Source organism: Artibeus jamaicensis, unplaced genomic scaffold (genome assembly GCF_021234435.1).
Source record: "Artibeus jamaicensis isolate MK-2021 breed Jamaican fruit bat unplaced genomic scaffold, CSHL_Jam_final contig_1998, whole genome shotgun sequence".
NCBI lineage: Eukaryota > Metazoa > Chordata > Mammalia > Chiroptera > Phyllostomidae > Artibeus > Artibeus jamaicensis.
Window position 1 is genome coordinate 3,076,258 of NW_026521407.1, and position 132,283 is coordinate 3,208,540.

At 46.0% G+C, this 132,283-nt stretch overlaps 2 protein-coding genes across 6 annotated transcripts; one reads left to right on the forward strand and one right to left on the reverse strand.

Moving 5' to 3' along the window:
* Positions 1 to 26,691: 26,691 nt before the first annotated feature.
* On the forward strand, positions 26,692 to 31,034 carry NXPH3 (neurexophilin 3). Of its 2 annotated transcripts, XM_053673293.1 has the most exons (3): positions 28,076 to 28,284; positions 29,010 to 29,110; positions 29,483 to 31,034. In XM_053673293.1, exon 3 carries the CDS (start codon positions 29,564 to 29,566, stop codon positions 30,185 to 30,187), a length of 624 nt encoding a protein of 207 aa, XP_053529268.1. In that variant the 5' UTR covers positions 28,076 to 28,284; positions 29,010 to 29,110; positions 29,483 to 29,563; the 3' UTR covers positions 30,188 to 31,034. The 2 variants fall into 2 exon arrangements, with proteins under 2 accessions (XP_037005759.2, XP_053529268.1); XM_037149864.2 differs by lacking the exons at positions 28,076 to 28,284; positions 29,010 to 29,110 and adding an exon at positions 26,692 to 27,125.
* A 15,336-nt stretch (positions 31,035 to 46,370) lies between these two features.
* SPOP (speckle type BTB/POZ protein) lies at positions 46,371 to 120,883 on the reverse strand. Of its 4 annotated transcripts, XM_053655836.1 has the most exons (13): positions 120,702 to 120,883; positions 102,075 to 102,176; positions 101,111 to 101,221; positions 80,450 to 80,616; positions 69,038 to 69,181; positions 68,269 to 68,390; positions 65,749 to 65,900; positions 65,497 to 65,624; positions 58,876 to 59,053; positions 53,393 to 53,448; positions 52,595 to 52,717; positions 49,054 to 49,196; positions 46,371 to 47,606 (listed from the first exon to the last, which is right to left on the reverse strand). In XM_053655836.1, exons 5-13 carry the CDS (start codon positions 69,113 to 69,115, stop codon positions 47,462 to 47,464), a joined length of 1,125 nt encoding a protein of 374 aa, XP_053511811.1. In that variant the 5' UTR covers positions 69,116 to 69,181; positions 80,450 to 80,616; positions 101,111 to 101,221; positions 102,075 to 102,176; positions 120,702 to 120,883; the 3' UTR covers positions 46,371 to 47,461. The 4 variants fall into 4 exon arrangements, with proteins under 4 accessions (XP_053511811.1, XP_037005769.1, XP_053511813.1 ...); XM_037149874.2 differs by lacking the exon at positions 80,450 to 80,616; XM_053655838.1 differs by lacking the exons at positions 80,450 to 80,616; positions 101,111 to 101,221.
* Between the last annotated feature and the right edge of the window lie 11,400 nt (positions 120,884 to 132,283).

A 132,283-nucleotide genomic window follows, 5' to 3' on the forward strand; every position in this document is an offset into this window, starting at 1 on the left:
AAAGAAATGCAAAACTACAAAAAAAAGTTATCACATAACCATGGTCAGTTAGGTTTTCTTCTCTGTTATCTTCCAGGAGTTTTACAGTTTTGCATTTAGGTCTATGATCCATTTTGAGTTAACTTTTTCCTTTTTATTGCATGTGGTTGTCCAGTTGTTCCAGAACCATTTGTTGAAAAGACTTTCTTTTCTCCGTGGCATTGCCTTTGCTCCTGTGTCAAAGATCAGTTGATGGCATTTACATGGCTCTGTTTCTGGGCTCTCTATTCTGTCCCTTGGTCTATCTGGACATTCTCTAACACCACACTGCTTTGATTACCACGGTTTTATAGTAAGTCTTGAAGAGCAGTATCAGCTTCTGACTTTGTTTTTTTCCTTTCATATTGAGTTAGTTATTCTGGGTCTTTTCCCTTGCCATATAAATTTTAGAATCAGTTTGCTAGTATCCACCAAATAACTTGTTGGCATTTTGATTAGAACTGCATTAAATCTATACATCGCCATATAAATTTTAGAATCAGTTTGCTAGTATCCACCAAATAACTTGTTGGCATTTTGATTAGAACTGCAATAAATCTATACATCACCATATAAATTTTAGAATCAGTTTGCTAGTATCCACCAAATAACTTGTTGGCATTTTGATTAGAACTGCATTAAATCTATACAAAAATCCAGTCTTCCTGTCCATGAGCCTGGAATATCTCTCAATTTATTTAGTTCTTTCATCAGAGTTTTGTGGTTTTCCTCATATATCTTGTACATATTTTGTTAGATTTATATATAAGTACTTCATTTGGGGAGATACTAAGTGGTAAAGTGTTTTTCTTTTTAGTTTCAAATTCCACTTATTCATTGCTGGTATAGGAAAGTGACTGCCTTTCGTATATTAACCTTGCTATAAGCGCTCATTAATTTCAGGACGAGGTTTTTCTTGTAGATCTTTTTTCGGATTTCCTATTTAGATGATCATACCATCTGTGAACAAAGATAGCTTGACTTCTTCCTTCTCAATATGACCATGTGATGTTCTTTTTTAGCCTATTGAAGCGATAGATTATGTTAATTGATTTTCAAATACTGGACCAGCTCTGCATAGTGGGGTGAATCCCACTTGGTTGTGGTATATACACTTCTTTTTATACATTGTTGGAATTCATTTGCTAGTATCTTGTTCAGGATTTTTGCATCTATGCTCATAAGAGATTTTGGTCTGTGGCTGTCTTTTTTTTTATAATGTCTTTGTCTGGTAATTAGAGAGTATTTTGTCTTCCAGAGAAGATTATAGAGAATCAGTGTCATTTCTTCCTTAAATACTTGGTAAAATTCACTCATCTGGGCTTGATGCTTTATTTAGAAATGTAATTAATTACTGATGGTCTGTTAGTCCTCTGTTTTTAATTGATAATACTTCCACCCACGCAGGCTTAGAAACTTGGTCATCACTGACTCCATTTCACCCCAATTTCTAACAGCAAACCAGATGAACAAATCAGCAAACCTGAACATTCGGTCAGGTCTCCCTCCCTCCAGAGTAACGGAGGGTTTGGAATCTAGGTTCCCGGAGACTAAAAGGGTTGTTTCAATATTGTCACTCACCAGCTGTGTGACCTTGGACAGGAAATTGAATTGATTTCAATTCCCCTTTCCGTGAAAGGACGAGGGTTGGTTGTCATAGTCACACTGCATGGTACGTAGCATGGGCTCGGCAGTGAACGATATTTATGAGGCCAAATGCTCGTCCTCAGTCATTGTTGTTTTCGAAAGGCTCGACTTTTAGACAAATCACAGGAGACTTGTCTACGGTTAGAACCTAGAAGGTAAACATGAATGACGTGATGTGAAAAAGACGGCTCACAGTGGCGGAGGAGCAGAAGGAAGAGGAAAGGAGTAGTGTGGCCCTGTAGTGGCGGCCTGGTAACCTGCTGATGGTGCAGGTGCCCAGCCCGCGCTCCCAGTTCCAATTCGGCTGCAGGGTTGCTGGACCGAGGCTGGACCTCTGAGCCCCAGGTGATTCTGCTGCGGCATCTGGTCTGGGACTCCATCCTGAGAGGTGGTTCTCTGTGCCATGGGCTCTATTTCCTCAGAGAGTTGATGGGAAGGTGGAAAGCCTGATAATCTCGGGGCTTTAAGAATCTCCCAGGCAGGGCCCAGTGGGGAACTGAGAGGCGGGGAGATGTTCTGGGAAGGAGCCTAGGCACGCAGGGGGAGGTGAGCTTGGGTGGGGGACTGTCGGCACCCTTTTAAAATCCCCTGTGCCCTGGGCTCCCTCCCATCCCAGATCTTATCTTTAGGTGCCTGTCCCTGGATGGAGCTTTCCCTGGGGCACCCCAGGACCCGGGTAGGAGGAGGGGGCAGATCAAAGGGCAGGCTCCCCGACAAGGGAACCTGAGATGCCTTCTTTGTCTGTACCCTGGAGAGGCCCAGCCTGAGACAGGATGGATGGGAGCCCTGGGCCAGCGGCTGGGATGGGGGTGGGAGTGTCAGCAGAGAAACCAAATCCCGCTGTATTCACTGTGGACAAAAGGAAGGGCTTCGAGAGGGGTCCGGCTCCCCTCACCAGCTGTTCTGGCCGGAGGCTTCTGGCAAGGTCTTGGGACATCTGAATCAGGCAGCAAAGTCTCAAAGCAGGTGGCGGTTTGTAGCCCTCTTGGTTGGGGACCTGGATTCACTCACCAAGCTCCACTTTTAGCTAATTCCAAGTTACCCACAGCTAAGAAGGGTCCTTGGTGCAGAACTGGGCGGGGGGAGGTTTGAGTAGGAAGTAGCCCCGTTCAGATTCTCCCATCTCAGACACCCCCTGACGTTCCCATCCCTCCTAGGAAAGCAGACCGGCCACTGGGGTGTAACACTATCCCCAGGCTCTGGGCTCCCCCACATCTGGATCCCCAGCTGCCAGCCTCCACGGAAGCTGTGAACTCTTCCCCTGCAGCCAACAACAGCAGAAGAGCCGAGGGGAGCAGCAGCTGTCTGTTTGGGGCTGTCTGGGCCACAGGCAGGCGCCTGGTCTCCAGAAGGGGGTGTGGAGGGGGAGGGTCCGTGTTTCACCTGCCTCCGTGGTAATTCAGGGCCTTACAGTTGGCGTTACGATGGGGGTGGTGTATGTGATACAGTTAGCCTTATGCCAAATTTGGTCTAAATTCAAGGGCACTCAGAGACTAGGACCCCCAAACCGTGTTCCCCACAGGTCATCCACTGAGACCACTTAGAATCCACAGGGACTCTCAGGCCAAGTCCCCGGTATAGAGAGAGGGGCCAGATGCAGAGGTGGAGATGGGTGGGGGGTGGGCGAGGCCGCCCGGTGGCGGCCATGAGAAGGCCTGAATATAGCCTCCTGTTCTCTGTTCTCTCACACCCATGACCCTCCCTTAGCATTGCTCCCTGGGGCTCATTGCCTCAAGCCCACCCAGCTTGGCCGCCCAGTAACACATTGTCACAAATTTAGGAGCTTAAAATATACACAGACTTTTTTTTTTAAGATCTCAGTTCCCATGGGTCAGACTTTGGGTCCAGCTTAACTGGGCCTTCTTTCTACTCAGGGTCTCACGGGCTGCGGTCAAGGTATTGGCCAGGCTGTATTTGCTCCTGAGTTCAAGGTCCTCTTCCGAACTCACACAGTGGTGGGTAGTATCCAGTTCCTGCAGCTTCAGGACCAAGCTGCTCTCGACTCCCCGAGGCTGCCCACAGTTCCCGGCCCCAGGGCCCTCTCCTAAACCCCCTCACAGTGGTGCAGGTTACTTCTCAGCCAGCAAGAGGATCTCGTGATCCCAGGGAGGGTCTCAGTACCTGTTTTAAGAGATTGCACCTGATGAAGCCAGGCCCAACAGAATTGTCTCCCTTTTTAAAAGATTTTATTCACTTGTTTGTTTGTTTGTTTGTTTTTAGAGAGAGGGGAAGAGAGGGAGAGAAACATCAATCTGTTACCTACCGTACACACCCCAGCCTCAGGACCGAATCTGCAACCCAGGCATGAGCCCTGCCTGGGAGTCAAACCAGCAACCTTTCACTTTGCAGGACGTCGCCCAACCCACTGAGCCACACTGGTAGGCCACCTCCCTTTTGATATTTGAAAATAAACTAATTTGGAATCTTAATTACATCTGCAAAACCCCTTCACCTCTGTCATATTCTATTGGTCAGGAGCAAGCCACAGGTTCTGCCCGTGCTCAAGGGGAGGGGATTACATGAGGTTGTGACACACGGGACCACCTTAGTGTGTCTCTGCCTCACCAGCCACTGAGGGTCTCAGTCGCTGTCCCTCCTCCCACAGACTTCTGCCTCTCTGGACTGGGAGACAGTGAGCCTGCTGGTAGCCCGGGGCGGGGGGGCCAGGCGTGGGCCCTTTCTTTTTCTACCTCCATTTGCAAAGGGCTGTTCAATGCGCACAAAGCATGCTGGGGACGTGCAGGTTGGTGAGGCTGTGACTCTGGACACTGGGACCCCCATTCTCAAGAGGGAGGCCAACCCTGCATGAAGAAGCCACTTTAGACCTTTAGGGGGGTCTGAGGGGGCTTGTCAGGGGCAGGATACCCTGCACTGACTCTGCTGGGATTTTGAAGACAACCAAAGTAGGGGGATGGGCAGGGGAAAGGGCTGTTAGGGCCAGAGGACAGCTTACAGGAAGTGAGTTTGGGGAACAATGTGGCTGTTGACTGCAGGCCTTTCAATTAGAAAGCTGATGAGGGAGGGCTCAGGAAGCCGTGAGCGTGAACTTCTGTGAGCAGGGGAAGAACGTGATGATACCTTGTCATGGACAACCTCCTGAGAGCCCGGGCTCCCTCTCCATGTTGAGTTCCCACTGCGAGCCAGACACCGAGTTTGGTGCCGGGAACACAATAGTAAGTCGGCAGAGAGGGGAAACCTCGGGGCTCCTAGAGAAGACCCGGGGACACAGACATTAACCAAATCATCAATTACATCTGGAACATGAGCTGAAAAGAAAGAATAGGGTATTGTAAGAGCAAAGAAAAGGGGCCCTGCCCTAGTCCGGCGAGTCCACTGAGGCCAGGGTGGGGGTGGGGGTGGGGACCACCGTGGGGAGTGGTATATGCACAGGTGGGCGCCGTGCCTGCTCCACAGGAGCATCTTCGGTCTGAATGAGGCGGCCTCTCTGTCCCCAATTCTCACCCTCTCTCAAGGCAGGGGCCCAAGGCACGCACTCCGTGCGCCCAGCTCTGAGCTAGCCCACTCCCTCCGCCTTCACGCACTGCTGAAGGGAAGGGCCTTGACTTTCCTGCTCGCAGAGACCCTCAGTCAAGGGCACAACCACGCGTCCCTGAGGGATGGGAGCTCCCTTGGACCTTCCTCCCTCTGTACTACCACAGCAGGCCCAGGGAAGCCTGCCCCACTGCCTGGCCTTGTCTGCACGCCCGTCCCCAGATGTTCTCACGCCCCGCTGCCCCAGACACAGCCCCAGACAGCTGCACAGCTGGCTGGCCGGCCTGTGGGACAAGGGGCCTGCCAATATCTCTGGGAAGGAGGGCAGGGGAGGCGCCTCAGACAAACAGCGGACTCCCCGAGCCAAAGCACACATCGGTCAGGGGCCTGAGCAGGCAGGCTGGGGCGGTGAGGGGGCGTGCTTAACCCCTTCCCTCCCAGCTCAGCTCCAAGGGGTCCCCCGTGTCCTCATCACTGCCACTCCCTTGCCCTCCAGCCAGATGCCCCGCCCTTCAGCCATCGCAGCAGGCATTCTTCTGGCTGGACAAGAAAAGTCTTGCTTGCTCCCCAGGGAACAGTGTCACTCATTCATTCATTGTTACAGAAAGATGACACAGTTCATGTCCCTGAGGAGCCAGGGTCTGGAAGTCCTGTCTGTTGTCTGACCTTGCTCCCACTCTTTGGCTTGGTCACTGCCATCCACGTGCTGTGGCAGCTGCCGACTGCTCCCCTCTCATCTCCAACGCCCCCTCAGCTTCCAGGCAGAGAAACAAGAAATGGGTGTAGGAAGAGCAAGATAAATGGCAGCAACAGGGTCTGGAGAAGCCTACAGCTCTGTCATGTCCTGAGGCTGTTGCTTTGCTCTGGAGGTGGCTCCACGCAGCAGGTGAAGCTGAGCTCCCATCTCGGTGCCCCCCACTGACCTCACTCCTGCGGACAAGTTCCTGGGGTCTCAGCGAACCTCTGTCTAAGATGGCAGGAAGTGCAGAAGCTGCCTTAGCCAGGCTCAGAGGGCGAAAGGAGAAGGGCGGCACTCAGAACTGCCCGGCTATCTTCCTGATGGCCCAGTGCCAGGCGGCTCCAGGCAGAGACAATGTCTGAGCCACCTTGAACTTCCACTTTAGCGGCCCAGGCAGACACTGAACATGTAAACAATCAGCACATGAGATCATCCCAGGCTGTGACAGGTGACAGGAAAGGACTCAGAGGGGTGAGCAGGAGTCTGGACAGAGGGGTGCGGGTGGCGTGGGAAGGCCGCGCTGGTTAGAGGTCGGCTGTTCTGTCTCTCCAGTGCGTCCTGCTGTGCAGTGGAGATTCACAGGCGAGCGGCGGGCAGGCCCATCGCCCAAGGCCTTGCAGGGTGACTAGTACTCAGGGAGACAGAGGGTTACAGGGGCATCCTTCCCCGGGGCCGGCGGAGGGAGTGGACCCCCTTGGGGCTGTTGGAGGGAATGTGTGAGGGCCGGGGGGAGGCGGGGCAGGCCTGTGAGTCCGCGTGTGAAAGGAGTTGGGATGCAGAGTTGGGACATTCTTCTGGGGCACGGGGGAGCCATGGGAGGTTTGAGGTCCGGAAGTGACCGCTCAGATGTGGGCTGGAGGAAGATCACTCTGGCAGCGGCGAGGAAAAGAGATGGGAAGGGCTGGCCCAGGGGAGGCAGGGAGTCCAGGCCAGAGCCAAGTCTGTGTTTGGGAGAAAAACCAGCAGCTCCTGGCGCCTGACTGGACCTCCCGGGTTCTGCCCGGGGGCTGGCCTCTGACCCATCTCGCACCTACAGTTCCCCCATCTCAACAGCATCTGCCGGGGACCAGGCATTGAGACAACCGTGAACAAGCCAGATGAGGGACCTCAGGCAGATGCCAGCCAGCGGGCGAAGCGGGCATTAAACAGACCACACGGGGAGGGATGGCTCGCAAGTCATTAAGGGAAAGTGGGGCAGGCTGCCTGCTCCAGACCTGAGCTCTCTGAGGGCAGGGGCCTCATTTCCCCTTCACCCTGGAGAGGCCCGAGGTCAGGGCAACACTTTCCCCATGAGGCTGGAGACTCCCTAAGAGAGGGTCTGTTTCCCATCCAGCCGCCAGGTGCCTGCCTGCTCCCACATCTCCCGAGGGGCCAGGAACAGAGCAAAGCTGCTCGTGTCACCCCAAAACACTGACCAGACACCCGCCATTTCCTGAACTGAGCCCACAGCTCCCGGGCAGCAGGGTAAACCTGCACTTTCTCAGAAGCACCTCTCAGGGGTGTGGCCGGGTCAGGGAGGGCTAGCGCCCACAGAAGCTCTCCACTCGGCCTCAGCCCCTGCTGCCCACCTTTCTCCCCGCAGCTCCGGCCTTGGTGGCCTGCTCTCCCCCAGCTGGAACTCGAGCAGCTGCTGAGTTGGGTACAATTGCTGTGTGGGGCTGAATGGGCTCTGGGCAGAGCCAAGGTCCATACTCACCCTCAGGAGGGACCTGAGGGCAGGACCAGGGTTGGAAGAAGACCCAGAAGAGGTCACTAGAACAAGGAAGGTCTAGACAAAGAGTTGAGAGAAAGGGCCCCTAGCCTCTGCCCTTAATTCCTATGGGCCTCGGGTCAGCCCCTTCAGTTCTATTGGCTGGTTTTCCCGTGGGCCTGCGATGGTCACTGCAGTCTCTTCTGGCCCTCACATTTTTTTTTATTCCAACAGGGACAATATATCTCCCCAAACTGAAAGGTCAGGAGACACTTCATGTGAGAGTTTAATGAAGCCAAATGAGAGGAGATGCCACAGCATGAGAATTCAAGACTGACACTAAGAAGGACTTCCTGGAGACTTCTGGCCAAGATGGAGGCATAAGTAGACACACTGTGCCCCCTCATACAACCAAAAGGACAACAACAATTTAAAAACAAAGCACAACCAGAACTGACAGAAAATTGAACTGTGTGGAAGTCCCACAACCAAGGAGTTAAGGAAGACACACTCACCCAGACTGGTAGGAGGGGTGGAAATGGACGGTCAGGGGAGAGGACTCACGGCAAGATGGCAGTTGACGGACGGTGCAGTCCCACATTCGTGTGCGGATAAACCGGGAGAAACAACTGGGGATCGAAACAGACCACACAACCCAGCTCGGGGAAATAAAGCCTCAAACCACCGATTGAAAACACCTGTGGGGGTTGAGGTGCCGGGAGAGACTCCCAACCTCACAGGAGAGTTCATTGGAGAGACCCACAGGGTCCTAGAATGCACACAAGTCCACCCACCTGGGAATCAGCATCACAAAGGCCCACTTTGCTTGTGGGAAGCAGGGGAAGTGACTGAAAACCAGCAGAGAGCGGAGCAAGTGCCATTGTTCCCTCTCGACCCCTCCCCCATCTACAGCATCACAAGGTAGTGATGTGGGTTACCCCACCCTGGTGAACACCTAAGGCTCCACCCCTCACTACATAATTACATAACAGGTGTGCTGAGGGGGGAAAAAAAAAAAAAAAGAAAAAAAAAGAAAGAAAGAAAGAAAAGCAAGGGCCCTGGCTGGTGTAGCTCAGTGGATTGAGCGCGGGCCTGTAAACCAGACAATAGCAGTTCGATTCCCAGTCAGGGCACATGCCTAGGTTGCAGGCCAGTTCCCAGCAGGGAACCCACAAAAGGCAATCGTACATTGATGTTTCTCTCCCTCTCTCCTTCCCTTCCCCTCTAAAGATAAATAAATAAATCTTTTTAAAAAATGGTCCAAATGTAAGAACAGGTCAAAGATCCAGAAAAAATACGACTAAGTGACAAAGAGATAGCCAACATATCAAATGCACAGTTCAAAACACTGGTAATCAGGATGCTCACAGAATTGGTTGAATATGGTCACAAAAATAGCAGAAAGAGTGAAGACTATGAAAATTGGAATAAAGGAAAATGTACAGGGAACCAAAAGTGATGGGAAGAAAACTGGGACTCAAATGAGCAGTTTGGAGCAGAAAAGAAACATTCAACCAGAACAGAATGAAGAAACGAGAATTCAAAAAAATGAGGAGAGGCTTAGGAACCTCCAGGACAACTTTAAACATTCCAACATCCGAATCACAGGGGTGCCAGGAGAAGAGGAAGAGCAAGAAATTGAAAACTTAGTTGAAAAAATAAAGGAGAACTTCCCCAGTCTGGCAAAGGAAATAGATTTTCAGGAAGTCCAGGAAGCTCAGAAAAGCGCAAAGAAGTTGGACCCAAGGAGGAACACACCAAGGCACATCATAATGTACCCAAGATTAAAGGTAAGGAGATAAAGACAAATATTAAAAGCAGCAAGAGAAAAGGAGACAGTCACGTACAAAGGAGTTCCCATAAGACTGTCAGCTGATTTCTCAAAAGAAACCTTGCAGGCAAGAAGGGGCTGGAAAGAAGTATTCCAAATCATGAAAGGCAAGAACCTACATCCAAGATTATTCTATTCAGCAAAGCTTTCATTTAGAATGGAAGGGCAGATAAAGTGCTTCACAGATAAGGTCAAGTTAAAGGAATTCATCTTCACCAAGCCCTTGTTATATGAAATGTTAAAGGGACTTATCTAAGAAAAAGAAGATAAAAAATATGAACAATAAAATGACAACAAACTCACAGACAGCTATTAACAACTGAATCTTAAAACAAAAACAAAAACAAACCAAGCAAACAACTAGTAACTAAGCAACAGGAACAGAATCACAGAAATGGAGATCACATTAGGGTTATCAAAAGGGGAGTGGGAGGAGGAGGCAGGGAGAAAATGTACAGAGAATAAGAAGCATAAATGGTAGGTACAAAATAGACAGGGGGAGGTTAAGAATAGTACAGGGAATACAGAAGCCAAAGAGCTTACATGTACGACCCATGGACATGAACTAAAGGGGGGGGAATGTAAAGATGGGAGGGGGTATGCAGGGCAGAGGGGAATAAAGGGAGGAAAACGGGAAAACTGTAATAATATAATCAATCAAATATATTTTTTTAAAAAGGACTTCCTGGAAAGGAGGGATATGAGCCACTGGACAGGCCCTGTGTCACTACTTTCCAGGGCTCCATCTGGCTGGACAGCGGGAGGGACCTATGGCCAAGGCAGTATTGGAAGAGACCTCCCGCCTTTGTAGCCAGGATGGGGACTTTGTCCTGGGCAGGTTGGATTTCCCTTCTAGGCACTCACGAGGTGTGACTTTGGACCTTTGGCTTGGTCACAGAGCAAGGCCGTTTGTCCAGTCACCCCATACCCCTAAGATGGTGCAGTGCCAAGTGCTGGCTTTGAGGTTGGTGGCAGTCTGCCTGATGGGGCAGACACAACGGCTGCCTTCAGGGAGCTCCCGACAGTAGGACAGGCACTGACCGCAGGGAGCTCCAGTCTGATGGGGGCACAGAGCTCTTGTTTGCAAGGGCCCCGAGAGCACAGACGAGTCACAGAGGCCCCGCCTCGGGTAAAAGACCTGTAGCCTGGAGAAATGACCCAGGAGTAAGGCAAACCCCAAATCCCCCACTCTGGAGGCAGCTGGACCCCCAGCTGCGTGTGAATCTGAAACTGGATCAGGGAAGCAGACATGGCACAATGCCCAGCATCATGTTGGGGAGCTCTTGGGGGTAAGGGAGCCATGCACCGCCTGCCGCCAGCCTGTCGCAGACATGGGCTCGGGTGTAAGAGAGACTGCGAGGTCAAAGCCGGCTGGAGGCTGTGTGCACATCTGTGGGCAGATGTCCTGACACCTGTGCTCCGGCCTGGGGGATGCGTGTGCCCCGTTCATGTCCTCAGTGCAGTGAGCACACTCCATTCGGAGGCTATGCAGAGTCTGAAAGTGAAGGATATGCAGGTGTGTGCATGACGTGTGCAGCACATGTACCTGAGTCAGGTCGCTGACCCCTGGGGGTGGGAAGCTTGGGCCTGGCCTCTGTCTGGGTCTCAGCTCCTTGAAGTCGTGCTGGGTGACCTGTGAGCCCTCCCTGGGCCTCAGATGCCCTGCACCCAGGAGGAGCGAGGGCTGTGTGAAGCTTTCCCAGCTCCATCCCATTGGTCTGGGCTCTGAGCCCCTGGGGAAGCCCCGGGGCCCCTGCACACCCACCTCCAAGCCTTCTGTCTGCCCTTAATCCCTCGCTTTGGTGCCCAACAACTGCGCCTGACCAGCGAACGCAGACCAGGCCAGCTGTCGCTGTGACATCCATTCTCCATGGTGGGTCTGGGAGCTCTCACCCAGTCCCCACAACTCTCACCCTTCTCCCTCCTCATTGCACCCACGCTGGGGAATTAGACCCGTGGGACCTGGAAGCTTCTGTGGCCATAACATTTCTCGTGGGGTTTGGAGCCTTAATCTACAAACTGGGAAGGATTAAGGGAACAAGGAACTCTGCTCCCAGCACCCCCAGAGAGAGTCTCACTTTCTACTTCCTCTGTGCTCAGGGCTCCAGGAGGACTTCTGGGGCCCCAGCTCAGGTCAGGAAGAAGTGTACTTATTTGCATATCACTTGCATCTGATTTGCATATGCCTCCTGGTTGGCCATTTCTAAGCAACCCTGGAATTCTGATCTCACAGGATGCAGAGCCTTTTCCCAGGGCTTATTTCCTTCTATCAGCCCTGGAGCCAGATTCCTCCTAGGGGTGATCATATACATGTACACATACACACACACACATACATGTGAGTTCTGTGTCCACAATCACCTGAACTTATGTATGCACATGCACAAGAATATACCGGCCTGCACACACGCGTAGAAACCCCTGTGCACTCTCACCGGTGCCCCATGGGAGTGGCACCAGGTGTACACTCACACAGGCAACTGCCTATGGTTCTGTGCCTTTGCATGCACTAAAATTCACACACATTTGTCTACACTCATCTACACACATGCCCCCAGAGCTCCAGCACATTCTTCGCACACAGATTAGTGCACGAGCGCACACAACTGAGCTCCACCTAGGGGTCCAGGGACTGCACGTGGCCCGTGATCCAGGACTGGCTGCCACTGAAGGGCTCTGAACAGCAGAGCGCACCCAGACCCTCGGATGGGCAGGACTGGAAGGGAACCTCTGAGTGACTCCTTCGGGGGAGGCAGTGCTGACCCAGGGGCTGTTTTTAGTGCCTTTGCCGCGAGCGACCCTAGAACACCACAGTCAGAGCAGTGGTCCTCTAGTCAGAGCTTCGTCCCCACAGAAACACGGCTTTGCCCCGAGTTTTCCCTCATCTCAGATGCCTCCCTCCCGGGCTCCTGCTCTCACGGATCCCCAAACACAGCTCCCTTAGGCGGCCCTGCCCTCTGGCTTTATCTGCTGGGCTCCCCACGGAACAGCCCCTGCTGCCTTCCTCCCCATAAACACTCATGCCTTTTGCCTTTGCAGCATCCCCTCTTCTAGATGGGCTTCCCTCCCTGTTCACTGGGTACAGTCCTGCACGTTCTTCAAGTCCCCCTTCAGATGTCACCTCCTGGGTGACACCTCCTCTAGTCTCACCAGGCAGAAGCAATCGCTCTGCACTCCACACTTGCTGGGGCAGAGCAGCCGGCGGAAAGGCAGGGATGGCCCTGAACATCCATACAGGGGATGCGTAGGGGGCTAGGAGCTGCGGTCCTCCATTTGTAAAGGGGGCCAGAGCACTTTTCTGCAAACTGTAATTACAATGGACAGCACTTTTGCTTGAGTTATATTTGTGTTTATTTTGGGGAGAAGATCATGGGCACCAGAATCAGACAATGCTGCTTCCATCCTTTTTGCTGTGCACCTTTGGGTGAGTGTTGCAGCCTCTCTGGGCCTCAGTTTCCTTGTCTGTAACATGGGTTTGCCATGGGGGATTATGAGGACCCAAACAGAGCTTAAACAATTATGGCCCGAATTTTCATTTAATTGAAGAGTACATATTGATTTGGCTCGAAAGATTTTTGCTCACTTCTCTGTCTCCCCACTGGACTGGAAGTTCTGTGAGGGCAAAGGCAATGGCTCTGTCTACAAAATGGGGATAACAATAGAATAGGCCTCATAAGCTTCTAGTGAGGATTAAATGAATTAATTCACATCATGCGCTTAGAAGAGCTCCTGGCACTTCCTACTCAGCGTTTGCTATTGTAGTTATTGCATACCCTATCATTTAATTCCCACAACAACCTTGTGTTATCGGGGATACCGTTATCCAACTTTACAGGTGGGGAAAGTGAGGCTCAGGACATTTAAGGGCTTCCTTGCCAAAGTGAGCAAGTGTTAGAACCCAGATTTGAACTTGGACTTGGCAGACTCTTAACCACGCAGCAGGATGTGACAGTGCTAGGGAAACCGATCAAATATCAGGCCCAGGACTTCCTGATACTGCTGATTTACCCCTGGCCACACCCCTCACCGTGTCCCCACAGGTTAGAGGCCTGTGCTCCGTCTGGTCTCATAACTGACGACAGCATGGGGACACCCTGAAAAGGAGCTGCCCCTTGGCCTGATCCCCACAGCTGAGGTTCATCGCTACCATCCTGAGAACAGGATTCCGTGTGGGGAGGGGGAATCAGAGTGAGGGCCTGGGGCATGGGGTCTTTGTCCCAGGGTGGGGGGAATCAGTCAGACCCTCCCCTCATATCCGTTCAGCATCCCAGCCCAGAGCACCTGGCTGGAGAGACCCTTGCCACTCCACACTCACACAACAGGTGCGGGACCCTCCTCCCCCGGAAGCTTCCCCAGTAATGTTTCCCCAAAGCCCCACCAGCCGGGTCTCACTCACACCACCCTCTACTACATACCCTGGGCCAGCAGCCTATGGGGGCCCTCTGTCTGTCTGGGGAAGGCCCTGGGGGCAGTGGAGGACCAAGGAATTAGGGACACATAGGTTTCCTCTGCGGCAACTGGACAAAAGCTAGGCCAGAGAGTGAGTCTTATTTAGTGGGGCCTGCCCAGATCCCAGAATTAGTGGGACCCCCTTTCCCTGGCCCTGCTGGGGGCTAGGCCAGCAGGCAGCTGGAGTCCTCAATGCTCTCCAGGGTCTGGTATCATCTGTACACCCAGTCAGCTTCAGGGAGGGTGGCCCCAACGGCCAGAATCCCAGCAGAGACCAACTAGACATCTAAGAGGCTGTGGAGATTCCTCTGATCCTGGGACAAGACACCCAAGAGCCTTCCAGGCCTGAGATGGCAGAGTCAAAGAGGCTTGGAACAGGAAAGAAGGGCTTTTCTTGGGATGAGATGAAGAAAAACACGGGAGTAAAAAGCATGCAGCTCAAAGCTAATCCTGCTCACAGATGTCGTGGGTTGGACCCAGGCCAGGGAGAGATGCAGGGAGGGAGAGGAGAGGCCGAGATTAAAGGCAAGAGGGTTTGGAAGGAGTGACTTCTTGAGCTCTTTTAGGCTCCGGATCCAGCCTGCCCTCTTCATCTCACACCCAAAGAAGCGCATTTTCGAGTCCCGCAGACACCCTAGAGTGACCAGGGCTGCAGAGAGAATAACCCGGTGGACAGGAAAGTCACCGGTGGACGCTGGGGCACACCCAGGACCGCAGCGGCAGCGACCCACTCTGGAAGGCAGCGAGCCCGGCCATGTGCGGCGGCGCCGCAGCGCCCTCTGTTGTTCGGAGGCGGCGGCGGCCTGTTCAGAGCTTCACGGTGTTTAGAGGGATAGGGTGCCTGCCGGGCTGGCCCAAAGCAAGTTCGTTGAGTCCCTGGAGTCAGCCCGGACTGAGGCGGTCATCCGACCTGGGAGGACCTGGGAGGACCTGGGAGGACCTGGGAGGACCTGGGAGGACCTTAGAGTCGCCTGCGTCAATCCCTACTTTATTGCTGGGTAAACTGAAGAGAGAGAGAGAGAGAGAGATGACTAGCTCCAAAAGAGGCTGGGGCCAAGGATAGGACTAAGGGGCTAAGTCCCAGCCGTGGTGCCGTGGGATGGCCAGGGATTTCCTGGTCACCCCACCAGCCAGGCTCCCCACCGACCACCCCGGATCAACCCACTGCCAGCCCCCTCCAAACAAGTCTCCCAGCACTGCCTCTGTCTCCCACCCCTTCTACCCCAACCCCCTCCCATAACAATTCTAGAACCTCCCAGTCTTGCAGCAGCGCCCCCTCCTTCAGCCCACCCCACTCTCCCAGCCTCAGGCGACCTGTGCACCCCAACACACCAAACCATTTCCCACAGAAAGCCTTCTGCTTTTTCATTTCCCCCCCAAAATGAAAACTTTAATTTTTTCTTCTCTTAATTAACTTTATTGGATTTTCTTTTTAATTACAAACCATAGTACTGCATGTTCTTTGTAACAGCTTCAACCAACTAGAGGGATCTAAAGTAAAAGCCGACCATCTCCCCTCTCCCCTTCCAGCTCCACAGCCCTGAGTCACTAGCATGGCTGAGGGAGGGCTGTCTTCACTCATATTTCTCTAGGGGGGCTCACTCAACAAGGAAGAAGTTTTGAAACCTACTATGCATTGGGCCCAGTGCTAAACCTGGGCTACGGGAGCAAATTAAGACCATACGGTGCCCACTGTCCTAATGGGGCTTTCATTCTAGTGGGGAAGAGGAGGCAAGAGACAGTGAACTAGAATATTCAAATAGTAATGAATTCTCTGGGCTCTGGCAGAGGGGAGTGGTGGGGCCTGGGGCAGGAACCAGGCTGCTGTAACTGGAACTGCCAGGGAAGGGCTGTCCGAGGGGGGACATTTGAGCAGAGCCCCGGTGGAGGGCACCGGGGGCCACTGTGAGGGGTTTGCTATTTGAAGGGCACCAAAAAGGCACTGAGAACACAAGGACCCCCGGGGTGTCCACCGGGTGGAGAGTGGATCAAAGGCAGGCCAGTGTGGCTGCCAGGGGCAGGAAATGGAGATGGATAGACAGTGAGCCCTTCTTATTTAAACATGGGCTCAGACGACACGCGTGGCTCTTTTCCTTCAGTGCTTCCAGGCGGGAACACGCGGCTCTCGCTGCAGAGGGGCAGCAGCGCCCTCTCTGGGCGGCCGGCACCCACGGCTGCCTCAGCCCGGGTTGTTAATCTTCCATTTTTTGCAATTGACAGGGTAAAAAAAAATACATCACATCAAGGGAGGAACGAAGCACTAGAATTGAATAAAGTACTATTGGATTAAAACCCAAAGTGTAACGTAAATGTTAATGAGCCCACAGACTTCGATACGCGATTGAATACATTAATAGGTGGAGGTGGGGGAGAGACAGATCTCCTGTGCAAAGGAATTCCACATGAGTGATGTGGCTACTTCATCCTCAAAGAGGGGGCACATAACCCCCCACTGCTCCATTTCGGGATGCACATAATGTCTTCCTTCTAAAGAGTACAGCAGAGAAAGAGGCTGGGAGGGGAGTGGATAATTTACAGTGAACACACCTGACAAACATCACTTCAGCCAGGTGACCGAGGGCAACTTCAGTACCATAGATCACGATGATGGTGTGTAACGCACTAAAAGTGGAGTTTTATTCCTGTGGTCACCTTCCCCCAAACTCGCAGCCCCTGTCTACGAGAAAAACATCAGACAGATTTCAGTAGAGGGGAATGCCATAATACCCGACCAGCACTCCTCAAATCGTGAAAGTCGTCAAAAATCAAGACAAGGCTGGGAAGGTCACCGCCAAGGGCAGCCTGCAGAGACCAAATGTAAGGGGCTCTTCCGGATGAGATCTGGGGACAGAAAAAGGACATGAGAGAAAAACTAAGAATGTGCAAATAAACCATGCATGTTAGGAAATAATGGGTCCGTACTAGTTCTTCAATTGTGACAAAAGTGCCATTTGTAAGTTGTTAGTAGGGGAGCAAACTTTGTCCCGGGAAGTCGTCTGTGGGGACAGTCTGTGCCTTCTGCTCTGTTGTCCCTGTAAGTCTAAGACTGTTCTAAAAATGTAGTCTATTGACCCAAAATATGCATCGCATCATTCTTTTATTTGTATCTCCCTCCCACTGAAGCTGAGTCTCTCTTCAAATAGATGTTCGGTTAGTTGTTTTTTATACTTGTGCACATTCTTTGTTTTTGTCTTTTTCTTGTTGGTGTATAACATTTTTTTCATAGTAAGGATATTAACCCTTTTCTTCCAGTTGCAAATATTTCTTCCAGTTTATTGTTGGTCTTTTTATTTTGTTTATGGAAACTTACATCAGTCAAAAATACTTTTTCCCCCCATAAGCAAGCCTTTCTTTCTCTCTCTCTCTCTCTCTCTCTTTCTCTCTCTTTTTATGGCTCTGGATTTCCTGTCCCTTCAAAGTGAGAGAAGTCTTCTTCTAAATTTCCTTCTAATATTTTTAGGTTTATACCACTTTCAATCTTTAATCCATCTGGGATCTGTTTTGTCAGGTGGAAGGTGAGAATTTGGCTTTATTTTCTTCCAGGTGGGTCACCAACATGGCAGTATGGTTAATTAAACCAGTCGACCTTCCCCCTCAATGGACATTTCCCCTTGACAGACAATAAGCTCCCATGTAGGTCCTTGGATCTGCTTCCACCAGACCCTCTCCTCCAGTTCTCCACGCGGCCATCAACATCCAGCTCAGAGGTCCCCACCCCTTCTCCACTGTAACCAGCCGCCCATTCCTCCCAGCGGGGCTTAGCCTGTCCGCTTCTTACCCGCCCCCATGGAGCTCGTTCATTGCATACATGCATTGACCTCCTTCTGGGTGTCCGGTGCTGAGCCAGAGAAGGCTGTCCCCCAGTGCTGAGCCAGAGAAGGCTGTCCCTGTTGACTTCCCAGGAGGAAAGAGGGGAGAACAAAGTGCAATAATGTTGTGAGGTCAGGTGGCTGGGGGTGCAAAGGTAGGAGAGGTCAGTTTCAGAAAAGCATCAAAAAGAAAATGATGCCAGAGCTGGGGGTGTCAGCTGTGGTGAGCAGGCATTTGCCCCACAGCCAAGAAGAAAGGGGAGGTCGGGTGGAGGGAGCAGCCTGTGCAAAGTGCAGAGGCAAAGCCTGGTGTTTGGGGAGCTGCAAATGTTTCAGAGGCCACAGCCAGGGAGAAGGGGAGGGGAGGGGGAGCAGGCCGCAGCACTCTAGTAAGCACACTAATGATGTTGCTTTCTCCAGAGGAGCAGCACGGTGGCACGTGGCAAGGGTGTGCCCACACCCTTTTTCCACATCCACACGGCACCTGGGTGTTATCATCATCTTACTACTTTTCCTGCAATTAGCTACTGTTTTTCCTAAAATAGATTCCACTTAAAGGGATGTTACCCACTTCCATAAGTGGGAAACCCGCCTCCCTTACTATAAATAAAAGGGAATTGAAAAGCTCCAATGAAACATATTTCCATGAAAATTAAAATTATTCATCTGCAATATCAATAAGAGGAATCTCCCAGCCAACATATCAGAGACCTCATCCCAGGACACACTGGTGTGTGGGTAAGGCATGGGCTCTGGGAGCCAGCAGAGTATTAACTGGATCCTTGGAGAAGTCACCTTGTCTCTAAAAGCCTAGGTTTTCTCATCTGTAAAATGGGGCAGTAATAGAACCTACCTCATTGGGTGGTGCAATTAAACGAGAATTTGGCTCACGTGTAGTAGGTGCTGTCATGCTCCTTGGCAAGTCTGGGGCCATGGGAATCCTCCCAAGGGTTTGAAACAGGAGAGGGGCACCATCTAGTTTGCATCCTAGAAGTCAGCCTCCCTCTGGCTGTGCCGGGGGTAAGGAAAGCTAGGGGAGACCCGTCCAGGGCTGCCTGGGGTCCCAGTGAGCAAAGGTGGAGTCTTGAAGCCTGCGATGGGGTGGAGGAGAGACAGCTGGGTATCAGAAAAGGAGACCAGAGGCAAGGCTTGCACCAAGGTTCTGATGAGGTGGGGTGCGTGGCTTTTCCTGGAGCGGGGAACACAGGAAGCCCCGGGTCTATGCGTCAGAATGTGCTGAGTGTGATTTTGTTTACCCTGACTTGGCAGAGTCTGTGGAATCCCACGTCCAGAGGTGGCCGACGTTAGGTCTGGCATTCAGGAATGAGTGATTATGGAATAGCTCGCAACGTTCCCTGGGTGGGTGAGTTTGCCGGGAGCAGGTGTGGGCAGCCACACCTCCATGGGGCTCTGGGCAGAACAGGGGTAAGAAGAGCATTTCCAGGTGGTGTCCTTCCTGTGGCCTCTCCAGACCTTCTGCTGGGCTCTAGGTCTCTGGCCGCAGGCCTGGGAGCACCAGGACTGAGGACTCTTGCAGGCTATGGTCATTCTCAGGCTCATTTCTCCCCATGTACTGCCCTACACTGTCTCCATGGAAATCTTAGGGGGCTGGAGCACTAACATGAGACAGTAGTGACCCCAGTGTGGAGGGAGAAAACCAAGGTCTTTCCCCTGAACTTGGTGCGTCATCTGGCTACCGCCCAACCCTGCCCCTTCCTCAGTGGGCCTTGACTCCCCTCTCTGATGGGGAGGGAAGACCCTAGATTCCGTCTCCCCAGCAGAAGCCCACGTCAGGGCTGCTCCGGGAATCCCTTTTATCTCCCGGATTCCCCTGACAGTGTCTGTTCCCTCCCTCCCCTCCCCCATTCAGAGTGGCCCCGAGGTGCAGACTGTGAAGAGGTTCTCAGTACCAGCTGTTGATGGCGTGGAGGTCGCGGTTGTTCTTCCCTCTGCCGCCAGGCGTCACCACCGGCCTGGAAATGAAAGGCGCAGCCGGACCAGTGAGGTCGCCAGAAAAGGAGAGAAGCGCCGGGTGGGGACGCACCGGCTGGGAGGCAGACCCCCGGAGGTGGCTGCCACTCGGTGTTGTAGCCCCAGTGTCCTTCGGGGGTCCAGAGAGGCAAGAGCCCCTGAATTCGGGCTGACGTGGCCAGACCTCACAAGGTAACCTGAGGGCCAGAGATGCAGGAGAGCTCGTGGACCCTGGGGGGGTCCGTGCCTCTAGACGCACCTCACGCCTCTTCCCATGCAGATGAAGCGGAACTTCTCACTACAGATGTTGCATCGACCCACTTCACAAATAACAGACCCGAAGCTCCATTTCCGTGCCCGTTTGTAGGAACCCCCTCTCCCCTGCCCAGTCAAGGCTATTTGCACTCCAGACCTACCTCCCTGCAAGCTCCTGACATTTGAAAACCTGAATGAGTCAGTAAATGTAAATGTAACAATAGCCAGAGTTTACTGAGCACTTACTATGTGCCAGAGGCCGTTCTGAACAATCTTATATGGGGATACTGTTATTACACTGGTGAAGAAACTGAGGCAGAGAGAGGTGAAGTAATTTGCGGAAGACAGTGACAAAAACAGCATTACGACCCAGGCGATCTGGCTCCAGAGCGACTCGTTGTTTTAAGGAATATTTATTAAGTTCCTCTGCGCCGGGCGCGCAGAGAGGATCTGAGCACCGGTAGGTTCTGGGGGACTGCACGCTTTGGCGGGTTCCACCTCGCCTTTCTTGCTTCGGCAAAACGTCCACAGGAGGCGCCCCCAAGTGCCCACCAGGTGGCGCACAAACCCCACTTGCCCTGGACGCGCCACACCCACGCTCCTCTCCATCGCCCCCTGTGGGAGTTGGCGTGGACCACAGACACTTGGGTCCAGCCGACAGGTGGCGGCCAGGTGACCTGGAGCCAGGTGTCGGCTCCCGGCCAGATGTTGGCTCCATTCCAGATCCCCTGTCGTCTGGCGGCCCAGCTCAGGCCCTGTTTTCCCCCCTTGCTTCTCACCTGCGAAGCCAGCTGAGATGTAGCAGGAAGGAGCATGACCAGACTCCTTTTGTTCAGTGCGTCACTGATTACAAAGCGTTTTCCACCAGCTCAGTTCAAACAAAAGACCAGGGGGCACTGTGTGCCCAGTAGAGAGCCAGAGGCTCTCACAGCCGCACGTCTTCCCCTATCAGATGATCCCACTTTATATGCAGGGAAGTGGAGAAAAGATTCATCCAAGGTCACCCAGAAAGCAGATCTCGGAGCTAGACTCTAAATCCAGGGCCGCTGGGCTCCATGTCCTCGCCCCTCCCACTCTACAAGAACACTGGCGTGAACCCTTACAGGCTGGAGGTCCCTCCTGGCTGGTGACTCCTGTGACAGGCAGAGGTATAGACAAAAGGACCTCTCAAAGCCTGATGTGTGCGCAGTTCTGGGTGTTAACGGGCAGCTTCCCTCTGGACCTCAGACCAGGGCTCTGCCACCTGCTTCCTTGCCCCTCTGCAGCCCTGGGGCCCCATCTCCCCTCACTGCTTCCTGCAGGACTGGCCCGAGCAGCCCCATCTCACACCCTCCCAAGAAGGGTCCTTTGCAAGCTCTTCACACTTTCACTTCCGATGATTCCCGAGGCCCATCATCCCCTTCTTGTCCCTGCAGTCGGCACTCCACTCCGCACCCAGCCATCCAGCTATGCACCTGAGCCCCCTGGAGCACCTCCCCTCCACCTGTGCAGGGCAGGGTGCTGCGTATCACCCTGCCAACCTGCTCCTTGTCCTGTGTCCTCAGGCCAGAGAGCTGGAGGTCGTCTTTGACTCCTCAGCACCTTGTCCTGGAGCCTGACTCCTCTCCATTCCAGCCCTTGAACACCCTTCAAGAACATTGCCTCCTCCCACCCCGATGGCTTCTGCCCTAAATCAGGCCTCCGTCACCCGCCAGCCTCTGGTTTCGCCCATCCTCTCAAATCCACCCTCCACCCTGTGGTCAGAGTGGCCTTTTCAGTGATTGTTCTAACGTGCAAACCGGACCCCTGTTTAAAACTTGAAATTAAAAGAAGAAAAACACCCAATCACAGATTAAACCCCAAACCTTAACTAGATCCATAAAGCCCTAGATCTATTTTCCACCGGTCTCTCTGGCTCAAGCCCCCACCCTCACCACCACACGTTACTACAGTCGGTACCCTCAGCTCCTGCAAAGCACTCAAGTCTTCCTGCGCACGCATTCTTCTTAGCACACCCTGTTCCCTCTGCCTGGAAGGCCCCTCCCCCAGCTCTGTGGCTGGCCAAGGCCTCCTCATCCTTTAGATCGCCACTGAGGGGCTGCAGCTCTCAGGCTTGCCCCTGGCTCCTTCCAGGCAAATCGGGGTCCATCCTCCATTTCTCTGGCCCAGAACTGGCTGTTCTTTCTTCATACCACTTGCTGCCATCTCAGATCTTGTGTCCTCTCGGGCGTAACCGTTTAATGTCTGCCTCTCCCAAAGCCCAGATTCTCCCTGCAAGTAAGCCCTGCCCCCTCTCGTTCACGGCTGCGCCCCCACACCCAGCCCAGAGCCCGACATGAAAGTAGACACTGGGTAACTATTTGTAGAACAAATGATTCTTTCTTTCATCTCGTCTTCATCAGAGCCCCGTCCCAGGCTTGCTTTCATCTCTGGCCTTTGCAGGGTTGCTTCCTCTGCCTGGAAGTTTCTTTCCTGCCCCTCCTCCCAGGCTGATCCCCATACCACGAGATCATTTATCTGGTATTTGTCTTTGGCTCCTCACTTGAATTAGGTTTCCTTCTGGGCTCTGCGAGTCCCTTCTACATAGCACTCCACCGTGACCCTTTAAAATTGCAGATCGCCGGGTAAACACGAATGATTGTTCAGGGTAACGACCGACCGACCATCTCCCACCCTTCCTCCTGTTCTGCTCTGCGGCTGCTGGCTCCGGGGCACCCACCCTCTGCCTTCGGGACCACGAGGAACCCCGTTTTCTGTTCACTTGATAGACACTGATCGGGCTCCTACTGCGTTGTTTTCTTTTCTGCAGCAGTGAAGAGGCTGGTGGGAAACAGGACTGTTCCGAGGGGGGGACAGAAGAAGCAAGCGAAGGCATCGGAAGTGCTAAGCAAATGCTCAGCTAACCCGCATCCCGGGTGCAAACAGGGGCTGAGGGGTGGGACTACTGCGTAGAGTCCTGCCCTCTTCACTGAGCAGCAGGGTGTGGCAAGGTAGGGGAGTTGCGGGACCCAGAAAGGCGAGCCCCCATGCCCTACGTCAAGGCCAGCACACCTGCGCACTGTTTTCCACCCTGGGAGCCACTGGAGGGACCAAGGTTGGGTGCAGGTGTGGAGGAACCCTCTGAGTCAGACTCAGCCCTTCCAGGGCCACTCCGCTCTTTTGAGCTGCTTCTCATTCCCCCTTATCCGATGCTCCCCACACGCCAGTTTGTCAGATTGAGGTCTAGAGGTCACGTCCACCGGCATCAGGAGGGCAGGGCAGGGGCTTATAAAAACACATGCTCCTGGGCCCCCCGTCTACCAATGAAGTTTCTCTGGAGTGGGACCCCTTGGAATCTGCGTACAGTACCCCCCCTTTACCTGGTACACTGAAGTAAGACAACCCCATCAGCCTGCCTGCCCTCCTTGCCCCTGGCTGCCTGTTCTTCTGCTCACCCCAAAAATGTCAGAGTGCCCAGGACCATTCCCCCCAATCCAAGCCCCTCGCTCCTCTTATATATCCACACTCTCAGCACCCGGGGGGAAAGATCAAGTCAGCGAGCGTCATTTGCTGTCTTGGCACCATTTGCCGAACAGGCTTGTGACCTTGTTAAACACAACTGTCATCTTACTCTTTGGAGCTTATGTCCTGGGGACTGGGAAATTACTGGAAAGCAAGACTAGAACTAACCCTCCCTGTGGCCACAGGGGAAAGATAACATCTGAACAAATGGCAACCTCAGTTACAAAGTCCCAACAGCCCAGGGGCCACACAGCAGCGCCACCCACCCTTTTTTAATCCAATGATCATCCAGTAAAAGCTCAAAACCCCGCCCCTTAACGTCCTTGTATCTCTCCACACCATGCCCCTCTCCTTTCTTGGAGAGTGAATAAAAACTTTACTCTGCATTTTCTTCTCTTTGTGAATTCTTTCACAGCCCACATCACCAACCACCCTAATACCCACGGCTAGACTTTCTTCCCTCCTGGGGTGGCCAAAAGCACCAGGACTTAACTTGACCAAAGCTGACCCTACCACCCCCTCCCCCCAGCATGCATCTCCTTTTCCTCACCTGCCGCGCCCCTCCCGGCAAGCATCCCACCTGTTACCCAGGCCAGAAACTTTAGTTTCATACCGGACTCCCTTTCTCCCCTCCTCTAGCCTCAGCAACCACCAGACCCTGATTATTTTACTTCCTAAGGACATTTCGGCCTCCCCCTTCCCTTACCTCAGGCCATGGCATTTACCTCCTAACTGGTTCTCCCCCTCTGGGCTTTTCCTCTTTTCAGTGAATTCTCCAAAAGCTTCCTAAAATGCAAATCCGACTGTAATCCCCATCCTCCTTATTACAACCCTGCTTGCGATAGATCCTCATAAACAAAAGCCCTGGTCCCTTGACCTGACACATAAAACCCTTCATCGGCTGGTCCCAGCCTTCTGCTCCAGCTTCCTCTTCTCCCCTCTGAGCTCCAGTAACAGCAAACTGCTTCCGCTTCTAGCCTCCGAGCCTCAGATCAGTCAGTGCCCCTTGCCAGGCATAGCCCTTGCCTGGCTGATTCCTCCTCGTAACTTCGGCATCACCTCCTCCGGGAAGCCGTCCCTGCCCCGCCCTGCCCCTGTCTGCACCATGCTTGCTGCATCCATAATGCCCGGTCCAGGAATCTATTATTCCATTCACCACACTGAGTTATTATAATCATTGATTTCCATGTCCTGGTTCAGCACTAGCCAGTGAGATCCTTGAGGGCAGGGACGGTGTCCCATTCATCTCCGTATCCCAGCCCCTGGCCTGGTGCCTGACCCTGAGGACAGGCTTGATTAATGGTTGATGGATGAATGCAGAGGGAAAACTTGAAGGAAGTGAGAGCCAGGAATGGCCAAGAGGGCAGTGAGGGCGAGCCTGGCAGGAGGTGCAGGCAGAGCAAACGTGTGGGAAGTGGGAAGGCGAGAGCTTCCCTTCGCTGCACTCCCACGACTGCACACCAGCCATTGTGCCTGCGCTTTGTTTGTACATTTTGTCTCACTTTGTTCCTGCAGCAACAGATCAGGAAACTGGCACCAGAGAACCAAAGCAACCTGCCCAAGGTCACACAGCGGGTGGAATCCAGAGCCGTCTGGCTTGCGAAGCTGTACTTACTCTGCGGGGCCACACCGCTCTCCTGGGGACAGGGCCTTCTGGAGATGTACAAGGAGTGGGCCCAGCTTTGCCTCTGCCTAGCTGCGCGCCAGAACCAGCTGCCCACGCTCAGGTGGCCGGCTCCTTCCTCCCAGCCCGGACAGGAGGCCCCAAGGCCAGACAAGGATTTATCTGTTCCTTCCTCCCCTGGCCTTTGGGGTCTTTGATGAGACACACAGGCCTTACCACCACCACTAGGGAAGGGCTGGGGCACCTGGTACCGCCCAGGGTGCCTGGGAACCCAGGGGGCTCTGTGACGCTGTCTGGGTTCTGCAGAAGCTGTCTCCCTCATTGCACTTGGCCCAGGCTGGTATTAAGATTCATCTGCATTCTCAGCGCACCCGCCTGGCAGATGGTGGGGGAGGAGGCTGGGTGCCTGCTGAGGGCTGCAGCCAGAGACCAAGCTGGGACCTGAGGGCCACAGAGCAGAATGCCCACCCACTGGGCCCAGCTCAGGCTGGGGCCGTTCCAGATCCTGGGGTACTTCCTCACCCTCACAACCTTCAAAGGGTACTAGGACCTGACCTTTGCTCTTTCTAAGGATAAAAGGGGCTCTAAATTTCTGGAAGGAAATGTAAAGATTAGTGGGGGGAGGGTCTTACCTTTGAGAATCTCCTATCAGGGTCTTGTTTTCCTCATTGCTCTGGAAATGTGCAGAGACCAGAGATAACCAGGGACCCCACTGGAATAGGAGCTCCACGTCCCAGCCTAGTGACTGCCCAGGTCACAGGGTCAGTGAGAATGAGGACCAGAGGAGCAGCCCCCACAGAGGCCTTGCCCATTTCACTAACCCTAACCCTTGACCCCAGCCTCAGAAGTTCTCAGAACCCTCAGAAGAAGTTCTCAGAAGCCTCAGAAGTTCTTGGGGAAGTTCTTCTGGGTGTCTAGCCTGACCCCTAGTAGCCTTTTCAGCCCAGGGCATTAGCCAAAGTGTCCTGTCACAGCGATTGCACTGAAGTGTGTGTGTGTGTGTGTGTGCGTGTGTGTGTGTGTGTTAGGGTGTGAGAACAGTTATTCCAACCCCTCTGAGTAAGGTAGAAGAGGAAAGAAACTGACATTACAACTACAGGAGTACAGGCTAGACACCCAGAAGAACTTCCCTCAGCAAGGAAGCAAGTGTAACAGACAGAAAGTGGACTTTCGACTGTGGGGAGAGGTTGCACTAAGGAAGACTTTGTTGTTGTTTGTTTTGTTTTTTTGTTGTTTTGTTTTTTGTTGTTGGAATGGATTTGGAAAAAATGGTCTTTCCAAATTCCAGGTCTCCTAGGGTTGAGGGTAGGGCAGCAGATGCCTAACGCCGTGCCACACGGGTGAGGAAGGTGGGGCACCTCACCACAGGCTACTACCCTCTCTCTGCCACCAGCATCGCCTATCCCCTGCCCGGCCCCGTCCAGCCTCCTTTGTCCTGGGTCCCCGGGCTGCTGCGGGCCGGCAGGGGAGGAGTTAACTCCAGAGGTACTGGCTGGGCTCACAGTACCTGTCGCTGCCGCCGCCGCCTGTAGGAGGGACGAGGCAGCAGGAGCCGCCTGGGCGCCAGGAGCGCTCCAGTCTGGCGGGTGCTGCGCGGGCAGCGGCGGACAGGTTCGGCGCCGCCAGGGGCGTCCGCCAGGGGGCGCGCCACGACGGGGCGGGAGGGGCCGTCTGGTCAGGGAAATTAGCACTAGGGACGGGCGCGCGCGCGGGTCCCCAGCACATCTGGGCGAGAGCCGCGCCGGTGGAACCAAGGGGGACGCCAAGCGCAGATCTGGAGCGGCAGAGCCACCTTGCAGCTGGGGCCCCTCGAGGCGCTTGGGGCGCACATCTGGGACCTCGAGAGGGGGCAGCGGGGCGCACAGCTGGACCAGGGAAAGGGGGCGGCGGCTGCACAGCTGGACCGAAGGGGGCGGGGTCGGTCCGAGGCGACTGGCAGAAGCGAGGGCCGCGAGTCACCAGCGACCAGAGCATGGGACGCCTCTCCTGAAAAGAGCAGGGGTGAGGCAGGGGCCTGGGACCCCAAGAGGAAAAGAGAGAAAGGGGCAAGAGAGCAAAGGAGGAGGATGCAACTGACCCGCTGCTGCTTCGTGTTCCTAGTGCAGGGCAGCCTCTATCTGGTAAGCGGTCCGCGGGGAGCTGCGCGGAGGGCAGGGGCTCGGAGGACTCGGGGAGAGCGCGGGAAGCTTCCGAGCCCGGAAACTTTCTCCCTTCCCCCCAGCATCCCCGGGATGGAGGGAACGCCTGAAGGCTAGGGGAGAGGGCGGGTCTGAGACCCAAGAAGGTAGAGAAAGGGTTAATAGGGGCGGAGAGCGGGTGTTTGCTTGGCCCACCCACTCGGCCGCTGGTGGCGGGAGGTGCGACCAGCACGAGGGAAAAGGCCGGTAGCTAGGTCGCCAAGGGTTACCCGACCCCGTCCAGGCGCCAGCCCAGGACGCGTGGAGGGGGCGAGGGGGTGGGTTGTGCAGCTGGTGCCTCGTCAAGTCGGGGGGCTTGGGCTTTTTCCTGATCTCGGGGACCCAGAGGGCCCCGGGCTGTGGGTCCCCTAGCGCGCGGGGCCGGTCCAGGCGGGGTCGGCCCCTGCGTCCCTCGCTCCCGCTCCCTCCCGCTCCCGCCCTCCCCGCCTGTTGTTTTCCTCTCCTCTCCCGGCTGCGCGCAGCCGGAGCCCCACAGGACCTGGGCAGGCGGCTCCCGCCCCAGGCTCTCGCGGAAGCCGAGCTGGGCACCCAGATCCTGCTCCTCTTGATCTTGCTCACGGCTGCCCGGGAACCCCACCCCAGGCCCCAGCCCAGGTCTTAACTCCTCTCCGATCCAGCGCCCCACCCCCATCCTGTCTTGGAGAAGCCTCAGCTCCACATCTGGACCTGCCCCTTTCCTCAAAACAATAATCCCCTTTGCCATCTCCCCTGTGCCGTTCACTGTGCGGAAGAACCCTTCCCTTCTCACATCCACTTGCGGCCCTTCTCCCCAGCCTCCACCCATTCGGCTGTGACCCCCAGGGGCCAAGCGCACACAGGTCTGTGGCCTTTAGTCTAACCCCCAGGAGCCTCTCCTCCTGCTGTCCCATCCCACCCCTGGGGCCGGGCAGGCAGGGCCACTGCACACATCTGCCCACAGGGCCAGGGTCAGAACCGGGAGCAGAAGCCCCCAGCCCAGCCCTGCCTCCAGACTCCAGCCCTCAGGCATCCCCCAGCCTCACCCCCCCAGGGACACCCGCAAATCTAGATGCCACCCGGCTGTAAACAGGTGCCCTCGGTGTTGGCAACACAGCCGCACAGGGTAAGTGCTCTGGTCAAACGCTGCGCAGACACACCCCAGGCAGCTGCCCTCAGGAAACCTTGTCCGCTGCTGGACGCCCTCCAGAGCTGTCCCGTGTTTGCGCTCGGTCAGGTCGCCCCACTGGCCCTCCCCACTGCTCGTCCAGGAAGCCTCCCCGGGAGTCGCCTGTTGCCAGAGTGGTCCCGCAGAGTTGGGCAGTTTTACAGGAGATTCGGGGTGGGGATGGGGGTTGGGGCACCTCTGGTCTGCGGGGCTGGGAGGGTGCGGTACGGGGGGAGGGAGGCTCACCCTGGGTGACCGAGCCTTACAGTGACGCAGCCTTTGAAAACTGGGTGCTCCTCTGTAAAACAGGGGTAAGAAGAACCCCTACCTCAGAGTGCAGGTGACGCCTGGCCTGCCATCGTCAGCGGTTCCCCACGGGGGTGTTCTGCTTGCTGCTCCCTCGGCCATCCTCAGTGTGAAATTCACTCCAGCCCCACCCCCCCACCCCCAGTCCTCTTGCATTTACACTGGAGGGAGGATGTTGCCCTGAGGGTAGAAACTGTCCCAGGGTAGAGCTGTGCCTCATCCAGCAGACTACAGAAGCCCCCAGAAAGGCAGGGGCTGGACCTCTCCTGTCAAATGGGCAGGGGGGCTCTTCCAGCTTTGGGGTGGAGCTCTCCTGTCTGCCTTGGGGCTCTGAGGGCAGAGACTGTGTGTCCCCCCATCAGCCTGGGATTCCACAGAGGCAGGGACGCTGCTGCTGCTGCTGCTGCTGCTATGTCTGGGGGCTCTGCCAGCACAGGGATGTGCTTCCGCCATCGGACAGCGGCTCTTCCAAGTTCAGGTTGGGCCTCCCCCTTCCGCCTGGCCCCCCCCCCCCCAGGGGTACGGGCCACAAACTCCTGGAGGCATGGTCCACTGCAGAGAATTCTCATCCATCTTTTTAGACTTTGAATAGTGGCCAGAGGCAAGACAGTGAGGAGGAGAGGTGGAAGGGGGTGACCAGGGTGTCAGAACAGGAGATGGGACCGTGACAGCAGCCAGTGTACACCGGGCCCCTAACATAAGTGGGCAGTGGGCAGTGTGCAGGGGCCCCTCAGCCCCAGGTCAGTGGAAGAGACCAAGAGAGACGATGCTGGTGACGGGAAGCAATGGACCAGAACTCCTGGGTCCTCTGGGGACAGGGCTCTCACACCTATCCCGACTCCCCCCACAGGTCATCTGTGGCCAGGACGATGGGCCCCCTGGCTCAGAGGACCCTGAGCGTGATGACCACGAGAGCCAGCCGCAGCCCCGGATGCCTCGGAAGCGGGGCCACATCTCACCTAAGTCCCGTCCCCTGGCCAATTCTAGTCTCCTAGGGCTGCTGGCCCCACCTGGAGAGGCCTGGGGCTTCCTCGGGCAGCCCCCCAACCGCCCGAACCACAGCCCCTCACCTTCAGCCAAGGTGAAGAAAATCTTTGGCTGGGGCGACTTCTACTCCAACATCAAGACGGTCACGCTGAACCTGCTCGTCACGGGGAAGATCGTGGACCACGGGAACGGGACCTTCAGCGTCCACTTCCGACACAACGCCACCGGCCAGGGCAACATCTCCATCAGCCTCGTGCCCCCCAGCAAAGCCGTCGAGTTCCACCAGGAGCAGCAGATCTTCATCGAAGCCAAGGCCTCCAAAATCTTCAACTGCCGAATGGAGTGGGAGAAGGTGGAACGGGGTCGCCGGACCTCCCTCTGCACCCACGACCCGGCCAAGACCTGCTCCCGAGACCACGCGCAGAGCTCAGCCACCTGGAGCTGCTCCCAGCCCTTCAAAGTCGTCTGCGTCTACATTGCCTTCTATAGTGCGGACTACAGGCTGGTCCAGAAGGTGTGCCCGGATTACAACTCCCACAGCGACACTCCTTACTACCCCTCTGGCTGACCCCGGGCAGGCTGCAGAGGCCAGGCTGGGGCTGGAAGGACAGGCCTGCCCGCACAGGAGGCCATCTGTCTGGACACTGGGCAGGGAAGGGGAGGGGTCTCAGGCCGGGAGTGGGATGGAGAGAAGGAGAGGCCAAGTCTCACGTGGTGGGGAAGGGGTCTCAGGTGCGGGGCCCCATCCCGAGGTCGCGGAGCGAGGAGGGCACAGGCGCACTGGCGGGGAGTGGGTTCTCCTCGTCGCCTCACAGGGTGTCCCCACTGAGCGGGAGGCAGATGCTGTGTCCAGGGAGGCCCCGGGGCCGGCAGACCAGCACGGCCTCAATAAAGCCCTGGAGAGGAATCTGAAACCCCGGCTCCCTCCCTGCCATCCTGAGACCACACAGCAACGAGGAGAGGGCTATTTCCTCGGTGCTGACACCAAGTGGGAAGGGAAGGATGGCCGCAAAGGGGCCTCCTGGGAGCCGGCGCTGGGGGCCGGCGGAGGAGGAGCTGTCCAGGCCCGCTCGGCGGGCAGCCTGGAGCCCCTTGTCCTGGACCGTGGACTGAGCTCAGCTTGAGGCTGAAGTGGTGACTTTGGAGTCTTCGATGTTGTGACAAATAGATCGTCGGCCATCTGCCCCCAGCCAGGCCACCCCTTTCCAAAGTTTCCTCTCTTGCCATTGTGCTCCCACCCCTCCCCGTGCTGATGGGACACTGGTCCTCCAGCTGAGGCGGGGGTGACCGTGGCTCTCCCAGTAACGGGGGGTAGGTGGAGGCCCCCCCCCCCCCGCACGCTGTGTGTCCCTCCTCCAACCCAGCTCTGCTGGCTCCTCTGGGAGCCTCCTTGTCCAGCCAGCCACCCTTCAATATCAGTCGGGGCCAGATGGAGATGTTGCTTCCCCTCTTGGCTGTGGGGCTGGGGGAGGCCAGACTGTGGAGGGCGCGCTGGACCTGTTCCGTGGTGTCTGTGTGTGGGTGGGTGGGTGGGGGGAGTCTTGTGAAATCACCCGATTGTCAGCTTCTGTGTGCCGAACCGTGTTCTCGGAGCGGGGAATAAAGCTTTCCCAGGGCATTGGAGTCTGGTCAGGGGAAAGGGCCCCGGGCCCCCCACAGGCCAGCTGGCGGGGCTGCAGGGCCCTCACAGCGGTGGTGGCTGCCAAAGCAGCGCAGGGAGGGGGAGCTGGCGGGTGGGCGGGCCTGTCGGGTGTCCCAGGTCCTTCAGTGTTTTGCTCTGTGGCCTTGGGCAAGTCCACTCTCTGGCTCGCCTTCCATTCCTTCCCTATGAAATGAGGAACTGGTCCGGCCCAGAGGTTCCGGGACGGGGGCCTCTGTACCAGCGTGGGGGTTTGTTAAAACAGATTTCTGGGTCCCATCCCGAGTGGGCTTGGCTGGGGCCCAAGCACCTGCCTTTCTAAGCAACACCCTTGGGGGGTGCTACGCTCTGTGCTCAGGGGTCACACTTTGAGGACCTTCAGACGACCTCCAAGCTCCTTTCTGGCACCGGCTGCCCAGGATGAGGACACACCTGTGATGCTCACCCCTGGCTGTGACTTGCCCCTGCTTCTCCTGGGGGGGCGGTTCTCCTGGGAAGCGTCCTTTCAGAGAATCAGGGGCGTTAGGATTTCAGTCTGATGACCTTATAGTGAGGGCACAGGCCAGGGTGGAATGGGGACAGACAGGGACTTAAATCAGCCATTCCCCTGCCACAGTCCACAGGAGGGCCTTGGAATGGGTGGCTGCTGGTGGCACCTCGTCTGGGAGTTGGCTGGGCCCTTTGGGGCTCAGTGAGGGGAAGGCTGGACCCTCACTACCAAGATCACAGTGTCCTCTCTGGAGGTCACTCTGGGTCTAGAGGGCAGCACTCAGGTCCCCTGGGTCCCTTTTGGCCCTGCAGCCACCTCGAGGAGAGTCCTACCTAGCAGGAGGGAGGAGGGTCCTGCCGCCCCAACCTGCCTTGCCTGTCCAGCGGCGTTCAGCGTGGACCAGGCTCCCTCCCACTGCAGAGGGAAGCTGGATGGGACCTTAGAAGCCACCTTGCATAAGTGACTCAGAAAAAGCACATGACTTGGGCTCATTCCTAGTTCTGTTCTTTGCCCTGCACCACGTGTCCTGGGGCCACCTCTCCTGGGCAGACTCGAGACACCCCCACACTGCCATACCACCCTGTCCCTTCCCACCTTGAGGTCGGGGACTCTGTGCTCAAAGAGGCCCAGGGCCCCAGGCCCTGCTGCAGGGGGCTTATGGTTGTGGAATCTGGTGCACCCTCCCACTGGCAGAGGCCCACGCCCCAGACACCAGCCAGGAGCCCCTGTGGGTACTAGAGGACTCTGGCAGGGGGGCGTAGCAAGAGGTGGCTCTGGGGCCTCCTCTGTCTGGCCTGGCTGAACTGTCAGCAGGACCCGGGGACACTCTGACCCGCCCCCTCTGGCTCCTGTCCCCCTGTGGAGAGCCAGATGCTGCCGACAGCTGGAGGGCCGGCCTGCCTGGCGTGCAGCTCCGCCTGCGCGGGGGGCGGGTTCGTTTTAATAACTTCATTTCACCCGCACACACACCCTGCCGCCTCGTCCTCCTTTTCTGCCTTCCCCATCACCCGGCTGCTCTTCTCAGCTAGGATCTTGCTGGCAGATATCCTCTGAAATCATAATTCTTTTGGAATCACCCTCTGGGCCCTACTATTCTTGCCATCATGATACTTCCTCCACCATTTGTCTTCACAAGGGTAAGGGGTCCATCCAGCTGCCTCTGGCTACAAAGGTGCCAACCTCTGCTCCGTTGATGAGCAATGGCTCTGGCATCCCCTGGGAGAGGGACCCACTCACTGAGACGGACACACACCCTTCCCCACCCACCACTGCCCTTCGGTGACCAGGCTGGGGTCCCGTGGCCCTGCTCCCCCAGGGTGGGTTCTTGCCATCTCCATCCTAGCAGAGGCTCCAGGACACGCCTGCCAGGCCAGGGCTCTCTGAGGTCATGGCATGGCCTCTCCCCAGCAGTCTGGGAGCCAGGGTCTGTGCTTTCCCCATCAGACTGGAGGTTTCCTGAGGGCAAGGTTTGCAGTGTGGACGTGGGGGAACCCTTGGAGACCACTTCTGCACTCAGACTTGGTCCAGGCGCTGTTTGGGCCTCAGTATTTGCATCTCTAATGGGTGAGTCTGCCCAGCAGCCTGTGAAGCTAATCGGAGGGGATGCCCACTGGGGCAGCAGGGCCAAGTCTTTCCCCGCAGTGAAGCTTGAGGCAAAGCAAACCGGTGTCTGGGTCCCTCCCCCCTCAGTCTCCTTTCCTGGGATGAGCAAGCAGGAACTGAGTCACCCCCTTCCCCCTCTTTGGCAGGAATGCTGGTGACCTTGCATGTGGCAGACTCCTTTGGCCCATTGCTCAGAGGCGGTGGGTGGGCAGGGAAGCTCAGAGAAGGATGCACGTGTGGGGTAGGGGTGTCCAAGGGCAAAGGGAGGAGACCAGGGACCTGGAGCATTGAGTGCATATGTGTAGGGCAGCAGCCCCCGATCTTTCTGGCACCAGGGACTGGTTTTTCCATGAACGGGGTGGGGGTGGTGAGGGTGGGGACAGGAGGGAAAGCTCAGGTGGGTCAGGAGGCGGGGCTCAGGGGAGCTTCCCTGTCCACCTGTTCCTAAAAGGCTGCCGACCCCACCGGTGCCAGTCCTCGGCCAGGGGGTTGGGGACTGCTGGTGTAGGGGGTGGTGGGGGATACGATGAGCCAGTTGCTCTGTGCTGGAAAGTGATCCAATGTCATGGTTGAGAGTGGGAGAGAGAAATGTTACTTCCAAAGACTCTGAGTCTTATGATACCGTCGGGGAAACCGGGGGCTGGGGTGACAGGCGAGGAGAGGCACCGCCAGTCCCACTAGGCAGGAGCAACATAAGGTGGGGGCAGCACCCGCTGATGACGCCCAAGCCCTAGAGTGGCAACTGCTGCCATCGCCGAAGTACACATGCCAGAGGAGACCTGGCACTCAGCAGCTGGGGACCGGCTTCTGGCCCCCCAGGGGAGGACCCGGTTTCCTGTCGACCTGCCAAACTCAAAGCCTGACCTAATAACAAACAACCCCAAAGAAAGATGCCTGGTTCATCACTGCAGGGCCACCTGGCTGAGTGGTCCCAAGACGCAGGCTGGCACTTCCTGAACTACAGAGGCCGCCAGTGAGTGAGCCACACAAGTGCTGTGGGAAGATAGAGTTGGGTCCCCATCCTGGGACTGTCATTGATTAGCTAGGTGGCTTGGACAAATGACATAATCTCCCAGAGCCTCCTTATGTGAAAAACCAGCATCCACCTCCCCTGGAGCATTGTCGGGAGAATTAGATAAACTGCTCAACAAACCCACTTCCTCCTCTTTGTCTTTGGAGATGGGTCGATGTCAGTTACAGCCTTGCTCCTGGGACGGCCGGGTGGAAGGACCCGGGCCAGACGTAGGAGGCCTGGGTTCCTGCCCTGGTTCTGCCCCACAACGCACGTGGTAGAGACCGATGATGGTTTTATAGCATCTCTTCCCCCTTTCTTCACAGTCATGAAATCCTCAGTTTCTAACTGGGAGCGTGGCTGCCTAAAATAAATACATTTTCCTGCCTCCCTTGTGCTAAGGTGTGATCATGTGACTGGATATGGGCAGTGACATAGCAAAAGGGTCATTAGGCGACTCCCAGAGATCTTAAGACAGCTGAGCCCTTCTTTGTTCCATCTTCCATCCTGCTGCCTGGAATATGCATGTGAGTGCTGGAGCTCTGGCTGCCATCTTAGGCCATGAGAATAAGAACCGTAGTCTGAAAATGATCAGAAACATCTTGTTCCCTGAAAAATTTGTGGGATAGAAATATACCAGCCCTAGGCTGCCTATCATCAGATTTTTAGGCGGAAAAAAAATCCCATTTCTCTCTCATTTCTTTCAAGTTTCTACCTTACCTGGTCTCCATTTCTAGCAGTTAAATCCGGTCCCGGCGGATCCAGTGGATGCGTTTGAGCACTTTATTTCTGTGGACCTCGGTGTCCCCGCCGGTGGAAATGAGACAGTGCTCACCTATCGTGCAGCCCTTCAGAGGTCTCAGAGACTCACAGACAAGAACGAATGTGGGGGAGCTCTGGTCCTCCGCCCTGTCTCCGGCATCAAAGCACACAGCTTCCGTTTGGGGAGGCGGAATGACTTGTGGCTGCATCGCAGGGAGCCACTGAGGGGCTCCGAAGGATGCTCTAGCCTCGTCTGGAAGGCCTTTAGTCCCCCAATTCAGCCCCCACACGTCTCAGTCCCCATCCGCATTCTGATATTGGTGACACAGAATCCTCGTTAAGGGCCTGACTGATCCCAGCCAGATGGGATCCTAATTTAATTAAAAACCTTTAATTACCTGCGACAACACAGTGTTGGAAGTCCGATGCAAAAGCGGGCCTGGGACGGGGGTGGGGGGGAGTGGTTGACAGGGCACAGCACTGGCTGCCCTCCCATCACCCGGGGAACCCGCGGGGGTGAGGTGCATCTCCCACCCGGAGACAAAGGCGCACGCTGCGTAGGCCAGCCAGCAAGGCCCGGGCTGGGCGGATGGCCAAGTGGGGGAGTAGGGCAGACCCGGCCTCGGGAGGTGGAGCGCCAGGCTGTTGAGCCCTCAGCCCTCAGTGGTGGGTTGCGTTTACACTGAGACCAGCAGAGACTGATTAAACTCAGACCTGAGCTCTCCTGAGCCCCTGGCCCTGCCCAGGACACTGGGTGGGAGTGGTCATGGTTCTGATTCCTCTTGAATTGACCTGGCTTAAGAAATAGGGGCACCTCTGCACCCACCAGAGGAAATTCATGACCTTGTAAACAGGGACTTTGCTCAGGGGTCATCCACCTGGGGAGTAGACGAAAGGGAATGACTAGGCAAGCTTTAGAAGGGCCATGTAGTTCCTTGGGGACTAGGAAGGACACCCACCTCCTTGGTACTGGGCCCCAACTAGCTCCTCCCTCTGAAGGCAGGAGAGAGCCCAGCCCAGCCCACAGCCTCAGCAGGGACGGATCCGGAAACCCGGGCTCTCTGAGCCAGGCTATTTTTAAGCTTTGTGGACATCATACGTTAATACCCTTCTGTTCTCTTAGTACTTATTCATTCAACAAATATTGTTTAATAAAGCCTCTATAAGTTCCAGCTGGTCTCCACGGTGCCAGGAGCTCCAGGGGAAGAGGTTTCGGTCCACATCGGAGCCGCTGTCTAAGAGGAAGTGCTCCACAGGGGCCAGTGTGATGTCAGCGGCCGGCTGAGGGGAGAAAGCCCAGTGTAAAAAGAAACTGGGAGTCGGAGTCAGCAAGCCACGCCTCTCCGGACCCAAAGGTTCTCTGCAGGGCACTGAAGCTGGGAGGCTCTGTAGCTCGCCCTGCTGACTGTGGCCCCCTCACACCCTGCCCCGTCTCCAGGCCTTTGGGTCCCTCCTGCTCACCCCCTCCTCTCTTCCAGCGTCTGGCCCCAACTCCACACTCATCTTGCTTCCTCTGTGATCCTCTGAAGAACCTGTTCCTACCTCTGACTCAGGTTGAGGCTGGAGCACCTTGTACCTCCCAAATTGAGGACAGAAGGAGATGTGGATGTACCCCTCCCCCCAACCCCAACCTTTGACTAACAAGAAACAGCTGTCCCCCCCTCAGCCTGGAGACCGTGAGAGCAGGGGCCATGCGCCCCGGTCCAGCTGGCCTGGAGGCTCCCCAGAGGCAGGAGGCCCTACTTCTGAGGTGGATCTCGTGAGCTCACCTGGCCCAGGTGCCCTGCCAGGGTGTGAGCACAGCCTCCGCTCAGCCACCGTGGGAGAGGGACTGTGACAGGACGACGAGCCGCTGCACCAATCACACTCCAACATGCCCAGGTCCTCCGGCTGGAGGAGGCCCAGGTTAGCTCCTGGGGTGCAGTGGGGAGCACTGAAGCCAGGGGCTCGGGCTCCTAACCTAGTGTTTTCCTCCTCACACCAGGCTCCCTTTTATGGTGGGTGTGCAGATGGTTCAACTGGGTAAGTGGCCTGCTCACTCCCAAGGAGCCTAGGTTCCCCCATCTTTGGCTCAAAATGAGACCACGCTCAGCTACAAGGTGTTTAAAGAGAGCTGGGCTTGAGTCTTAGCTGTCATGTGATCTTGATCTAGTCAGCTCTCCTCTCAGGGTCTTGGATGGCCCTGCTCCCCCCACCTGCTCACCGCTGAGGGGCAAGCTGGCTCTGTGAACAGTGGCATCATGTCAGTGTAGGGCTATTGCCATCTAGCACCCCACCCCCCACCTTCCCAGGGCTCACGGCAGGGCGACTCTGCTGTGCCGAGAGCCCTGGGAAGGGAAGGGGCTGGTTTTCTTGCAGGGCTGGCTGTGTAGAGAACAGCTGCTGAGAACACCGATTCCGGAGCCTGGTGGCCTAATTGTAGACTTTGGGCATGTGACTGAACATCCTTGTGTCTCGGTTTCCACACCTGTAAAATGAGGGTGATCTTCACCTGCCGGAGGGCTACTGTTCATTGGACCAGGTAAAGCAGCTGGGACAGTGTCTGGCTGCAGTGAGCGGCTGCTAGCGCAGTCCAGCTTATGGGGGGGGCAGTGGGTTCTGGCCTCGCTCGGGCCTGGGTGGGCTGGTGGGCGGGCTGGCGAATGGCCATGGGTCCTCATTCTTGCTGCAAGAACAATGTGCAGGAAAAACCCACAGGGAAGGCTGGAGTTCTGTCGGGTCTATGAAAAGACAGCACTTACACAAAGGAACCTACTTCTGTTCTCCTTGATTCTGGCCAAGAACCCGGGCACTTGGTTGCATTCCTGCTGCTTCTGCAGCCCAGAATCTCACATTCTGCTCTCCGGACACCCCTGTGGCACATGAGGGGTTCCTGTGCACAGTCCCTCTGGGACCTGTACCCGTAAACATAACACAAGGCTCAAGGAATGCAGGTGGCCAAAGGGTCTTTATTTAGAAGCACAGGGCTCAGCCCCCAGGGCAGCGAGCCACGAGCCCTCCCCAGGCTGTATCAGCCCACCAGTGAGAGCCCCTCCTGCCCCGGTCCTGGCCCCCACGCTCCACGCCACACACCCTGATCTCTCCCCCTGCCCCGACTTCAGGCCGCCTCCACTCGATAGGTCACTTTCTCATCAGCTGGATGGCCTTTGGTCCCTTGCTGGCACCCCTGGGAACTGGTGTGTGAAGGGCACCAGCTTGGACTGTACCAGACAGTGAGTCCCCAGGGACTGGGCCTGGCATGGCCCGTTTCTCCCACATCTTGGGGAGGGCAGGTGCCTGGGCTTCACACAGGGCTTGGCCAGTAAACCTTGACTCACGGGTGCACTCGGGACTGGATTTCTATCGTGGGCCTCTTTCACAAGGACAGGGAAAAGACACACACAGGTCAAGAGGCAGCTAAACCCTGGAGGGCGGCATCTGCAATAGATGGGAATGATGCTGGTGTGGGGACACTGGGGGCAGGTGAGGGGTACGAGAGGGTGGAAAGGTATATAAACGCCCCGTTCACCAGTCTTGGCAGCCCCGGGTCTGGGAGAGGAGGGGGTCGCTGCAGCTCAGTCAGGCTCTGCCATCTGCCACATCTCAGCGGAGACCAGCACTGGAGGGCTCGTTGTAGGCAGAGGTTTTTTTTTTTTTTTTTTGCTTTCTTTTTATTTTTTTATGCGGCAGGATCAGGCTCAAGATGTCACTCTAGTGAGCAGGACTAGAGACGGGGTAGAGAAATGTCTAGGAAAACGAAGGAGAAATAAATGGAAGCCTCTATGCTCCAGAAGGAAGGAAGATCAAGGGCGGAACAGGAAGAAAAAAAGAAGCTAAAAAAGAAAAAAAAGTGTAAAAAAGATAGGATTGATTTAGTAGGTACGCATCCCCCACCCTTCCCTGGCCCCTGGGAGGCAGCAACAGGTCCAGGAAACAGGGCTCCTGGGTCCTAAAGTTACTTGCTTCCTCTCCCCAAGCCCGATCTTCACCCCTGTTAACACAAGTCGGCATGCTTCCTTGTGTCAAGCACTCCTAGCTTTTGGAGATGATAACCATGATGACAGTGGTGACCGTAAATGAAGAACGAGTTGTTCCAGGTGGCTGAGGGACTCGGTGCAGGCAGACTCTTCCCTGAAACCCCTGTGGCCTCTCCCTCCTGCACACTTACAGCAGGTGAGAGCCCAGAGCGCCTGGGATGCTTTCGGGAGATTCCCATGCTCCGGAAGGTGCCCAACCCAGTGTCTTATCGCAGATCTAGATTCCATTCCAAGAAATCTTACAAGGCAATGGACTCAAAAGACTACATATGGCTTAGGTTAGAACCATCAAGAACGAAGTAGCAGTAACAATAACATTAACAGCAGTGTACCTTGCTGGAGCCCTCGTTCAATGGCAATCACTGGGTTAAGGAATTGACATATACTTTCCTCATTCGTGTCCCAGGAGAACTCTGAGAGGCCCATTTTGCAGATGAGAAAACTAACGCTCACATAGGCAAGTACTTCGACCAGCGTCATGAACGTGGGGGGAGGCTGGCGCCAGGCTCCTGGACTCCAGCTGCTGTGCTCTGCAAACACCCATCTGCCGCCAGACCCTGCGTGCGGCCTGCACTCTCACCACACTCTTCCCCAACAACAGCTCAGATCGCTGCTCACCCCGCCACTTTCCAGAATTCTCAGCCATTGCCCTTATTTCCTAATGAACACTGAGAAACACACACATCCCCCAGAGAAAAATGTGCTCAACTTCCCACTATCAGACAAATCCACTTGTTTCTGCAGGACTCTCCTCAAACCCAGAGAGAGTGTCCCTCCTCTGCCTAAGGACACCCGACCTCCTCCCAGCCCTCTCCGAACCTCTGGGCACAGTGTCTGCTCTCTACTGGACCTCAGAGCGTTCACTGCTTCATTGCTACTGGACCCTTCCTACCGGCTCTAAACAAGCTCATGTTGCGTTGCTTTCACTAGGAAGGAGCAGAACACCCCTAGCCCCCACTCACTTCCCTCCTCCGTTTCTGCCTCAGCCTTGTCCCTCCCTCCTGTCCACTCCTCCCCTCACCCCAGCTGGGGTCCCTTCCCTGAGATGGCTCTAGCTGAAGTCACCAGTGACTTTCACGATCTGGCTTCCATGAGCATTTTAAAATTCTTTCTCTTACTCTCTAGCATTTGATACTTTCAACAATTTTGCTTGCTTCTTTTCATTTACATATTTTTTTCCTATCTTGACCAGTTGTTCTCCTTTGTGGCCTATCTTCTTTTACCAGATTTTAAATATAAGAGCTCCTTAAGGTTTAGTCCTGGGCCTCCTTTTCCTCTCAATCTGCACTTCCTGGAGATCCAACAGACCCCAGGACCTCAGTGATACCTACAAGCCAGTACCTCCCCAGAACCTTCTCTCCGGGCTTCACCGCTCCTCTGAGACCTGGGCTCCTAAGTTCAGCAGCCCACGCGACGCCTCCCACTTGGGCCTCTCAAGGCGTCTCACCACTAACGAGTGAAATTAACAATGAAATCTCCATGAAGCCTGTTTATACTCGGGTCGGTCTGTACTCTGTGAGTCTAGCCTCGTCACCCCTGCATCCCGCCTCCATCCAATCATCAGGTTCTGCCGCATTTGCCTCCTGCATCTCAGATACATCCGCGCCGCCGCCGTTCTAGCTCAGCCACTTCCCTCATCCAAATGACCTCTTGCCTTCCTCCATTCCTGCTTCTAACATTAACTTTTCTATATTCCAGCTAAAGAGCTTATTAAAATGAAACTTGTCACCCCTTAAAGCTCAGTGATTTTCCCACTGTGCTTCGTATAAATGCCCTGCACGGTCTAAACACGACCTGGGAAGGACCTGTCAGCCTGGCTTCCAGCTTGCTCTCCGCCTCTCCATGCTCTGGCCACCCAGCCTCCTGGAGCGCACCACGCTCCCTCCTGACTCAGGGCTTCCTGTGTGAGAGGAACCTGCCTCTCCCACGCCACCAAGCTGACAGCTCCCCATCCTTCAGCTCTTGCTTTCAAAAGCTGCTGTCTGTGGGAAGCCTTTCTGGGTCTCCCAGGTGAGATGGACTCCCCACTCCCACGCTGTCACCCTGCCTTATCCACTTCATTTAGAGCACTCACCTCGGCAGGGCATAATGTATTTGGGGGCTTCCTAAGGACGCTACCTCCCCATAATTAGAAGTTTTACTCACCGGTTACCCCTAGAAACTGGCACAGCCCCTGGCACACCATCTAGCGAATGTATACATAAATTACTAGCAAAAGAAACAGAGAGGGTTCTAAGAATTCATTCTTAAAAGGCCAAACCAAGGCAGTTTTTAAAACTTGGGTGGGCATAGAAGACCCTAGGGATCACCCGTTCATATGCTGACCACTCTCGAATGTCCTTCCCTCTCTGTTTCCCTCTTGAACTTTTGTGCCACAGCCCTGGCCTCCGGGTGGCTGGGGATGATACCAGATTGTCAGGGGATGGGCCTATTTTTCATTAGTGTCTCAATAAAACACACACCTCCAGTACTGGTAAGAGAGATAAAAAAACATTTAAGCAGAGATTAAAATGTGTTAATATGACTGTTGGTTCATGTAGCAATGCTGATTTACCTACAGATTCTGGGAAAGCAGTTCTCCCTTTACCGCTGAACTAGCCGGTGTGGGCTTCCAGGAAACAATGAGGCGCACAGATGTTGGAGGAAAAACTCGAAACCACACCAGTGAGTGGTGTGTTGAAGCTTGTTCACAGCGGCTCTCTAGAGCCAACTGTTACATCTTGAGGAATTTCAAGAGCTCCTTGTTGAGTGGCCAGTTAAAAATTTAAGTTGTATTAACATACGATTAATATCAAAGGCAATACTCAGAATTCACCTCTTCCTAATTATTTTACGCCCCACTATCATGCATGCTCTTGAGGTTTTATACATCTGTTTATCCGTACGGTGGAAATATGTTTAGTGAGCTGTGTGTCCCCGTCCAACTCTGCACTCGGGCACGGGCGTCCAACCCGCAACCTGCCTGCGGCCCAGGGCAGCAATGAATGCAGCCCAGTGCAAAATCATACATTTACTTAAAACATTGTTTTTGTTCATCAGTTTTTGTCAGTGTTTGAGTACTTAATGTGTGGGCCAAGACAATTCTTCTTTTCCAGTGTGGCCCAGAGACGCCAAAAGGTCGGACACCCCTGCATGCTAAGGTCTCCTTGGAAGTCTGAAATGGGCCATGGTGGGCGTGTCCACACCACGGAAACCGACTAGCGCTACCAATCAGAGCAGAGCTTATTCGGGGGAAGTGAATGATACTCCTTCAGCAGCACGCCACTGAACCAAGCCACTGGCTCATGAAAACATTTGAGAGGTTGGTTTACAGTCAGTTCTAAGCAAATTTTTACTTGGAAGATGGAGAGGCTTAAGTATAGACACCTGTCTTTAGGAAAACCATCCTCAAAATTGTGGCAGGGCTGAAGGTGCTCGTTTCTTCTCAATTTAAAGCTATAATTATTCTATAAACATGACTTTTGTTACAAATACCAGTTATGAAAGTATCTAATTTTATGGAACAACCTGTACACGATGACTTCCAGACAAAAATAAATGTGTTGACTAAATTGAGACATAAGTTCTTAAGAGTGGGTGGGAGAGATTCCCTTCCTCTCTCCCTGCCAAACTTCTGGAGATAGTAGCTCACACTCAATCTGTGTGCTTACCTTCTCATCGGTCTTGGCTGCTGCCTCCATCGCTTGACAGAAGCTGCTCTAAGGTAACCACTGACCTCCTTTTGCGCAAACTCACTATCTCTTCAGTCCTGAAACCCATTCCCCTGCCCCTTTCACTAGACTGAACTAGTAGAACAGAAACCCTACCCTCCACCTCAACCCTAGCCTCCAGTAACGTCTGGCGCCGTCTAGTGCTCGGCCATCGCTTGTTGGATCAGTGGCCTGAGCTTTCATTTCTGTGACCTTGAGTATGTCATCTCAGTTTTCTGGATGTCTGTTTTGTCAGACATCAGAGGAAGACGAACTATGTGGGGGGGGCTCCTTCTTCTCTTCAGATTGTCCGTAGCTCACCTTCAAGGGGCTTGAGGGGGCTGAAACTCCTCCTGACTTCAACTGCGCAGTAAAAGCAGGTACATCCTCTTTACTGCCTGGCAAACTCTTGGATTTTCGCTCTTTGTTCCTTGGACCTATGCCCCGAAACTATTCCTTTGCCTTCTGTTGCTCCTTGGCCCGGAGCCAGGTTGAGTGACCTTGAGGAAGTTATGTTATCACCTTCACAAGCACTGCAGCTGGGATGGATGGGAGCTGCAGGAGACAAGCTGGCAAGTGTTCAAAGTCCTGTGAGATATGGACACTGCCGGCTGGTGCTGCATTCCCATACCTGGGTTATACCTATTTTATCTCCATGTTTCCTCCCTAGAGTTGATCCCCTTCAACTCGCTCATCATTTCTGTTGCTTGTACTGAATTCCCTCAAGTCTAAACTTTTTTTTCCCTTAAGAGTTGCAGAAACCTGAACCAAATGGTATTCCACATGCCAGCTTCCGCTCTAACATTACAAGGTTTCTGGGGGGGAAGGGCACAGGGGGTTGATCACCTTGCTAACAGTTCAGTGGCACGAAGACCTATCAGTCAACAATATTCAAGTTTCCACTTCCTTGCTCACTGTCTCCACGAGGTGCCCACCTCTTGGGTCAAACGTCCCAATGTGGTGCAGTCTCCTCTAAGATTAAAAGGGGAAAAACACATCTGCCTTGCGCACACACATACGGGAAGAACAGTCCAGTGGTCCTCACCTGAATGTGAGATTAGTCAGCTGTCAGAAATGAATCTAAGCGACGCTGGGCAGAGTTCAGTGAAAAGTCACGAGATAAAGCAACGAGCTGGGCCCAGGCTGATTAAAGAGATAATTAGTTGTGGGAAATAAGATTGGGCTCCAGCCAAGGGTTTGTTTCTGACAAAGATAAACCAAAGGATCCAACGCAGTATGTTGGGAGAATTTAGTTGTTCTCTTACAGGAACCGAAAAGCCAGAACAAAGCACCAGTCGGTTTCAGAGTGTGACCCGACTCCCCCGTTCGTTGTGCTGCTCGCACGCAGCTGCTGCTTCTCATCTGCACGGGGCTCGAGCTACACGGAGATGCCATAACAGGTTTAAACCAGATTCATAAATAAACATGCAGAGTGGTGGTCAAGGCAGAGATCTTTTTGGCCTAAGAAAAGATCTTAATGTCTCTGGCTGGAATTTTTTTAAAAAGAGGAATCTCTTTAAGGCCCGAAAGGCCAGCTAACTTAGCAGCGAAAAGGAAAAGCCATCTCTCACCTAAAAAGTTAAAACCCCTAAAGGTGGTTGAGATGCCCATTAACAGAGAGAGGTTTCATCTCCACATGGGGAGTGGGGACAATTCTCCATGGATGGCTCACTGTTCCCATGTCCAGATACAGGGGGTTGACAGCGGGGGTGGGGTGGGAGGAGGAGGGAGTGGGGAGCAGTGACACCAGATACTCAATTTGGACCTGATACAGCAACACCAAAGGTTCTCTGAAACTCCTTGCCTGAAATATTGTTTCGATAAATAAGCCATCTCCTTGCGGAATTGAAACCTCCAACTGTTCCACTGGCACGGCCATCTCGGCAGCGAGAGCACATGCCCCAGATTGCGGAGTTAACGTGAATTAGATTTCAGATGTGGGGGAGCTCAGGGAGGGGGTGGTGGCGGTGGGAGGTTTACGAACAGTATGCTGGGGCTCTGGTGTTGTCATAACCAGATGGCTTCAACTGTAGCATTTCAACACAAACAAACACGTCCAGAAATAATGTAATAACGACAGAGAAGCATGGAGCAGCTTCACCTGTACCTGAAACCCTAACAGCTTTGTGCCCACAGTAAAGCCCACATTAGAAATTCCATAAATAATGGGAAATCCCAGCAGAGACCTTCATCCTGCCAGAAGCTCGGTGCCGGGATTGCTGCCCTCCTGAGGACACATTCTCCGAAGCCCCAGCCCCAAACCTGCAGCTTTCTGTGAATGAAGAAGAAAGCAAATTTGAAGTCTGGTTTGTCCTCTGGGAACCGCCGGAGAGCAAGCAAGCAAAGCCATCCTTCCAGAGCTTCGCTCCTGCTATTCCTACAGAAAGGACGCTTTGCATCCCACTTCGTACCTAAACATTTCACAAAAGAAACTTGCTCTGTTGCTGACAATCTTTTCAGGGTTCTACATGAGAAGGACCGTCACTCAACAGTTCTGTGATCTCAGGCAAGTCCCCTGACTTCCCTCATCTATAAAATGGGAAGATATTTATCACTCGTCCTACCAAACTCAAGTTGTTGGGAAGCTCACAGGAGCCACTGTGCGCATGGTTTGCTGAAAACGTAACTGCCGAGCCAACGCAGTCGCCGTGGAGACCAGGTGGCACCGGAGACTGTGCCTGTTCGACCCCTGGAGTGTGCGCTGATCTTTGGGCTGAGGACCGAGGAGGCACAGGGACCGCAGCCAGAGCACGGGGAACTGGGCACTTCCTCATGTAGGTGACACTTAGGAGGAAACCGAACAGTGCGATGGAGTGGTTGGCTTCCAATAAGCAGATCCTGTCTTTGATTATATGCATAATAAACATTTATTCCATTGCAGGGGCTGCCAGATAAATGAAAACTGAAATATCTCAAGAGGCTACGGTCCCTGAAGGGAGATGGAAGGTGAAACAAATCGAGGTACCATCTAAGGCCAACTAAGACATACCTTGGCCGGATGGCCAGTGCATTCTCCAGCGTCCCCCACCGTCCTGTCCCCACTGCTGTGTGAAAGGCAAAGGGGGCCCAGGGCACTCTTGTGAGCTCACTGGGGATTCAGACACCACCTTTCTGAAGACACACTGAGTCAGTGACAGACCCCGTCAGCGATAATAATGTCCCTTTATTTAATAATCTCCACACCCATGTCCCCTTGATGTTTTATACTTCACGAGGAAGGACATAGAGTAGGCCTTAAAGCACGTCGGGTCCAGAGAGCCCACTCTCACTGCCTTGACAGAGGCAGGAGCCTGACCCCAGCAGAATGTGGGCTGCGATGTGCTCAGGAAGGGCAAGAGGCTGGCGGCTGCCGGCGGCTCACCGAGGGGCTCACCGAAGAAGCGCACGATCAGGGAGATGCACTAAGTCCCCGCCACTCGGATGTTTCAAACCAAGTCTCTGCCGGCCGAAGGACCGGACAAGACCCTCGAAATCCCTTAAAGAGCTCACACCCAAAGGACAACTCCGACGGGTGAAACAAAAGACCAGAGATACCACACAGTACAAAATAGTCATTATTTATATTTTCAAAAAGAAAAAAAATGAACATTTGGAACTTCTCCCCTGTAGGAAGAGGGGTGAACTGGAAGGGGCAGGACTGGCTCCTGCACAGGCGCAGTACGAACAAACGGCTGAGCAGTCGGGGCTGGGGTTTTTTCACACAGCATTAATAATAAAATCTCCTTTTCTCTTCTTTTTGTTCTGTGTTTTTTTCCTCTTTTTTTAAGAAAAGGGGGTGGGGGAGGAACAAGAAATAAAATCAGAGAAAAATGCCAAAAAACATTTTCCACAATATCTAAAAACAGAGAACCATAGTTCTTGTCAAGACAGTATGAATCTGGGTGAATTATTTTTTTTCCAGTTTTCAACACTAATAAAGATTTTCTGCAAAAGCCACCACATCAGAACACTCATCTTCCAGATCAAATGACCTCCTCCTTTCGCTTTCACTCGTCACTTTTCATAAAGGGACAAAAGGGTAGATTCTGTTCTTGCAAACAGTAAGTGCTAACAACCAGAGAGCTCTTCCGACACTTGTGGGGTGATGAGGGGTTTTCACAAATACCCCAGTTTTAGCACAGCTGGATGGACCAAAACTTCTCTCAATATAAATAGTACTGGAATCCACAAACTGATTTTTGAGAAATTCTGCAAAAATCCTTGTTTCTTGCCTTTTCTTTCCCCTTGTCTTAAAACTAAATGTCCTTCTTTCTTTTTCCTTTTTGCTCCAGGCACCTGACGGTCTGCTCTGCTCGGTCAGATGCAGGCAGGTTTCTCCAAGTACCGCGCCGCCAGGAAGTCCTCAGGGCCACGCCTAACCCGGTGCCCGCGGGGTCGCACTCGGCCAGGCCAAAGGGAACACAGTGACACAGCGACAGGGTTTCATTAGGTCGAACAGCCCAAGTCCCTGGCCCTTCCCTCCCCCCATTTCCCCAAGTTTATTTAGTGCTGCTTTAAAAGTCTGGGGCCACATTGCAGTCCCCCCACAGCAGAGTAAAAGCTCCATGGACTGCGCTGTCTACCTGGTGGTCAGTGGCAGCAACAGTGGCTGCTGCTTCTGGAAAATAAGTGGAGTCTTACAACAGCAGGATCTTAGGACTGCTTCAGGCGCTTGCGTGGGGGTCCCAGAAAGGGGCACTGTGCTGAAGCCAGAGAGCGGTACGCCTCAGCCACCAAGTGGGGATGTGACACCACCATGGACTTCCACCCGGAGGTCTCCAAGACATCTGAAGCATGACTAGGAGAAATGTGGAGAGGTGGGTTACCAAAGGCGTGAGTGAAGAATAACTAAACAGCCACCCAGACAGCCTAATTTCCCAGAGTTTGCAAGAAACACTCAAAAAGAAAACCTTAATATGTGTAAGAATTTGCTTCTTTAGACAGTGTGCAGAACTGACCAGACTGTGGCTGTTGAACTCTGAAAAGCAGGACTTTGCGCCACCATATTATCAACTGCAAGGTGAAGTGCTCCTCAGGCTCTTGCTACACTGTCCACGCTCTTTATGTTACTAATGAAGGAACAACTTTGAGCTTCCTTCTGGCTTTGCCATTACTAGTGCCCTATCCAGAGAGGGGATCGGAGCCTGGGGCCTATCTGATTGTAAAAAAGGAGGGGATGCTAACTACACTTCACTGAGCGGTTAAATCTACAAAGCATCAAGAACCTCTCCAGCACAGAATGAGCACTCACTAGGACCAACATTTGGTGGTCCCCTTCTCTTTTGCCTCAATCAGTAACTCCTTTAACATAATCTTACAGCCATGGCTGGTGTGGCTCAGTGGATTGAGCACTGGCCTGCAAACTGAAAGGTTCCCCGTTGGGGCACATGGTTGGGTTGCAGACCAGGATCCTGACTGTGGGCGTGCGAGAGGCAACCGATTCATGGATGCTCCTCTCACACATCAATGTCTCCCTCTCTCCCTCTAAAAATAAATAAATAAAATCTTCAAATAATCTTACAAACATACTTAGAGGACACTGCTTCCTGTTCAGGGCCCTCTCCGTTGAATAATGTTCATCATCCACCTGGCAACCTCTGTGACCCACCTCACTCCAGAACTGCGGTCGCAAGGGCTTGTTAAGGCCTGTTCCTCCTCCTCAGGCTTTCTCCAGCCTCTGCTTCCCAGTGGGCAGGGGAGTAGAACATGCCCCATGGAGAATTATTTCCAAATGTGACATGGACAGGCCATTTGTCATTTAAGCTCGAAGGAACAGATCCACTGGAATGAACATTTCTTTCTCAAAACTGTATTTAACCACCTCACCTACTGATGGTCCCTTCTCTCTTCCTCATCCCACAACGAACCATTAGATGGATTTTACTAACTCATAAAAACACACTTCTGCTCTCCCTGAGATCTACATGCCTTTTATCAAGCCAGTGCCTGCGAAGGAAAGATGCTACCATTTGGGGCACACAGCTTTTTCTGGCCACAAGTTGTCATTCTCATCAACTCTGATCACTACAAGGAAATAAAACTCTTCACTCAGCAATCAAATTAGACCCATGAAAGCAAAACCATCTTCCACACTGTCGAGATGAAGGGAAAAATGAAAATTCTATAGTTACTACTAAGAGGTTAATGAAGCTTCTTGCCTATTTTACTCACTAATTCAAAGTCTTTCTCATTTCTCTAGCTATCCCAACTGCCCTGAAAGGAGAACTTTGAAGATGCCAACTCACTAGTTGATGAAATCCACTGCCTGAGTTTTCAATTGATCTGCGCTGTGGAGGTCAGCCAAGATGAGAATTTCTGCAGCATTCTCCACGGAGAGGTTACTGCAGAGGGCATCCTCACACATGACCTTCAAACGCTCCAGGGCATACTGGAAAACACAGGCGCCACAGTCAGAGCAGGAATCGCTCTGGGCTGAGCGCTACTGAAGTTGTTTTCCGCAGCTGTGCCATCGTGTCCGGATAGCCGAATGGAGCTGCAGGCTGCGAGAAGGCTACTGCTGCAATTACAAACACAACCGTGCTCCGAAGACGGAAAAGAAGACCGCTGGAATAACCTGCACACCTCCCACTCCAGTTCTACAGTCTACCTATGAAAAAATGGCAATTATGAAGTAGACCCGCATCCCCAGGTGTACCCTGTCCCAGCTGTGATTAAAGTGTTTCTACCCTTATAAGGAAGCATTACTCTGCTTCAAGTCACCAGGGACATTACATTTTAAATTTCTGCAATCTTTTTGTGTAGAGCCAGACTAGAGTGGAGCACAGTCCTGTCTACTTAAGCACTGTCACTAGCCCGGCAGGGCCTCCCAACTGGACCGCCAGGCTGTGGAGAGGAGCCCTGCGGTGACATTCACCAGCACCTCTGCCACCAGCTGTTCCTGAATGAGGGTCAACCAAGGCCACCTTTTACACAGAGAAGGATAAATGGAATCCTATTTTACTGGGGCTGAGGTTAAGATTCTCAGGGTAAAAGAACAAAAAAAACAAAGACCCTGGGATCCAGTTTCAGTCTGAACACTTCCTATCTTCCAAGTAAAGGGTACAAAGGCTTTGGAAATGAAAGTATGGGTTAATCCTGGGCACATCTGATTTAGTTGACTTGTTTTGATGCAACTGTACTCCCTGCTCTCAAATATGAGATTATGAACTTAATAAGGAACTTCAGGGATAGAAGGAGGAAGGGATAAAAGAAGGCACAAAATATAAAGTCGTTAATCAGGTCACAGGAAAGGGGTTTGATCCAGGGTATCCGGTCTCCATACAGGTCCCATCTAGGGTGCCCAGAACTCAGTGACAGCACTCCTCTGGGCTGAGTCACAGCAATCAAACCGGGGCAGCTTTACCCTCATCACTCCTGGATGAGGAGGCCTATCTGCTGGCGCTGTGACCTCCTGCAGCAAAAAGAGAGTTTTATTGGTTTTGGTGCAGCTTTAATCTTTTCCATTTGAGTAACTGGAAAACAGTTTCCATGGAAAACAGGAGCGACACTAGACAAGCAAGAAATTAGGTTTTTGTTTTAAGGGCTGGAAAAGGTTGAGTAAATGTTCAGTTTTACACTGTGCTGCACAGAACATTCTTCTTGCCCTTTCTCAACTCATTCTTTTAAAAGGAATTTGACTGTGAATACCTCTGATCCCTACTGTACAATTAGACCAAAGTAGCCACTCTTGACCCTTGGGAGACAAAGTTTTTTTCTTAATTACGCTTCTGAAAAACCTGCCTAATAGCAGTGCTTACCCGAGAGATTGCAACTGTGTCTCCCAGGCCTGGCCAGTGCGTTTTGTTTTGTTTTTGGTCTAATTACACATGTTCCCAGGAGCCTGGAAGAGCTCAGAAGAAGCTGTTTCAGCCTGGAGGGTAAATTCTAGGTGTTTAGATCCCTCCATGACAGATTTCTTATTCTGTTTTCCTGAAGCTCACAAGGAGGTATAAAGGTAAAAATGTTTCAAATAAGTTTAGAGCAAAGAGTATCTAAGGAGAAAGTTTGAAAACACACCCTTCAGTTACTTCTCATTCATAAATTTATAGAAAGCACTGCTGTGATTCAACCACTTTATCTTTTACAATCCCAAGTTCACTTGCCGCACTGAAGATACCATCCCCAGAGTGTTGGTTCAGGCTGATCCCCATGCTCTGAGCACCCACAGCGGGCTCCCAGTAGGTGCTCCAGCTGAGGAGCAAAGATTTAAACCCAGGGCCATGGATTGTCTAACTGTGGCTCCAAGAGGTTATAACTCAGCCTCAGTGTTTCTGCACCTGACCTTAGCCAAAGGCCCAGAGCTCACTGTGTCTATTTGCTTACTGTCTGCACTGGAAGCAAGTTTCCTCTGGTCAGAACTGAGGCAAACTGCAAGGGCGTGGGATGTCCGCACTGCTTAGCTGTGCTGATCAAGCCTTGAAAGGTGGAGGATATGGTTATTATTCAATCCTTTTCATCTGCAGCATTGACTGGGTTTACATGCCTTATCCTCTACAAGTACTCCAAAAAGCAGATCAATAAAGATAAAACATCCACTGTAAACAAACACAGGTACTTTCTTCTGTACTCAGGGATAAAAAGGGAGGTGAAAGGAGACTACTCCCATGAGCAAGTCCTGAAAGGCTCTACGCCCTTATGTCAGAGCCAGCTTTGCCCTCAGACGGGTGCTGTGGCCTTGAGCCAGGAAGAGGAGGCACTTCCGGCAGAGAACCACCTCTCTCACAGGGTCTCCTACTGGTCAGGTTTAAGCCCTCTGACACGCTTGCCTCGGCTCCCCTTCCCAATACAAGAAAAACTTCTACAGGGAGAACTGTAATCACACACACACACACACACACACACACACACACACCCATCATGTTTCCTTCGACCACAGGGCCACAGAGGGCAGGTCACTGAGCTCTTTCTGATGTATTTACACGATGAAAGTCAGTTTTCTAAGGTGTGTTTTGGAGAACATGAATCCCAGGGGTGATCCTTGAGGAAAAGAACTCTAGGGTTAACTAAGTGGAGAAATGCTGTCATATTCCCTTCCAGAAAACTCAGGTCCACCCCCATGCTGAAGGTCCTGAGAAATCCTGCACTGAACAGCAGCACACAGACCCTCACGTGACTGGGTTAACTCGGAACCTCATCAGTCATCCCCCCAAGCTCACTGTGCAAGTCACCAGCACACTGCTTATATGTGGTCACTGTATTTCCTTGCTAAGATCCACGTTTTCATTTTCATACCTTTTCTCAAATCAAAATGCACTCTACAATCAAAGTATGCATTTACCGTTGTAGTATCTCTTTTTTCCCAAAGAGTTTTAATCATTTTATAATTTTGAATATTTCAATAACTACGTAGGGGAAAGTTAAACTAGCACACTGGGTAAGAGATTATTCTCTCATTGAAGAAGTTTAAATAAAAGTTAGTGAACTCAAGAACATTTTATAAATAATAAAGCTAAGTTATAAATTATGAATCCAAATGTTAGTACTCCCTGAGTCTTTAGTATCACTATGGTTAAATTCGAGATGGAGAAGAGAGGTGCACGGCCAGCTCCCTCTTCTCTTCCACAGGCAGAGTGACCGTATCCTTTACCACCAGGAGCAGGCTACTTCTGAAGATAAAAAGGGTGCTACTGATAATTGTGCTGTAACACAAGCTTGGACCAGGACTGTCCAGCCAAACTAATACATGTGCTCATCTTATCTACAATGCAGCTGTAACAGCCCAGTCGTGAAACTCAAGAGGTCACAGAAACTCCCAGTTTTGTGATTCTTTTTCTATTCCTAGCTCACCTTGTCAGCAGCTGCCAGCAAATCATCAGCCATCTTGTCCAGGTTCGGAGCCTTCCCCGTGTAAATGAAGCACATCATTTCCTTAAACACTTCAGGCTCCACATCATTGATTTCAACCCGATTCTGTGTCAGAAAAACCAGAAGTGAGAAACATTCCAGCAGAATAAAAACCCCTGAACAACTTTCTTCTTTTTTAAAATCCTCATCCAGGGATATGTTTATTGATTTTAGAGAGAGGGGAAGGGAGTGAGGGAGCAGGAGAGAGGGAGAGAAACATGAATGTGGGAGAGAAACACCGACTACTTTGCATCCCGGTGACGTATGGAACAAGGCTAAAACTGACCAACCGAGCGACCCGTCCAAGGCTCAAAACACTTCTAGTTTTAAGCACAGGTAAGGAGAGAATCATTCAAAACCTACTATGAATGGAAAACTGCTCTTTGTCATATTGGACTATAATAGCCCTTCTCCATTATATGTACCACCTTTATTTTCTCAAATACAACAGCCAGACAACTTTATCTTCCATTTCCGCCTTTCTTTTCCTGAGTAGGCACATGGTCTGCTATCCTCACCCTCAAATGTCTGGATGGTCTGTCTGGGATTGAGTGAGTCTGCTCTTCCGAGAATCCTTCTGGACCACCTCTCTGCTCTCAGAAAGTGTCTATTCAGGGAATTTGCTCTCCATTTCAGTAACACAGTAAGAAAAAATAATCAGAAAAATAAATCTGCCAGACTGGGAAAATCATCCGAATCTAGTCACCTAGCTAAAAGACATACTTTTATCCTGATACATACCTTTTTGCTCTCCTCCATTTCATGTTCGAACATGGCACTAAATACTGGAGAACGAGCTAGAAAGTGAAAGGCAACAGACAGATGTGGTTATCACATTGGAATCTCCTGGTTCTGCCTTTATGTAGAAGAGATCATTTTCTTGCACTGGTGGTACAAGGAAAGGGTCGTAGCCTCAAATTATACCAGAATTATAAAACTACTTTCTTTTTACATTATACCAATAAGTGAATAATTATAATACATAGGGGGGAAATCGCTACTTCCAAAATAATTTATTAGCTGGATCCCAACCATTCACATTTTAGGGAAATTACTCAAATTACCTATGTTGGATGGCAATGGTATCATCTGGGTAGATTTTGGGGTTCGAATGGAAGGTCCCTCAGGGTCTAAACAGGATGTTCTGCTACCCAGATTTTTGCCTGGAACAATGACACCTGCTTCTCCCACTTTCAGAGACCACACACCAAGGAGGTCAAGAACAGGGCCGAACGGCACCGACTGACACGATGATGCGCATGCCTGTTTATGGCAAGTGTTCTGCTCCTCCGAGGCGCGCATTCTCAACAGAGATGATACAGCCCAAAGAGGCAAAACACATCTTAGGTATTATAATCATTTGTGGCCCTTCAAAGCTCAACCCTACCTAACAAAATCTTATTCCTTAGTATTTAATGTCTCTCATTAGGGATATTTTAATTCTTTCCCTTAGGGGTGGGAATAATGAAAAAATAATAATACACAATTCTAGTCTAATGAACACATAAATAATAAGTAAACTTAATTTTAACTATGAAAGTTAAGGTGGCTAAGAACTCAAATTTTATCATGTCGTCCAATAAATCAGGGATTCTGGTCCGAGTTCAGACTACCAATCTCTACCTAAGAGAGGAAGGACAGATGGAACGTACAGTGGAACTCTGAGCTAATAGGTAACTGCAAGTCTGACCCACAGTATGTCAGAAAGGACTAATTTTAGATCTGCCATTTTAAAGCATATAATCTTGGGCAAATCACTTAATCCTCTGAGCCTCAATGTTTTAATCTATTTCAAAGCATATTAATTCTCATTGTTCTTATCTCAGAAGGTCTATAGACTAAAAGTACTAAATAAAGGGTTGGTGCTTTTAATAAAAAGGGAAGGGTCCAAAGCAGTGATATTCTAGAGTTCTGCAGTGGACAGACAGAAGCTGATGTTATGAGAACAAATAAAATCACCTGGGAGAATAAGGAGGGTGAACACAGGGCTGATGGGTGAAGAAGAGGAAGGCTCCAGAGTAGAAGTAGCAAGAAACCCGGAAGAAAACTCGAAGAAAGAAGTCAAATAATATATGAACTAAAGAGTCCCTCAAATTTAAGAACTAACAGGTCATATAACTTTGGAAAACTGCTTTCACTGCATGAAGGTGAACTGAGGATAAGTGGGAGGAAAGAAGTAGAGACAGTGAGTGCACTAACTTAAGAAACTCAGCTCTAAAATAAAAGAGAAAGAGTAACTGCAGGGAGAAGCCTGAGCCTGTCTACAGGCTGAGGGTAAAGAGAGGCAACAGGAGAAAGAGATGGTGAAGACACTGGTAACAGGCCGAGTAAGGCTTCTGAGAAGGCAGTGTGGACGGGGTAGGGAACAGAAACAGAAGCATAGTCTGCTGCGGACACCAGGAAGAACACGCTTCCCACCGAGAAAGCAGGCAAAGTGCGGGGCAGGCGAGAGGAAAGAGCCTCAAGGAAAGGGCCTCAATTTTCTCCTGGAAGAAGTAGCAAGGTCATCTTTTAGGAGTTGTCGATTAAAGGAGAATGGTAGAGGTTGGAAGTACCTATTGCTGAGAAAAAGAAAGGGAGCTGGCTAATTGTAAAAAGAGTTCTTGGCACTGCCAAGGGACTAGCTGAGTATGGAATTAACTTAAGAGCTGGACTTTCTTTTTTTAAATTATATTTTATTGATTGTGCTATTACAGTTGTCCCAATTCTCCCTGCTTATTTCTCCACCCAGCACACCCCACTCCCTCAACCTTCACATCATACCACGTGCATAAACTCTTGGCTACTCCCTTTCCTATACTGTCCTGGCCATCCCCATGGCCATTCTGTAACTACCTATGTAAACTTCTTAATCCCCTCACCTCTTCACCCATTCCCCGCCACCCACCTCCCATCTGACAACCATCAAAACGCTCTCTGTATGCATGATTCTGTCTGTTTTGTTTGCTTAGTTTGTTAGATTCAATTGTTGATTCAATATGTATTTATTGCCACTTTATTGTCAACTGTTTTTATTTTCTTTTTCTTAAGTAAGTCCCTGTAACATTTCATATAATAATGGTTGGGTGATGATGAACTCCTTTAGTTTTTTTCTTCTCTGGGAAGCTCTTTATCTGCCCTTCAATTCTAAATGACAGTTTTGCTGGGTAGAGCAATCTTGGCTGTGGGTCCCTGCTTTTTATGACTTTGAATATTTCTTGCCAATCCCTTCTAGGTTGCAAAGTTTCTTTTGAGAAATCAGCTGACAGTCTTATGGGTACTCCCCTATAGGTAACTAACTGCTTTTCTCTTGCTGCTTTTAAGATGCTCTCTTGGAGTGGGCCTCTTTGCATCCATCTTGTGTGGGACTCTCTGTGCTTCATGGACTTACAGGTCTACCTCCTTCACCAAATTAGGGAAGTTTTCTTTCATTATATTTCAAACAGATTTCCAATTTGCTGCTCTCTTCCTCTTCTCTTTCTGGCACCCCTATGATGCAAATGGAATGCTTGAAGTTGTCCCAGAGGCTGCTTATACTCTCCTCACTTTTTTGGATTCTTTTTTTTTTCTTATTGCCCTGATTTGTTGTTTTTTAGCTTCCTTATGTTCCAAATCACTGATTTGATTTCTGACTTCATCCACTCTGCTATTGTTTCCCTGTAAACTCTTCTTTATTTCAATTAGTATATCCTTCATTTCTAACTGGATCTTTTTAGTGCCGCTGAGGTCCCCACTAAGTTCCTTGAACATCCTTATAACCACTGTTTTGAACTCTGTATCTGATACATTGCTTATCTCCATTTCATTTAGTTGTTTTTCTCGAGTTTTGATCTCTTCTTTCATTTTGGCCATGCTTCTTTGTCTCTTCATTTTGGCAGCCTCCCTGTGTTTGTGTCTATGTATTAGATAAAGCTGCTCTGACTCCCTGTCTTGGCAGTGTGGCCTAATGTAGTAGGTGCCCTGTAGGGTCCAGTGGCACAACCTTCCCTATCTCCCAAGCTAGGTACTGGAGGTATACCCTTTGTGTGGGCTGAGTACACCCTTCTCTTGTAGCTGAGCCTTGATTGCTGTTGGCAGGTCAGCAGGAGGGCTGTACCCAGGTACAAGGGTACAAGGACTCTTGTACAAGGATTCAGCTGCAAGGACTGACTGTGACCACTGACCACCATCCTCTGCCCTTTGTGGAGGATCAGCAGTTTGGGCGTGGGATGGTGGTGGTGTGATGTGGTCTGTAGCTGTCCACTGGGTGCACAGGCTCTGGGGTTTCCCAGGTAGTGCAGGGCAGGGTCAGCCCCCACCTGTGGTTTGCCCCAGGGCCATTCTGCCCGGGCTGTAAAGCCATCTGAGATGGCTGCTACTTGGGCTGGGCTTGGAGAGTCCCAGGCAAAGCCAAGCTGTGAATGTAGGCTGGCTGCTGCTAGTGCTGGGCCTGGGACCACTTACCAAGAGTTATAGGGGCTAAGGGCTTAGTTGGTGAGCTGTTGCTCGTTTGATAAGATTTAGAAAGTTGTGAAGCATGGGCCAACACCAGTCACTCATATGGAAATGTCATGGTTAACGGTTTGGGTGGGCCCATAAGCTAGGTGGGATAAATCTCAAGAGATCTCAGGGCAGGGCAAACCGTTTTAGCCAGGTTGATGAAATCTCAGATATGGTACCCACCTGGCAGATCTGTGGCTCTGTTGGGGGAGGGGGTCAGAAAAGGGACAATGGCCCTGGCTGGTGTAGTTCAGTGGATTGAGTGCGGGCCTATGAACCAAGGGGTTGCCGGTTTGATTCCCAGTCAGGGCACATGCCTTGGGCTGTAGGTATGTGAGGGGCAACCACACACTGATGTTCATCTCTATCTCTTTCTCCTTTTCTTCCCCTCTCTCTAAAAAATAAACAAATAACATCTTTAAAAAAAAAGGCAAAACGGCCTTTGCCCGTCTTTGTCTCTTGGTGAAAGCCGTCTGTCAGCTCCTGCCTTGAAGCCAGACACTGCAGTCCCTCCCTATGCCCCGCTGGTGCCTTTCAAGCTGCTGCCCTGGTGATGGAGCTCAGAGGGAGGGAGTCCACGTGTGGGTTCTTGAAGAGGAAACGCTTGGGACTCCTGTAGTTTTTTCCACCTACTCAATCTCTGCTCATTTTTGCAGTCAGAAGTACGGGGACTCCTCTTCCTGGCACTGGAACCCTGGGCTGGAGGGTCCGGTGTGGGGCTGGGACTCCTCACTCCCGAGATGTCCCCCCTGAATTCTGATCTACCACATGTGGGTGTGGGACCAGCCCTCTCTGCGACTCCACCCCTCTTACCAGTCTGGATGGATGTGGTTTCTTTAATTCCTTGACTGTCTTACTGCCATTCAACTCAATTTCTGATGGTTCTGAGGGATGATTGTTCTATGTTTTAGTTGAAATTTTGATGTCCTGATGACTTTCTTTAGCAATACATGGTAACATCCAGTTGAGAGAGGTTTTGCCAGATATGTTACTTTAGAATAATGGAGCTGAGGGTCTCGGAAAGAAATTTGTTGCCTGGCGGTTCATGCTGTTTTCTTTTATGTGTTATGGCCTAAAGAGAAGGTTGTGGCTGACGGCTGTGCTTCCTCGTGAGATAGTCAGTCTTCCCTTATCAGTTCTGCCTCTGTGTCAGTCTTTCTGGTCTTAAAGACATTAAATTAAAAATTTAAATATCCCTAGTGAGATATTTAAATACTAAGTGAGAGGCATTAAATACTAAGGAGTAAGATTCTTGTTCAGTAGGGTTGAGCTTTGAAGGCCACAAATGGTAATAAGAACAAGACCTGGTCCTAACATGTCACCGGCAATATTCTCATTCTTCTAATGTTTACATGGAAAAAAGGGCTAAGACTTCCAGGGCTGGGGACTTAGCTAGACGTGAGTTTAGTCCTGAGTCCCAAATCCTCTCTGTTACACCCTAAGTCCCTGTCTAGGGACTAATACTGATATCTTAATCTGCATTTTGGCATCTGTTCTTAGATGCAAAGGTACTCAATACATATTGTCATCCACTCCTTGAAAATGATGGACTAAGGCCACTATAGAGAGGAAAACCAGAAATATCATTTTTATGGAGAGTTACCTTTTTTGGTTATGACAAGTAATGTTACCACAATTTTAAAATGCACTCAGTTGCAATTTTTTCACACTAGTTCAAAAGGCTGAAGTTATTCAAAAGGTGATTATGCAACCACTGTTTTTCCTCGTTTCACCAAAGCAAACGCTCCCCACAAACGGATACTAACCTGCTAAGATAGCTTTGTGAGCCTGGAACTCCTGGCCAGCAACACACAGACAACAGTCTGTGAACCGGGAATTCTCCCACAGTCCTCCTAACTCATCGGCCAGCCGGCACTCGGGGACCTTCACCATGTTCATGGTGTTCTGGCCAGAAATGTTGACAGAATCCTGCACCACACTCACCTGCGAAAGACAAAAGAATACAGTCCAAAGCTTTTGTTACCAGGAATTTCCTTCCCAACAGGAAGAGAGATGATTTTTCCCTCACAGACACAGTACATTTGGACACTAATGTCAGTCATATTCTCCAGAAACCACCTCCACAAATCAAGGCTCCATCCTGTGGACCAAGTAATCTCCGATCCATCACTATCACACTTAGTCTACACCACCTAAGGAAAATGGAGAGAGAGCCCCCCAAATCTCCTTCTCTTCCAACTGCTAATAAGCTCCACCTCTCCTTCCCTAAAAACCTGGGCAAAGCTATCAGAGGAAAATTATGGACAGAAACAAATGTTAAACCTCAAGTATTTACCTTATTCTGCCTTAAGTAAAAGGTTAAATACAAAGAACTCCTATAGAAACTATCATTTAAATAAAACTATTTTTTTAAAGATTTTGTTTTATTTTATTTTTAGACAGAGGGGAAGGGAGGGAGAAGAGAGGGAGAGTAAACATCAATGTGTGGTTGCCTCTCATGCACCCCCTACTAGGGACCTGGCCTGCAACCTAGGCATGTGCCCTGACTGGGAATCAAACCAGCGACCTTTTAGTTCTTAGGCTGGCATTCAATCCACTGAGCCACACCAGCCAGGGCTAAATTAAACTCTTTACAGAGAAAAATCTAGCATACCTAAAAGAACTTCACTTCAGTTAGGTCTGGAACTTGAAAATAAAATGAAGCTTCCACAGGACCTGATAAATAATTGGTATTCCTCACAAATGTTAGTTTAATGAACAGGACTGGGGTTGGAAGATCGCTCTGGTATGGTAATTGAGTGGGTGTCACACACCATCTATACCCTTACTCTGTCCTTTGTGACAATGACATAGAGATGGCTGGCTCCAGGTAGACGTGCACTTATAGCTTGGGAACAGAATGATGAGAACAGGTTTAAAGAGGGGTCCAACATGCCACCATGGCTGCAGCAGCAGCATGTTTTTACCAGTTGAACTGACAGTTCAGCCTAGGTAAGAAAAACCAAGGTAACTTCTAGATGGGTCAGTGAAAGTCAGATAAGTTTGTTAGCATACCAAAGACAAGGATCTGTAAATCATATAACATTATAAAGTAAATCTCAGGGACCAAACTGAAGACGAGACTCAACAGAGTAGTCTTCTGCCTGACAACGCTACTGTGCTCCTACTCCTGCATCCTGTCAGGTTAGAAATGTTAAACTCAAAGCCTGCTCTTGCTATTCCTACGAGTTAGAAGAGAAAGGCAGCATAAGAACATCCTACATGACCCAAATTCTTTTAACCTTCAAGATGGAAATTATTCCCTCTAATGTAGTCATAAACCCTGAGGAAAAGTTAGTGCCCCATCCAAATGCCCCAACGGTCCCTCCTGTGCAGGAGTGCGATACTTACTATCAGGTCAAGAAATGTATTCATTTCTTTAAAATAAGCTGTTATAGTCTTGAGCAATGAAGTATCCAAGTTAATCGATTATGAATACACTTAGCAGAAGCAGCATATTTATCAGAGCCATTTATTATAGCATTATTTTAACAGCCTGAAACCCAGCACAAACTACCACACAGAGATACTCTCTTGTCCTATGTAAGATCTCTAATTTGGTTCAGCCATTCTCTCATTTTAATACCTTTACTTCTTTGATATAACATCAATGACAAAAGTAGAAATTGTTTCCAGTTATAGCTTCAAAATATAGCTGATTACATTTTTTTTTAACAAGGAAAATACCAAGTCAATCCAAGCCAACTTCCCCATAGAGAAAGGCAAGAATCTCTTGGGACGACCAATGAAGGGAATGGAGAATGCTTTTGGCACTAGGTCCTAAGCCTGAATTACGCCAGGATGACAGGAGCCAAAAGTCATTAACACTTGATGGCAATGTACTAGACTGGGTAAAATGAATTGGCAGGAGAGAAGGTGCATTTCAAACTCTGGTTACCAGTGGACCCTCTGCTGGTTAGATGCATACTTGGCAGTGAGCAGGGGCCCAAAGCTGTGACTCCTCTCACAGGGACAGTTCCTCTCTCTAGACACAGACAGGGACACAGCAGGAGGGAGAATGTACCTTTGCTGTTGAAGCCAGACTTGTTCTGTAAATATATACGGACGCCTGGAGTCTCCAGAGCTCTGAATGTCTGGCACCTCTTACCGACATTAAATACGCGTAATTAAAAATAAATTTTAAATGGCATTCACAAATGAGTCTTCAGAGCCCAAACTTTTAACTTAGAAAGGGATTGTTTTTCCTCTGCAAATGACGCTGCTAAAATGAAACCATTTTGAGAAAAACTAAAGACTTTTTTAATGCCTATAAAGCTGACTATGGAGACTCATTCAGAATTACAGCTGTGAAGATGACGTGACAGTGACATTTATGTCATCTTACAAATGACTGCATGAAAATGTCTCAGGAAGGCTCTATAACCCTGACTTTCAAGTTGTAAAAGGGCCTCACTTTTAAAGTCACTTCCTTTTCTTAAAGAAAATTTCATAGAAGACTAAAGATTGTGCCAATTCTTACACAATTATCTAAACATAAAAAGTCAAAATAAAACCAATAGAAATATATTTTTTAACTTTGATGTAATTAGAACTGAGGGGGAAAAAGACTGGATATTGATTTTTCATAGCAGCAGCACTACTTCTAATCAAAAGACTAGCAACACTCTCAATGTCCATCAACGAGAATAAACTGTTGCATAGTCAGCCGTTACAGCATCCTAAAAATGAATGAACTACATAGTTACCTCCACAATATAAATTTTAGAAACATTTGAAAAGAGTAAGTCCTAGATGACCATATGCATTCTGATGCCATTTTTATAAAGCCCGAAACCAATCGAATGTACAAATACACTGTTCAGGCATATACATAATAAAGAAGCAGATGATCTCATACAATTCAAAACAGCTACTTAGTATCTTCGGAGTGGGGAGACAACAGGTCCAAGGGGCTGGGGACAGGGAACACAGGTCAGTTCTAAGTGCTGGTGATGCTGCTGGGTCGTAGGTTTTCATTACCAGATTTACCAGATTTTATAACCTATAATAATGTTACATATTAAAGCATCATTTTTGTAGGACAGAAACACATATTGGCATTTTTATACAGTTCAACTAATATATCCAAATAATCCATTAACAAAATGATAAAAATAAAAAAATAAATAGACCTACACATTTAAAATTTGGCAAGAATCATATTCCCAGGCTATGAAGGGATATCCTATGTTTGAGAAGGAACGGAATGTATTAAGAGCTAACTATTTTATATTTCCTTATGATATTTCATATTTCAATTATAACTGCAACATTAAAAACAAACACTGGAATCTTCTACCTATCAAAGGCATATACAATGATGATGGAATATAACCATTTTCATTGTTAAAACCTACTTGTTTTCAATATAAAGAAATGGAGAGAAGTGTCAACAGAAGCTAAAATATTTCAAGTAGATTTTCTGTGGTCCAAATTATTAAAGAGAAAATTAAAAGTGTAAAGCTTTCTTGATTCTGTTTCATTACCAAAATAAATACTCTGTTAAGAAAACTCAGTAGAGCCCACGTTTCCCTGCGTGAATGGCATGTGGCCCCACTCAGGGCAGCCCAGCCGACTGGAGACGGAAAATGGAAAGCTGACCTGATTCACCGCACAACATTAGGACAAGATGACCTGACCTCCCCAGGCACTGCTTCTCTCCCCAGCAACATGAAATGAGGATAACAGAGGTAACAGTCAGACAATCATAGCTCAAAGGATTGTGAAAAGAGACGATTCAAGGAATGCTTTGAAAATGCTTCCAAATACATTAACTAAGCAATGTCAACTTGGAAGAATCGCCTCGTTTCCTAACAGTTAGACAAAAACATCACCAAGAATTGAAAGTGAACCTGGTGCCGCACATCATAAGCAAGGCCACCCGTTTGGCATTTTCAGAGTCTGCATCTAACCTCATCTGAATATTAATTAACAGTAATACTACTGAAATAAAGCCCAAACACACAAATGAATGATTCTCAGTCTTGCGCCTTAGGATTCTTTCTTGTGGCCTCTGGGAACATCCAAAAAATAAACACATTTATGAAACAACTATACTTATTGCATCACAATAGGACAGAGGTGTCTGGGCCAAAGGCTGAGTGAGGAATGGAGCAGTGGAGTATTCATAATCTAAATCTGTATGTGGACATCAACTTCGTAAAAGCCTCTAAACAATTTTAAAAAACCTAACTAAACGAATAATAAATAAGATATAAATAGAAACTAAAATAAACTTGTATATATATTTTCCAGAGATAAAACAGAGCAACAGGTCACAGGGACAGAACTCGCACCAAGGAGTGACCCAGCTTTGCAAAGCAGTGAGAACTCTGATGAGTTGCAGACATAAAAAACCCACACATCCAACACACTCCCCCACGCAGCAGTCTTGCAATGCTGAATGCTACTAAGTCCACAGAGAGCCTTGGAACAGAAACGAGTCTCACTAGGCACTGGCCCAAGTATGAGAAGCAACACTCAGCACCTGTGGCCAACAGAGATGTGTGAGAGGAACAGATGGCATACCTGGTCCGATGGTACGAAACCGATGGCATCAGCAGAACCCAGCAGACGTTTCCCTGTTCAACATCTCCTCATTTCCAAAGTGTCATCTCACTTCCCTTCTAAGTCAGTAAGGCAAATCTAAACTTAACCACAGGATTTCTCCTAAGAGAATTTTATATGGAGAAGTGAAGGGGGAGAGAGAGTCTCAGTCTTAACCACAGGATGAGAGATTGCCAAGTGAGGGCAGGATAATTGGTTTCCAAATCAAGAATGTCAATACAGGGGTTGGAGCTTAGAGGAGGAGGGAAGCATATGAGAAAAAATTAGAGGGACCTACTGTGGACTTGAAGATGCTACAATAAAGGTTATGGCACTGCCTAAACCACCAGATGCAATATTTAGAGGAGACAGCTTTCTTCAGAGAACAGTTAAGATTGGCTTTCATTTCCAGCAGAAATTAGAATTTTCCACTATTTTAAAATTTTTCTGGAATTTAGATCTTTAAGATAGGTGAAGATTAAATTGATGGACAGTTTATATAACATCTGAACTCACATGAAACCACCTGTTGTTTTCAGTTCTTACTTGGGCAACTGAGTACGTAACTAGCTAGATTTACATGGAATTCAAATTTCAAGCTCATCAGAAAGAAAGTAACTGTAACAGTTTCTATATTTATCTAGATGTCATCACGTTAGTATTTCCTCCTTTTATTTAGAAATTGGAAAGAAGAGAAGGTAGCTTTTATGCAAACTGCATTTTATGTATTCAGTGCAGTATTTTAATAAACTTACCTCCAAAACTTCCTAACCACTACAAACTATTCTGTGGAAATAATCATATGAGCTGCACTGCAACTCAGAAAAGAAGCTTGTTACTACTGTCCAGGCCTCTTCCACAAAAGGGTGAGATTACTAAGGGGCGCTCTTCCTGGCTGCACAGGTGGTGACATGCCTTTGGAACTGTCACTAACTCACAGGGTGAACCTATTCTTGTAGGGAACTTGCCTGCTTTCTGCCCATGAAAATACAGTGGTCATTCTCACCAAGTGGAGCTGCCCAGGAAGCGGTCCCTTGACCACGCAGTGTCTAGGAAACATTGACATCTAAGTTGATTAGAGGTTGTATTTGTTTATTACACTGTGGGCTTGTGAGTGCTTACAAATGTATTGATGACAGCGTGAAACAACTTACTCATACACACTCATTAAAGAAACCACTTTCCCACTCACTCTCAGTTTGGGAATCTTACTTCAAGGCTTCTCCTGAAAACCTGAGAAAGGCTCTGAGGTTGTTGGTGACAGGACTGTCCCAGCTGACCACAGATAACCCTCATCCAACTGAGTTAGCTTTACACAACCTTCACTCTAGAAAAGAGGGTTCTCGCCTTCCTATTTCACAATTACTCTAGCAGCCAACATCTGATAAGTCATCTAGTTCAAAGAGCAGAAAAGAAAAGTAATCTACGGTCAAACACATGTGGACTTCATGCTCAAGGAGAAGCCACAAAGTTTAAGGAGCAAATATACGTATGTACTTGCTGGCCATTCTCCTCAGCTTGACCTGACAGTCCCTTCCAAATGCTATCTGAAAATGGCCGCAATGAAAAAGCCAAAATCCTGACCCAAGCAATTCAAAAATCACACATGCCAAGACTGTACACAGTCTCTATTTTTAAGGACAGTAACAAATAGAGAGCTGAGAGGCCCAACAACCTTGGAGCCATGGCAGTTTCTGGTCACACAAATAGCGCGGGTGCAGCACCGCTTTACTTTACTTACGGGTCTTTCCCAACCTCCATCCCTGGTACGATGCACTTTAGTCTGCCCACACCGATCCCACCCGGGAATGCTCGTCTCTCAGTGGGGCAGAGGCACTCACCTCACAGAAGAGGGTAAGCTTGTCATCGGGGAGAAGCCCATTGGCTTCGTCCAAGAGAAAATCTCTGCGGATGAATTTTTTGAAGCCCCAGTCTTTGCCTTGCACAAACCTATACGCCCGTTGACTCTCTGAAGTGGGGGGAAAAAAGTCATATTTAGGGTGACTCAAAAAATCAGATCAAATCTATAACTTGTCAGTGTATGAAGTTGTTGGATGTGAAAACAAAGAATCAACAAAGAGGAAAACATTTACCCATAGCTTTGGTTTCTTCTCCCTTGGCATTCAGGATGGAGAATTTGAATTTTGCCCGAACTTCACTCTTTGGACAGCTGACCAGTAACAGGTAAAGTGACAGGTAATCTTTGCTTTCTTCATCGAGCCCTTTCGGGTTTACTCTCAAACACCTGCCCAAAACAGAGAGGGAAAAAGTGCTTAAAGTATTCACGCCTATAGGCTGGTGAAGTGATAGGAGAGAACTAGAACGTCAGAATCGAGAGAGGGAGAAGTGTAAAACACAAACCAGCCAGCCAACCAACCCAGGCTCCATAACCCAGGAAATTCCCATTCAATAAAATGGCCACTTAGGAATCCCTTTTCTAGAGCAATCTGAGTCAACTTCTTAAAAATAAGTAACAAAAGTAAAGGGCATTCTAGAATCTGACAACATATCCCTTACATCTCTGCCTCTTTCCTCATTATCTCCCAAGTCCCTCTTTTTCCCTTAAAATATTTTAGAAGTTGGGCTATTCTAATCCTCAATCTCAGGAGAGGCAGTCCCCCATTTTGTTGGGACTGTGGTAAAATCATAACAAAAAAAAAACAACAAAAAACCCCGAGCCCTTTAATATCCCCTTGGGAGACAAAAAGTATTCAAGAGAAATATGTGAATAGTACATAATCTTTTAAAGATATTTATCTCCTGGCTGGTGTGGCTCAGTGGTTGATTCACACCGGCCTGCAAATCAAAGGGAAGACGGTTCAGTTCCCAGTCAGGGCATGTGCTTGGGTTATGGGCCAGATCCCCAGGGGGTGGTGCACGAGAGGCAGCCACACACTGATGTTTCTCTCCCTCTCTTTCTGTCCCTTTCCCTCTCTAAAACAAACAAACAAACAAACAAATAAATAAATAAATATTTAAAGATATTTTACCAGTCTGGCAATAATATTGTAAGATTAAAATAAAAGAGGCAGTACGGAGGAAGTAGAGATAAAAAAACTCCCATTACACAGGTTATAGCTCCAAGCTATATAGTCAGAAATGCCAATCTGCTACCAATGAATCGAAACAAAATTCAGACAGAATTTAATAGGTTCAACTGAACTAACTTGTAAATGTCAGTTGAACTACATGTGGTTCAGATACTGCTTCTACCAGACAGGCCATATGTATCCTCAGGCCTTGCCAGTGTTATGACTCCTCTCTCAAACAGGTGGCCCAACCAATGCTTCTCTAGGGAGCGCATATGCCACTCATTTCTCCATGCATTGTGCTAAAGATGTAGATTTAAATACGACGTCTAGGAATAAGCATTCTCTTAGCTCCGAGTAGCACACTGCTTAATGTACGTAACCAATAAATACTAAATGAGGAGTTATTTAACTTTTCAGTGGGTTATCCAAGGTCAAAACTGCTGGTTCACAGGCACATGTTCTGGACTCTGCAGCGAGCACATGAGAGCATCCCTAACTGCCTGCTCCTCAAGAGGACGCATGGTTTGGATGCCACTGACCCACCACTCAGATAGTATTCCCCTTGCCACAGGGGTCAAGGGAACCAGACCTAAACCAATCAGTACAGGTATGACATATTCTTGGCCACACCGTTCAAAGGAAGTTCAAAGACTTCTGTTAGATGGTAGTGGGTTATGCCCATTACTAATGAGAGTCATCCTTCAAACACCACAGGAATTGGACTTGAGATCTCCAACAGTGTAGAGAGCAGAGAGAGATGGGGTGCTAATCTAACCACTGGGATGCTGGATTGAACTAAGCTTCAAAACTATCCTACACCCTGGGCATTCCAGTTACATAAGCAAATAAGTCTTTATTTTTTCAAAAAACAGGAAACTTAAAAGTCGAGAGATTAAATGTTGAAATCTAGATTTCTTATTTTTCTTGAGCAATAGGAAAATCTGGCGATGGTCAGCCAGTCCTTGTTTCACACATTGCTTTAGTCAGCTGGATCTCAGTAACCACCTCCCCCTTTAGAAGCACACTCACTAGGTTTGCCTGGCAGTCAGCACTTACACCAGACACGGTATCGTTTACAACACTGGCCCTCTTTACTCACTTACATTACCCTACAACTGAAACGCAACAAGGATTTGTGCAGTATATGGAGAAGGTGCTGTGACCGATCGAATGTGTCAAAAGTGGTTTGCGAAGTTTTGTACTGGAGATTTCTCACTGGACGATGCTCCATGGTCGGGCAGAGCAGTTAAAGTTGGCAGTGATCAAATTGAGGCACTAATGGAGAACAACTGACATTATACCGCATGGGAGATAGCCAACATACTCAAAATATCCAAATCAATAAAGTTATTGGTGAAATGAAAAATGTCTTTCCTTTTATGGAAAAAACCATACAGACTTTTTGGCCAACCCCATAGCAAGCACCTGTATATTCCAGGCACTGCTCTAGGCTCTGGGGAATACATTAAGTAGAAAGTCCCTGTCTCTTAAGATCTTACATGCTCGTCAGTCTCCCTGTAAAACCAAGCAAAACAGGCAACTTTTACAAAAATGTTTATAGCTAGATATATTCTTCCTCACCATTTCAGTTTATCATTGGCTCCTGATGAAAATGTTGAACTTTTAATGACTTCACCCATTTCCTCCCGGCAAAAGCTAAAGTTATTGATGGTCCACATGTAGGAGAATTTCACTACCTTGATCTGTTGATAGAAAACCAGGAAGCAATTAAACAGGAAGTGGGCAACCTATAAAACAGCCTGAAGATCGGATCACTGTGCCCCTCCTCCCCTCCCACCGCATGGCCCCAGGGAAGGCAGCACTGTTTGGCCAGCATGGAGGCTCTGTGTTTTCACGTTAGGTCCCTCACCCAGTGACCAACTGCTTTCACAACCTTGTCCAGCTTCTGAGAAATACTGAATGGAAAGTGAGGAAAACGTGGACAGGGTTGGGAAAGCAAATGATAAAGCCACACCTAAAATGAGCCTCAGCTCAGAGCATATTTGACAATTGAGATGCTGACACCACACTACCTGGGGCCGCAAATCTCAAACCTAGTTTCCTTTTGAGTTGCCCAACAGAGAAACACAATTCCATCAAGGAGGATGTAAGTGCATCTAGTTCCAAAAATTCCCCCCTTTCAACCTCCAGTGAAAAGCACTGGCCTAGGGTATTCAGATTCCACTTGGGGAACCAAGGAATGGAAAGCTGACAAGTACCTTGTCTATCTACTATGCAGCAGCTATGTCCCAGAGAAAGCAAAAAATCCAATGTAGAAAGAAATCTTACTCCTTTCGTCCACCAAACCCTCCCAAGATGCAAGACTTACAGGGCGAAAACAGGAGCTCACCTGTGTGTAGCACCAGCTCTCGGCTACAGGGCCGCTCGACATTTCTGCCGGGGGTGGAGGACTTGGAACCCTTGACATCGCCAGTTTGAAGGTTAAACGAAATTTCCAAAGTTAGGGGACAAAGATTTCTGTTCTCTCTTCACCCTGGTTGGCCCAAGAAGCAAGAGACTATTTCAGATTAATGGTGTATTATCCTATTTGTTTGCCTTCCAGAGACTGGAAACTTTGTCTCCTGCCTAGAATTCTCTATGCCTATCATTCAAATGATTTCTTGGAATTCTGATCTCAAGTTTAAACGTTAACCTTGGAAGTCACCTACTCTAATCTAGTCTGCTAGTCACAATTCTATCACCCTGTTTTAATCCTCTGCACAATACTTAATGTTATCTTACCAAATGAATTTACTCAACGGGTATATAAAGTACACCTATGAAAAGGCTGCCTGAAGAGGAGACAGCATAGTGAACACCACATACAACTATGTCACTGGCTCCTTCACTTGGGACAGGAACACTCTACTCCTAAAGGAAAATGACCTTGCTAGCTCTCTACCTACTGTCTTATCTTCTCTTACACTTCAGTACAAACTTACGAAGAGTGGCCTCCTGTTCCTCAACCCATTGCTAGCTGCTCTCTTGAAGGGCAATATTCACCCCTTTCCTAGATGTGTTCCTTTCTCTGCACCATTACAGACTTCTCACTTACATCCCATCACTATTTGATTTTCTAGATTCTTCTACTTGCTCTTGGCCTCTCTGTTTTCTGATCATACTTCAGTCTTTTGTTCGATTCTCTCCCTCCACTATTGCTCCCCATGGTTTGATCCTCAGTCATTTTCTCAACCTACATTTTCTTTCATGGCAATTTTATCCATCCCAACAGTGTCAAATTTCTGCCTTTACACAAATATTTCCCAAATCTCTCTAACTTTGACCTCTCTCCTAAACCTCAGACCATTTTCAAATAACGTCTACACATTTATTTCAGCAGGGTGTCCCAGTAGCAAATCCAATTCAATTCAAAATTCTCCCCTCCAGGGCCTTGCAAAACATAAAAATCACTGAAAAAACTGGTGAATTTGGTTCCAATCTTTTAAGTACTATAAAGACAAATACAAAAAAAAAGTTTGCATCTCATAACAAAGAAATAATTTCAATGATATACAAATTTATATATAAATTGTTTCTACGAAATCACTGAAAAAGTCCAGCTACTCTAGCAACATATCGTTCACAAAAAAGGAAACAAAATTGCTCAAAACATTTTACTTCTATCGGATCTGCAAGGAAAAAAGAATCAACCAAACCAGAATGGGGACATGGGAACTCCCATATGCTGTTGGTGGGAAAGTGTATTTTGGATGGGAATTTGGCGATTTCTAGTGAAGGTGAGTATCTGCGTACACTAAGACTCAGAGGTTCTAGTTGAAATAAGTACTGCACTAGAATAATGGTTATCAAATCTGAGTGTGCATCAGAAGCACCTGATCAGTAGAACCACCCTCGGAGTTTCTAATTCAGAGGTTTGGAAAAACCCAAGAATTTGCATGTCTAACAAAGTTCCCAGGTGTTCTTGATATGCTGGTCCTGAAACCGTATTCTGAGAAACCACTGCCCTAGGGAAACACAGATGGGCACAGGAAGACACAGACAAGGATGTTCAATGTAGCATTGTTTATATAATGGTGAAAAACTGGAAACAAACCAAAAATCCATTTGAGGAGAAAGGTAACTAAATTGAGGTATTTTCTTTCATATGCTAGAAAACTGTATTTTAGGATTAAAATTAATTAATAAGATCTACAGTACCATGAAGATAAAAAAATCAAACATAATGTTAATAAAGCAATTTTTACAACATATATAGTAAATTATTTATACAAATTTAGATTATATATTATTTACAGATATATGCATGCAGTAGAAGTAAACAAAAATGGCAAGCTACACATCAGATTCATGATGGGAGAGCAAGGCAGAAGAGTGAGGCTGTGAAAATTATAAGACATTTCAAGTTGATCTCTCATATTTCTTTTAAAATAAGGATGATCTGAGGCTAATATACAATACAAAAATGTCTTGTTAGATTTGAGATAACTACTTGAGTGTGTACTTTTCTTTGTATTGTTCTGCTTAATTTTTTAAAACACATTGTATTATTTATAGGAATAAAGTAAGGATATGTTCTATTGTACCAAACGCTGTCTGCAGAAATTCTTTCCTGAATTCTGGTTTTTAGCTATGGACAGACAATACGATCTCATCATGTTGCTCTCTCTGCTTGGCTATGAAGAAACCTTGAGACAAACTTGTGCCCTCTTTTTTTTTTTTTTTTTTTTTTTTTAAGATTTACTTATTTATCTTTAGAGGGAAAGGGAAGGAGAGAGGGAGTGAAATATCAATGTATGGTTGCCTCTCATACGTCCCCTGCTGGGAACTGGCCTGCCCTATCTCTTGAATCTATAGGTTATTCTATATGCTCATTCTGTAACAGCTTCATTAATTACTTAATATTGTTATTCCCTTTGCTATAATTCCTGCAAGTGATTACTCTTTTTAAATATGTAAAGTATTTCTGGAAATTGTCTCAAATCATTTGGAGAAATAGGTATAAATGAACGAAAAATCTCTCATCTCATACACAATCACTAACCACTTACATAAAAGTCACAGAGGAGGAGGAGGAAGAGGATTTAGTTGCACCCTCACAGAGAAGTACCACTGGTACCACCACAGTCCCCACTGGTTCTAAACACTATTCTATAGGTGTTTACAACTAAAGCATCCCATGTAATCACAGATGGAGTTGCCTTACACATGATGTGCTGTTTCCCTTAAGTGAGCAAACAAAGAACTGCTTTGGCATTTGAGCATCCTTGATTCATGCAATTCATGGCCCTATGATAACATCAAGAAAAGAGACCAAATGCTACACCTATGCTCAAGGCAGGCAGGCACTGGATACAGAAAGCACATTCTCATAGAACTATCTATTTGTCTAGTAGAGGCCAGAGTGAAACTTACAAATTCCTACTTGAAATTATCTTTTGGGCAGGCTAGCAATGAAGATGTGAATTCCACATGTTAGTTAAAAGCATAAAATTAAGCTCTGGAGGTGTTGGGTGCAAGCTCAGCTCTATCCTGAGCAATCATAAAATACAAATTTGAGTTTGTTTTGAAGTCTAAAAATACCTCAAATTTATCTAACAATTAACAATTTAAGAATTCTCTAAGTTGAAGAAAAGGACAAATTTAAAAATGAGTTCATTTTAATGGCTTAACTGTTGCTACTGAACCATGGTTCATTATTACAACCAAAAAGAAAAAATACTACTTTGGTCTTAGCCATTTTTTTCTTTGCTTCTCACTCATTTTCTAGCCAAGTCTTTTTTTAAAAAAATAACATCACCTTTCTTCCAATTAAAAAAAAAAAGTCCAACCCAGCAGCTAGGAAAGCTGGAGAATCAGCCTTAGATGCTGAGGAGCTCTAACCACACAACCTGCTGAGAGGGAAATTGACTAGGATGGCACAAGTCTAATTAATTTCACTCATAGCAGGCACTGTGGGCAACATGTAGCCTGGTGTACATGAACTCTCTAGCACTTTATGCCAACTGCTGGATACCCAGCAAGAAACAGTTTTAGGAAAGAGGAGATCCATTTGAGAGTCATGGTTTGAGAACCTCTGAAGGAGACAACTAGCACCAAAATATAAGTATGTTGTTCTTGACTTCAAACAAGTTAAGACAAACTGTCCAAGTTCCCAAATGAGAAATGTATTCTCCAAAGCTTAGCAAACTCCACAGTATGTTGACAACCATGAGGCTGAACATATCTGTTATATACCACCATTTATTTTCTTGTTCATTGTATTAAATCCAGACCTGTGAGGCTACACGTCTTCTGAGTCACACCAAGAAATAAACTTACCTATATTTTGCTGTATAGAAAGCGCATCTTTTTGCCCAACTTTTTGAGAGGAAAATAACGATGCACATTATACATGGGCAACACTAAACAAACCAGGGGTGTGCATTATACACAGCAAAATCCAGTGCAATATCTGTGGACTGTAATACTGCTCAGATTCCAATGAGGTCATTATCAGCAACTAATAACAATCTCAAACAGAATGCTTCCTAGCAGGTATTATGATGCACAGATAATACCTTCAATTGAACCTACACAGAATGCACTTCTTTTATGCCTATGAACACTTCTATCACCTCTAAGCAGACTTTTAAAAGGAACATGAAACTAGTCTTTGTATCCCCTTTACCATCTAGCACAGACGGCCTGGAACAAGGCATTCAGCAAAAATACTTTGATGACTGAAACATTTATTCAGTTGATATTCAAGTTCATTAACTTTTGTTTGCTTCTTTCACATATCTCTAAAAGAGACCTTTGAACAGTGCTGAGTATATTAGATTTGCAATGTAATGAAAATCATTAATTTGTTCTTTTGGATGAGGTACAAACAAAGCCAAAAACTCCTAGCCTGGCACTCTCAAGTTTCGGCCCTGGTAAAATTGAGTTTTTCATCCAGTATTAAGTGTATCTTCATTCTACGTGGAGGGAAAGACATTATAATTTCTTTCACTTTGAAAACAAATCAGTAATTTGAACTCTTACATAATCAGGATTCTTTCAGGATAGAAGATGAATTCCCTGTGCAACAGGGGGAAGTGCTGCCGTAGTTTAACCTGCAGTGTGTGCAGAGCTAAGCTAGCACATTCTCTGAAAAGTGTTACATAGACAATTTATGCAGTTATTTTTTATCCTTCTTTTATTCTCTATAAGCCTCTTCCACCTCTGATCTAATTCAGGCATCCACAGAATTTTTTTAAAAAAACCAACAGCAGGCATATCACACACATGGTATCTATGAGTTAGCCTTATACCCATCAGCCTTAAAAATTATAGGAATAAGGTTGCAGATATATTGGACTGAACCATGTAATTGTTCTGTAGGCCAAATATCAGCAATTTTATGTGGTTCAACATAATACACAAACATGTGCAAGCTAGTTGGCTGGGAACATAGTTTCTTATCAAAGAATGGTTAGGGACTTTTTAAAAGCCTATCACTTTTTTTACTTTTGGTTTAAAGACTTGCACAGTTTCCAAGTAAGGAAAAATCCCAATGTCATAACTATTTTAAACCTGAGAGACGTTTGCATTTTCCAAAACAGAAGAAGCCAGAAAGATTGTTGACAATGGAGAGAAATTGAGATAGAGATGGGGAGGGTAGAGAGGAGAGGGGAGAGAGAAGAGAAAAAAAGAAAACTGAACTATAGAAAGATTTGGTTATACTTTTGAGTAAGTAATGTGACTTCAAAGGAGCATTTACGTTCCTCCTGTTACAGTGTCTTCTTCAATTGTACACAGTCCGGGAGGTAGTAACTGCTTTCTCATTATCCCAAGGTCAGATTATTTTAGGTCACACTGACTTTCTCTGTTGCAAGGTTTGATTGACTTTTGAATACTTCTTATGTGTAAGCTTTCTGAAGTTCAATCTAGTCTAACCAAATACTTTTTAAAGTGCACTTCTGTAAAATTTAGAGATACTTCTTAAAATAAAACTAAGAGCAATCAAAGAGATCTCAATTAGCAAAGGAAAGACTGGGTTTTCTCTTATGTCCCTTATCGGGTTCATGCTTTATAAAATTTGTAAGATGTAACCTGACAAATAACAGTTTTTTAATTTTTTAAGAGAGGTATTTAGTATTAAGCAAATTTGAAGATCAAGAAGAAAAAGTCAATAGCCTAAAAGAAAAAAGAAAAATGGGCAAAGAACAGTCAAAAGTTTACAGAAATATAAATACCAAAGGTTCTTAAATATGTGAAGACATGTTAAGCTCTCATTCGTAGTAAGATAAATGCAAATCAAACAGCTCACTGATTCACCCAGTGAGTTGGCAAAGATCAAACTGTTTATTTCTGCCCTGGTTGGTGTTGGCTCAGTGGATTGAGTGCCGGCCTGTGAACCAACGGGTCACTGGTTTGATTCCCAGTCAGGGCACATGCCTGGGTTGTGGGCCAGGTCCCCAGTAGGGGGCACATGAGAAGCAACCACACACTGATGTTTCTCTCCCTTTCTCCCTCCCCTCCCCTCTCTCTAAAACTAAATAAATAAAATCTAAAACAAAAAAAAAAGTTTAATAATACTTGCCCAGGGTAGGAAGAACATTTCTGGTTAGAGCATAAATTGCTACAATCTCCATGGAGGGAAATGTATATAAAAATGAATAAGAAATGCACATACCCTTTGATCCAATGATTCTGCTTCTAGAAACTGACCCTTTTGATGTATTTAATTATGACAAATACAAAATATTTCTCATGATAACACTATTTATAATCACAAAAGAATGGAAATAATGTAAAAGCCCATCAACAGGGGCTTGATTAAATTATGACTCAGCTAGACAATGTAATGTATTTCTTTTTTCTGTTAAAAAAATTAATGAGGAATCTCATTCTATTTAAAGAGGCAAAAACATTTGTTTCAATGTATATTAAAGAGGTATACATGCCTTGGCTCTGTAAAGCTAGGGAAACTGGTTACTTTCAAGGAAGGAAACTGGATACTTGGTTGGGAAGGAGAATTTCCATTGTATTACCTTTTTTACTTTCTGAATTTTTAACTATGTGACTATATTACAACTACATGACTATATTACTTTTCCAAATAATAAATTAAAAATATTTAATCCTGGTCAGGTAGCTCAGTTGGTTAGAGCGTTATCCCAGTAAGGCAAGGTTGCAGTTCCATCCTGGGTCAGGGCACATGCAAGAATCAATCAATGAATGCATGAACAAGTAGAACAACTAACTGATGTTTCTCTCTCCACACCTCCCTCATCCTTTCTCTCTCTCTGTCCCTCCCTCCCTCTCTAAAATCAATACTGTAAATAAAATAGATAAGTAAAATTTAAAGAAATCAGCAGCATTTACAAATAATTTTTAGAAATTATAAGACGGCGTATAAAGCAGATCCTTATGAAAAACAAGACAGGAACTCTTCAGTGGCTTCCACTGCTATCTGAATAAATCTTTGTTCTGTCCTGACAGCAGAGTCCTCAGTGCACCTCCCTGACCTTGTCTAACACTTACCCTTCTGAATCACTATGCTTCAGTCACTCAGGCCTTCAATTCTGTTTAGTGAACAGAACAGGCTCTTTCCTCCACCTAGAAACTCTTTCTTCCCTCAGTTCTTTTCATAGTTGGCCCCTTCTTGTCTTCAGAGATCCTATCAAATGCAGTACCTTTCTGATCACACAATCTGAAGCCCACTTCTAGCCCATTCCTTTCATCATATTACCCTATCTTATTTTCTTCTTTATTACCACCACCTGAAATTATCATTTTAATTTTACTTGTCTATTGCCTTCCCCACTAGAAGTTATTAAGCTCAATGAGAAAAGAGCATCCCCGTGTGCCTAATCACATAACAGATACTCAATAAATATTTGTTCAATGAAACTGTTGTTGAATAACTAGACTCACTGTGTTTTGGGATCATATTTGTCTTAATGAGCGCTAGTTAAAATGTTAAAAATTTGGGAGTTGCTGAATGAATAACAGTATAGGAACCCAAGCATATTTTTAAAACAACAGAACATTTTTAAAATGATCAGTTCATCTCACTCTAACTTTAGAAAATTCATTCAATGAATTCCAAAACTACACTCTTCTTTGATTTAAAAAAATCCAAGAAAACCTGGGAGGAAAGGGCTAGATGATAAGTTCCCGAGTCCACGAGACAACCGTAATGAGCAGACTCTCTGGATACGTCAGTGCTGGGCACAGAATGAACCACTGCAGCAGCCGTCAGGGATTCAGGCTGGACTCCAAGTTATTTCAAGTTAAGTTCTAGATAATGAAATTCCAACATATTGATAAAATGAGGCAGATCCTTGGCATTTACTTAGATTTGACTTATAATTTTCATACTATCTGAAATGGATTTGATTCCCTTAAAACTGGCATGTAGAGAAAAGATAACATTAAGTATATATGTGTCAACATGTATACATATGTAAATATATATATATAAACATATGTTTAAAACATGTGTAGATGCATAACTAAATTTTTTCTATACCAGGCCAAGATGGAGAGACTATGTTTTCTGCCACAGCCAAACATTTATCTAATTAAGAGTGAAATTGTTCTCGGAACTGCTGTGTACAAGGAAAATTCGGGAAAAGTACAATATTATGTGTGCATGTCAGTACCTTTAGGATCGGCCCAGTTTACAAATCTCTTAGGCAAGCACAGACTCTAAAATGACAGAGGATTAGGTATGTTCACAGTACATAAATTCATTATTTTTCCTTCTCCTCAATCTAAGTGTTGTGAGGCAGAGTTTCATACAATGGCCTCACTAGTGAGTCTCATCCAGACAAAGTCAGGATGAACAAGAAGGTACATGAAGAATCTCCCATCACGGAAGGCAGTGGGGTAACCAACGAAATGCTCCCGCTGACTCCCATACCTCAGTGTGTGCTGGCTATTTACAGTCTCTCTGCCCTTTTCTACAGGTTATAAATAACTACGGAGTGTCCTTGCCCCCAAGGAGACCTTAGCAGCCAGCTCAGAGGTTAAAATATGGAATAATTCCCACTTTGGATGCAACTTTTCAGCTAGCAAAATGATCAAAAGAACAGAAAATTTTATTGCAATTTAAGACCTGGGGAATCATCCTTCCACTGAAAACTATGCATTATGTGAGGGCTGCTGACACAGACGTATTAGCATCATTCCCTACCCCTGAAACACGCGCAGGGTGAATGTGGCGAAGGCTCTTCTCCAAATGCAGAGGTCTCTCCTGGAAAGAGGCAGGCAGGTGAACAGCCTTGTAGGACTGTGTCTCCTCAGACCTTAAAAAAACTTTTTGAGTTTTGTTCTTGTTTTTTAATTTAGACAAAAATGACTATTGAGCTAAATAGATCTACAAAACAAGACTGGAAAGAAAAGAATTCCTGTCCCCACTTGAATGGCGGAGACAGCAGAATAAATCATGGCTGTAACCTTCAGAGGTTTCACAAGACCTGGGGTAACTCCATCAGGTGAATTCCTCCAACTACTTTAAAAAAAAAAGCAGACAGGGTTCATCAGATTAAGCCTCTCCGTACCGCACATCACTTTCAAACTCCATCATCTGGGAGATGTCTGGAGTGGGATGACATGAATCCAAATCAACAAACGAACCTGGTTATAAAGGGCTACTTCACTTCAAAGTGGGTCTCAGTTCCAAAGGAAAACACAATTAGAAATGAAGTTAGAGAGGCAAAGCCAAACAATCAGCAACTTCTCTCTCTTCACAAATTATAATAATGTGTTGATTCGACTGAACAGCTTTGGAGAAAATCTCTAAGGCTACAAAGAGCAAAGTTAGGAAAGACGAAGATTTTAACACATCCCACGTGTTATCAAAGATTTCTCCTCTAGGTTGAGGAAATTTATTCTAAAACAAGAGCTGGAACAGAATTTTTAAAAAGAAAGAGAAGGTGGGGAGAGGGAAGGAGGTAGGGAAGGAAGGGAAGGGGGAAGAGGTAGGGGAATGGGGCACAGGGGGAGAAAACCTTATGGCCAAGAAGATTCTGTTTATATATATATTTCCAAATTATATTCCCAAAGTTGTTTTGAGAATTGAGAGGTTTTTCACCCTTTCCCTTCCACTACAACTAGGAAGAACCTTATAAAATCCAAATAGTAAACAGGTGAAAGGCTTGGCCCTAATGCAGTTTAAGCATGTCCCATCTGCAAGGAATCCAAAAACAAAAGTTATTACATGAAACAATTAGGGAGAGGGTGGATAATCCCACAGGGTCCTCCCTTTACAGAAGCCAAACTCAACATACAGTTCTCTTTGGCCATCTATACTTTAGTCAAGCCATTTAAAAATATTTCTTGCTAACACAATTTGGCTACAGAAAAGGCCCAAGGAATATATAACAAAAAATAAAGTCTACATTGGACTTAAGACATACAATTTAGAGTAAGAAGCTGAAAAGGTCCACCTGCTCCAGAGGATTTGGTATACGAGGGGTCCCCCGCAAAACCCAGAATTGATTTATAAAAATTGTGTATTTATTCTTACATGTTTAAACTTCAGTCACCTTCGAAGTACTCTCCACTTGATGCAATACACCTGTCAGAACCTTTTTTCACTGCTCAAAACAGTTTTTGAACTCATAATTTTGATTCCTTTTAATGCTTCTACTGTTTTCTGTTTCAGCTCTTGCACATCAGCAAAATGTTACCCTGAGGATTTTTTTCATCTGGGGAAATTGCTCGGGTGAGATTGGGTGAAAGGGAGGGTGGGGCACTGGGCAGTGGTGGCGGGGGGACCGTTTTTGGTCAGAAACTGCTGACCACTCAACGTGGTGCAGGCAGGTGCACTCATAAATCACCCATCAGGAAATGGGCAGAGGTGCTGAAAGGTTCTTCAAAATAAACTCACTGAAGGCAAACACAGTCTCTCACAGCAGCATGAGCTGGTGCCCCGTTACAGATGGGCTCCTAAACACTGACCTAGAGGGGGAAACCTGTACTACAAGGGGCCCACCCTCCAAAAGATAATTCTGGGTTTTTGGGGGGCCCCCCTCATATTAACTACATGGGCAACCAAGTCTTGTCAGCAATAACTACTATAATACTATCTAGCTTAAATATTTTTTTAAAGTACAGTTCAGTATTTTCTGGAGATACTTCTTTTAAATAAGATTTTATTTATTTATTTTTAGAGAGGCGAAGGGAGGGAGAGAGGGAAACAAGCATCAACGTATGGTTGCCTCTCATGCGCCCCTGACCAGGGACCTGGCCTGCAACCCAGGCATGTGCCCTGGCTGGGAATCGAACTGATGACCCTCTAGTTTGCAAGCCAGCACTCAAACCACTGAGCCACAGCAGCTAGGGCCGGAGATACTTCTTTATGAAACACCTAGACCTCCTTCTAACTGTGAGAGACCGAGGTATACATATGCTTTCGTCTTCTTTAATTATGGTCTTACTGAAGAAATCTGATGACTGTTTACATGGACGCATGCTCCTGGCCTAGCAAATATTGGCAGGAAAGAAATTCTCTCTTCTGCTAAAGTTATTAAAATAAAGCAATTTCTATGTAAATGTTAAGGTTGTAACTAACCTAAATGAAACAAAGGATGGGCAGGAAGTTCTCAGCTTTGAATGTTCATTACAAAATTCATGACACAAGGAAAAAGTAAAACACCACAGGGAGATAAAAACTAGGGAAAGTTAGAAAGAATGTCTGTCCTAACACAATTTCCTGGCTCCCAGTGATTTGTGTCAGAATTTAAATAATTAACATGCAATAATGCCTATTTTACCCATTAAAACACTATAAAAACGTACATAAACATTTGAGACAAGAATCGCATACCAGCCCTGGCTGGTGTGGCTCCATGGGTTGAGCGCCAGCCTGTGAACCAAGGCGTCTCTGGTTTGATTCTTAGTCAGGGCACATGCCTGGGTTTCGGGCCAGGTCCCTGGTATGAGGTGTGCCAGAGGAGACCACACATTGATGTTTCTCTCCCTCCCTTCTCCTGTCTGAAAATAAATAAGTAAAATGTAAAAAAAACAAAAAAAACAAAAAAACACAACAACCTCATACCGCAAAGTAAAAGTTTGAAGATGTTAGTCACAGACCTGGCCAGCTAGCTCAGCTGGTTAGAGTATCATTCACACACGGCAAGGCTGTGGGTTTGATCCCAGATCAGGGCACACACAAGAAACAACCGTGAATGCTTAAATAAGTGGAACAACAAAGCAATGTCTCTCTCTCTCTCTCCCTTCCCCTCTCTCTTTCTCTGAAACCAATTAAAAATAAATAAATGAATGTATGTATATATCTATGTATGCTTAAAAAAGAAAGAAAAACCCCACGATACTAGCTGGAGTGGTAGAAAGACCTTTTAAACTTCCCCACTGAGAGATGGGCCCTAAGGTACACACACAAAGGCGATCTGCTCTAAATCAAACCCCTTTTACAAGAGTAAAATGAAGCCCATGAACTGTGCAGGGGTGTCCAACCTTTTGGTGTCTCTGGGCCACACTGGAAGAATTGTCTTGGGCCACCCATTAAATACACAAACACTAACAAAAACTGATGAGCAAATAAAAGGTTTTACGTAAATTCACGATTTTGTGCTGGGCTGCGTTCAGAGCCATCCTGGGCCACAAGAGCCGCAGGTTGGACGCCCCTGCAGGGGATTAAGGTATCTCCTTCTCTAAGCTGCAATTCTAATTTCCCTGAAGATCTTTCCTAGGGAGAAAAATAATCTTTCTCTGAGGTCTCAAAATCATGTACTATCAACTGTTAGTTAAAAATTAAAACCCAAACATCTTTTCTCCCCTCCACCCTCAGTAAGAAGCCTAATCCTTTCTGCAAACCGACAGCCACTGCAGGAGGTGAGGTCTGAATAACTCCGGCTTACTCTAGGGAAGAATATTTAGAATAAAACTTTTTGAAGGCATTTATAAAAACGTTTCTTTCACAGTTTGCAATGCTCATTTTTTTTCACTTTTTAAGTACCACCTTACATGCTTACCTTCTATGACTTCCAACTTTACATACCATTTGCACCAAAATGAAACAGTAGATTGCACTCGAGATGTGCATTTTTAAAAATCATGGTATATATTTCTATGCATTTCGTTCCACTTTTTCCCTCATTATCTTAAACTATATTTAAAATAAAACTCTGTAAAAAGTCACTAAGTCAGTACGGAGACTAATTTGTCTTGTCTAACAGAAAATCTCTGTTGGAAATAGAGACGATGAATCAGACTTAACCAGATTCTGAATCTCACTCACATGAGTCCTCCTTACTTTGGCTGTCCTGAAATGGGAGAATCTTACAAAAGCGGGTGATGTGTTTGCTAGGATTTACAAATCAAAATTACCACTCTTATATCTCTAGTCCTGAGTGCTGTACTTTTTAGTCATCTTTCAAAAAGATAATGCTTAGAAATTAAAGTCAGAAAATCCAAGCTAATTCTTCTACTGAAATGGCCTACGAATGTAGCAAAAACGAGACAGGTGGCTTGCCCCCACGTCAACAGGAGAGGAGTGATCACTTTTGCCAGCTACCTCGCAAAATATTTAAAAATAACTATTAAGTTTTTATGTAAAATACCCTGTTAAGAAAGTGCTCTATGGGTCTATTACACCAATACAAGATGCATTTAAACAAAACAGTGTGACCTACAGTTTTTTTTTAAAGTTTTTATTTACTTATTCTTAGAGGGGAAGGGAGGGAGAAAGAGAGGGAGAGAAACATAAATGTGTGAGAGAAACATGACCAGTCTTTCTCGCACGCCCCCGACCAGGTGTGTGCCCTGACTAGGAATCGGACCGTCAACGTTTCATTTTGTGGGACGACATCCAACCCGCTGAGCCACATCGGTCAGGGCTGTATCCTATAGTTTTAATAGACAGCTGTCACTCTGAGGTTTCTGTTGAAGACCGGTGAGATAACCTGGCTAGACACCAACACTATGCCGCCCTAAAAATCTACCATACCCTATGAAGTGACTCAACACAGAAACAGGAATACAAGTGGTCACAAGGCTTCCAGGAGCCTCAAGCAGGCAGGAAATTCTGCTGCTGTCTTCCCTTTTGCAGGAAAATGAAGTACTGCATACACTGAGGTAATTCTTTAAAAATAGAATCTTTGCCCTGGCTGGTGTAGCTCAGCGCATTAAGTGTGGGCCGGGAGCCAAAGGTTCACCAGTTAGATCCCCAGTGGGGGCACATGCCTGGGTTGCAGGCCAGGTCCCCAATGGGGGGGGTACGTGAAAGGCAACCACACACTGATGTTTCTCTCCCTCTCTCCTTCCCTTCCCTTCTCTCTAAAAATAAATAAATAAAATCTTTTTAAAAATAGTCACAGGTAATAAAATACTTTAAAAAAATAAAATCTTTTCCTGAAAATGTAAACACTATCTTTAACTATTACACTGTACAAATAAGCTTCTCTTATTTTGGTAAACTAAATCTGGTTACTACCAGGAACGGAACAAGCCCTCACCAAAAACTACCTTAACTACTGGTGCTAAAACAGGACAGCCGTGCTCAGAAGACTTAAGAGAAGATAGGGAGACCCAGGCTGAGTCCAGCTAATAAATATTTACCTAACACCCACTGTGCAAGACACTCTTTGAGATACAGTAGTTAAAAAAAAGAAAGGGGCCGGCCGCGTGCCACGGATTCGGGGGGCGCAGAACGCCGTTCGCCCACGCACCTCCCAAAAAAAAAAAAAAAAAAAAAAAAAAAAAAAAGACAAGGTTCCTGACCCTCTGAGGGTAGACAGACAGACACATGCCTTTAAGATTTTATAAGTAACTACCTTAGGCAGAAGTTATTAATGAACTTAGATAAAAATGCTCTGAATCTGATTCTTAAAGCTGAAACCAATACCTTTAGTCCTTTACTCTCTAATATATATATTTTAAGTTTAAGGTTTTTGGTGTCTCAGTTAATTTGGTGGAACAAGCACTTTTAGGCCCAAAGGGTTATTATCAGCAAAGGTTAAAGAGTGACAATACTGGTAAGGACTAAGAAGAACAGGGCCACTTTCACACTCTTGGTAGAGCAAATTAGGACCACCACTTTGGAAAAACAGTTTATTATCTAATAAACCTAAGGATCCAGCAATTTCACTCTCAAAGATGGCCCAGAGAAACTCCTCCTGCAAATGTCTGTCAGCACACATTAAAGGAAAAAAAAGTTCAATGCAGCAATGTTCGTAACAGCCCAAAACATCAACAGTGGAATGGCTACACAAATTGTGGTAGGGTGTATTCACGTAATAGATGCTGTATAGCAATAAAAGTAAACTACGGGTCTACAGAATGACATGATGAAAGTTACAAACACATTGTTAGGTTCTGAAAGAAGACAAAAAAGAGCACTTACAGTATTATTCCATTTCTATCAAGTTTAAAAGCAGGCAAAGTTAAAACTGTATTGGTTTGCAGTAAGACCTCGATGGTGAAATCACAAAGTTAGGAAATAATTATCATAAATTTCGGACTAGTCATACCTCTGTGCAAAAAAGTATGGGCTATAAAAGCTAGAAGGGGCACACGGCAAGCTTATTTTGGGTGCTGGCAATGATATATCATTTCTAGGTCTTACTGGTAGTTATAGAGGTGCTTGTTTTTTATAATTAACCTTTATGCAGTTACACTGCATCTTTGTTATATTTCATGATGAAAATGTTCAACACGTTAAAATAACCCAACAGAATATGTGTGTGTGTGTGTGTGTGTGTGTGTGTGTATAGTTGACCTTTGAACAATGCAGTTTTGAACTGCATGAGGCCACATATACAGACTTTTTTTCCAATGAACACTGTAAATGTATTTTTTCTGATTTTTTTTTAGTAACATTTTCTTTTCTCTAGCTTAGTTTACTGTAAGAATACAGTACATAATATATATAACATACAAAACATGTGTTCATCCACTGTTCTCGGTAAGGCTTCTGGTCATCAGCAGGCTATTAGTAGTTCAATTTTGGGGAAGTCAAAGTTACATAAAGATTTTCAATGGCATGAAGGGGTCGGCATCCCTAAACCCTGAACTGTTTAAGGGTCAACTTTGTGTGTGTATATGTGAATTTTATTTATATATTTACTGAATACATTTAGTATTTATTATAAATAATATCTATTAATTTCCTCCTATGTCTAAGGACAAATAAATGTTTTACACAGAATACACCCTTGATTTTCCCCCTGCAAGACAATTTAGGATGAGAACTCAGAGCAGGGCCGCTAGGAATGAATACTTACAGACACAAATGTCTAAATCTATATATATCTACTCACCTGGAGCCATTAATACCCAAATTATTACAAGAGATAAGCAAAAGCTTCTGAAAAAGCAACATCGGGATACAAGTATTTCTTTGTATTACTGCTGCCTCTGATGAAACTTCCAATGACTTCCCATCTCACTCCAAGTAAAAGCCAAATCCTTTCAGTGGCTGAAAGGCCCTGCACAATCTGGGTGTCATTAACTCACCAGCCTCATCTCCAATTACCTTCTCCTGAGCTCACCTCGTTCCAGCCACACTGCCCTTCTTTGCTGTTGTTCTTCAAACAAAAGAGGCTTGTTCCTGCCTCAAGGCTTTGTGCTTGCCCTTCTCTTCACCTGAATAACTCTTCCCTGAGATACTCTCTTGGCACACTTGCTGACATTGTTGGGTCTTCCCATAATGGTCACCAGCTCTGTGAAGCCTACCCTAACACTCTTAAAGATGCAATCCCCAACCCTGTAACCCCAACTGTACTCCTCCTTCTCTACTTCTCTCCCTACAGCACTTAAAGTCATCTACCCGACTGCATTTGGAATGGAAGAAGGCAGACTCTTGTCTATTCTGTCGCTGCACCGTCAGAGTCTGGCACACGGAAGGCCAGAAATAAACGCTTGTTTAATAAACGACTAAATTAATCTTTTCTTTTGGATTTCGCTTGAAAGATTAGACAGTGACTTCATGCAGTTAAAACAAATGAACAGACAATGTTTCCCCTCGCTATATGCCAAATTTAATATCCAAGTTTGTCTTACTTGCAAGTTTCAGGATTATGTTCCTATTAACACTAAGGAGTCACAGGTAAGATTTATATAAAGTTGACACAAGCTAGACCGTATCTTCCCCTCACAAACGTGCAGCGCCTGTTTTAACGGCAATGCCGGGCGAGCCCAGAGACAAGCCCTCTCCTGTGCGGCCGGTGCGGCAGACGCTGGCACGACGGCTGTGGAAACTGCCCGACAGGACGCAGCATGAAGACTGAGTGCTCGCTTCCGACACAGCTAAAGCTACACTTTTTGTTATTTTTAAGTTTTTAAAAAATAAGCATGTTTTACTTTTGTTTAATCCTTACCCGAGGACATTTTTTTTTTTGGTGCTTTGGGAGAGAGGGAGAGAGAAACATCAATTGCTTGCTTTCTCATTCGCGTTCCAACCGCGGATGGAACCTGCAACCTGGATGTGTGCCCTGAATGGGAATTGAACCCATGACCTTTCAGTCCATGTGTCAATACTCCAACAGAGCCACACAAGCCAGGGCAAGCACGTTTTATTTTTATTGTCAGAGAAAAAAGTGTTTTTTAAAAATTTTGCAAACAAAACATAATTTGAAGAAGTTCTTTACATTATCTGTTGACTAACACAGAAACAGCAAAGGCTTCTGTTGTGTATCCAGATGAAAATAGCCCAAGAAGGGGACTACAGTTAGAAAAAAAAATTTTTTGACTTAGAAACAGAAATTTTATGGGGAGTTTTCAGAGTGGAGGGGAAAACAAAACTCCACAGTGTTCCTATTCCATAAGGAACATAATTTTATTCTAAAGACAGATTTAAAATAGGAATATTGCTCCACAGGGTAAAACACAGGACTGATGTGGTACAGTGCAGGTAACGAGCTCTATTCAAACTTTGTGGCCACAAGGGCGCAAGGAAGATAGTTCGCCCAACAAAGCCGACTGGGTGACATGACAGGCACTTCTAAGCATAGAGGCTTATTCCTTTGACAAGCTACTTCACCAGTAAAAGACGGAGTAAGCCTAGATCCAAAGGTTACTTTCCAATCACACCTGAACCATATCCTAAGACCTAATAAATCTGAGAGAAAATACACAGCCATCTGATATTCTACAGTTATTTGTCATTAACATTTCCATTTTAAGTTTTATTGTTTTTAAAATATGCAGCATGTAAATTCTTCTCAAATTCTTAAGGTAGGTGAATATATATTCATACATGAGGTCGCTGCCCAAACCAGTTAAAGAATTCCTACCCAAATACTTGCAGTAGGCAGCGTTGTTATTAAAGAGTAACAGTCTTCATTTGTAACACTTTAGCATTCCCGGTGCTCAAAGCTCAGAATAGGATCCACATTTAAAGAGAAAAAATATGGAATATAAAAATTAAAAATATATTCAACCTCACAGTAATTAATAAAAGTATAGTGGATTTAAAGATTCCAGAAAAAAGTTGTCACTGAAAACCGCTGATCATTAAAACAGATGGCCCCTGAGCAAAATTTACCCCCAACAGTTTCAAGTTAAGGTGAAGGCTTGTATTTTTTAAATTCTTAATTTGACTAAGATCACTCCAAGAAATGCTTTCATAAATATCAGCTGGATCTGGATCACGCTGAACTTACAAGGTAACATAAGAACTGTATGCACTGGACTGTGAGCAGGGAATAGTCTAGGAGTTAAAAAGTAGTAAAAGAAACTTAGAAGGGGGAAAGGTGAGTAGTTATTGACATTTATGAAAAATAACTGTTGGATATGAGAGAATAAAATCACAAAATATTAACATGCAAAAGTTGCCAAATTTATCAAATTCCAGAAAGAATCCACAGGAAAAGAAATTTTCAGGGCCTCTGGCCTTAGAAAAAGATTGTCATTCCAAGATATGGAAGATTTTCCTTATTTCTTCCTCTTCCTCAAATGATCCCTCCCTCTCCTCAAAGTGGTAGGTAGACCAAGGGGAAAAATTCCAATAAAAGATACTTTAGACACCGGTTGGTGTGTCTCTGTGGGGTTGAGTGGTGGCCTGCAATCTGAAAGGTCACTGGTTTGATTCCCACTGAGGGCACATGCCTGGGTTGCAGGCCAGGTACCCGGCTAGGAACATGAGAGAGGCAATAGATCGATGTTTCTCTCCCTTTCTTCCCCTCTCTGGAAATGAATAAATAAAATCTTTAAAATAAAAGAGGTACTTAGAATATAAGCAAACCACAAAAATAACAAATTAAGAAGAAGAGGAGAAAACCATACCGCATACATATGAGGGACATGTTCATTAGTTTTGTCTTTCATGGCAAAAAAAAAGGAAACAACTTATATACCCACCAAAGCGTTTTGGAAAAACTGTGAAATAGTCATACAGTGAATAAAAACAAAACAGCTAAAATGAGGGACCTAGATCTATACATATCCAGATGAACAGATGTTGAAAAACAAGAATAAATGAAAAAAAAAAAGACTTCCACAGAATTTTAAATATCTCTTACACACGTTTGTGTGTTTCACACACATCACACTGGAAGAATGCACACTAAATCTATGGCAACAGTTGCCTCTGGTGAGTGAGGGTGGAAAAAGAACGAGAAAGTGAATAAAGAGGACTTTAGTTGAAGGTGTTTGTCACAATCTCTCTACTTGTTTGGCTTTTTGAAAAAAACTATCCAAAAACAATGGATTCAGAGGAAAAAGTAAATTAGAAAAGCTTTAAAAATCAACATCAGAGCAATATTTTTAGTAAACAATACTGTAAACAAAATCCAACCAAAAAAAGCCAGTGAAGCCCTGGCTGGTGTAGCTCAGTGCAGTGAGTGCCAGCCTGTGAACCAAAGGGCCACCAGCTCGATTCCCAGCCAGGGCACATGTCTGGGTTACGGGCCAGGTCCCTGGCAGGGGGTGCGCAAGAGGCAACCACACACTGATACTTCTTTTCCTGTCTTTCTCTCTCCCTTCACTTCTAAAAATAAATAAATAAAATCTTAAAAAAACTAAAAAAGCCAGTGAATTCAGTCCCTATCTTTTCAATAATAAGAAGTCCAGCTTTTGTTGGTAAAATATTTTTCCCAGTTGGTGGAAATTACATAGCACAGGGGTTATTTGAAAAGGGAGGGAGTAAACAGACCGATTTCATATACTTCAGTAAAAAAGTACATTTTAAATAAATAATACTCATAGTATTCCAGCATATCTTCAGAGAGACCGTCAATCTCACAAGGAACCACGTCCCCAGAGCACCTTCTCTTTCCTTTCTGACCTTCTGACCTCCTTAGATCTCCGTTCTGTTCTACCTTCTACCCCCATCTTTCTCCCGTGTTACCCATTTCCCTCTCTAAAGACCAAACCTTCTCTAACCACCTCAAATTTTAATACCTACGTACTCAAAGAAAGATTTTTTAAAAGAAAACTGGAGACTTTCTGAAATGCATTAAGCTTTTCCTCCCCTTTCAAATATGTTTTTCTTCCATCTGTTACCTTTTCCATCCTCGACCTGTTTTTCCCCTTCCATTTTAATTTATTTTTAATTGACTTTTAGAGAGAAACACTGCTTTATTGTTCCACTGATTTAGGCATTCCCTGGTTGCACCATGTAGGTGCCCTGACCAGGGATCAAACTGGCAACCCTGACGACCAAGATGATGCTCTAACCAACTGAGCTACCTGGCCGGGGCCAACAGCTGCTTTCAACTGCTGGCAAGCCTCCGCCATGTTTCTACATTTTGCTTCTTAAGGAAAAGATACTCCCAAGGAAACCAAACAAAATCCCACTCCACAGCTCAAAGGTCAAATAGAGGGGGGAAAAAACTAAAGTAAAAAATACTAGCCATATTTTGCTGCCTTTCATTTTGACATTATGGCTAAGGATAAAGTTCTAACAACCTAATGAGAGAGCAAAACCAAACTTGCTTGTACATTTTATCATCTTTATAGTATTGTAAATGTACCCGGAGTCCTCTATTTCACAAGGTACCTGGGTTAAGAATAGTAAGACCATTTAGAACATGTTTGTACAGTTGAATACTACAGCCCAGTAGAAACATAACCTCAAGATTCACAGTATAGATACAACCCATACACTCCCACCTCATCCTCCTGGTTTAACCCCCCCCCAAAAAAAAACCATAAACAAAAACTTCCACAGTCCTTTTTGTTAATTGCTTTGAGCTATATAAGCATTCTCTCACAAGCAGCAGTCAGTGCTTCAGTCTTCAAAGTACTGACATTCCTGCTCTTGTTCGTGATTTTAAACAGTTCTGTAAGGCATGCAGGGCATGTGTTTTACAAATCCTGCTCCCTCATATATTCCACATTTACCTATTTTAGTTTTATCCATTTCTGTGCAGCTTTCTCTTACCTAAACCAGTGTTAACTGGCTTCTAATTGATCTCCTAGCTTACTCTATAGCACAATCTAGTCTCCACACAGCAGCTGCAATGAACTTTTAAAAAAGAAATCATCCTCGGCTGGTGCGGCTCAGTGGACTGAGCACCAGCCTGTGAACCAAAAGGTTGCTGGTGCGATTCCCAGTCAGGACACATGCCTGCGTTGTGGTCCTGGTCCCCAGCTGGAGGTGTGCAAGAGGCGACACATCAGTGTTTATCTTTTTAAAAAGGCCTTCTCTGACTACAGAATTTTTATATGAATTAATCCTCTACACTGTCCATAGTCTACAACCTGATCATCTCTTCTGAGTCCACTTTTAATACTGACGCTCTGGTCCTGCAAAGCTGAAAACCAGAACCTGGACAGTGGAGGGCTCTGCGAATATAATGCCTGTTCAAAGTCAAAAGTAGCACCCTGATCTTTTTCTTTTTAGTATCCGAAAGAAACTCTCTTAAATTACCTTTTTTTTAGGTATTCATTTTTTTTAACCAAAGCCATTGTTAATCTTTCAAATGTTTCCTATTATATCCATTTATACTTCTCTTTTTAAAAAGCTTAATATCAAGCCTTTAAACTGTCAAAATTTTGTATTTGCCTTAAAGAAATCACTAGTTTTTCTGACCACTAACCTTACTGTATAGCACATAGTTTGTTTTCTATCAATTAAGGAAAACAACAACTAATAATAATGAGACTAGGGATCTGAAATCTGTTTTCTGAGATGGGAAACTGGCTTATAAATAGAAAAAAAAGATAGAAATAAGGACTATTTTTGGAGGTGTAAATAATAGCAACAATTTTAACAAATGCCTTATAAAGTGATGACAGAGATCAAGAAAACTTGCTGATGCTGCTTAATCTTTCAGGAGGAAGAGGCTGCAGTGATCTGAAGTGATCACTCAGAGGCTGAGTGAAGTGAAGGGAATTCTCTCCTACAGACTGGCTCCTCTTTGAGGGCAGGGACTTGCACTCAGAGCATCCTGCACTGTGCCTGGCACACAGAAGGTGCTTCGTATAACTGGTGAATAAAGAAATTAGTAAAATAAGTCTAGAGGTGTAAAAGGACTTAGTGAGCATCCAGTTAAATGATTTTGTTTTACACATCAGGAACTGGAACCCCAAAGCAGCCCAGTGGCTGGCCCAATGTGATGCAGTACACACAGGGGGCCAGGCCCAGAGCTGGGACCAGAACCCAAGCTATTTTACCATCTCCCTAAAATTATGTTGGAAAAAGCAGGATTTTTACAGAATTTCAACGTGGATAAATGAAAAATAATACATTGGAGAAAAACAATCAGACTGTAATTAAGGACACTGGGTTCTTATTTGAAGTAGAAAATTATTTGAAGTACAAAAAGAACTTGATGAGGCACAGTTACCCATTATGTATACAGTCCAAATGGATCAAATTCTTTCATTATCAGAAAGGATCCTGAAAACACCTCAAAGACTGACATCCTACGACCGAGCTTTAAAGTCTTAACTAGTATGACTGTTCAAAGTAAGACAACTACCCAACTCCATGGCTCATACACAACAGAACTGAAGTGGTTACACAAACTGGGCTCCTCCCTACGTGTGTAGGGTTACAAAGACAAATTTGCAACTCTATTTGTTCTGGGCCTTCTATAACCTTTTCTCCTTTCAATTCAACCAAACCTTTACTGATTAAAACTGCACAGACATGATCTGATGCTGATCCTCAAGATGTGAAAAGGCTTTACTCTATTTCCTGAAAATCGTTCCATTGAAAAGCAAAGATTCACCTTATCAGCCTAACCAAATTATTATCAAATAAAGTACCTATTTTGAGAGAGGCCTATGGATGATTTAAATTATGGAAGAGTACCATTCCCCACCTATAAAGTAGTAGAATCACAAGCAAAGACTGATTTTTATCCTAAGTCCAACAACTAATCTTTACATTAATGTTTCTACTGCTTGAATCCTAAAGTCAATCAACCACAGAAAATATTCAATGAATGCAATTTACATGCTAGTCCTAAACTGAACTACCAGCCTCACCACTATCGATTCCTTTAGAATAACTTTGCAATGGCTTAGTTTAAATAAAGAAAAAATGTTTCTGGCCTTAAAGAACCAGGAAAAGACTCAACTTACAGCTAAAAGAAAAATTGCTCATATTTTCAAGAACAGAAATTCTCAACATACAAATTTTCCTCCTTCAAAAGATTTTACGACCTTCCTGGCTGGTGTGGCTCAGAGGACTGAGCTCCAGACTGCAAAGTAAAGGGTCACCAGTTAGATTCCCAGTCAGACTACATGCCTGTGATGCAGGCCAGGTCCCCAATAGGGGGCGTGTGAGAGGCAACCACACACTGATGTTTCTCCCCCTCTCTCTCTCCCTCCCTTCTCTCTCTAAAAATAAAAATTTTTAAAATCTTTAAAAAACGATTTAAAAAAATTTTTACCACCATCTTTTACAGTATACTTTGCTTTTAAATAGCAAGCCAGTTAAAAGTAACAAAAATTATTTCTCCACCTATTCACTTCTGGATATTAGATGAATAAAAACTCAGTAAAATCAATTTTATAAATCAGAACAGTCAGGTATTCAAATAAAAAAGGGAAGCCTTGGACTCTAGGCACAAATTCACTTCAAATATTATATACTTATAGAACTCAAAAACAAATTCATTTTTAGAGGAATAGCCTCCAAAGTTACAAAATGTGGGTAAGAGTAATCACTATCACTTTATCTTTACTGCCAGAAGTAAGGACTTACAGAACTGTTTAAAAAAAATGTTGACTGACTTCCTTCCAGTCAAGATGGCCGTGTAGGTACGCATGGCTCGCCTCCTCTCACCACCTCATAAAAATTACAACTAAAATCTAAAACAAACATTAATCAGAACCTCCAGAAATCGAGTTGAATGGAAGTCTGACAACTACAAAATTAAATCCATCCAGACTGGTAGGAGGGCACAGATGAGGAATGGGCTGTCCCACATCCACACGTGCTGGATAAAATTCAGGAGGGACATCTCGGGAGCAAGAAGTCCCAGCCTCACACCAAGCCACCAAGGCCAGGGTTTCAGTGCCAGGAAGATAAGTCCCCACAAACTCTGGCTGCAAAAACAAGCAGGGATTGAGTCAGTGGAAGAAACTTCTGGAGCCCCAAGCAGTCCCTCTTAAAGAACCCATGCCCGGACTCACCTACTCAGACTCACTCCTCCTGAGCTCCAGCAACAGGGTAGCAGCATGAAAGGCACCAGTGGAATACAGGGAGAAACTGAAGTGTCTGGCATCAAGGTGAGCAAAAGCCATTGTGCCTTTTCTGAACCCTCCCCTCTATAAAGCTAGCAAGCTGGTGCCATATCTGAGACTCCATCAACCTGGCTAACATGGTTTGATCTGCCCTGGAGATCCCCTGAAACTCCACCCCACTCAACTTATGGGCCCACTCAAATGCTTTTCCATATGAAAAGCTGCTCTTAGCTCATGCTTCACAACTTCCTAAATCATCTCAACCAATTGCTGACCTCGGTGAGCCCCAGGCCTGGCACTAGCAGCAGCCAGCCTACATTCACAGCTTGGCTTTGCCTGGGAATCTCCAAGTCCAGCCCAAGTAGCAGCCATCTCAGATTGCTTTACAGCCCGGGCAGAATGGCCCTGGGGCAAACCACAGGTGGGGGCTGACCCTGCCCTGCACTACCTGGGAAACCCCAGAGCCTGTGCACCCAGTGGACAGCTACAGACCACATCACACCACCACCATCCCACGCCTAAACTGCTGATCCTCCACAAAGGGCAGAGGATGGTGGTCAGTGGTCACAGTCAGTCCTTGCAGCTGAATCCTTGTACAAGAGTCCTTGTACCCTTGTACCTGGGTACATCCCTCCTGCTGACCTGCCAACAGCAATCAAGGCTCAGCTACAAGAGAAGGGTATACTCAGCCCACCCAAAGGGCACATGCCTGGGTTGTGGGCCCAGCTTGGGAGATATGGGAGATTGTACCACTGGACCCTACAAGGCACCTACTACATTAGACCACACTACCAAGACAGGGAGTCAGAGCAGCTCTACCTAATACATAGACACAAACACAGGGAGGCTGCCAAAATTGAGGAGACAAAGAAGCATGGCCCAATTGAAAGAAGAGATCAAAACTCCAGTAAAACAACTAAATGAAATGGAGATAAGCAATGTATCAGATACAGAGTTCAAAACAGTGGTTCTAAGGATGCTCAAGGAACTTAGTGGGGACCTCAATGGCACTAAAAAGAACCAGTTAGAAATGAAGGAGACTTCCGCCAAGATGGAGGCATAGGTGGAGACGCTGTGCTTTCTCACACAACCAAGTTTAGAGACAACTAAATATTAGCAACAGAAAACACAGCCAGAACACAGAAAATTGAACTTTTTGGAAGTCTGATAACAACAAATTCTTCAGCCTGACCGGTAAGAGAGGCGAAACCAGCAGCTGGTGGAGCGGGAAGCACGGGAAAACTCGGTCAGACGGACTCAGGCGCGAGGAATCCAGACGCAGGGTTGGATCCAGTGAGAGACCCAGTGAGCGACCTCGGGGAAACAGCGAGAGAGCAGGACTGCGGGTTGACTGTGGTCGCGCATTAGCATGCAGATAGACAAGCGAGGGAGTGGGTGACGACGGGACCCAATGGGTCCCCGCAGCAAGCAGCAGCAGAGGGCGCCACCATTTCCCCGCTCTGACCCCGCCTCCACATACAGCGTCATAACCCAGTGACTCTGAGTGGCCCGGCCCTGGTGAACCACCTAAGGCTCTGCTCCTCACCCAGCGGCGCAAAACAGCAGAGGGGGCCACCATTTCCCCACTCTGACCACACCCCCACATACAGCGTCACAACCCAGCGACCTGGGAGTCCAAGGCTCTGCTCGCTCCTCATACTTAATGAGCGCGAACAGACCAAAAATGGCTCAAGAAGATCTCAAAGTCCCAGAGCCTATAAATCAAGCGATGAAGAAATAGCAAAACTCTCAGATGCACAGTTTAAAACACTGGTGATCAGGATCCTCACAGAACTGGTTGATTATAGCCACAAATTAGACAAACATATGAAAGCAAAACTAATTGAAATGAATGGAATTGCACAGGAAACCAATAGCAATGAAAAGGAAACTGGGACTCAAATCAATGGAGTGGACCAGAAGAAAGCAAACAATGGCCAAACAGAAAAGAGTGAAGAAGCAAGAATTCAAAAAAATGAGGAGAGTCTTAGGAACCTCCAGGACATCTTTAAACGCTCCAACATCCAAATTACAGGGGTACCAGAAGGGGGAAAGGCACAGCCACCAGTGGAAAACTTATTTGAACAAATAATAAAGCAGAATTTCCCCAATCTGGCAAAGGAAATAGACTGCCAGGAAATCCAGGAAGCTCAGAGAGTGCCAAAGAAGTTGGACCCAAGAAGGAACACACCAAGGCACATCATAATTACATTAGCCAAATTAAAATGGAGAGAATCCTAGAAGCAGCAAGAGATAAGGGGACAGTCACCTACAAAGGAGTTCCCATCAGACTGTCAGCGGATTTCTCAAAAGAGACCTTACAGGCAAGAAGGGGCTGGAAAGAGGTATTCCAAGTCATGAAATCCAAAGACCTACAACCAAGATTGCTCTATCCAGCCAAACTTTCATTTAGAATGGAAGGGCAGATAAAGTGCTTCTCAGATAAGATCAAATTCAAGGAGTTCATCATCACCAAGCCCTTATTATATGAAATGTTAAAGGGACTTATCTAAGAAAAAGAAGTTAAAGAAACATGAACAGTGAAAGGACAACAAACTCACAGTTATGAACAACCACACCTAAAACGAAAGCAAACTAAAAGGACAGCTAGATCAGGAGTGGAAACATAGAAATGAAGATCTCAAGGAGGGTTAGCAACAGGGGAGTGGGAGGAGGAGAAGGGGGGAGAAGGTACAGAAAATAAGTAGCATAGACAGTAGATAGAAAATAGAAGGGGGGGCAAGAATAGCATGGGAAATATAGAATCTAAAGGACTTGAGACACATGGTCATAAACTAAAGGGGGGTAATGGTGGGGACGGGGGGGTAGGGTGGAGGGGAATGAAGGGGGGGAACAGAACAACTGTAATGGCATAATCAATAAAAAAATAAATTAAAAAAAGAAATGAAGGATACACTAATTGAAATAAAGAAAAATTTACAAGGAAACAACAGTAGAGTGGATGAAGTTGAGAATCAAATCAGTGATTTGGAACATAAGGATTGCTAAAAAAAAATCGAGACAACAAAAAGAAAAAAAGAATCCAAAAAGGTGAAGAGAATATAAGCAGCCTCTGGGACAACTTTAAGCATTCCAACATTTACATCATAGGGGTGGCAGAAGGAAAAGAAAAAGAGCAACAAATTGGAAATCTATTTGAAATAATAATAAAACAAAGCTTCCCTAATTTGGTGAAAGAGATAGACCTGCGAGTCCAGGGAGCACAGAGAGTCCCACACAAGATGGATGCAAAGAGGCCCACTTCAAGATACAATCATAATTAAAATGCCAAAAGGTCAGAGAGAAACAGAGAAACTTAAAAGCAGAAGAGAAAAGAAGTTAGTTACCTACAGGGGAGTTCCCATAAGACTATCAACTAATTTCTTGAAAGAAACTTAGCAGGCTAGAAGAGATTGGCAAGAAATATTCAAAGTCATGGGAAGCAGGGACCCACAGCCAAGATTGCTCTACCCATCAAAGGTATCATTTAGAATCTAAGGGCAGATAAAGAGCTTCCCAGATAAGAAAAAAAATACTAAAGGAGTTCATCATCACCAAACCATTGTTATATGCAATGTTACAGGACCTTACTCTCTTAAGAAAAAGAAGAGCAAAACTATGAACTATAAAATGGCAATACATATCTATCAATAATTGAATCTAAAAAACTAAACAAATAAGAAGAACAGAGACGGAATCGTGGATACAGAGAGCATTTTGATAGTTGTTAGATGGGAGGGGGTTGTGGGGGAATGAGTGAAGAGGTGAGGGGATTAAGCAGTACAATAGGTAGTCAGAGAACAGCCATGGGGATGTAAAGTACAGTACTGGAAATGGAGTAGCCAAAGAACTTATATCCATAACCCATGGACATGAACAATGGTGGGGGTATTGAGAGAGTGGGTGGTGCTGGGTGGAAGGGGGGCAAAGGGGGAAAAATCAGGACAACTGTAATAGCATAATCAATAAGATACAATTAAAAGAATTTAGCCCTAGCTAGTTTGGCTCAGTGGATTGAGTGCTGGCCTGCGAACCAAAGGGTTGCTGGTTCAATTCCCAGTCAGGGCACATGCCAGGACCCCAGTAGGGGGTGCGTGAGAGGCAACAACAGACCTCTCTCTAAAAAAAACATAATGTTTCTCTTCCTCTCTTTTTCCTCCCCTCCCCCTCTCTAAAAATATAATAAAATTTTTACAAAAAAAATTTTAATTAAAAAAAAAAAAAAAAAAACTAGCCCTGGCTGATGTAGCTCAGTGGATTGAGCACGGGCCTGTGAACCAGACAATCGCGGTTCGATTCCCAGTCAGGGCACATGCCTGGGTTGCAGACCAGTTCCCTGCAGGCCAGTTCCCAGCAGGGGCCTCACCAAAGGCAACCATACATTGATGTTTCTCTCCTTCTCTCCTTCCCTTCCCCTCTAAAGATAAATAAATAAAATATTTTTTTTTAAAAACTGTCTTAGAAAGGTTAACATTTTATTTGGTCTTCCAAAATCAATTCTTCACAACAAGAAAAAAATCATTTAAATAAACTTTTAGAATAAGAATACAAATCAATATATTCATAAGCTTTTGCCTTTTTAGGACCTGAATTCTAGTGCAAGCTTTGCAAATACTTTTGGAAATCTAAATTTTCTCATCTTTAAATTGAGAGCAACTGTCCAAGAATCTCTAAGGTCCCTTTCAGAGCTAAAGTTCTATGCTCCTTTGGAAATACTGTTAAAATTCTATCTGCCTCTCTTCATATGCTTTTTGAAAATGAAAAGCAATACACATACAGAATAATTCAAAAGCTATAGGCACCCAAATCCCTCTTCCAAAGCCTAAAGACAACCAGTTTTATTTTCTTACTTAGAAACAACAAAAACCAGAAAACCAAAAAGGGGTGTGTCTTAGCAAGCGCGCACGCGCGCGCGCACACACACACACACACACACACTCACTCATATGCTCTTGTAGGCACACATACGCTGCACTCTTTCTAACAGCTCCAAGAATTCTGTCCACTAATGTGTGGCCGTCAGGATTTTGCTGATGCAAACAATGTAGCAAATAGGCGTATCTGAACATCAGTGCACCCAAGCCCTACAAAATATTGTATCAATAATACATATTTCCCACACAATTGCCTGAATTCCCCATACTTCTGAGCATCTATCCTCTTGGTACTCATCCAGGATGGTCAGAGAGACGGAAACAAACCTTTAGGCAGAAAAGCCAGTGACATTTAGACCATCTCCCCCTAGAGAAAAGGCCAAAAATATCTTTTATGAATTAAGTGGAAAAACTCCAGCCAAAAATATACCAGAAATGATATGTAGTACTTGTTTGTTTACAAAATTTAAGTGTTGTTTCCTTCATATGTTTGTAAAAGATATTGATAGAAAATAAATTTGGGGAACATGGAGAGAAAACATAAGGACAGCAAGTGAGCAACCTGTATTGCAGATTCTATTAATTACAAGGAGACCCAGTTCTGTCCGAGATCGGGGTACAGATTTAATAACATGTATGACTGAATTCCTCTATATACAATCTGGCTACTTTTATCCAGAGATGGTTACCCACAGTAAAAAGTCAATTTAGTTTTCTATCTTTACCACTGGCAAAGGATCCCTATTAATTCAGTTTTTACCCCAAAATTAATTGGAATAGTGCATTATTCCAGAGGTAATAGAAGTATTAATAGCTGCAGCCAGAGGTGAACTCTGAAAATGGTTTGCTATTTACTTGACCCAGAAAACACCATAAAATCTCACAAATCACGAGGTTCAACTCTTCATGGTCACTTTAAGAACACTAGTGAAGCTGCCCAGGCTGTCCATCAATGTATGCATGTTCAAGAAGCCACCAAGCATCCGAAGGATGTCACTTTACAGAAGCAATGTGTGCCATTCCGTCCTTATAACAGTGGAGCTGGCAGGCGTGCCCAGGCGGAACAGTGGGGCAGGATGTAGAGTTGGTGGCCCATAAAGAATGCTGAATTTTTGCTGCACATGCTTAAAAATACAGAACATCATGCTGAACTTAAGGGTGCAGATGTAGACTCTCTGGTGCAGATGTGATTCACCAAGCACGCCCAGGTGAACAAAGCTCCTAAAACAGGTCACAGAGCCCACAGTGCTCAGGGAGGATTAACACTCACTTGAGCTCTCAGACCTGCCACACTGCAATGATTCTTCCTGGAAAAGAGCAGACTGTTCTTAGACCAGAAACAGAGTTTGGGCAGAAGAAAAAGATATCCCAGAAGAAACTGAAGAAACAAAGACTTATGACCTGGAAGTATATTCAGCATAAATACTAATAAAAATTTTTTTAAGTGTTAATAAAACAAGCCCTGGCTGGTATGGCTCAGTGGATTGAGTGAGGGCCTGCGGAACGAAGGATCATGGTTTGGTTCCCAGTCAGGGCACATGCCTAGGTTGCGGGCCAGTTCCCAGGGGGGACCCACAGGGGGCAATCATACATTGATGTTTCTCTCCTTCTCTCCTTCCCTTTCACTCTAAAGATAAATTTTAAAAAATAAAAATCTTAAAAAAAGGTGTTAATAAAGCACTTAGAAGCAACTCTTGCTGTATTTTAAAAGTGGTGTTTACTAAATAATTGGAATGCCTAGCATGCAGTAGATAATAAATAACTGTTAAGTTATTCACACTAACTACTTTGAAAATTATCTTTATTTAATAGAAAGTATTTGCAAAGGACCATATGAATATCAGGCAACTCTAGGAGTAAGTGTATGTGTGAATGTGTGTCTGTGTACATGTATGGGGGAGCACATAAGTTTCTCAAATCAAAACAAATACAGACAAAAGTTCTCATTTTACTGTCCTATAATTTGCTATTATAACTGGCCTTTGAACTGCATGTTCTTTCAAGCAGAATATTTTCAAAAAATACAGTCGGCCCTCTGCATCCTCAGGTTTCCCATTCGCAGATTCTGGGGGTACAGAGGGCCAAGTTTACGCACTGCTCTACACCACTGTGTACGAGGAACCTGAGCATCGTAACATTCTGGTTTCTGCCCACATTGGGTCCTAGAACCAATCCCCCCAGATACCGAGGAGTGTAGTTAAGTTTTGGGGAAGTCAAAAGTTATATATGGATTTTCAACTGCATGGGAATCAGTACCCCTAACGCCCACATTGTTCAGTGGTCAACTGTATAAGTATTTATTCTATCTTCAGTTGTAAAATGCTATCAAATTGGGGGTGGGGGCAGAAAACATTATACTTTGGCCTTACACTGAAATGTGCAAAATTTTTTTTAAATTTAAAATCAGGGAAATGCAGTATATCTAAAACAATATGTTTGTTTCCAACAGAAGCTCCCTCTAATTTTTTAAGTAGGAAAATACAATTTAGGAACACTCAATGTGAGATTATTCCCAACACTTTCTTTTCTTCTCCTCGCCCAAGTAAATCAACCATATCCAACATTAATTCTCTTAAGAAAACTGCCCCTGGTTTCTTCTATTATCAGAGTTGTTGTGTTTTTTTTGTTTTTTGTTTTTTTCAAAAAAAGCAATTTCAAGCGTTAATGGGAAGCACTTAGAATCGAGGCAAGCCTTATATATACCTACACATAAACTAACCAAGTGCAGGAAGTCCTAGACTGAGGGCCGAAGCACCTCTTTTCAAATGAGGCCGTCTTCTCAACCCTATTTCTGACTACATCACAAATGATTAGTGCCAATGCCAGACACTGGACTCAGAGCACATAGTTCCAGGCATCCAACAAAGCATCAGCTGGGAAAGGGAGGGAGAGTTGAACTAAATGGGCCACAAAGTAAATAAAAGGGTTACTTGGCAAGTGTCCTGCCTATGATATTATCAAAAAAAATCACATGGGAGGTCCCCAAATTCTAATACTAATAAAGAATCCCTTACCTGTAAGTATATGATTTGTATAGGTCCTTTAAGATTAGCTGCAGCTGAAGAAAAAGTCTTCTGGGTGCTGACAAATTCTATTGAAGGGAGTTCAATGTCCCATCTACCAGGCTGAATTCCACAGATTTGTAGATAAGTATTTTAGGTTAGAAGTTTTCAAATAAAAATTATAAAGGAAAGAAAAACAAATATTCCAATCACATAATCGAAGAACAGGCCTCAGACCAAAATGAAATAATTACATCCTTCAATACATCCTTCTACTGTTTCTAAGACACACAAGAATCTGTTTCTTGGGCTTGAGATGATATTAAGTGGCAATGGATGAAGAGAAAATAACTGACTACTTGAAATTAATCCAAAAGTCAAATCTAAAGACATCCAATTTAACACTGAGCTTGTACTTAAGTAAAAAACAAAGTGAAGCAATTATTTGGTTGGATTCCTGTTACATGGCAAGCTACTATGACATAAAAGAAAGTAATGGTTCATGATTGGCTGTAGACAGTCTAGTAACCAAAGTGCATATTTATTGTTTACTTCCCATACTTGCCACAAAAGTTTATCCAATCAAATCACGTAATGCAAATAACTTTAAGTGCAAGACTCAGTGGTCAAGGCACAATGCAGGAGAGGAATGGGGGTGTCTCAGTCTATTGCTGCATAAAAATTACCAAAAACTATTGTCTAATGTTCTCAAGACTTCCACATAATTTATAATTAACCCAATCGCTTCTACAAATATTGCATGCCTATAAACTTTGATTTTCATAACTGATGTTAATTTAGCTAATGTAAAATATCTTTATTATTATAGTTGGCAATAAAGACAATACTGTTATCTTCATTATTCTAGAATAAAATTATGATCTTTATTTTAATTCCTACCATAATTAAGGATGAAAACTTATTTTAAAAAGAAACTTTGAAAAATACTGTAGATATATATAGTGCAATCACTCACAATTTACTGGGGAAAAAAAGACTGGAGTCAATATAGTGCTCACTATCCAATCTGTAGATTCTTCAGCTCCTCTGTTTCCTCCCTGTCTTCAAACAGTGATAACTGAGTAGGAAGAGAATAGATATATTTAAGTCCACCCATTTTCTTATTGTGAGCTTGGTCAAAGAACTGGTGACAAAGTTTAGAGGAATTTGTTAAAATGAGGTTTTGGCATTATAAAAATTTCTAATCAGATACGTTAAAGGAATGTAGGAGAAAAGCACCCACAGAACTCTGGGATAAACTCTGAATGCATTTTTAAAACAATTTTTATATACAATAAAATTTACCTTTTGCATAAAGTTATAGTCTGAATTTTGACAAAATGCACATGTAATCACCACCACAATCAAAATAAAAAAAACAGTTTTCATGTGAATTTTTAGGACAACCATTAATAAGAGTTCTCGAAAGGGTTTACTTCAAAAGATTTCTTTCTACCAAGTAAAAGCAGATAAAAGAGGATCTAAAAATTTAAACAAGGATTTACTGAAAATAGAGGAACACCAGCCCCTCTCTACTTTTACTGCTGCCCTCTAGCCAATTCAAATCACTACGAATCACCCCCACTTCTTCAGTTCCCACAGCATCAGTTACCATGTACAAGCGTATTTCTTCTGTACCACAAACTAACTTCCCGCTACGAGATGTTTCGTGACTATACAATGAAAATGAAAACCCATTTTCCTTCTGCCACGCCGAACACCCTGTTTTCCAGTAATCCTGCCATTCATCCAAGTAGTCAAACTAGAAATCTTGGAGCTATTCTTAACTTCCCACGCTCCCTCACTACCCCCACACATCCATTTCCCGGCCCCTAATTTAGTCAATCACCATGTCTTGTCAATTTTACCTCAGATATATATCCCAAAATGGTCTATTTCTCTTGATCCTCACAACCAACAACCAGCTTAATCGGTTCAGAACATTAGTATACCGCAGTATTACCTTAATTAATGCAATACTTTCTTGTTTCATTCCTGCAGCATCTTTGCATACAATGTTTTCTCTACCCAGAATGCCTTTCCTTCATCTTTGCAAACATCTAGTCTAATCTCTCCAAGTAAAATTAAATCCTTTCTCTTCATCTCTCTTTATTTTATTTTATTTTTTAGACAGAAGGGGAGGGAGGAAGATGAGAGGGAGAGAAACATCAATGTGTGGTTGCCTCCTGCGTGCCCCCGACCAGGGACCTGTACCTCAACCCAGGCATGTGCCCTGTCTAGGAACTGAACTGGTGACTCTGGTTTGCAGGCCAGCATTCGATCCACTGAGCCACAGCATCCAGGGCTCTCTTCAACACTCTGAATGTGTAAACCTCTTACTGTTGCATTTATTTGTGTTTTCCACTAGATTCAGAGTACCATGAGGGCACTTAACTGTTATATATTCACCTTGGTAAGTCTGGTGTCTAGACAATGCCAAGAAATTGTAGATGCTTAATCAATGTTTTTAAAAACGAATGAATGAATATATCATAATCCAGATAAAATGACTTCCCTCCGTTAAGATTCCATGCTTACCAAGTGATCTTTTGCTTAGGCCAACACAGTAGCTGTATGATTTCAGGCAAGTTACTTAACCTCTCTGTGCCTCAAATTCCTCACCTGTAAAATACTGATAAAGAATACCTCTCTCATAAGGTTACTGTGCAGATCAAGTGAGTTAAACACATATAAAATGCTTAGGGTAGTACCTGGCACATAGTAAGTGCTCAGTAAATATTAGCTACTGTTATTAGTTTTTAGCAATACACAATGCTAGGAGAATGGACTGAGCAGACATGTTTTCTTGGTCATGGAAAAGACTATCCCTCGAAGTGCAGGAGGTTTCATCTGTCAGCCCCTTGCAGTTTGGTTAGCCACTTTTCCGTGAAACCAATCAACCCTGGTGATGATGAAGAAACGGAGTTTACTTGGAAAACACAGATGGATCCTGAATCTTGAGGACCCCATCAAGTTAGCAGCATCCTGATAGAACTTGTAAGAAAAGCTCGTTGCTCACCTATGACACCTTACCTTGATTCCCTCTAAAGGCAACATTTTAGTCAAAGATAGTACAATTTAGTGAAAAGACTGTGAGGCTCGGAGGGAGATACTTAAAGTATGTCACTAATTAGCTTTGAATATGATTGTGTACTTGAAAGAGAAAGTCTCTGAGTTTTAAAAAGTATTAGTCACCTCTCAATTATCCACACTAAGGAGGTGAAAAGTGGTATAATTAATTCAAAACAGATAGTAAAAGGGAAGTCCTTAACATTTTACTTCAGAAGGTACTGTGTAATTTCTCCTATAGATTTATATCTAAAATTGTATTGGGGCTGAACTAATAAAAATGTCTTTCCATAACGTGGCCATACATTAAAAACATCATGGGCATGAACTAAATGCAAAAGAAGGAAGCCAGCGTGAGATAAATTCCTACAGATAATCTACGTGAGGATAATTTAAAACTGACTATTACTATGTAATAATTCCACTCAACCTCACAGCATCCTCTTGAGGTTCAATCTTAACCATAAAATTCTTTCAGATGAAAATCTCTAAATGTCACTTAGGAATAAATGATGAGAACAACTGAGTGTTTAAAGGTGAATCAATCTAAACCTCTGAAGCCATGAGAGGATCATCCAGCTGAGGGTCTCTGCAGCCACAGGTGTGGAGGCACATCATTGTGCTTAAAGAGCCAGAAGTTAGTATCAGCCTAACTACAGGCCAATTTATTTCACAAAATCAAGGTATTCTAGAAAGGTCATGTAACAATTTCAGTGCCAGAAAGTATTTCAGTGACCACCTTGTCGAAACCCTTTGATTTTATAGAAGAAACCGAGATCCACAAAACCTGCAACATGTCTGTCAAACTACATATTAAAATAAATATTTAAGTACTGGAAAGTTCATTAAAAAATTGAGATGTAACTGACACATACCACTGTATTAGTTTCAGGTATACAACATGATTCAATATCTGTATATACATACTGTGAAATGAGTGCCACGGTGAGTCTACTTAACATCCATTACCACACAGAGTTAGAAAAAACACTTTTTCTTGTGATGAGAACTTTTAAGATCTACAGGAAATTCATTATTTCATTCTACAGGACATTCATTTTCATGTTGTTTCTTCAAGCAAGAAGTTTCTGAAATAACTGATCATTAATTTTCACTGAAGGAAGATTCTCACCCATGCAGAGTAGGTTTCCATTAGTGGTGCCAGGCTGGCAACGAGTCAAGACATCAAGACAAGTTATATTCCAAAGGCCAACCATCGCCACCACCCCATCACATCATCAGACCACCAAGGTGGAGGGGAACTGCCACTGGTCGATTCACCAGCTCCAGTCAGCAGGTTTGAGCCCTGGGGCACACTATGACCCTGTGTATGGAGACACTGTGTCTCTGTGTTGCTGACAGAATTTCAACTCCAATGGCTCCCAGGGCCATTCCATTGCCAGAGCTCGTCCACATGCAAACCTTAGCAAGATCTCTTGGAATTTTCTCTACTTCGCAGATATTAACTTCTGAATCTTTCTCTCTGAACTCTATTTCCTCTACCAAGAGGAAGGAAAGAGTCAAAATGGGAAAACAGCAAGTGCAGAGGCCCAGAAGTAGGATCTGGCTGGGAACACGGGAAGAATAGAAAGGAGGCCAGTGCAGCTTCAACTTGGTGAACACAGGAACGCACGGTACCGGAAATAGGAAAGGACTATATACATCTCAGAAGGGCTAACAGGTCACGGTAAAGATTTTGGATGTTGTGATTTTCATAAATTTTGCCATTCCCATGGTGAATCAATTACATATAAATGAAACCTAAATTTATGTTTTGAACCTCGTCTGCTCTTCCAAAACCCAGTGCAAGAGATTCAACTGCCAACCTGCTAGGTAGCCTCTCCTGAACAGCAATACATGCAAAGTCCAACACTATCTTTTTTTCCCAAACCAGCTCCTTCTGCTTATTTTACATCTGCTGACAGACTAATCATTCATCCAGACTTGCTATCTCAAAGCTACCTTTCATCCCCTCCTATTGTCTACTACCACTAGATGTGCACTCTACAGGTCCTTAAATCTCTAACTCTCTCTTTCTATACTAGTGCCATCACTACCATCCTAATTCACATTACCGCCAATTCTTGTTGAAATTACTGGAATAGGCTAACCAGTGCATTCCTCACCCAATTTGCCCTATATGATATCATTTAGATACTTTTAAGACTACCAATAAGCAGAAAACATATAAATTTATTAACTCTAGTTCTGACTTCAAGCTCCACTCATATATTTCTGCCTACTTAACATACTTATACTTAGCTTCATTCACATCTCGAATTTAACATGTCTAAAATTGAACTCCTGATTTCCGATCTTCCCTCCAAATCCCACACCTACTCCTCCCATTCCTCTACCCCCCACTCCCATCTTAGTAAGTGGCGCCTCTACCCATCCAACTGCTCGAGCCAGAAACCTGAGAGTCATCCTTGACACTTTCTTCTCCCTCAACTCCCACATTCAATCTATAATTAAATGAATTCTTTCTTTATCACACTTCCTAAATCCATCTATTTCTCTCCATTGCCTCTGCCACCAAGTCCTACCTGCGAAGATCCTTCTTTAAGTGGTATGAGGTGCAGCCCAGGCACCAGAATTTTTAAAAGCTCCCCAGGAAATTTTAACATGCAATTAGGGGTGAGAACCACTGCTCTACAGGTTCTCCCACTAACCTCTGTGACCTCATTTCTACCACTTTCTCCTTTGCTCACTTAACTCCGGCTACGCCAGCCTCCTTGCTGGTTTCTTGAACTTGCCAGGCATGTACATTCCTCATGGTGTTCGCCCTTGCTCCTCCCTCTGTCTAGAGTTCTGATTCACTCCTTCACCTTCTATAGATATTTGTTCAAACATTATATTTTCAGTGAGATGGTCCCTGGCCCTTCTATTTAAAACTGCAACCCCACCTCAACATTCCCGATCTCTTTCTCCAGCTTTATTTTTCTCCTTGGGACTTACCACTTTTTAATATATCATATATTTCATTTATCTTGTTTATATACTTAATGAGAGCAGGAATTTTTGTCTGTTTTGGTTAACTATATTTCCAGCACCCAGAATAACATCTGACATAACATAGATAATTAATATTTAACTCCACAGCAAGGCCCCCCCAGATTCCCCCAACTAAATTTCCCTATTATTCTCCTAACTCTAATTTATTCCTTTCCTTCATAACATTTACAGTAGTTTGTAATTTTATTTATGTTTATTTGTGGAAGTTCTTTTCCTGGACTATAAATTCTATGAGAATAAGGACATTTTGTTTGGTTCACCATTATACAGGGTAGGGCAAAAGTAGGTTTACAGTTGTTAGTACATGAAACACAGAGTATATTCTTGTATTATTATTTATTGCCTTATTTTCCATATAAACAATTGTAAACCTACTTTTGCCCCATAGGTTTGAGTATGCAAAAGTTTATTCTTGTGTTATTTATTAATTACTGTATTATTTTGCATACGAACAACTGTAAACTTACTCTTGTCCCACTCTGTATACACCATTCCTCGTGCTCAAGTGTCATAGAGTAAGTATCTTAAAAACAGTCAATGAGTGCTGGCTGGTGTGGATCAGTGCACTGAGTGCCAACCTGCAAACCAAAGGGTTGCCAGTTCAATTCCCAGTCAGAACACATGCCTGAGTTGTGGGCTAGGTCCCCAGTTGGGAGTGTGTGAGAAGCAACCACACACTGATGTTTCGTTCCCTCTCTCCTTTCCTTCTCTTCTTTCTTAAAAGTAATAAATAGCCTTGGCTAGTGTGGCTCAGTAGATTGAGTGCAGGTTACGAACCGGGGGGTCGCTGGTTTGATTCCCAGTCAGGGCACAGGCCTGGGTGCAGGCTGGGTCCCCACTGGGGGCCACGTGAGAGGCAACCACACATTGATGTTTCTCTCCCTCTCTTTCTCCTTCCCTTCCTCTCTCTCTAAAAATAAATAAAATCTTTTAAAAAAAGTAAATAAATAAAATCTTTTAGAAACTAATCAATGAAACAAATAATAAATGAATGAGGTCAAATACATTTTCTGAAAGCACATCTGATCATATTATTTTTCAATCAAAAACTTTCAAAGTCTTTCTATCACTTTACCACATTAAACACCTACTGCCTGGCCTGGTAGAAACCTTCCATGTTCTGGGCCAATTTACTTTCCTGTCTTATCTCCCATTATTCTATGCATCTTTTGCTTCGGCAGTCCTACACTGTTCATTATTTCTGGTACACACCCAATACTACTAACATACATTGCATTTCCCTACCTGTACATTGTTGTTCACGACTTTCCTTTGAAATCCCTTCCCATTTCTGCCAATTAAAATTCCAGCTTTCAAACTACCTACCCTTCCAAACCCCGCTCAAAAGCAGCCTTCACGAAGACAGCCCTGACTCCCACCCCAACTTCCCCAACGAATGGCCTCTCCCTCTTCTGAACACCAAAGTGCGCTATACTGGTTTAATGCCTTACTCTTTTCAGAACATACCCTTCCTCTACCTTTTACAAAACCTTTTGTTTATGGTCAATAGATAGATATTTGGTGAAATGAAATCAGTTAACACCATTACTCCTTTCTCTGTCATAAAATATTTAAATTGGGAAGGGGCGAGGTACAAAGCTGGAATGGTATTCCCTTCTATGCATCTTCTGAAAAAGCAAGATCTTCTTAAATGCAATTTTTGGAGCTCAGATTTTTAATGTATTCAATTCTTGGAAAAAAATGTTGAACTTCAATGTGCTACTATGATGACATAAATTTCAGAAGCTATATTAAAATGAGTTACCCTAAGATTATCACATACTTAAAAGAATAGCTGGCTGAAAATCTGCATACCTTAAACTCTGTTGTCTGAAAACAGTAATTACTAGAAAAACACAGTTGTTCAACAAGAAATCAGAAACATTTTATGATCTTTTAAAATATCCCATTCATTTTTTTTTTTATTTACTTATCTTTAGAGGGGAAGGGAAGGAGAGAGGGAGAGAAATATCAAGGTATGGTTGGTTGCCTCTGGTGTGTCCCCCTACCGGGGACTGGCCTGCAACCCAGGCATGTGCCCTGACTGGGAACTGAACCATGATCCTTTGGTTCACAGGCCTGCACTCAATCCACTGAGCTACACTAGCCCAGGCCCATTCATTTTTATATTCTGTTAAGTGACATGAAGGAACATCCTACAGTAAAACTCTACCATGAAACACCAGTTATACCTAAGTTACAGACCTATTTCCCTACCCACGCCCTCTCATAAGGCTGTTGTTCCCAAAGTGTATCCCTGGAGGTCCCTTTCCAGGAGGCCATGAAGTCGAAACTATTTTCATAATACTAAGAAATTGTTTGCTTTTTTCATTATGTTTACATTTCCACCAGTGGTATAAAATCAATAATGGGTAAAAACTGCTGATGCCTTAGCATGAATCAAGGCAATGGCATCCAACTGTACCAGAGTCATATGTCTTTTACCACCATATACTGGTGATTTTTAAAAAGTTAATTTCACTTAAAAATGTTTTTGATGAAGCAGTAAAAATTATAAATTTTATAAACCTAAACTCTTGAGTCTCTAAGAGTTTATAAAACTCTTAGGTTTTATAAACCTAAGACTCTTGAGTCTTTTAAATATTCTGTGTGATGGGCATGGTTGGTGTGGCTCAGTTGGTTGGAGCACTATCCCATTAACCAAAAGGTCATAGTTTGATTTCTGGTCAGGGCACATGCCTAGGCTGAGGGTTCAGTCCCTGGTCAGGGTAAATAGGAGAGGCAACGGACGGATGTTTTCCTCTCACACTGACGTTTCTCTCCCTCTCTCTACCTCTTTCTCTCCCTTCCTTCCTCTCTCTCTAAAACCAATGAGCATGTCCTCGAGTGAGGATAAATAAGTAAGTATATAAGTAAATATTCTGTGTGAAATGAGAAATATGCAAAAAGCACTTCTGCAGGATACTCAAGTACAATGGTTTTCTCTAGGAAAAGCCCACGTGACTCTGACTTGCGAGTTGAACTGCCTTTTTCACAGAACACCACTTTTACTTGGAACAAAGCACAAACTGGTTATTCAGGCATGACTATTTAGCAGACATTTTCTTGAAAATGAAATGAGTCTGTCACTTCAAAAAAAAACACTGACAGTATATGTTGCCAATGATAAAACCTAAACCTTTAATCAAAAATTAGAAATTTGGAAATCTTGTGGCTGCTTGACAAATTCCAAAAACTTTTCTGATGAGATGGGTGGTGATATTAACTAACATGCGGGTTTTTTTTTCAATCCTCACTGGAGGATCTGCTCATTGGTGGGGGAGTAAGGGAGAGGTGGGGAGCAAGGAAAGGGGACAGGGGAGAGAGGGAAACACAGGTCTGTTGCCTCCAGTACACACCCTCACCAACTGGGGTTCAAACCTGCAACCTAGGTATGTGTCACGACAAGGAATTGAACCTGAAACCTTTTGGTGTATGGGACAACACTATAACTGAGTCACCCGGCCAGGGCAACTGAAGTGGTTTTTGATATGGCACTATAAAATGTGTCATTTGGAAGATCTGCTTAACTTGATGAACCAGTATCTCCCAAGCAACTGATTCATGATACTATAAAATCATACACAGGTAAAGGATCCATGCAAAGTGTAAGACATATCAGTGGATTAATCTAACGGTAACAACAATATGATTTCAGATTCTACACTGCAACATATAAGAAACTACCATTTGTCAAGTTTTGGTGTAGTACCATAAAAGAATATGCACAAATGTCTGAAAATACTCCTCCTTTTTCCAACTACATCATTTGAGGCCATATTTTCTTCATATACTTCAACCAAAACAATCTATCATATCAGACTAACTATAAAAGAAATGAGAATCTAGTTGTCTTCTATTAAGTGAATATTTAGGAGATTAGCAAAATGTAAAAAAAATGGCACCTTCTCATGAATTTTTTTATAGATTTTATTTATTTTTTAGAGAGAGGAGAAGAGAGGGAGAAAAAGAGGAAGAAAAACATTTATGTGTAAGAGATACATCGATTGGTTGGTTGCCTCTCACATGCCCCCAACTGGGAACCTGGCCTGCAACCCAAGCATGTGCCCTGTCTGAGAATGAAACTGGCAACCTTTTGGTTTGTGGGCTGGCACTCAATCCACTAAGCCACACCAGCCAAGGCTCACTAATTTTTTTAAAAATTATTTACATAAAAATACAGGTGTGGGGAAAAAGTAGATTTACAGTTGTACTACAAATAATACATAATTAATAAATAATAAAAGAGCCCTGGCTGATTGAGCATGGGGGGGTTTGATTCCAAGTCGGGGCACATGCCTGGGTTGCAGGCCAGTTCCCAGCAGGGGATGCATGAGAGGCAACCATACATTGATATTTCTCTCCCACTCTTTCTCCTTCCCTTCCCCTCTCTCGAAAAATAAATAAAAGAAATAAAAGTATCTTAAAAAAATAATAAAAGAATAAATTCTTTTACATACTCACAACTGCAAACCTACTTTTGCCTACCTTTGTATATTATTTATGTTACCATGAGAAAAATATCATGTCACTTTTTAAAGTAATCAATACTTCTAAAATATATTTTCCATTTTGATTTCTGATCTGGTTCATATCAATAGATATAAGTCATGTAAACAAAAGCTCTCTGGGGCGTCAATAATTTTTTAAGAGTATAAATAGTCCTGAGACCAGAAAGTCTGAGAACCACTGGTCTAAGAGAATCTCCCTCTTATTCCAACCACTCCCAACATTGCTGTTTGTACCAAATCTCCCTTCCACCCATCCTCAACTGCAGTTGAACCTGGGGCAGATATCTGGCTGAAGGGAAATCAAGCCTTAGGCTGACCAAATCACACATCCCCCAGGGGTATGAACTACGTCTCATGGACACTGACATCTGTTTATGGTGGAACACTAGCGTCCGTTAACTCTTATTGCCGAAATCCTTGGAACTGTTTTTGTTCCAGCCCCTTCTGAGGCCTGATTGTTCAGCTTTTCCTTGGATTGTATGACAGCTATTTCCTTTTGATAAATCTTTTATATGAGCTATATTAAATAAGTTTCTTTTCCTCCATTTGAAAGATCAGATCCCTATATAAAAAAAAAATCACTCCCAAAAAACTAAAAGCTAAATGGAAATTTTAGCCTCATGCAAAACAAGAGACAAACTTAATGATCAGCTGTTAGATAAGGGGGGCTTATTTTTTTTCTTTTTCTGGGGAAAAAAACATTCTATATATCACGTCAATATATTTTAGACTGCAAATGGCTTCATTAAAATATACCAATCGGCCAGGGTTTTTCAGGGAGGTTGATAAACAAGATAAGAACAAGGTTAGTGAGACTTGTCCTACAAGATATGAACAATTATGACAAAGCTATGATAATTAAGTATGCAAACAGGCTAATAGTATAGGGCAGAAAATACAGACACAAATACTCATATATTTGGAAACATAACATAGTAGGGGGGTTTAATAAATGATGCTGAGGTAGCTGGTTATTCTCATGGAAAATAATTAGGTTCTATTTCACACCAAATATCAAAATAAATTCCAGGTGGATTAGAGAACTAAATGTGAAAAGCAAAACTTTAAAGCTTTTAGAAGAAAATAGAGGAGGTAACTATTACCTCAGTATAGAGGAGGAGACCTTCATTCAGAAACAAAAAAACACACACTACAAAGGAAAAACATGATAAACCTTATTCTATTAAAATTTAAAACTTAGTTTCAATAAAAGAGAATAAAGTTAAAAAACAAAACACACTCATTAGGATGACTACTATTTTTTAAAAAACCCAGAAAATAACAAGCGTTGAGGACATAGAGAAATTGGAATCCTGTACACTGTTCATAGGAATGTAAAATAGTGAAGCCACTACGTTAAACAGTGTGGCAGTTCCTCAAAATAATTAAAAATAGAATTACTCTATGACTCAGCAATTCCACTTCTGGGTATATATCCAAAAGAACCGAAGGCAGGGTCTCAAACAGGTATGTTTACAATGTTCATAGCAGCATTATTCATAATAGCCAAAGATGGAAGCAATCCAAGTGTCTATCAGCAGATGAATTAACACATACAATATAAGTCAGCTTTAAAAAGGAAAGAAATACTGCCCTGGCTGGTGTGGCTCAATGGATTGAAATGACAGCCTGAGAACCAAAGAGTTGGTTGCCAATTCAATTCCCAGTCAGTGCACATGCCAGGTCCCCAGTAGGGGGCGTGCAAGAGGCAACCACACACTGATGTTTCTCTCCCTCTCTCTCTACCTTCCCCTCTCTAAAAATAATAAAATCTTAAAGAAAGTAAAAAGCAAATAAAAAGGTAGGAAATTCTGACACCTGCCACAACATGGATGAATCTCATGGACATTATGCTAAGTGAAGTAAGCTAGATACAAAAGAAGAAATATTGCATGATTCCACTCATATGACCTGTCTAAAGTAGTCAAAATCCCAGAAGCAGGAAGTTGTACCTGTTCCTAAATGCCAGAAAAGAATTACGTAAATCTCGAATTAAGGAGATGAATGATTACATATACATTTTTTCTTACAAATAAACAGGAAGAATTAGAGGCTTTCAGGAAACTACAACAAGCCTTCTCTGATGTAGCTGTCACAGCAAGATTTATGCCTACAGCTCCTTTAAAAAGAAACAGTCAAGAAAAAAGGCCTCTGTGGTCAAATTAGGGTTCCATCGCCACTCTGAGGTCTGCACCCAGCTCTCCCCAGGCAGCACCACCAGCCTTGCCACACAGAGCAGGTAGGCACCTCCTGCTCCACGACCTGACCACAGCTGGGAGAACGAAGGCCCACAGGTTTCCCAAAGAGGCTACACTTCAGAATACTTAGAATCTTTTTTCCTACAGTGGGAGTTTGCCAAAAACAAAAGTAAAAGAAACTAATGGGTCTAGGAACAAACATGTCAGCACAGCCTTTCGGAGTGATTCGCCACGCCTGAAAACAAACACGAGAAACAGGTGTGCTTCCCTGAATACACAACCGGGATTTCACATGGGGCCAGAATTGCTTTATGGAACCAGGCTGAGAATAATGTTATAATGTGTGGAAGTAAACAGGACAAGATGGTGAAAAGAAAAACAAATTTCAGATAAATATCAGAATAGTGTGACTGTCAGGCTTTGAGTAATCTGAAATCAGTTCACTCAGATAAGTTTACTCAAAACGCTACTACATCACAGGAGTCGAATACACACATTTTCTGCTAAGGCGGAAATTAGTACAGCCCCTAAAACCAGCTTTAGAATGCAGTTCCACTGTATCTTTCGTTTGTAACAACCTTCATTAGTGTGATGGAGTTTCAGAAAACACGGGATGCATCAGCACTGCTCCTGAGTCTACAGTGCACAGTAGAAACCCGCAGGATTCAGCGCTGTTCCGGATCAAGTTGAGACGGCTAGATATTAAAGTTCATGGCCCATCTGAAAATTTTCCCTAATTAAGAACAATTTCTCACTGCTTTTTTACTCTGAAAATCTAGTGATAATGTAAAAATATGCTATTACAGCTTAATCTTACATAACACTCCAACTGTCTGGAGAAATGCATGTAATTTAAGAAAAAGAGAGAAAAGACAAATACTTGCACATATAGGCACACACACAAAGATGTTTTTATATAACAATCAAAACCCCACATCTCCCACAAAACTTATAAACACAATTTCAGTCTCTAAAGTTCATTTTATGTGCCTTTCATCTCAGAAAAAAAGCAACACTGCTCAGGAGGGAAGAAACTCTCCTGTGTTTTCTACAGCTAGCCTTTTGTTAAGGAGGCGGGGAGTGTAAGGAGCAACGCTTTCTTCAGAGACACTACCTGTCTTTCACAGTCCTGAGAAAGGGAACCTGGGAAGTCTCAGGTCCAGAATCCAGTAATGCCAGTGGCACAGAAATGAGTCAAACACTAGGTGCATTGTGTTAAAATAAAGACACCTTTATTTTTTAGAATTTGGTTCCAGAAACTCCACAGGGAGATGAACAACATAATTTAGTAAAAGGGAAGAAAATGTGACACAGACACACACACACACACACACACACGCACACAAAGAGAGGCAAGCGTTCCGTATCTGGGACAGGAAAATACAAACTGAGCCAGAAACCTCTTGTACTAGAAGGCAAGAAAGCCAGGAAGTACTCATGCATCAAGCTTAAAGGGCTTCCACAGGCCAAATATGGGACATCTTGATCACCAAAGAAAAGTAAATTTTGGTAAAGCATAGAATAAATTAAAGTCTGTAAGTTTATAATCATGCTAAAACAAAAAGTAAGAAAAGGAAACAATCTGCCACCATTAGAGGTGATTATTATACCATCTCCTTACTCAGAAAATTGTTAAAGGGAAAATTAAGAATTCACCTGAACTTTTTGATAGAAATTATAATTTATTCCTTACTGATAATGGCAACTTTTACAGAACACTGGGGGAATGCGATTTAGAAAATTACCATTTTACAACAACCAAAGAAATAACTGGCAAGGATCGTCCTCATCAGATGAAAGGTTGCTGGAGAAGCATAACAGCAGAGCGCCAAAGTGTCACCACTCTGCAGATTACTTGCTAATTACAAAGAAAAAAAGTCTTTTCAATAGAGATGCATGGTATTTGTCATCTTAAAAAATGATCATACTCAGTATCATTAATAGTGAAACATTACAACATTGCGTTTCTCTTACTGTGACGTGATAAGAGGTGCAGAGCAAAACCTATTAAGTATTTGTACCAAAAATGTTTAACCTGATTCTATCAAGTCTTCAGACTTCAATGCCAGTTTATAGGAAAGACAGGAATAAAGGAACAAATTAAATAAAATTGAGAAAACAATCAGAAAATTCTAGAAGTGACATATTCTACAAGACAAATGGCCTGGGCTCTTTGAAAAAAAATCAGTATTATGTGGCTTCTATATAAATTGTTCTAGACTTAAAAAGAGACTAAAGAGACACGTTCGGAGAAAAAAAAATACCAACAGCTAAAAGTTGTCGTCTTCAAGACAAATGGGGAAATCTGAACAGAAATGGGCATTAGATGGTATTAGAAAATTACTGTTAATTGCCTTAACTATGGCAATGCATTGTAAGAAAAATTAAGTAAAAACAATGTATTTTAAGAACATGCATCTAACGTATTCAAAGTATTAAAGTATCAATGCATTATGTAGGATATATGCAATACAAAAATGTATACATATAAACACACATGCACAGATATAGAGCAAGTATAGTAAAATGTGAACTGTTGAATCTAGGGGATAATGGCATAAAGGTGATAACTGTACTATTCTTTCAGTTTTTCTGTGTATTTAAAATTTTTTTAAAGATTTTATTTATTTTTAGGGAGAGGGAAAGGGAGGGAGAAAGAGGGGGAGAAAATCATCAGTGTGGTTGCCTCTCATGCGCCCCTTACTGGGGACCTGGCCCACAACCCAGGCATATACCCCGACTGGGAATCAAACCAGCAACCCTTCAGTTTGCAAGCCAGCACTCAATCCATTGAGCCACACCAGCCAGGGCAAATTTTTTCATTTGAATAGTTGTAAAAAAAAAAAAAAAAGTGGGGCTCAAAATACAATTTTTCCAGGAAGGTATCCCAAATGAACTCTTCTAAAACTCTTAATCCTTTGTTTACAAAGTCCTCTCAGCATAAAACAGTGTATTAATGTTTCCATTCTGTTTTCTGTTCTCTTATTATTTCATATATTCAGTAGATTTGGTTGTCCAACAGGACTGTAAGCTCCTTCAGGAACAGACATCTTTTAATGTTTTTCTATTTCCTTACAGCTCACAGTGAAGTATTTAGCAGTCAGCAGACTTTTATTTTTATTTTTTAGAGATTTTATTTATCTTTAGAGGGGAAGGGAAGCAGAGAGGAAGAGAAACATCGATGTATGGTTGCCTTTCATGAGTCCCCTTCTGGGAATTGGCCCACAACCCAAGCATGTGCCCTACCTGGGAATCAAACCGCAATCCTTTGGTTTGAAGGCCCGCGCTCAATCCACTGAGCCACACCAGCCAGGCCACAGACAGCAGACTTTTAAATAGTGGTAGTACCAATATACTTTAACTGAGTTAGCTTTTCAATTCCTCGATAGAATGGCAGTCCACTTGTATAAGAGTCACAGCTATCAAAAGATCCTAAAACCTTATTTATGGACTTATAGCAGTTCACATAGAAAAACTGGCATCTATAGTTAAAGAAATGAGAATATAGGTTTTACACGTCTTCCCAGATAACACTGTTACAGGTTGGTGTGTTATCCAGGCATGGGCTCGACCCCCATGACATTATTCTTCAGTTGAATAGTGTCTTCCACCACCACCCCCATATGCAAAACAGCAACGCTATGTATCCACAACTCCTGGTGTAATGAAGCTTAACAAGCTATATAATGAACTTTAAAATTTAAACTAAAAGACCATACATGGATAAAAATGTTTGACAATATAACTCACACTCTGGACAGGAATATAAATTCATACAACCTTGATGGAAAGCAATTTAACAATACTGAACATTAAAAATGCATATATTCTCTGATTCTGCCCTTCCACTATGAATTTACCCAACAGATACCCATGTACATGAAAAGTATATACAAAAAATTAATTGCAACTCTGTAAACAACCTAAATTTCCAATAATAAGAGCTAGATGAGGGGGGGTGAAAATGGGAGGGAGGTGGTGAGCACGGGGTGCGGGGGGGCTGGGATGGGAGAAACAGGCAAAAAACTGTACTTGAAAAATAACTAAATAAAATTATTGAGGAAAAAAAAGAGCTAGATGAATGATACTACACCTATACAATGGAATACCTGCCAGCTTTTAAAAAGAGGCACTCTATGTACTTTATTAACTGATGGCCAAGATACATTAATTGAGAAAAGCAAGTGCAGAATAATGAGTATAGCTTCTTACCATTTGTGTAAAACAACAATTAAAAGCAAAAATGCTGCCCTGGCTGGTGTGGCTCAGTGGACTAAGGGCCAGCCTGTGAACCAAAGGAATACTGGTTCAATTCCCAGTCAGGGCACATGCCTGGGCTGTGGGCCAGTCCCCAGTAGAGGGCTCATGAGAGGCAACAAGCATTGATGTTTCCCTCTCTTTCTCCCTTCCTCCCCCTCTCTAAAAGTAAATAAATAAAATCTTTATAAAAAATGACAAAGGATTGAGTACGGGTCTGTGAACCAAAGATCGTGGTTCGATTCCCAGTCAGGGCACATGCCTGGGTTGCAGGCCAGTTCCCAGCAGGGGCCAGTTCCCAGCAGAGGATGCATGAGAAGCAACCATACACTGAAAACAAACAAACAAACAAGACAAAGAATATATAGTTGTATATGCTTGTAAAAGCATCAATAGAAAAAATATTTTTCAATTTTTCTGTGTGTACCTTTTCAATTTTGTTTCATGTGTATGTTAATGTGTTACTCATTTTAAAGAGTTTTTTTTTTAACATGGTTCTGCACCAGTAAGAATTGTTTAATGATATTCATCTTAATCCTGAAAGCATACCATGCCTTGGTCACATAACAATTTTAAATGAGGCTTCAGCAAATTCAACCAGATGAAATGTCTGAAGATAAAAACAAAGCATCCTAGAAGACAGAAGCCTACCAAGAAGAGAAATGGACATTTATTACCTCAATAATTTTACTTCAGGATTTTACCAGAACCTGATTCAAGTCTGGACACAGACAACATTAATCCCTTGCCAGAGCTCTAAAAGGAGAGGTCACTAAAGTACCAAATGGGCCTCCTAAGTGTCACAATAACTTAACACTCCTTGTGTTCAAACAAGGGAAAAAAAGATGACTCTCCAGCTCTTTCCCAGGACAAGGACAACATAGGACCCCCAACTTCCTATGTTTCCTCTGTGTCATGTCTTGGTTCCACTGTAACCAAGGCAACATAAAACAGCACAAAAGACAGCTGAACCATGCAAAGGCCAGAGTTAAATGAGAAAGTGAAAAAGAATATACCCATATACTTTAAGGCCCAAGAACATTAGGTCCTAGAATTAAAAATGGCAGCCAAAAAAGCCTTGGGAGAAGAATACCAAAGAAAGAACACAAAGGAAAGAGAACAGAAAATAAGGCTCATTAATATATCCCATTCCCAGTTATCCAGAGAGGAGACAGAGTTGGCAAAGATATATGAAAAACCCAGAAATGCACGCCGTCCTGCCACCCCCGCCCCCCTGGCGCCCGACAATTTGGCTATTCATTTCAGTGCTTTTCAGCAAACTCTCTGTTTGTGAGAGTTTATCATTTCCTCACCCTATTCTGATGACAAAGGTAGTAAACAGCAAAGTACGCAAAAGCGTGGCAACACAGGAGCGAATTAAAGGTCCATGCATGGTCTACCACCAGGACCTTGATCACTCAAATATTACTGTAAAGTTCCTAGTTTTAAATAGCTGTTACTTGCACTCTCATTACTTAGAGTTAAAACCTCCACTGGATAAGTTATTGTCCACAAGTAGTTTCAGATTGCTTTTGTTTTCATGTGACGTTCATAGGGCATCAATAGTGTACAGCTAAAACGAAAGCACTTAGGAAGACCTTCTTTTACTAAGAAAGAGGTAAATAGGTCACAAATATGAAGCCTGGAGAGAACCTGGATATACTGATTTACAGCTACTACTAAACCTTATATTGTACGCTCTTTTTCTATACCTTATCTAGTTCTTTGAAGATAATTAAGAATTTTGCTACAAGGAAATCCCCTTTACTTTCTTTTTTGACCCTTAGTCCTCATAAATCCTTCCAAAATCCCCTGCCGGAGTAATTGAGTGGGCTTGGGCACCTACTCCAAAACTTAGGGGATATTTACATTAAAGACATAGTATAACGATGGGAGTAAAGAAAAGTAATGCTAGAACTGTAAACTGTAATGACAGTTTCAAAAGAAGGGTCAGCGTGGGGCACGTTGGCTCTAGAAAGCATTTGTAGCCTGAGTCTCTAAGGCAACACCAGATGCAAACAGTGCTCTGTCAATAAAGCCCTCAAACAATTTAAATTCTCCCTTTAGGATAGGAGTAACAGGCTATCTGGCAGCAAGTCTAGCCCACTACCGGGGAAGAAGACGGTCGCGTGGTCAAGGGGCTCTTTATCCCGCAGGTCCCCGCAACACAGCGATGCGCATGCGCCCCGAGGGCAGCGAACAAGCACCCCGAGCTCGTTCACACTCGCGCATGCGCAGTCACCCATCTCGCCGCAGGCGACAGCTCACTATTTGGCAAGGGGGATGGGGCTGGGAAAATGATGTGGGGGGGCGCTGAAGGCAGGGGGCGCGTTTGTGTCTCCTGAATGCTTGGGATTGAGAGAAGGAACGGTTGATAAAGCTCTGGCATTCACAAGTCACGTAACCCGGGATGTGGGAAAAGGGGCAGAGAAGAGTATATGTGTGCCTGGAGGAGGGGGCGAGTGGAGTGGGGGAGTCAATCACCTCTGAAGGGAGGCGCCCCCCACTCCGACAAGACAACCCTCTCCCTCGACTCTCCTCCCCCCCACTCACCTGAGAACGGCGGCAACAGCTGCTGATCCCCGTCCCCCTGCGCTCGCCTCATACTGTCCGCAACATCCGGGACCTGCGGGACCGCCGATACAAAAATACACACACACTGTGAACGCGCACACTCACTCACACACACACGCACACACACACACCGACACACACCGGCCAGAACGTCACAGCGTCAGCACGTCGACGTAGCGAGCGCGCACCCGCCTGGCCCCACCCCGCGCGGCCTCCGCCCCTTCTACTCCCCGCCCCTCCCTGGGTTCTCCTGCCCCTCCTCCTATTTCCTCAGGACTCCGCCTACTTTCCCCCAGCGCGCATGCGCTTCAGGGATTTCACTGGCCCGGGGATTTGAAGGGAAGGAGGGGCCTTAGAAGAAAGAGGCGGGAACTCGAAGGGGGTCGCGTGCGGGCCCCCCCCCCCCCCCGCAAGCTGCTCGGAGGTGCGAGGACCGAATAGAGGCACACCGAGGGGAGAGGGGTGGGTGGTGTAACAATAAAAGCATTTAACAACAGCAACTTATATTTGCAGGCAACTTATGAGTTACCAACAACTTTTACATGCGTTACCTCGTTCTTTCTGTCAGTAAAATGTATTTTGGACTTCATGATAATGCTAGAGATTCTTTTAAGTAAATTTAGCATTTAGAAACAAAAATAAGAAGGATCATTTTGGGGGTAAGGAAGGTGGGCATGTGAGTAACAACTGAAGGAAGCTGATTCAGTGATAATTTGTTGTCTGGGACACCTGGGTCTCTCTAGTTGGCCTCACGTCTTAACTCTCAGGGGCCATCAGTGATTCCTGAGTTCAGGAAAAGAAAAAAGTCTCAGAGTATCTTGGCCCTGAGAGGAAAAATAAGTCATTTCCCACTTATAGTAATAACATCAGTGATAGGATATTTATTATTGCTACGATTCTTTAGCTTAAACTTTAAAATTTATTCTTACCGAATCAAGCTAAATAATCCTGAGCAAGTATTGTCTCTTACATGCTGAGATAGTATCATTATATAGACACACACACGGATGCGGAAGAAGTCATTGGACCCAAAAGAGCAACCAAATGAACCTGAAGGTGACAAGGTGTGCGTCCCACCTTGGGAAAAGCTTCCGGAAGCCCTACTGCTGTGGGACCATCTCCTGGAGACGCTGCTCACTGTCTCCTGCCACAAGTGTGCTGGTGGCCGGTGGCTAGAGAGTCTATTCCACAAGGAAGGCTGGGATCACCTGAGTAAAGCTATAGGGGTTGGGAAAGAAACCCCTGAGAATACCGGGCTGCCTTCCATTCTCAAGTACACAGGCAGACCCTGCAATCCCAAAGCTTAAACTGTCCTAGGAATCATGGGCAAAACACCCCAAGCTCCTAGAGCATGCCCAAACTGAATTTCAATAAAAGTGATCAGGGAATGGGGATTCTAAATTTGTGCCCGCCCCACTTGAAACAAAAAGAGCTTTTGTCACCTATCAGGCTGATGCTTGAAACTTTCCAATTAGATTTCACTCAACGTGATTATCAACAAACATTCATTCATCTAGCTGAAGCCCACAAGGTTTTTAGTCCTTGTGAAAATTCAAAGTGCGCCACCAGTAACCCAGTAAGCAGTTATTAGTAATTGACTCCTGGTGTCATGAGGCTGTTCATTCTTGACTTTAGCTTTCACGGGACAACAGGAAAGAAAAAAAAAAAAAGGAGTACTCACTCCTTAGAGGGAGGAGCATGGAGGTGGAGGAGGGATGGAGAGCAAGGAAACAGGAGGCAGGGACAATATGCTTTAGCTGCCTCACAACTTGGGCTAATCATTACAGTTGAGCCAGATTTGAGGGCTAGTGAGCCTGTCAGCAACTTCTCCAGGCTGGCCTTGAATCCTTAGAGATCTGGAAGGACCTAAGAGCCCTGTCCCCATCTGTAGCCTGATCCAATGATGCTCCCATTCTGTGAAGGGGACCACACCGCCCGCCTGAGATGTGATCCCGCCAGCCTCTGTACAAAGGACTTTGCTTTGGTGTGGATCTGATTAAATGACTGCCGACGTCCTTGGGAGCACTGTGTGGAAGAATTTTAAACAGCTTCTCCTTTTTAATATGCACTTCCTCTTCGGTTTTAATTATTTTGTTCCTACATTTTCCCTTTCAATTTACTAAAATCTAGAAATGTAATTAGAGCAGAGGCTGGGCTCAGAGAAAGCTGCCAGGATTTCTACAACATGATTAAATATACTAGGCATCCCTTTAGTGTGGGGCTGAAAAATAGGATTCTCATTATCATCTTTCCTTATCCAGGGAAGAATCGGCGCCACATACAGATACGGATTTATTGAAAACGCAGCACTAATTAAAAACTCACCCAGCCTCTTGACGAGGTTTGAGGGGGTGGGAGAGTGCAGTTATTTCATTATTTCCTCCATTTATTGTTTTGTTGTTGTAACCGCGAGAAGCCCCTCTCACAACTCTGTCCTCGGAATAAAATTCTTCTCTCCTCAGGAGGGACTTAATGAGGCTTTTATCTATGCAACAACAATCAAGCTTACAATGGCACCGATTCAATTCACTGCCCCTTGTGACGCTAGAAAACATGCAGAACTCGTTTTCTTAATTCCAAAACACAAATGACAAAGTGTTCCTTCGCCATCAGGAATCAGGTCTGGGCTAGGGCTTTGTCCCAAATGACCCTGAGATGTCTGGTATTTATTTGGCCAATAAGGACTTTCAGCTCCATTTTACAGTCCAGTAAGCAAAGGCATGGTTTCCCTTGAAGTTATAGCGGAGGTAAAGATAGACAGGGTGGGACAGAAGATGAGTACAAACTCCCGTTTGGGGTGTAAGCACTGTTGAAAGAGGAATTCCTCTCCCTTCTATACAGTTATTCAGATGGCCAGTCAATGAATACCCAGCGCAGTGTCCTGCCACAGTGGAGCACCACATAGACATCAGAGATGGACAGGCAGGAAGATCCTTAGTAGGACATGGTACTGTACTCTGGAGGTCTCCAGTCTAAAGAAACAGAGACAGGTGACACGCCCTGGGACACAAGTGTAAGACCACACACAAGGAAGCATGCCAACGAGAATGCACTAACGAAGTTATGCTGGGGCCGTGCTGGGGTTAATAGAAATTGGCAGTGGAAAAAATATTTACTGATTGATTACATTTCACAGTGAGGCAGCTGTGGCTTCATGAATGAGATTCAACCTCCATATCTGGGGACTTAAGTTCAAACCAAGCACTGACACTATAATATAAACTTGGACAAATGTGTCTGAGCCTCCATTTTTCCATCAAAACAATGGAGAAAATAATGCCCAACATATCATATTGTTCTGAGAGTTAACTGAGATAATATTGGAACACAGCACAGTCTGGGCCAAGAGTAGACCATGCAGATTTATGGGTATGTTACCAAATGTGTTTTTTTAGGGTAAGTGTTCATCCAGTGCCAACCGGTCTTCAAGCCCCATTAAGCTGTGTATCATGCTCACTCCTGTTCTCTGTGCCCTTCAGAGGAGCATGAAATCAAGGCAACGGCATGGACTTCTCTGTCAGAGCAGCGCCACTTGCGAACTGGCACCCTGAACGAGCTCTCCGACTGGGGAGTCTGTTTCCTCACAGGTCGGTTGGGGATTCTGGTTTGCAAGAATTGCACCAGCTCCAGCTGTATCCACCAAAACTGGAACTTACTGAAGAAATATCTCTGGGTCCCCAAATTGACAGGAGCTGAAGAACCAGACTTGGAAATTCGGCTGAAAAACCAAAGGCTAGCTGAGGAAGGACAATCCTCATTAGCAGGCCATTCTGGCCAGGAGTTCCAACTGCTGGGCACTGCCCCAAAGTGCCACCACTAGACCTGCGGTCACAGCTGCTGCCACTGGAAAGGATGTCTAATCTTCCTTCCATGTACCCCATGTTCAACACCCAGTTGGCCAATCCTAGACCACATCCTGAGGCCTTACCACCATGGCGGGCAACAAAGACAGATCTCTTTGCCACAGTGTCCACTGTGTAATACTCGGTACTCCTCACTGACATTATTGTAGGGGACTCATCCCGAAGAGGAAGCAGGTCAGATGCTGGACTGCCAGCCCTCCCATGTCATCTGTGAAATGGGGCATTCATTACAGGGTCCTAAGCAGCATGGAATGACATGACATTTGTTCCAAAGTGTTTGGCACATAAAAGGCATTCTGTTACCTCACCTCTCTCTTTAATAAAACAAAAGGCTTGGAGCGGTGTAGTTATTTGCGGATTTGATCAATGTGCTTATAGATATTGACCTTCTGAGGTTTCACCAAGAAAGAGGGCAAGGAAACACATGTCCGAAGGTAAAGTAACCGCAAAGAAAGGGCAGTGGGAAGGAAAGAAGAGGAAACGGTACATTTGAAAATGTCTAGCTTTCCTCTGATTTTTGCCTTGAACTGACAACACAGCTCCATCTCCACCTTGTTCATCTTTAAAACAGGTCTAAAAATTGCCTGAAGTCATTGTTCATTGCTTGAAAACAAGTTTTTAGCAGATTAATATTTGTTTTCAACAAAGAATATATTACCAAATATAGATGATCTTCACCATAATGAACTATTTTCTGTGGGTTTTTTGGGTCCTATTCTGATTGGGATTGATCCACCACCTGTTGACATTTGCCCTAAAAGGACATTTACCTAAATGTAGATAATGAGTTTAGCATAAACACATTTTTTTTCTCTGCCTCAACTCAAATAGAAATTACTTTGGATTCTACAATTTGAGATTACCCTTGCCATGGCTCTACTTTATCAAAGTGAATTGATTTCAATTGAAAGTTTACTCTACATTAGAATCCTATTTTGAAAAGGGAATTTAATCTAAAATTCAATTATAGAAGGTCTCTGCCAAAGTGAACAGTCAACTAGCACTTACCGAATGCTCCCCGGGTACAGAGCTCTCTACCTACCTCGCTACAGGAGAAGGCAAAAGAAATAGAAGCATTGTCCCTATTCACAGAGAGTTTTCAGTTTCAAATAAAAAAATAAAATTCAATACTGGAAGGAACCATAAAGATTCTCCAACCCAGTGGTTTTTGAATGGTACTTGCTTCTCAGACTCTGGGCTTCCGAAGATTTGTCTCAAAGGCCCCACAGCTGGTTCAAATGGGGCTGGGGCAGAACAGGCCAAGCTAGCCTCTTCTCTTTCCACTCATTCAGTTCAGAAAGGCCTGAATGATAACATCCTTGCCTCCTCTTTCCCCCTGATACCTCCCATCTAATCCATCAGGACTCCTTGTAAATTCTAGTTTCCAACTCACCCACTCTCCTCATCTCCCCTGTCCTATCCAACTTCTAGCCGTGGTCTTCTTTTGCCTGAACCATAATGAGAAGGTCTTAATTAGGCTTCCTAATTCTTTTCTTGGCCCTGCATCCCTTCTTCACTCAGTACCCAGGCCAATCTAATTAAAACTTAAGTCACATCATGCTGACCCCTGCTTAAGACCTTTTAATGGCTTCTCTTTGTACCAAGAATAAAACCCCAGCTTTGTACCACTGCCCACAGAGTCTCGTATTCAAGGACGTCTCATGTCACTTCCTCTGTCTCCACTTGAGCCTAGGCATCTATCAATGTCTAGAACTGATAAGGCCCATCAAGCTCTTTCCCTCCACAGGCCTTTGTATTCACTGTTCCTTCTGTCTGGAACACTTCCCCCCAGCTTTTCACATGGGTGGTTCTGCCTCTCCTTTCAGATCTCATTTTAATTTTCACATCTGCAGAGAGCCTTCTCTGACCACTCACCTGACCCAAAATAAGGGCCTTCTGTTATTTTCTATCAAGGTATCCTGTTTACTTCCTTTACAACACTAACAACAATTTGCAATTGTTTTTGAATATTTACTTGTTTATTATCAGCCTCCCTTCCCAATTTGTCAGCTTCATAGGGACCTGTCTGTTTGGCTCTCCATAATGTCCCGGCATTCAGCACAGTGCTGACACACAGAAGGTGGTTAGTAGGTAATGAATGGATGGATGGATAGATAAATGGATGAATGAATGAATGAATGAATGATCGAATGAACAAAGACAGAAAGCCCTGGACTTATCTGGAATGTCGGAAAAGGCTTGAACAGAGATCTGAAGCCTGAAAGAAAGGTTAACAAGCAAAGAGTATGGAGAAGGGGAATAAGGAAGGAAAGCAGTCCAGAGAGGCGAAGATCCTAAAGCCAGGGAGCATGAAGTTTCCTAGAAACTCAAAGAAAATCTGTGTGACTGGAGTACAGAGAACAAGTGGGAGTCTCTGGGAGGTGGGTCAAAAGGGGCAGGCAGAACCAGCCAGCCAGCGTCTCTCCCACAGGACCCAAACCACAGGAGAGCTCTTGGCAGGAGAAGGGGGAAAGGAGCACCAGAGGCTCACAACAAGGGGCCATCGCTCCTGGTTTTCCTTCCACCTCTCTGGCTGCTTCCTTTAGCCATCCTTTGAATATCCGGCTCTCCTTGGATTCTGTTCATTTCCTCTCCTCTTCACACTGTCCTCACTTGCCTTGAGATCGCTTCTTCCCTCTCACAGCTCCACTGCCATCCATCTGCTGAAAAATATTCCAAATCTATCTTGAGCCAGGTCTTTCTCTTGAGCTCCAGACTTACACACCCAACTGCCAACCTGACACCTTCAACTGGATGTCCTGTAAGCACAAAGAGTCAGCAGATCTAAAACTTGCTTCTCCCCCACTGTTCTCTGTCTCACCAAGTAACTCCAGCCTGGAACTGGTAATTATTCCTGACTTCTCAAGCCCACTTCTAATTCAACAACAAGTTCAGATAACTCTATGATCTAGTTATCTCCCAATTCTGCCTACTTCCTTCCATCTTCTTGACACTTCCCCAATTCTCCCTGGAATCACAGCAGCTTCCTTACCTGCCTCCCAGCAGTTCCCCCTTTTGGTTCCTTCCCCCTTTCAGGTCATTCTCTGCTCTGCAGCAAGAGCCAGCTTTCTAAAACGCCAATCTGCTCGAGTCACTTCTTTGCATACAGGCCTTCAATGGCTCCCCACTGCCCTCCAAATAAAGTCCACACTCCTTAACAGGAGTGAAAGGCTCTTTACTGGTGACCGTGCCTTGGTCTCTAAGGGCTCTCTCACCCTCCCAACCCCACTTAGCAACATGGTTTCTAGTCATACATAGAACTACTTTCAGTTCCCCGAGGAAACCAAGTTCTGCTTTTTGCACATGCTGTTACCTCTTCCCAGAATAGTCATCTCCACACCTTCCTCTGCCCCCACCCCCACCTTCTCCAGGTTAATTCTCTGCTGAGCCTCCAGGCTTTGAGTTACCTAGTCTGTTCCTGCAGGAAGCTGCGCGTGTCCTCTAATCCTGAGCTATGTCTCCCGTATTTCCTCTCCCACTGCAATATCCTCTGATTCTTGGTTGCTTGATACCCTCTCTGTGTTGGGGACATGGATTCCTTTTTCTTTTTGTCTATGGTATTTCCAGCACCAAGCAGCATTCCTGGTCCATAATAAGCATTCAGGGAAATGCTTGTGTAATGAATAAATGGATGAATGAGTGAAATAAACATTCCTTTCAGGAACTTGGTTGCTGCAGTTTCACATACAAAAACCTCCAGCAGCTTCCTCTTCCTGCATCCACTGTTTGGCCACAGGCTTGTCAGCAGGCTGGTCAGCAAGCAGCCTGTGAGAACGCTGAACACCGGCCCAAGGGGCTCCTTGACTCACACCCAGTGCTGGGAGCCGAGCTTTGCCTTAAAAGGCCACCTTGTTGAAAAGTGCCTGGGATGGCATTTACGAGCTCTATTTTTATCTATGTTGGAAAAGTCTCACAGTTAATTCCCAAGCCAAAGACCAGAAACTCAGGAACGTGGATGAGCGAGGAAGCATCTACGCGATGCCTGTGAGTCATGGCTTTGTTTTCCATGGATGGCCAGGGCCTCCCCTCCCTCCTGTCACTGGGCCCTTGTTTTTAAGGACAGTCCAACTCTAAAAAGCTTTTGATCCCATGTTCATTAAAACTAGATCCTGCGGCCCTTAATGGCCTATGAAATGATGTTGGATTCCCTTAACTCTGCTGGGGCCCTCAAAGCAGAACCCAGAATGGATTGCCAGGCATCTCCCAGTCAACTCAAATGAGCTTTCCGCCTCCATCCCCAAATAGATAGGAATTGTGGGTGATAGATAGCACTGCCACAGCAGCAGGAAAGAAGGAGGCAGGGTGGCCAGAGGAGAGGGCTCCCAATGAGCCTGGCCAAAGAAATAATTGGACAGAAGCTACAGAAACGAGGAGAGTAACCCAGCAGGGCTGGCAAAGCAAGTGGAGGGCCTGTGCCAGGGAAAGGATTTGCCATCAGAATGGCGGGAAGGGAGGAGGGAGTGTGGAGAGAGGAAAATGCCAGTGAAGGAGAAAAAGGAGGAAGGGCAGGCAGGAGGGAAGCAGGACGCAGCAGCTGGGATGGAAGAGAGTGAAGAGGAGAGAAGGAACTCGAATTCCTGTTAACCCAAGTGAAGTAACTGGGAAAGGAGAAGGTTGGAAAGCCCAGCGGAGGCCCCAGAGAGAGTCCTGCCCCCCTGCCCCCGCCCCAGCACATTAAAAATGAGAGCCGCCGGGGAATGGATCCAAGATTGCTCCCACTTTCAGATTCAAGGTTCTGACTTTGCCACCATTCCTGCCTCTGGGAATTTAGGAAAGATAGATTTTGTCCAGGGGTGCTGGATTCAAGCCACCACTGAGCCTCTCTCCCTTTTCTTTTAGTGAAAGCCTCAACCATTTAGGGTCCATACCTCATGGTTTCTGCACCCCCCTCACTCCCCTCCTCCCAGTAACACACCCACAGCCCAGGGTCACAGCTCCCTCTGTGCCTGTGCCTCTGCCGGCTACTCTGGGACAGGGACCAGGCTTGGAGCTTGGAGTCCGGGCTGAGTCAGCACCGCCTGTAGGAAGGATGGCTTCCTGGAAAGTCTTGCTTCAAAGCTTCTGGCTGGCCAAGTGCTGGTAGGAAGCAAGAGGAACCCTGGAGGCTGGACATAGCTTTGGCTTTCAAGATCTCGCTCACCAGAGAGAGCATCACGGGATAGAAATTTCCAGAGTCCAGCATACCAAGTGACTCCAAAGTACTTCAGGCTGTCCAATACCCTCCACCCTCTCCAATTCAGAATATCACATTTTCCAGCCCTCACAAGAGTTTGGAACAAAGATGGAGGCTCTAATTCCTAAATGATCTAGTTACTTCTGAAAACTAGACAAAAATATACTTTCTAAGCCTCAGATGTCTATTTTCCAAAGATACGTCCTTATTCATTGGGCAGCAAGAATATGTATGGGATGCTCTGTGTGGGCTCAAGGCAGCATCCACTCTTATGAAAAGGACAGCATACCAGTAGCAGAGATCAGCAGGTTTCTGTGTCAGTGGTCAAGCTCCTGCTCAGTCTCCGGGGGGGCTGTGACGGGCAGTCTAAGCCACCCCCCCCCTTTAACTTGGGAATTTTGATCTCCAGTGCAGGGGGAAGGGTCATTTTGATGATCTCACCTTAGACAAGTGAGAAGAGAATGCATTTTACTTTGCCCCCCACGACTGCTTGCTATGCAGCGGGCACTCCAGCGGGTGGCAACAGCTGCTAGACGCCTTCCCCCGAGGATGTATCGGTTGGAGCCAAAAGCCTATATAAGCTCTTTCTGATCTCAGTGCCAGGGACTACAGGTCCTGGAAGGAAGCCGGGAGTCCGCCATGAGCCTTGCATTCTCCTTCTCCCCCTCCTTTGCCAAGAAGGGGGAGAGATGGCTCAGGAGCCCACCAAGAAAGGACCTGGTAGTTCTTACACAATCTTCAGCTGTCACACCTGCTCACATGAGAACTCACACTCATGCACACTCAGAAATAACTAGTTTCAGGCTGTCTTCTTCCATGTGCCCCACATGCAAAGCAGTTGTAATAAAAACTCCCATCAATAAACTTGTTCCCAGTTTGCCTCCTCCCTCCCCTTTTGGCCCTTCCACCAATGTTTATTAATGTTAGGCACCTACCATGTGCGGCCACTGTGTTAGGGGCTAAAGACACAAAAACAGTCTCGAGGGAGAAAGTGTATGTGAATACTGATCAGATTCAAGACAATGACATCGTGTGACATGATGGTGGGTGGCAAACCGGTGGCCACAGGCCAAATCTGACCTACAGGCTTAGTATAACTGGCAATGAGTTTTAAGAATTGGGAAAGTTCAGGTAAAAATCAGTATGTCCTTTTTTCTTTTTTGAAATAGTGTATCTGGCAACAATTGGAAGGAGGTGAAAAAGCCACTGTCCCCTTTAGCTGGGACATGTACTCTCAGTTTGTCACAGGCCATGCTTCTCCACCTCCCCACCCCACCCTCTTCCCTATTAACTCGATGGGCTCTTCACTCAACTGAGTTCCCTGCAATGACTGCGGCTGTTAGAATACAGGATCCTGAAAATGAAGAGCCATCAACTCTGCTCCAGGAAGTCAGGTGAGTTAACCCTTGAACTAAGTCCAAGCACCTCACTGATTTAATTACTTGTTTATTGTTTCTCCCTTCTCCCCATGGTGACATGCATAAGGGAAGGGCCATAGTCCGCCACCTTCTCCACAGGAGGTCCAGAGAGTAGCACAGAGCCTGGTTCACAGTTGGTCTCAACACGTGCTTGTGAGATGTGCTGAACGAATGGAGCCACTAGAAGCACCAGGTGGAAAAGGAAACTCCAAGCAGAGGGAATTGTGGGTACAAAGGCAGGACAGTATGTAGTGCGCAGGGAAACTGCAGATAGTTCGTGATGAATGAGGGTGTCGGGAAGTGTGAGGCGGGTGGGATCACCCAGGGCAGAAGCTGCAGCCATGGACCAGGGAAAATAAACTTCACTGGGACCCTGAAGCGCTTTTGATGCCCTGTTAATTTACCCTGGGGAACCTTGGACGTGACTTAAGAACTGAAGTAATGACGGGGTCAGATTCTGGTTTCACGGAGGTCACTCTGGCACAGTGGTGGAGGGGGAAGTGAGCTCCAGAGAGAGCAACAGCAAATAGAATTCAATTCAATGCTCCCCCTTACCTTTCTGAGGCCCCTGAAACTCCACTGGGATCTAGTTAAAGAAGATGGTGCCCCCTGCTGACTACGTCCGGGCTTGCGCCTCCCCTGGGCCCTGAAGAAAAATCCCTGGAAGCCCTGTGCACAGAATTGCAAGCAGTGATGTATCCGAGTGCCTTCCTTTTCCTAGGAACATGTGAGGTAACGACTAACGCCACACACAGTCTTGTCAGATAAATCCAGAATGCTGGCTGCATGTGAATTTCAGATAAATAACCTATAATTGTTTGGTGTGTCTCAAGTAATGCAGGACTTAATTTTTTAATTAAGTATGTCTCAAATGATGGATTGTTTATCTGAAATTCACATTTAGCTGGGCATTATTTTTATTCACTAAATATAACAGTCCCTGACCAAGTGTGCGGAGGAGCTGGGAGATGAGCATGAAGGCCCCTGGGTGGGCTGCTGTCCCGGGGGCGGGGGGCTCTCTGCAAGCCCCCCTCCACCACGCCGGAGACAGAGTTCTCACGCTTTGCAGTGGCGCCCGGTTACACAACTCGGTTTGGGGAATCACTT

What these genes read in the sequence shown, in the direction of transcription:
- NXPH3 (XM_037149864.2), top strand. Translation starts at nt 27,072, where the DNA reads ATGCAACTGACCCGCTGCTGCTTCGTGTTCCTAGTGCAGGGCAGCCTC. An exon ending in TGCAGGGCAGCCTCTATCTG is followed by an intron (nt 27,126 to 29,482) that starts GTAAGCGGTCCG and finishes CTCCCCCCACAG; the next exon opens with GTCATCTGTGGCCAGGACGA.
- SPOP (XM_037149875.2), bottom strand. Translation starts at nt 69,115, where the DNA reads ATGTCAAGGGTTCCAAGTCCTCCACCCCCGGCAGAAATGTCGAGCGGC. An exon ending in AGAAGAAACCAAAGCTATGG is followed by an intron (nt 65,625 to 65,748) that starts GTAAATGTTTTC and finishes CCCCCACTTCAG; the next exon opens with AGAGTCAACGGGCGTATAGG. An exon ending in AAATGGAGGAGAGCAAAAAG is followed by an intron (nt 52,718 to 53,392) that starts GTATGTATCAGG and finishes TTTCTGACACAG; the next exon opens with AATCGGGTTGAAATCAATGA.